A 105,803-nucleotide genomic window follows, 5' to 3' on the forward strand; every position below is an offset into this window, starting at 1 on the left:
AAGGGAAGAGGAACAACTTTATTGACTGACCAACGCGTTTCGGCTTGTGGCTTTCATCAGGGTCCCTGATGCATCCCAGTTTAACATTTAGGAAATAGATTTATTTTAGATATAGTTTCAGAAAGGATATGATTGAAATTGCTACAGTTTATGTTTACACTGCATGGCTACAGATATTTAGCTTATCTTAGCATAAAAGTGAGAACAAAGCAGGAAAAAAATAAAAAATAAATCTACATACCAGCAACTCTACAGCTCGCCAATTAACATATTATGTTATATTTGTGTAATTCATACAGGTTAAACGTTTTGAGTAAGCGGTGAACCAGGTTAGCCATGTTACCATGTTTCTACACTTTGTGCTAATCTAGCTTAACTAGCTTAACTAGCTTAACTTGCTTACGTTCATATAACTTAAAGGAGACATTACAACGTGTTTTCAGAGTTCATTAAATAAAATTGTTAGGGTAAGATATGCACTGTTATGCAGAAGCTGACCTGTGACCTTGCAGAGAGATGCAAATGTTCAAGAGTCCTCATTGAGAAATAAGACAGAGGAGCCTTCGTCTGTTGGTAAAGTAGAAAATTATGAATAAATCCTGTTTTGTGTAACAGTACAGAGTGTTTTCTTTATCCACCCACCTCCTGTAACCTGTTGTTCCATATATGCATCTGGATTGTTCTGATCTATTTACAGATAAGCTGCTCTCAGGTCAGGCCCCACAGCCTGCTATAGGTCAATAGCACCATCTGCAGGAGAGCATCTGGCACAAAAATCCACAACAGCTACAGAGCGTGGGGCGGGTTTGGCAGGAAATGTGGTGCATGGAATATGGTACTGTTAGTCATCATTCAGGTCATACCCATTCTTTTTAGAGAAGAATGAATATTTTTCCAACATGCTCAAGGGTTAAAAATATATATCCTGCTCAAATGTTTTCTCAGTAGCTGAGATGTGGATGTGATGTGCAGATATGTGAAAGTGTACAGCATGACATTACTTCACAGTGGAATTTTTATGTGTGCAATATGCCTTTTATTTAGAGAAATAAACATACCAGACTAAAAAAAATACAAAATTGTGAAGTATATTGCCTAAGAAATTTCATAATAAAAGCCTAATTAGGTCTATTTTATTTTTTTGTAATTTTGTCTTTGGATACCTCCCACGGTGGATTTTAAATCTATCAACATGTACTTGAAGAGCAGACTCTCAGGTTTAATTCAATGAGTTTGATAGAAGTTTTGTATTAATTAAAAATTCTAGAGAGTTTTGTACATAGTCCCCCATTTTCAGAGGGATGAAATATGTTCTCTCTATATTCAGTCGTGTCTCGAGTGACCAAAAAGCGTACAATGCTATGGTCATCAGCCACACTCTGCTCTTCAATCTGCTTGGATTAAGGAATTCTTTTTCAGAACTCTGTGGGCTCATTTAGAGGTTTTCTGCTAAAGTTTAACCTGACCCTATTGTTCTGGATCAGTAGTTTACAGCATGTTTTAAAGCCTCTGCCTTTACATTCGACTCTTGTTTGGAGACCTTTTTAATATTGAATTGCGGAGGACAACAGTTCTTCTTATCCCCCCCCAGGATTATTCTTTCCTGTAATTTCCATCTGTGGTTACATCAATATGGCAACACAATCCACTTTTAGTGGTCTGGTGCAACCTCAGCCCTGCTTTTGCTTATTAACCACTCAAGCAATATAAATTTCAATAAAAGTATCTGCGGACAACAACAAATAGTGATTTGGTCTGTCACTCCAAGAGCAAATGTATTAAACTTAATACACCTAAGAATAAGCAGGAAAGCCTCCATCTATTTGAGAAGCTCGAACCATGCAATGTTTGTCATCTTCTTGAAAACTGACCGTGACAGTTGTTAGTGCCCAAAAAGGTTGAATTCAACTTTGCTTTCCAAAAAGCGAAAGAGAAGGCACCTTGGTTTACTGGAATCATCTTTATTTGACATTTCACAATTATCAGAAAATTGTGTGTGCATCAGTGAACATTATTTAAATATAACAGATAATATGAAACTCAGATATACACAAACAACGCCTCTTTGTGGATGTCATCTGTGGCCAAAAAAAAGGACAAAAACAGAAAAAGAGCAATGTAGTTGCAAAGCTTCAGAAAATTAAAGCAACTGATATAGTTCAACAAATACCTTCCATTCCTCTTAATTTAGTGGACAATGATGATTACAGTGAGAAGGAAAGTATAGTGACATCACAAGTCTGAGGCTCTCCAACTGATTGCTGAAACACAAACTTGTGCAAAAAGAGCTGATAAAACATCTGGATAATACTGTCAAACTGGACACTTCAAATCAAATCCATCCTTAAAAAATAAATAAATAAATAATCGTAAAAAAAAAAAAAAAAGGCAAATTCTACACCTTTATGAATGCCATCCTGGATCCTTATGTGCAGGTAACATCGCTACTCCTCTAAACAGTAATACTGACACAGAAGTACCACAGAAAATGATGATGAGGGTTAAAATTTCTGTTTGGGCATCCTGGTCAGATCTGACTGTTCCAAAGAAGGAAGGAGGGGAATGATTGCAGAGTGCAAAACAGTTTGGCTTCCACTTCTTCTCCATTTGTTTTTCCTCTCTTGCCTGGATCGCTCCTCTCATCCCCACATGAAAGCTCCAAAGGGAACCGTCATGGCCTGGCCGTGGCTCTACTCCCTGAAACATGGGAAGCATTAACAGGTCTGTCGCTGGCAACTTAGTAACACTGACGGCGATGAAAGAAACCAATCATCCCAAAATCGATACATCAACAGGAACACCGGCCTTTCTCGGGTATATGCACTCATTTTCCACCACAGAAGGATTTCGCTTAATAACGCCTGCAAATACAACACTCACCTCTGTTTGTGGTGTAAACCGGGGATGCAGGAGAGGAAAAACAAACACCCTCCGTTAGGCTCCAGCACCGCCTGACCAGGACGCATCTTCATCACAGCATGTAGATGATGTAGGAGAGGAAGACGAGGCCCATAACGGCGAAAAACATCAACACCAAGATGTCCACCATGATGGGAGCTCGGTCGGAGACAGACTGTGCGGATGTGAGGAGAACACGCAGCACAAACAGCGACCTTACCACCGGGGTAGAAGATCGGCGAAGATCGGAACAGATCGGAGGAACTCGGAGAGCTCCACACGCCCCGCCCTACACAGAACGCGAATGTGCAAGGGGGAAAAGAAAGCGCATGTGATTTTCTAACCCGGAGTTTTGGCTTTCAGGCACGTTTGCGACAGTTTGTAGCTTTAATCAATAATAAGTCAATAATAAAGTCTTAAGTCAGGAGAAGCAAGAGAGAACATACAAAGAGTAGAAAGAGTCTGAGTGTAAATAACTGAGGTCAACTATCCAAAGCAACGGACAGTCGCAAGAGAGGTGAAGCAGAGAGCGTAGCCAGGGGGTGGAGACGAGTTTCAGGGGTGATTTGTGACAGAGGACTAGCAGGCGATGTTGGTGACCTGCTATGATGTATGGTTTTGGAGATAAAGGCTTTGATAAAAAGACAGGAAGCTGAGCTGGAGATGGCAGAGTTGAAGACGTTAAGATTTTCATTGGGATGGCCAAGGCTGAAATTAGTACATCGGAGGGACAGCTCGGGGTGGGCGGTTTGGAGACAAAGAGGAAAAGCTGAGATGTTTTGGACATGTGCAGAGGAGAGATAGTGGATATACTGCTCAAAGGATGTTGAATATGGAGCTGTCAGGCAGGAGGAAATGAGGAAGACCACAGAGAAGATTCATGGTTGTAGTGAAGGAGGACATCCAAAGGGCTGGTGTGACAGAAGTAGAGAACCTTCCACAAGTTGAATCAGCTTGATGGGTTCTTCTTATTTCTCACAAATCAACAACAACAACAATAGCGAATCAGGATGTTCCACATACCACAACTGAACCAGTAATTCTCCCTGATAACCACATCGTTTTGACCTTTTCCTGTTTTATAAGTAAACTGGCTTCAATCAAACTATGTTCAAATCTTGTTGCCTAATGGAGCAGTAACCGTCCTCATTGAAGATCCCTTTTATCTGCACAAATCTCCCATTTACCACCACATTTTCCCCCCATTATGCTTGAAAGAGGTAATAAACTCCCCCCAGCATCTTTTCAGTTGTCTCACCTCTCACAAATAGGTTCAGAATTTTCCTTTTTGAGGTCTTTTGTTTTTTTAAGCATTTGAAATGAAGGCAAATGGACTTCCTTCTGCTTGTGAAGACATTTTACTTCTCATCCAAGTGGCTTCTTTAGTTCTAGAAACTAATGAAGAGTCTTGGGTATTTTACCCCTTGTGGGATTGTCACCATCTTTGTCATTGTGAGTTACATGAGCCCAGGTGTGAATCAAGGTAGGTCATTACTGTCACAGAGGCCAAGGTGTGAATCCCTTTGGAGACACTGTCCTACCATGTCATGTTGGAAATGATTAAGGTCACATGGGTTATGGTGTGAGTGGGGATTGAATCACCTGGAAAGGGATCTTCAGACTGTGTTATAGGTGACTGATGACTGGTGCTCTAGGACACCAGCAGTCTAACAGCGGTCATTCAGTGTGGATATAAATAGCCTCCTTTATTCCCGTGTCCTCTCTGCTTTAGCTGAAGATGTATAACTGCATTGTGTGACGTGTCACGTGTGGTTCTTTGGTCTCGCCCGTGTAAAAGTCCAAATGCTCCTCAACGCATTGCACAATGTACACTTGTGTTGTTAGGTCTGAAGCACACTGGGCTGTTACGATTCTGAGTTTCTCTGATAGACCTGCCAAATGAGGGACAATATTAATCCATTTCTTCCTGGTTAGGGCATCTCCACTGATTTAGTGCAGACCCAGTATGGTTTTAGATATGGAAACATTCCTGATTCACTTCTTCAATGCTGAGAAGGGTGCTTTGCAGTTCATATTTAATAAAGCTAGCAGTTCAGGACCTGCCAGATTCTCAAGGTCTTAAATTAGAGACTCTGAGGAGCCTGTGTTATCAGTTATGCACCAGTGTTTCCCACTTCTTTTGAATTCTGGCTAGAGCCGGTTTTCCCTCTTCTGCAAGGGGAGTGGTGAAAATTGTTGTATGAAATACTGTTTCTTCTTATCCCACGTGGAATAGCTTGAATTTATTAGCACAAACACACTAATGAAGGTCCTTTAATGAACCATTTGAGACTTAGAACCAAACCCCCAAAAGACTCAGCTAAACATATTAATTCATTAATCAGCACAATGGTTTTTAGGTATGACAACATAACATGACAAAGTTTTCCTATTTAGCAATTGTCCTTTTTTGCATCGTAAATTCGTAGAAGCGACATAATGTGACATTTGCTGAAAAAGGGCCTTGCACACCTATGTAGATTTTTATGCTTGCGTTGCTATTCATGCGTCCAAGTGAAGAGACTGTACAGACAGAGCAGTCTTGAGAAAAAAAATGACATTTTATTGAATCTGCAGAATCATAAGTACAATTTGAAGTGCTGTATCAGGGCAACAGGAGATGATATCAGGTCCTTAATCTGAGGATGTATTCAGAGTGTTGAATACATGTGTATGTCAATATGCATATGGTATATTTTTTTTTCTTTAAAAAAATAACAAAATTATATCAAAAACAATTTAAGATGGAATGCACAAAAACTGGTCTGAATGCTAAACCTGCAATTGTGGATTATATGATTTCACTCTGCAAAGTCTACAGTATATAACCAGTATCATAGAAGCGGGGAATGATTCATCAGAAGAGCAGGAGCCTACGATGAAGGCCGGAGGAAAGAGGGACTGCAGCAGGAGGTTGGACAGCATAAGAAGACAGAAACTGAATGGAAGCAGGGTTATGATATGAAGTTAGGGTTCAGTAGTGATGCCAGAGCAGAGGAGCGGTATTTGGCGCAAAGAGGTTAACTCCTGACTAAAATCCAGGTCAGACAAACAACTTGCCGCCTCTCACAGACTGGGAAATCGAGAGGATCGCCACCCTCTGTCGCCCCCTCTCCCCCCAGCCTCGCATGCTTACATCTTTGCACACTTAGATTTGACAGTGCCTTAACAAATCCATCCTGAGCCACACTTAAACACTGGCTGTCTTTGGCCATTCCCCCCCTCCCTACCTCATTTCCTCCACACCACCACCTAACAACAATCAACACACTTGAGATAAGTTTGGACTGGACGCAATCCGGAATCTACCAGTGTGAGTAGTTTTGTTAATAATTAAATTTGAGCAAATGCACCATCAGCCAGGAACAACAATCATTTCACTCAAAGCCAAACCGCAAAATTCCTCAATTTACCCCAGAGATACACACAACCGTGAGCTCTAAACCAGCTTTCCGATCTAGCGTCTGTTTTGCAAATATCCTGTTGTCGAATAGAGATTAATGCAAAATGCAGGAAAGATGCTGTACAGTGTGTTCATTCGTTCTCATTTATTAGAAGAGTCTTTTTTTCTAATTCAGTGACTTTTTTTTTTCATCAGCACTGTCACAATTCATGACATTAGAGAGTTTGATTGTTCAACACCAACTGACAACGTGCACCAACCGTGAGTCAGCTTTTAAAAATCACAGAACTTCTCCACATTCACAAAAATATTGAAACGCTTTTATCTGCAGGCAAGCCACTTCCCAGAGCACCGTGACCTGTAAAAACAATTCCCCCTAACTTACATTTATGATACATATACAATTGTACAATGTCATCTAGCTACATAGTGAGAGCCTTGTTTGAGAGAGCCTTAATGAAGCCGAAATCCCCTCCCTCCCCGCTCCCCAGCTCCACCGTAAGGATGACCCCACCCTGATTGCTCATGTCTGTGACAGTCACAGTGCATCACAGGAGAATGAAACTGCAAGAAAAGGGGAAAGGTGCATAAGGTCAGGGGCCTGTGACATTATTTACACCACAGAGGAATGGCAACAATAATGACAATTACACGTGTTATGGTTTTAACAGAAAATCCTGTGTCGCAGCCTTTCTGTGGAAGAGCCAGCAACGTAGACGCTTCATTTTACGCTCAAGAACCAGCAGTTTCAACATTTAGCTGCCAGCGAGCGGTGGCTGGCTTGTTGTCGGGATTGGCCTGCCACATGTGCCGCCCTGGCTCAGGTGGCACCTGCCTTTAAAATGAACAGAGCATACAATAAAATCTAACTTTCAGGTGTATTTTAAATGATTTTTTTCTAAATTCTCCCTTCTTTGAAGCTGCAGAACAATGAAACGGGCTTTAACAACAAGCAGTTAGCGCCGTCCAAGTAATTATCCCATGACTGATCTAATACAGCGACTACAAGAGTCTCCATAAATACTCCTTTTCTGTCTTGCAAACTGAGTTGCTGGTTTATTTATTAAATACACAGATCTGTTTTTTTTTCTCAAAACAAACATCTAATAACAACAAGGTCAGTTCAGGAAGAAAAGAGCGAGAAAAATGACAACATCTACCACAGCCATAAAAAAAAAGACTGGAATGTACTCTTTCAAAAACAGTGGAATGAATTTCAAATAAAACGATTCACAATATCGAGTTGTGCTTGGCCTCGTCTTTTATAAAGGATTTTTCTGTGATGGTGATATTTTTTTCTTAGCAAAGGAGAAGAGCCATTCCCCCCCCCCAAAACAGCTTAATCTTGATCACCATGTCTTTGTGATTCTCACAGGACTGAAGGCATTTAGGCTGCAAAATCAGGAATAAACGTGTATACTGTACATGCAGACGTGTGTTCAGTGTAACTGCAAGAGAAAGACTGATGAAGTCCCCTAACGTGTCCCTGATCCCTCCTGTATCCAGGAAGCCTGTGTAAGGCTCAACAGGAGGTGCTCTACAGTTAGGTTATTATTCCAGTTTGACAACAGCACAGTGCTGAACATGAGGGTGCCTACTTGAGCAGACTGGCGAGATGTGCGTCCATCTATAAATATATTTAAAAAACCTCTCTGTTAAGACTGAAAACTGGCTGACTGATGCAACAGCAACAGCGTTGGAGGTTAAAGGAATGTACTCAAGTGAAAAAAAACTCACGCTAAGACAGACTGAGATTCTATACACTGTTTTTCCAGTCTGGCCAAGATCACGCTGCAAAATTAAAGAAAGAAAAAGACAAATAAATGGGCCCATTAAAACGCCACTCAAACACACTTTGAGCTAGTTTCTTCACTGAATTGCGTCTGCAGGTTTACTCACTTCAGGGATATCTTTTTTTTTCTTCAAAAAACAAACATTTTCTTCCGTATTTTTGCATGTTTTAGTGGTAGGATTGCTAAGTGGCGTAGCTAGGATGGAGCTGTGTGACACGGCACGGACCCCTGACATACTGCAATGAACTGTGAATTCATCTTTGAGGACTTTCCATTCCCACTTGCAGCTGCATGAGAGGAGTCAGGATGGGGACAAAGACAAAGAGGATGACGAACATCCAAATAGAGAGACATTAGCACAGACGGACGAATAGAGAAGCAGGCAGGCAGATAGACAGACAGAAGGACAGACAGCTAGATAGAGGGTGTGTGTCTGTGGCTGGCGAACAGTGAGAGCAGAGCAGGGATGTAGAAGGGGAAGGGGTTCAGGGTCTCTCAGGGCAGGTTAGGGAACAAGAGTAAAAATAAGAGAAAGCGGCGCTAAGATGAGATGGCACTGGGCTTTTCCTTTCCTACTTTCCCTCCCTTTCTCCTCCTTTTTCTCTCCCTCTTTTTCTTCTCCTCTAGCTCAGATGGCCTCCACGTAGTTGGCAGGCAGCATGCCCTGCTGGCCGGTACGCTCCACGCGGCCATACATCCAGCCTTCATCAATCTGCTGCACGTCTACGATCACATCTCCGTCCATAAAGGAAACTTCATCCTCATCGGCGGCAGAGTAGTCATATACTGCCCTGTATCGCTTCTGTCAGCAAAAAAGAACGAGCTTGGTTAGTTTATAAACGAGTAGCTGCGGTTACAGTCTGCTGACAATGAGCTTAATCATCTTGGAAAGATTGTTGTTTTGCTTTTGTGTTATTAAATTACAACAAATCTTCTGATTCTTGTTAGGTTTTGGAATCGGTGAATTTAATTAGAAGAGTGAAGGATGTACCCCAGCACTGGGAGGCGGGGCAGCGGCTGCCTGGCGCACTGGTTCAGGAGCAGGATCATAGTGGTAGTTCTGAGTGGCTGCAGGCTGCTGGTAACCACCTGGTGAAGGAGTACAGGGATAATGAAGGAGTTAGAATCATAAGTAGTGCTACTTATAATTGGTGCTTTAACCTACACAAAAGGTCATTTATGGCTGTATGCGGCTCTGTGATTTTCTTTAAAATCATAAAAAGTAGCATCAAATTCTGCTACCTTGCAAAGTTTTAAGAGTACTTGCCCATTGCTGTGGCAAGGATTAAGGAGGGCGGGATCACTTAATACACAAAATATTTTAATTATTAGACAAGCTCAAGATGTTTGCATACATTTTGTTTTAACTACAAGTAATAAAGGACGCGAAAAATAAAAACAAAACACTCTTAATACTTTAGTCCAGCGGTCCCCAATCCCTGGGCCTCGGACCGTGAGTCGTTTGGTACCGGGCCGCGAGAGTTGAGGCTCAGGTGTGAAATGTATGGTTTTCAGGGTTTTTATTGGTTTTCAGCGTTATTTTGTTATCGTTTTTATCGGTTTTCATGGGTCTTTTCACGTGTGTTATGAATAAATCTTCTTTTTTTCGGTACCGGTACTAGTTTTATTTTGTTGTATTTATCCGCGACACCTTAAAGGCCGGTCTGTGAAAATATTGTCGGGCATAAACCGGTCCGTGGCGCAAAAAAGGTTGGAGACCGCTGGCTTAGTCAATTTGTTGTTGCTAATGTTATTAAAGAGTCACCAGTTCATCTTTGTTTTGGTGCCACTCAAACACATGTTACCGTTTAAAATGCATTTCTTCTCTAGCAGTTCTAAAATGAAGAGAAACTGTTTTTTAAGAAGCGAGAGACAATAAATAAATTGTGTAAATAAAAGTCATTTTGTTTGTACAATACCATATTTGCATAAAAATGACAGAACTGTAATTAAATTAAAAAATCTCTCTTAACAGGTAACAGTATAGTTAATATAAACACAATACCTATTAAAAATGTTCTCCTGTATAAAATAATGGGGTCAGAAATGACCTGACTTGGTTACACACAGTAGGTTGCACATACATAAAGTTCACAACTACACAATTCAGGTACACGACCCATAAATAATTAGATAAATGACTATAATAACTAATAAATATGTGTAGGAACATTGAGACGCAGGTTTTAAAAAAAAAAAAAAGCACTGAGAAAAATCTGACTACTGAACACTGAGAAAATGTAAAAAAGCTCCACAAAGTTTGTAAACATTGACTCAGTACAGTCTATAATTAGGCATTCATTTCCATGTATTTTCTATGCATACAAGCTGTGTATTTATTGTTTGTTTGTGCAAAAGCTCTTTCACAGTAAATGCTAAAAAAAAAAACCCTACATGGCAAGCCAAGGCACGCATGCTCTTGATTCACAACCCTCCAAACAATGACCTTCTGTGTAAAGGTGTTGAACTGGCACACGAAATACAAATAGCAGGCTGACTAGTCATTCCTCTTCACTTACTTCCTAATGCTGAAAGCACTGTTCTGACATAACTGCTCCTGTTGTTGTTTGCAATTATTACTGCAATGTTTCTGTGCCTGAGCTTCAGCAAACAATTGTTTGACTTGAGTAATGAATAAAAACAGATTATGTCCAATTATAATTTCAGCTGTGATTGTGAAACAGAATTATGCTTGCAGTAATGTAGTCATTTATGGCTAAGAAGATTAAAAAGCAGAGGAGTGCAGTGAACAACTTGAGCTCCTATAGCCTCTGGGAGGGAGGAACCAAGCGCAGACAAGCCAAGAAAGCTAAAGAAAAACATAATGCTTTTTGTTCTCTAGTCCATGTACATTTTCCAGCTCAGAATCCAGCTACAGATATATTTGTGGATTCAGACGGTGCTTTCTTCACTTCTGCCTTCTCTGCTACATTTACTAGTAATTGCTGGTCATACCTGCACTGGGGTGGCTTGGCAGATGTTGTGGACCCTCTCCTCCGATCTTCTTCTTCTCAAATTCCTCATGGTACTTAATCTGCAATGCACAAGCACAAACACAAACAGGTCATTCATGAAGATGAGGAATAACGCACCTTCTCTTAGGAGATTCAAATCCTTTCAAGTCTTTTCCAGATTCAAAAAGGACTTGTAGCTATGTACAGTTCCTTTTCTATCCACCAGGGGTCTCCCACTTGCTCTCTAGCTTCTCAGTGTCTGTGGAGATAGGTGGGGCACACTATTTGCAGCAAATGCTCAGGGAAGCAGCTTGATGTTGAGAGGAAATGACATCTCAGGTACCGGAAGCAGTGTAAGGACGTAGGTGTATAGCAACGGCTTGTTGATACATCAGACAGGTGAAACATACACACAAGCACACACCAAAAAAATAGATTAAAAAAAAAAAAAGAGCAGAGGAGGATTACAGAGAACAAGACACTCAAATCCCCGAGTCTTACACACTCGCTTGGAATGACGGAGCAAGACTCAAAAGGAACTACTGAGAGGAAAAGGAGAAGGGTGGGGTTGTATGACTAAGCATATGAAATGGAATCACGTTTAAATTAAAGTACTACAGTCTCAAGTGTAAGTGAATAGAGAAAAAATAGATTTTCTTTCATTCTGTAAGCCATACGCTGAGTTATAACTGAACAAAAACAAAAAAGCAGTGCAATTAGATGTTTAGGCAGACTTTATGACCATTTCTCCAGCCAGTGTGACAAAGGCTGTGTTCAGTGTTTCAAAACCAAACAGGCAGCACTGATGAAACAGAAACTGAGTGACTGCTCTATACAACCCGTCTCCTTATTACCAGACTGATAACAGACTTACTCAACAGTTCTTCGGTCAAGATTTACAACCCTGTATTCTGTTCCCGCTTATGCCCCGGCTCAAAGAGCCCACTGTGCTGCTGGCGTCAGTGAGGAGTGTATTCACCGACTGGATGGGACGACGGAGTGTTTGTGTAAGGACAGTGAAGCGAGTGACTGGGAGAACACAGTGGCTATTCTCAAGTGCAATATGCTAAGTGAGAGTGTGTGAGAGAGATTATTTTAGTTTGTTTTGAAGAAGCAGGTTGAACAGATGGTGTGTTTGTGTGTGGATTTACAGGACTTGCCCTAGCTGCTGCTGAACTACCCCCGACCATCCCCCCTGATTCCTCTCAATCTTTGCTGGTGGCAGGAAGTGGAGAAGGATGGACCGAGAGATGTGGCAAAGAGAAGGGCAAAACAGAGAGATGAGACTAGAAGAGGGTTTATTGCACTTTGTTTCTCAGCGTCCAGAGAAGAGAAATAAAAGACACTAATGTTCATCTGCAGTGGCTCCTTTATGATTGGCTGTGAATGACAAATTGATTGCAAGCAGATGTCTCGTTTATCAGCTTCAACTAAAGCCACTTCACGATGCTCTTAAATCTATCCTTAAACAGTGAAATTGTGGTTTGTGTGCACGCCCATAAATGCATATAATATATGTGTTTGTTTTCCTACTTTGCAGACTTCCTTAATCTCCAACATGCAAGATCTTCATCACATGAAAACTGTAATTATCCATCACCCTCCACACCAATTATGCCATTAGCGAGGCTGGTGCAGAGCTCGGTATGTATGAAGAGGTGTCTTTGTTTTGTCAGTTTGTTTCACATAGAAAGACAGGTCTTTGCAGCTGACTTAAGCAGATTGGGGGACACAAGGTGAACAATATAAACATTTCATTCCTGTCGTGTATTTACAGAGAAATGGCAAATCAATCAATAACAGGGGCAGAGGGAGAGGAAAGTGAATGGGAGAGAACTCCTTCACGGTGTATAAGGAGCAATAAGAGCAAGTAAGAGGACAAAAAGATTCTTAAAAGCAACAGTATACAAAACAATTGTAGAACTTGAGATCTTAATCTGGGGAAATTCTCTGAGGCTTGAGCTGGAGGAGGCGAAACCAATTAGGTAATGTAACAGAAAATGATGACAAAAATGCGCCACGTTATTCTGGTGGCTTCCAAAGCTTTCATTTGAAGCATAATGACTAGGCTTTAAAGGAAATCAATTTTTTTTTGTTTAAAATAAAAAAATAAACCTTGGCTTTAATTTTTCACATTTTCTGCCACTTACTTTCTCTACTCTGCTTCATCTCCAGCACTCGCTAAAGGTCATGTAATACGTGTTTAAGGGCAAGTTATTACGCGCTGAGATTATTTCTAAAACAGTATCAAAACATCTGATCTCATCTGAACAGAGATCGTAAAAATACTAATAAAATGAAAATGTGTTGTTGTGATTACAGCCTGGCGTGGCACAGACAGCTGTCCCCTGGGATTTACAGTTGTTTTGCAGATGCCTGCTATCAGGATTGGGGCTGTTGCTCCTTCCTCAATATAAACTGCTACATTTTTAACAAATTATTTGTTTTGCTTTCCTTGTACAATTTTCTAATTTCCCATGCTGCACTCAACAATCATGGCATGCTCAGTTGCCTAGCAATGCTTATCCATTAGTAAGAGACATTTTGATAAGCAGGCTGCCATATCTTAAACCAGCGGTCCCCAGCCCCCAGGCCTCGGACCGGTACCGGTCCGTGAGTCGTTTGGTACCGGGCCGCGAGAGTTGAGGCTCAGGTGTGAAATGTATGGTTTTCAGTGTTATTTTGTTATCGTTTTTATCGTTAACTCGGTTTTCCTGGGTCTTTTCACGTGTGTTATGAATAAATCTTTTTTTCGGTACCGGTACTAGTTTTATTTTGTTGTATTTATCTGCAACATCTTAAAGGCCGGTCCATGAAAATATTGTCGGGCATAAACCGGTCCGTGGCGCAAAAGAGGTTGGGGACCGCTGTCTTAAACCATAGATGACTAGATTAGATCGATAGATGCATATAAAGTGGTATTTATTTTAGTGAGACAGAAGATGAATAATTATGGGAGTTGTAACTGAAACTGGTAAAAGTAGATGACTGACCAACATGGAGAACCTAGCGAGTTAAGTACCACAGTAGCTGTCTCAGTAGACTCCGAGTGTGGAAAACAATTCAGACTAAGTCAAGTGAACTTCGGAGTGGACTAACTGAGTCTGGTGGATTCTCCAGATTCTCAAAGTCTTTAGACAACGTTCCCGGTCAAGTGGAAAAGGAGGTAATGCAGAAATACTGATTTTTTTTAATTTTTTTTTTTAAATCTTATGTTGTGGTAGCCATTAACAGTGTCCTCACTCAATAACTGGACCCATTCCAAACATTTTGGTCCCAATTAAAAATGTACACCCAAAAGATTAAAAATGCCACCGCTTTCCTTTAAAGCAGTGAAATCAGTAAATCTTAAAGAACTGAAGAGCCGTTTGCAGAGTACTTCATGTAGACCAATCATTCTCCACAGAAGAAATCCTCAGTTCAATATTGGCAAAGAGATTATAGTCACACAGGGAAACTAATCAACACAGAGCAGACTGGCTTCATACCAGGCTGTCAGGGTGGGGGGAAACACAGAAAGAGCTCCAAATATTCAGTCTGCTTTATTATTAAGATGTTGAGAGATAAACAAACAAGTGGAGTGAATGGAGTACTTGTTTTGGTGACGCTTACATTGCTGATTTGGTCCTGCGTTTTCTTAATTCTTTGCATCTCTGGTGTGTCTGCGACCACGCTGAAACCCTTCCCTTTATTCTTCTCAAAATCCTCCCTGTAAAGAACCTGCACAACAAAACAGGATCATGTTAGAAATAAAGGCAAGGTCAACACGCAAGGCAAATTACATGTAAAATGAATTACACATTGACATCAACAGTTTCAGTTTAGTGAGTCAACAAGGAAAATCCAGTAAATGCAGTGGAAATGGTTATTTATAGATGCAGTGACCTAGATTCTTTCAACAAATCATATTCAACATTTTGAGGATTCATAATAGAGACTTGGTATTTTCCTGCACCTCTGAAATTAATTTACAATTCATTTAAAAATGTAAAAAGACAATAAATAAAATTCTTGGTTTTGCTAATGTCAGTGCTGAGTTTTGCTGAACTAAGCTTTGGGTTTATAAAATTCTTTGGAAGGAAGGAAGAAAATTCTTTTATTGGCAGCTCGATCACAGCTTGACCACAGCTCAACAACATGCGATGGACTAATATGATAATGTTGACAAGTCGTCTCTGGGAAACTGACATTCGTTTATATTTTGCATCTTCTTCCTTGGGTATTTCCATAAGAAGGCTAGCTGACATTTAAACAAATGTACCAGATTCTACTACAACAGCAGCCCAAATCTACATACCGCCTCTAAGGCTGAAAATTCCCTCCACACCACACATGATTCGGGGCCCTGGATCCAGAGGGATATCTGAATGTGGATTATTTTGTAATATGTTCTTGAGATCGACAAGATGTCTCACATTTTTTCCTTTTTTCAGTTTGATATGCACAGGAAAAGCACCCAAAAGATTACAGGACACAATTATCCACAAACTGGATCAATCACATTAACTACTAATTATAGTTTTATGACCATTTAATTGTATTTGTTTACTTATATCTCTCACTATAAAGCATACGCTTGACGACAATACAACAAAGTTGCTTCTGGCCTTTACTAGTCAAATTTTACATTTTCTGCAAATTCAGTAATCTTGTACGCATCAAGCAGGCTCTCTGTTTGTGTTGTATGCACAAACTGAGTGGGGTTTGCCCTGCATATATTGCTTTGTCTTCTGTGGTGACGTTAACTTCCTGCCTGCTTGAGTGAGTGAAGGCCTTACATGCAGGACGTGGTAGTAACCATATATGGTTAAAATGAGAGGTACTGTGCAACAAACAGTGTCAGCGTGTGTGTGTTATTTTCCAGCCTTCCCACCCTATTCTGACCCTAAGGGGCAGAGGGGAGGAAACGTCCTGCCCATGTAACGTCAGATGAGAATCAGAAATTACAAAGCTCTCCCTCACTGCTGCACCGTGGGTGATCACTCAAAGCCACAACCACATACACCACTTAACAAACCTGAAACAGGAAAACACGTTTTATTTCTGAACTAAAGCTGTAACACATTTTAGCGCTTCTCTCTGTCATCTTTTCAGAGGATTTTAGACTCCACCCCCCACACCGAAACTCTGTCCCTGCCTCCATGGTGACTGCACTGATTTCCTGCACTCCTCCAAGACGGAGGACGCCTGCTTGCACAGTCTATTACCAGGAAACAAAGCTTCACCCTTGCATCCTCTCCCCCAGATATCCACATAATGCCTGACACTGCTCAATACAGTGACCAATCCTCCCTCTCATCTCCCGGAGCCTTGTGATGACACAATGTTACTGTGATTCACAGCTAATGTGCGCGAGTGCGTAGGTGATGCGCTGTAATTGGTCCATATCTGCCGTCACCCTCGGTGTGACGTCCACTGAGAAAATGAGGCAAAACTATAGCTGATCCTCGTTCAATGAGGAATTGTATACAGCTTTGAGGCATGCACACACAGATAAGAAGATTAATGAGATCTCGACCCATCTTTGTCCCTCATTCCTTGCTCTTCTCTGTTCAATATGTGATCCCCCTTATGTTTTTTTATTTCTCAAGCCTGTCTCCTTTGTCTTTTGGGATCTATGCAACAGCTTCTTCTCCTCCAATCATACCTCTGCTTTCTTTCCCCACCCACACTCTGCTCTTGCTGTGCTCCTTTTTCATTCATTCATATTTTACTGCTTCAACGGCAACAGTCAGTCATCCCATAGAGCTGGAGCTTTTCCTCATTATAATCTTTCTCGTTGCTTCTATTTGCATTCCACCAGCCTTCCTTCCTAAGGGAATTTCACTTTTATCTCTTACTCTCTCACCACACACTCCTCCCTCTTTCTGGTTGGTGCCGTCCCGTCTCTTCTCATGTGCAATTCATAGCTCTTCCTCTCCTCCTTCCCAATTCGTTTCTCTCTAGTTTTTTTCCCCTCTTTTTCTGTCTTGTTTCTTTCTGTCTTCCCCCCACAAAGTCTAGTAATGAGGTGTGACAAACCCTGCTACCATAGCAATAAGGTTTCGTAGCAACGCAGTAGCAGCAGCGTGGTGGTGGTGAGGGGTTAGACAGTTACCGATCTCCACAAACAAACCTCCCCTCAACTTTAATTTGATGACACAGAAACAAAAAAAACAAAAACACAACTTTAGCTCAAAAGATTCAGCAATTAACAGGATGTTTTTTTCTTTAAGCGTGTCTGCTGAACTGACAGCACAATCAACCCCTTCAGCTAAAAAACACAAAAACGTCTGCACGGAGGTGACAACTTTGCTAAAGGGATTTAAAATAAATAAATAAATAATCTTTTTGACAAATTTAAAGTTTATGTGTTTTTTTTCCCCCTGTGAAATCATATTTTCCTGTCCGCTGTGACATTAAACTGCAAATGAGAAGAGAAATAAAAGTCACAACATCCCACACTACTCTTTGTCCATCTCAACCTCGATAAAACTGAAATTCCTGCCCCCGAAACTTCCACTGTGGAGGTCAGTGGTTAAACGGACCCGTCATCACCAGCAACACATTTCCTTTTAACTGAGAAAATCAAACCTTTACCGTCACCCAAAAACTTGGGTGTACACAGTTTTTTGTAGCTCACTTTTCACATGTACTTCTCAGTGGCCAGACTTCTCCTTATACAGCAGGTCCACGAAGACCTTATTCCTTGATCATTTTTCACAACCAAAGGCACTTCTAAGGTTGTTGCACCTAAATCTACAGTGCATCAGTTCAGCTGACTCAGTGGTTCATTTTAAAACACCTGCTGAAAACTCGTTTTATATGGTAGCCTTTCTTTAAACATCGATTTATATCATAAATAAGAATTCATGCTTGAATGCATCTCTGTATTTACTGCATTTAAGGCACATTTCTGATGTTTGTGTTTCACTCAAATCATGAAGCATGTTATAACTGTTAAGAAATGCTATAGAAAAAAAATGATTAAAATTCACCCATGCACTAGCATTTATTATATGGATCTTATTGGATACAGTAAACCATTAGCATAACACTCTCTCTCAGTATTATGGAGTCTTTGTGGGGGCTGTTTTGATGCACAATCCATGTAGAAAAACACCATCTGTCCCTTGATTCCTCAGTCATCCCCCTCCCCATATGACCGCTATCCAAACCCCTATACTCTGCAAAACCCCCTGTCACATCCACACACATCTCTAGTGTTTGACACAGACTTTTGGATAAGATATGGATATTACCCTGCCTGCCTCTCTGTACAGCACTCTCTCTTCTACAACAAGCTGCAAAAACAAGCTTCTCCTTCAGATTTCCTGGTGGATTGTGTGTTGTTTTCTTTCTCCAAAGTAAAGAGGCTTCAACAGCTATATCTCTCACATAGTTTTTTCTAATTAGAGACTAAAACTGTGCTGAAAGATTTGTTCTAATCTTTGTGCAAGTCTGCGTTAATGTGTTGTTTTTTGTGTTTTTCTGTGCTTACTTTAGTGGACGTAGACAAGTTCCTGGAATTCTATTATACAAAGCCCAGACATCTTACTATTATTTGGAGAAGTGAAACTGAAATTGACAAATTTTAAGGCAGTGGAATGCCTACTATAACAAGTTTGTGGACAGAGATAATAATATTTTAAACTTACTCTATGATTTGACATCCAAATTTAACTGCAAGCAGTTCAAGAGGGAAACAGTCTTTAGCGAGCACAAATCTCCCCGACTCTCTATTCTAGCTTTCTCTTTTCTATTAAGGCAATAAGGAATGACCCAGTTAAGGAGGATATTTTGGTCAGTGGGGTTTCGTTTTTTTTTTTTGAAACATATTATAATTCATTTGGGTGTTTGCAATTTTAGCAACTGCAAGAACAACCTTAGTGGTTTTTTGTGGTTACAAATTAGACCAAGATAAGCTACTAATTGCAGAAAAATAGGAGCAGAGAAACTGGGTAGATCAGTGAACCCCTGAGTGTTGCTGTACAACAAGAAGTATTCAAACTGCATTAATAATTTGGTGTGGTTTTAAAAGTACAGGAGTGTTGGCAAATTGTATCCACATCAATATGATGATGATATGATAATCCAGTTTGTAACCATCATAAATGGTAAACAAAAGGCTATAACATATGAACACTAATGAAGGGGAGTCCTCAAACAAGCAGGTTATTAAAAATGGCCTAGATACTACACCTTATTTTCTCCCCATTTACATCCTTCTACAAACACACTGAACACTTTTGACCTAAATGTTTTGAAACAACTGCACGGACAGCGTCCAATGCAACAGTTTGCCCTTCTAGAACCAACTCACTTTGTATACTGCTAAGCTAGCATATTTTAGCATATTTTTTTTAGTAATTTACATTTGATATGAATAATTTACAAAATAACTAGTAACCAAAACTTCAACATAAAGGTAGTGGAATAAATTATCTTGCCCACTTTAAACACTGCCAAGTGGGTATCACTACTAGAAAAAGTGGGGTTGACTATAGCTGTCAGCCTCCAGCCTAATTTACAAAAAAAGAAAAAGAAAAAAGAATCAGCTAAATTTAAACTATTTAAAATAAGCAGTTAGTCTTTTGTTTAGTGGACATTCATGGGAGCATGTCAAACGCTGACACAATGCGCTCATGTACCCACCCAGCTGTGGCGGAAGTGGACAATACACTAGACAGCAAAAAACTAAAAAATCAAGTAGTAAGGGAACAACAGAAACAGCGGTTAGAAAATAAGTGGGCAAATTGATGTGAACTTTGTTGTAGCGTGTTATTTGACATGCACTGGATGGTGGGTATAATGAGGTCCTTGAGCAAATGAGCTTACATTCAGCGTTACAGCCATAAATGTTGCAACGTCTTCTTGTCTAACAAGACTTTTTCTTTTCAAATCTAAATAAAGGGAAACTGAAATTCTTGCAAAACACATTTAAGCAAGGCCCCTTTTCATATGTTCCAGTCTGTACATCTTTTGATTATAAATGCTGAGTTGTTTCTGTTCTAGTTTGTCTCAGTTTTAGTTTGCATGACTATGGGCCTCCCAGCTTCAAATGTGTTACTTGTGTCAATTTCATGCTTGATTTCTCAGGGCTTTGTTTTAAAGCTGTGAGCATGCAGACGGACGCTGAAATGGAGCAAGACTGAATATGTTATCTGAAAGCTGGTCGTGTTAGACTTACTACTACTCATTGAATTTTTAAATTAAGCATACTTTTCTACTGCCTCTTATGCACAAGCACATGGCACAGTGTTATACTCGGTATGTTGTACAGCTGAAGTTTAGTTCAGCAGTGAATATTATGGATATTCCCAATGGGATACCTGGCTCTGTATCTTGCTCTGCTGTTTGAGGCGGAGGTTCTCTGGAGTGTCAGTCACACAGGTGAAGCTTGACTTGGGGTAGTGTCTGTAAAATAAACAGAACAGCAGAGATTGTAAATACATAGTAGACACACATATGCAGCTGCCAGCTTCCACTGAGACTCTCACTGTGACGCTCAAGCCTAGAAAAACAGCACAAGTCAAGCAGTGTGCAGTCTGTGGCCCCACTCTGGGGTCATTTGTTATTCAAGGTGGTCCTGAGGTTGAGTTAAGAGCCCCTGCATACAAAAAGCATGTCAGTATAACACACAACGCTCTGTCAGTGAGAGCCAAGGTACTCTGAGAAAGAGGAAACTAGGTGTGAGCTCAAGGTTGTAGTGTTTTGTGGCGAGCCATAGCAGGCGTGAAAAAAACCCTGACACATATATGCACATATAGGCACACTAGAGGAACAGCATGCACCCAACACAGCAACAGAGTCAAAGAGATCATGGGCGAGTGTGAATGATGTCATAAGCAGCTCCTTTCAGCAAACCGCGAAGGGACCATTTTTTCCCCCTCAACTGATTCTGGGAATCTTCTTGGCAGTCTCAGATCCGTAACAACCATCGGAACTCCAGCTGCTTAGGAGAAAATGCTCTGTTTGGAAAACATACAGCAAATATAAATACTGTTTTGGTCAGCATAAGCATGCTCACATGCAGCAAACCAAGCAAAAGCTGTTCATTACATACTTACATAATGACTGCATGAACTGCAATCACTAGTTAATGTGTGCATGTGCGTGTATATGTGGCATAACTCTGTGTTTTTATACACTGGAGGCTTCTGAGTACAAGTAGCCTTCAGGTCCACAAATAATTGTGCCTGCCAGTTCAGTGTGGTCCTTAAGGCTGCAAAAGAACATGGCAGTAGTCCAGCAGGAGCGGAAGAGCCCAAACAGCTTATCTAACTGCTCATATGAACTGAAGTTCCCAGCCTGCCTCTTAGCACTGGGTGACCTCGAAAAATCTTTAACAGGTCTCCGTGCCTCTGGGTAACCCACTTAGGCAATATGTTTATGGTTTCCTTGACAACAGCTAATTACAGCGTATACCAGCTTATTTTAAAAAGGGACAATTTTGGAGAACGGGAAGTAGAAAAAAGTAGTCAGATCTGGACAACAGCAGAAACTGGAAGTTGGAATTTCAACCCAAACAGCGTTTCTGTGTCCATCTACACACAGAGGTATATGGCTCTCAATTTCCTGAAGCAACATTTATCTACACATTTAGATGTAGTGGTTTGCTATCCTAGCAGCTGAGGCTAGGTGAGCTAATCAAATCATGCAAATTAAAGTACACTTTCACTACTCTCAGACATATAGTGATAAAAGCAAAAAGGCATTTTCCTATAGAAGCGCACTAACCTCATTTGTTTATCGTACACAAGCAACTCACAGCTGAGTGCATACATTAATTACCACATTAAATCCTAAATTAAGGAGCAAAAAAACCTTATGGTCTAAAGGGGGAAAAAAACGGCCATGGTACTATTGCTCTAATTTTTTTCATCCATCAACAACATTACAGATCCTTGACCCTATATAAATAATTTTTTAAAGAATCTGTCCTTTTAATAGCAGTACTTAGTACATACTAGCAATTTTCTGAGAATATGCTAGTTGCACTGACAAATGCCTATTTGTATGGAGAAAAATTTTACAAACTGGCTGCTATCAAGCATCCCTACAGGTCATTTTACAAGCAATTTATCCCTTAAATTTGTCCAGGTATTTGTGCCTTTACCAAAGCTGGGAAACTAATATGTGCTTTTTATTTCTAAAGCTGGGCGTGTCTAGTTTGCACCTGATCTGTGTTAACTGTGTTTATGTCACCTTTGTATCTGTAAACTGTTGCACTCAAGGGCCATTAAATTTCAGATACAAGCTTAGTGACTCAGTGAGATCTGAGAGGTGTGTGTGTGTGTGTGTGTGTCTTTCTGTCGGTGTGTGTAACCAAGCTCATGATTCTGTGCAAGTTTGAGGCTATGAATGAGTCAAAAGAACACTCATCTGTCTGTCAGCTTGTATAACAAGGTAATAAGTCGCAAACGGGAAGAGGTGACACATGCACAAATGCTAAACAGGGAGTGATCAAAATGGAGGGGAGTGGGGTAGTCAGGAGGCCACGCATGTGTAATCACACACACACACACACAAGCTGCCTACTGTGATGGAGGAGAGGCCTGTTTGAATAGTGGAACCAGGAGATGCTGTGGCCAGCTTGACCCTGTGAGACCTGGAAAGGTTGTAATGAATCATTCAGCAAGAACATTTCATCTACATTTACACAGCATCCTACTCAGCAAGTTCAATGCGTAACTGAGGGGCAGCTAACTGTGAAATCTGAACAGCAGCCTCACAAAAATACACACACACACACACACACACACACACGCACACACACACACACACACACACACACAGTTGCACTATGTGCAGCAGATAACAGTCTCTTTGTCAGTCAGCTTCCAGCATAAAAATAAATCAACTTGAGTTATCTTGTGACAATGGACAATAGAGTTAGACAATAAATCAGATTTTAATATCAATTACATTTTTTTTCTGCATCAATTATGAACTCAAAATAATTTGCTTAAAAGGATTACTCGTTTGCATCCATTTTAGCCATGAAGCTCTCATTTCTACCCGGTGCTCGACCGTGGCCCAGGACTTTCTTCACCCCCCATCTGTACCCGGAAACATTCAAACAGTGGAGGCGAGCCAACAAAGACTAGAGGTGCTATTGTGAGCCAGAGTCAATCATCAAAACCTAACTAACTAAAAAGAACGGTTTATACGATTTGGACTGTCATACTGACCAAAATAATAGTAATTATTATTTTTACTATAATCAGCTACAGTGTGGCAATCAAGGGGATTTTTAAAAAACCTGTTGTTACATTTGTACATTAAACACTATCACCATTATTATTATTGTTATTATTATTACATTAATGCAAAATTGAATGTAATAAATTTCTAACTGACACTTAGGACATAAGTTTGCAACTCTTCACTCTTTGGAATGAATGAGCTTGTAGTGCTTATTAAACGTTTCCTTTTGAAGAGTTCCTCTCAAACTCTTTGAGGCACTGATAGTGTGTGCTTGGCCGTGTGTGTGTTTGGGGGGATAGCATGGTGAAAAGCAAAGAGGGTGTGCCGCTTTATGCACATAAAAATGTAGACACAGATACTAGATACATATAAGCCCAAAGAATATGGGGGGGAAAGTAACAAGAGCCAGACAAATGGAGGACTTACAGTTTTAGTTGTTGAGCTAATATACACCCACTCATAGTCAAGAGTTACAGTAATCTAAATCGCCATTTTATGTAAACACAGTATATATATTATGGAGGATGGTTATCGGTTATGAGCGATCTCATGAGGGTGGCGAGATACTTAGACTATAGAGAAAATTGCCCAAGTCCAGGGGAAGTAAGGAAATTGCATTGTAAAAACAACAGTAAATCAAGGAATCATGAGATGCTATAACAACACTGTGTGATGCTCAAATTAATATCACATCAGTCATTAAGGTAGTATCCTATTATTTGGCTCCTTTAGTCTCTGGGGGGAATAATGAATTCTCCTCTCTACTTATCCTCCTAATCTCCCACCACTTCTAACTATCTAACCAGAGATTCTCAGGGAGGAGGTGGATGGGAATACAGAGAAAATAAACATCGCCTATATCACTTACTAAGTACAAATATAGAGGAGTAATGATAAAGTCGTTATCCCACAGAATAATAACAGGGGATGCGAGCTGCATTCCTTTCTTGAAGTAGCGGCAAGCTCTTCCACTGATGAGGTTTACTCAAACAAGGCCGTTTTAAACAAACGGAAAGAGGCATAATAAACAGGCTCTGAAGGGCCTCCCTGCCTTATCAAGGGAACATCGGAAGCAGAAATTGGGAAAAGAAGAGGCCATTTTCATTTTTAGTAAACAAATGGGATAGTAGGATGAGATGTCACCTTCTGTAGGAGGCCAACAAGCTAAATATAAATGTGAATGAAAGTAGTGATAAGAGTCTGTGTTACACACTAAAACAAGAACAGATGTTTCACGACTAATAACAGTCATTAACATTACCACATATTATCATCATATATAAGCTTATAATTAGGCCTACAAACAGGTGTTTACACTCATTGTGGCACAATTAGACCTCAGCTGAAATCAAGCCAACAGGGAAAGTCAGAGGAGGCACAGTTGTACGAGTATACAGCACCTGTATGGCTTTATTTTAATTGTATTTTAATTGTTCTGCTTACATGGCAGTTTTGATTTATATACAGGGACAACAAAAATGCAGAGACGATGTAAATGTTTCAGTAGGAAAAGCTCAAGTATTATCTGTTAAACATCAGTGGTTCAATTCAATTTGGTTGGCTCAGTTTCAAAGTCCACTATAGCTTGGAGATATTGTTTGTTGCAGTAAGACCTTTGCTTCTCCAGTTAAAAAAGGTCAAAATATGATGATAGATACACGTGTCTACTGTATAAACTGGCTGACCTACACTGCAGTTTAACCCAGAAATGATTTGCATTTAAAGGCAGGTTTTGCTTATCACATTTGGCAGTTAATCATTTCTAACTCGCTTTCTCAGGTTAAATTGCAGCTTCCCAAGTAGTTAGACATATTCCAACTTCAGAGAAGAAAGGGAATCAAATCCAGATCAATGAACAGAAAGACAAGGAAACATTTTCTTCTTTTTTTTTTTTAATGGCCACACCAAGCTGCCATCACCTGTATTACCTGACAGGGCACATGGTTGTTAGCATGTGGAAATAAAAAAAAAAAAAACAACATGCACAGGCAACAACTTTTAGCAGCCAAATACACTGAGAAGAAAAATGTGGTTTCAAAACAAAAAATGAAACCATAACATTTAGACTTTTCCTTAGCATTTGTATGTTTCTACCAGTCGATCAAGTTAGACTCTACACTCCTGTCTGTTTGGACTGTGAAGTTCTAATCAAATGAGCAAATCAGTTCAACACTTGGGTTTCTTATCTCAGTTTCTTTTTTAAACAGGGCGGGGCAGGGAATTTCTCAAATGCCTTTCTTACTCTGTTTCTGCACCAATATGCGCCATGACATGAAACATACGACATGTTTGTGTCCCTCCAGCTGCTCGAGAGATACTGCAAAGTCCTTCTGGCTTGACAGTCATCTTGAAACCTCTGGGCACTTACTTGCAGTTACTTTGAAGCATTTAACTCTGGAATGCCTATATTATAATGTCAATGTACACCCCCAAAAACCCCAACAAACAAAGGTTTTTATCACAAAGGAAGCTAAATCCTGCATGTCACTGCTGACAATAACAAGCATACTACTTCTATTTTCACACTGAAGTTGAAAGTGACAATGGTAGCATGTTGTCTTGAGTCATTTCCTCAACAATAAAATGGCAGTTCAGCAAAAGAACTTGTCAGAACATGAAGCCACGCCTCCTGCCTTCATTCCCTCTCTGAACTTCCACTCAAGCTCTCACAAACACACAGAGGAGAAGAAAATCATTATAAGTAATGAGAGAGGGGGATTCCATAAATTCCTGATGAGCCTTTAGTGCTTAAGCGTGAGTGGACATGGTAGTTTTCAGTGTCCGCCTGTGTCACTGTAGAGGAACTTCAGGAATTTCCTTTGTTGACACCCCCCCTTCCCTACTGAGGAGAAGGGAGGGAGGCACTTTCCCACACCACATCGAGGCGTTTTCTCTGAAGGGGGAGCTGGAATAGTTACAGATAACCGGCAAGGGAGGGAAAGAGGGGCCTTAGTTGGGTCGCAGCACACACACACAAACAGAGTCCCATTTCAGGCTGTGGACAAATTAAACACTGCTGTCACTCTGTCTTAGGGATGCAAGCTGAATTGCTTGAGTACAAAACATGAGACATGTTCACTGACACACACACAAAGTGATTAACTTAGGGACAACTTACGCATTGCAGTATGGTCTCTTCTCGAAGCCTTTGTAATTCTTCATGTTTAGAGTCATTTTGCAGACCTCGCAGCTGAAGCATCCTTTATGCCAATACTGTCAAAACAGAGAGGACACAATAAGTTAAGCAAGGAGAGTTCGATTTATTTTACTTGTATACGAAGAGATGCTGATACATCAGCAAACAGAGGGAAGTGAAATGACAGAGTTAGGACAACTGTTAGGTCTGTGTGAAAAAAGTGAAGCAATGCAGTTTTGCGTCAGCTGGCACTGAAGAGTCAGAAACAAAACTTCTCCTTTGCTAGCAAACTGTATTTGCTATTTATAAGCAGGTCGCGATACTCTTGTGTGAGTGACAAAGGATAGCTGTAAAGTTTATGTGTTTATTTTCTTGTGGTCACAAATTTTCACACCTTTACCATTAGCTATGAGGTTAAGTGCAAAGACAGCAGCGACATACTTGCTACAGAGACTCTGCTTGGTGTGCAGGCCACTCTCCGACTCCCCTACCATTGTCACAAGATGTTGTGCCTCCATCTCCCTAGCCACCCTTTCTCCCTTCCTACCACCCACTCGCCCTCATGCCTCCTCTTCTTCACTCTTCTGGCACTGGGCTGATTTGCAGCCTGAAGATTCAGAGAGAGGGACTGAAGATTGGAGAAAACCGAGAGGAGGGAGGAAACATGAAAGTAAGGAGCTGGAGAAAGCAAGAGGAAGGGAGCATGTTTGGGAGGGGTGGGCAAGAGAAAGAAAACGCCAGACAGTGAAGCAATGATCTGGCTGTTTCTGCTATCATCAAGGGAATGAAGGGAGGAGCGCAGAGACATAAAGAGAGAGTGAGAGAGAAAGAGGGAGTCCTTATTAACATGGCCTTGAGGCGCTTTGCCCTCCTTCTCTTTCTTTCACCTACTCTTTATCATTTTCTACACCAACTGCCCATACACTAAACACTAGTCTTCCAAACAAACAACAAGGAAAAGATGATTCAAAGCAGAGGATAAAACCACAGAAGCATATGGAAATACAACATCAGGTTCTGTTGTGTGCAGTGCAATTTGATGCGTTACAGGGTGCTTGGAATAAATCACTATGATGTTGAGGGTTATTGCATATGTACGCTGTAGATCGACAATGCAATCCTGGCACTATTATGAATGGAAACATGCAGCACAATGGAGGCTTCAGAAATTATCAAATCAAAAGACATGGCTTCAGGTTGATTTTGAGATCAACTTTTGTTCTGTCTGGATGTTAACAGCCCACCCAGAGAGGTGTGTACTGACAACAAACAAGTGTATGAATGTGTTTGGCATGGGTGTTTGTAGCTGGGGGTAAGCAATACTGTACTGAGGCATACGAAAGAAGCAGCACACAGTGGAAATCAGGCCTCGGCTCTCCTCAGCGGAGCTGTGATCCACAGCCAAACGCACTGTGCCAAGCCTTCGAATGCAAACTCTTTATCCCACTACAACCCAGCTGAAGCCTGAGGGAGCTGCAGATGGACACATCATGTTACTTTTTCCTGCTCTTCATTCTTCTGTCTAGAACTGCGATGGCAAATCCCTTCACAAACAACAGCATACTGCAAGCAGATTCCATTTCCTATAGCTTCAGCTGATCTGCAGCTGTGCTGGCAGCCATCTTTGCAGGTTGATCTACTTCCAACGCAGCAGCCCAGTATCATAGTCACTATTAATTAGTCTCTATTATTATCCCTTCCAAAACCCCCAATTCTTTAATAATAAACTAGTAATAAATTATCCATGTGGAGCCTAAATAGACAAGTGTAAATGAAAATTCTGTTGAGTCACACACGTGAGCTGAGCATGGACCTTGATACTCCCGTTGTTTCCTAGAATAAATATTGACCTTGAGAACAAGTTTGCTGAACTCATCTGTTTAGCAAACTATCCCCTAAGTCTTGCCCAACCTGCTAACCCAGATTCCACCATGGCGACCCTCATCAACCGAGACCTTTGCTTGGACAGCATGACCTTCTCGGGTGGCAGACACCCTACTCTGGCAGTTCAAAGCAAACAGTCTCTTCAACTGAACTAATCACTAGCAGACGACTCTAAACAGGTGCCGAAATGCACTGAGGAAACAAAGCCTTTTGAAGAGGGGAAATTATACAGCTTCAGCAAGATCTAAATATTCAAATTTATAGCCTAAACATTATGGACAGAGTAAAGGACCACCAATGACACTTTAAGTGCTTAGTATGCATTTAGCCTACTGTCCACAGCAGACATATCTTTAGGCATAGCAGTGGCCATAGATGACATCATTATGGTCACTCAACACCAATATGTGATACAATGCAAATATCAGCCACTCGTCTTAGTGTAATCTGAACATTCTGAGTAATGGTATGATATATGAACACACTCTTTATATACTTGGGCAGTTCACCTAGTTACAATGACACTCCTCCAAGTGTGTTTGGTTATTTTTTTTCCCCATCTATCTGAGAGAACAAAGTGATTGATTTACTAGTGGAAAACCCCCCTCTTTATTTGGAAATGTGTCACCTGCCAACTGTGGCTGGGCATTTTATGCAAAAAAAATAATAAAAATACTAGTTGATATTCTTCCACAGCTATTTAACTTCGAAGTTCCCCAACTATCCCAAAGGCAGATTTGGAGCATGATAACATTACCTGGTACATTTCATGCTGGATTAAGTTCTCTCTTACTGCTGAGTTTTTTATTCCTTCTGAAGTCGAATGTCAGAATTGGGAGTGACATCATGCCTGAGCTGACTAAGTTTCAGTGGTATTGTTAGAAAAGCAAGGAAAACAGGATTTGTTTTGTTTCTAGAAATCTAGCCCTGGCAATACAGTGCAACACTGTTTTTGTGGGTTTAAAGACTACTGACATACATTCAAAGGTAGAGCCTGGTAGGTTCTCTGTGAATGGCGTATTTATCATGTCACAAAAACACTGCGTCGAAGTTTAATTCCTGTATTCTTTTGGTAATGTGCATCCAACCAGACACTGGTTAAAAGAACATTTATATTTTAGACAAAAAGTAAATAAATACTGAGGTGAAAATATTATAATGTTTTAAAACTTAAATATCATTCTACTGTTCGAATTTCATGGTCATCCCGGGTCCTAACCAGCTAAACCAAGGCCTTCCCTATCTGCTGGGTGACCAGTGGCTCTCCACACTAGTACACCAACCTCCATCTCCACCATGCTGGACTGCAGCCTTTTACATGACCTGGAGAGCTACTCTAAATAAGAAACTGCAACAGGTGCAAAACTGCTTCAGGTACTGCTATGTCACGCATGCTGAACAAGGACTAGTGCTGCTAATGGTAGTGGCATTGAACAGCAGGATTAAAGACTCACTGGGAGGCAACTGATAAGATCCCTTTTGCAAAAACCCATACATGCGCACAGAACCATGGGTGAACCCTGAACTCTACCCTGCCTTCTTTAACACCACCAACAAACTGCTATCACCTATCTATGATAAGATGAGTAGGTGGCAGTCAGAAAGAAATGGACAAACAAAAATATGTGAAAGAGAAACATTCCAGCCGTGTGTTAGCGAGGTCATCCTGCAGTTAGCCCTGTCCAGCTCCAGGAAAACCTGGCTCTTGGGTGCCAAGACAAGATCTGGCAGTCAGCTGTAAAATGAGGACACTGCAGAACTAGAGCCCTAGAAATAAAACACCATTTAAAAAAAATGCTCCGTCTCCCTGCATCAGCACAGCTCAAGGGCAGTTGTGTATGTACGCCTGTGTCTGTGTGTGCGTGAGAATTAACCCTGTCAGTGGATGTGTGTATTACTGTATGTAGGTTATATGTGTTAATGCATGATGTATTTGTGTCAGCGTGGACCCAACGATCGAGCCAAGAGCCGAGACGTTCACTCAGTCTCACAGCTTCCTCTCAGTAAGAGTCAAATACAAATGGACCATGTAAAATCCCATGTAGACGCATGGAAGGTCAGTAACCCTTTAAACACACAGTCTATGCAGACAAATCAGGAGGAAACGTACTGAGAGTCTGACCAGATGCATACTATAACATACTAAAAATATTCTGATAGAAGTGCCCAGCTTAAAGCATTAAAGTACCCCAGGCCTGTTGTGTCAACCACTTCCGATTTCACATTTAGTACATAATTAGGGCAGATTACTCACTCACCATGGTCCAATAGTAAACCAAAACACAAAACCAAATGACTGCTTTCAATAGAAATATTGGTTGGAAACACCATTTGGGCACCTCCTAAGAGACACTAAAGCAGACACATTTTCAAGGGCTTGGCTGGTGTTACTTTCCCATTTGATTAATTGACAGTCTCATTATCACTTTAACACAAAAACAGTTTCATTACTATCTATGTTCCACATTAAGTGGATATGCATGTTCCAGTCCTCTGTTAATCACCATATTAGACATGTGAGGAATTTAGTGCACCCAAGGATGTCTCCTGGTACCATAATGAAATATTTCCCTACCTATGGCTAAATATCCAGAAATTAAACTTCAGTACAGACAATTTGGGAAGTGGTATAGTTTGAAACATGCTGTGAGGGCTGTTTGTCTCCAACAGTGGCCAAAACCAACACACCACACACCACAGTGCACAGCAGCTCTGCGAGTGTGAATGATTAGTCTTCCACAAGATAGCACATGCCTAAAGACAAAGTTCACACATCTGGCTGGTGCTATTATAGGAAACTAACTAATTAATGTAGGCAGGTTAATTATTAGCCCAACTGATACCATTAATTTTCACCCAGGCCCAGAGCATTGCTGCTGTCCAGCAGGCAGACTGTGATTTGACAGGCTATGCCCCAGTATGATATTAACTTTTCAAACTACACCAGACTGTAATGTGTAACATACACATATTTCTGTGTGGGGAAACAAAACTACAGAAAAGACAAGAGACAGAGTTGATAAGAAATGCCAAAACACTTCTGCTTAAGTGTAAATAATCTGCATATAAACTCTCTAATCATGTGAAAAGCGTGAAATTTTGTGTGGTTTGCTGAGGGTAAAATGTTATTTACATTTATATTATAAGAAAAAAGATGCTTTCATTAATAATTATTATATCCACTAGTTTTTAATTTCCTGCAGCAGACATTTGTATATCATTAACTTTCTCTAACCTAAGATTCTTAGATAGGTCATTTAGATTTTTGTAAAACACTTAGTGGCATCTATCTATTTGAATACATGCAGGAATTTATCAATGTTGTCCCTTGGTGCAGACAAAAATAAACAATATATGTTGGCTAATGTTCACAAGAAACTAATCTCAAAAATGCTGAAAATCACATGGCCAGGTATTCTTTTTGAATTTTGCTGTGTACCATGAACAGAGGTTTCCATGTTTTTTCAGGTTCAAGAAAATTCATAAACCTGAAGAACCCAGGTGAGCTGGTATGGAAAAAGCCAGAACATACTTCTTCGCATTCCTTTAAAATTATTTTGGTCAAAAAAAAAGCAGCTGAAATCTTGTTTTTTTTGTTGTTGTTCAGAGTGTAATCATGATCAAGTCATCAGATGTACGGGAAAACTATTTTTCCCTCTTTTTTCCCCAACCCTTCTAAAGGAAAATCAAAAATATGAACAAAAATTGTGGCCCAAGAATCAAGATGTAAACCCCTATAGTCAAGAAATGTGTGCAGGTACAAATAAGAATGTAATAGTTTGGGACAACCAACCCCACATGTGCACTGGCTTCTTCACACCAAGCAGAAGTACCTGGCCACTTGATGTCAAGTCAACACCTCATGCGTGTTTGTGACTCTGAGTCATCAAAGAGATGTGACTGGTGGCAGTGGCTGCACAGAGTCCTCAACTCTTGTGACATTTGGATAACATGAATCAGCTCTCAAAATAATCTGTCTAAATATAGGCAAAGGCAGCAGACAGGTTCCTCTGAAACTAAGGTAAGGAGCAAAAATTGGAGCAAGAATAACAGAGTGAAAATACAGACATTACTTTACCTTTAAGATTTTTTTTTAAACCTACACAACATTGTGTAGCTTTTGCAGAATTAAAAAATTTGCATAAGACTAACCTACAAACAGTAAGGTGTTTAATGTTAGAAGTAGGGAGACTATTCTGCAAGCCAGAAAATTGTTATTGTGATTTTTAATAGGAGCAATTTATAAATTATAAGCCACATCTCGGCACATAGGAAGAGTTTATATCACGCTTAAGTATAAACTGTACAGAGCACCTCAATTTGAACAACATTACCATTAACCAGATTTCTAACAACTTCCAGGGATTGAAAGGGAGCAGTACAACTGAAGCTCCCATTTTAGACACTATTGTTCCATAGCAGAGGAATTACAGACTAACCACATTGTTAACAATGACAGTAAAAAAAAATGGGACACAAGTTAGCCATAACTCTAAAAGATTGGTTAGAGAGCAACAAAACGTGTCAGATGCGAAGTTATAAACCAGACATTAAGAAAGAAATTGCTCTTTTTTAAAACGACCAGACTGTTGATGAAAACAGCAGTTCTTCCAAGCAGATAACAGGTGGTGTTGGTCTACTGCTGTAAATTTTTATGTTTAGCATAATAGTTTGGAGCCAAGTTACCTTATTAAAAAACTAAAGTCACACTATAACATTAACTGAGCAGAGACTGTGATAGATCAGCATCCCCATTTTTCACAAAGTAAAAAAGGCAGTGTTTTTTCAATGGAGACTGGTCGCTTTTACAAGCACAGCGCCTTCAGTTCCTCGTTTGAAAGAGGTGTCTAATGGTGGATAAAGCAGTAAAAAACTTCTAAATATAGCATACATAAAAGCAGTATTGATTTTTCAGGAGGATAAATGCAATTTGGTGTGGACTCCATCCACAGCAGTACGTTGGTTAGTTTCTGAGCCGCTAACCATCATTGTAGGTAACACACAGACTGTGGATCAGGTCCTCAAACAGTCCCACTTCAAAGAAACCAAAACGTGTCATTGGGAAACTGCCTGCTTTTAAGAACAAACTATGAAATGTTTATGAAATGTCAGTTTTAATTAGAGTGACTGCAGTATTGCATGTCTATATTTACTTATATGAATAAAGAGATATGCATAGCATCATATATTGCCATGAACAAATATTAAGACATGATATTTGTTCCATTTTCCCCAGTTTGCGAGAACACTATTCTCACAGTTTAAATGTGTGAAATAATTTAAACATAAAATAACAAATAAAAAGCACTTATAAAGCACATGCAACGCTATTTCTTCTTTGTTTGCTCCATAAAAGTTTTCCATTTCATTTTCATATAAATAAAGTTTCCATCTGGCTTTGGCTAATCTGTATTTCTTCTGGCTTTCTGTCAAAAGGCTGCTTGTTCAGAGTTAGGCTGAGACTTACCTACTAAACTTGATGCCATGTGGGAGATAACTGGTTGCATAAAAGCTGTGTCTGACATGCTTCAACAAATAAATTCCAAAGAACAATCAAAATATGTTAACCCAACTAACAGGCTCACAAGCCAAACATGTCAAAGTAGCGCATGTTTTACATACTTAATAAAACACAAGCCGTCATAACGCACATTCTCACAATATTTACATACATTTGAAAAAGCTTTAAACTGCAGACCTAATTAACCAGTTCAGCTAGGTTGTGAACACAACCACACATACGTCACAGTTAATTATTAATGAACCCCCTTAAAGATGTTCAAGGACTTTCATTTCACCTGTGGGTGGGAATAGTTTGCATATTTCAGTCATACAAAACGCAGACAGCATGCAGCAATGATAAATTCACAGACACTCCTGCAAAGCTTGTTTGAGTGTTTCTGTGACTCTGCACAGATACTCAGTTTAACTTGAAAATCCACACTTCCCGCTAAAGTGTTGAATCTATCGCTTAATAAAACACACCAATAATTTTATTTATCCAAGAATTGCATATCAACTTAAAGTGGACCTAGTGTGATTTGCATATTAGCCTGTGCTTTAAAAAAAAAAACACTTCCTTGTTAAAAGTTTCATTGGCTACAGTTCAAAAGCTGCCCTCAACTCAAGCGACAAAAAGACACTCTGGTAGATATGAGTCGGACACTAGAGCCAAATATGCATCTCGTCTCATTACTACCAGCAAGCATTTTAGGTAGTCAAAGGAAGCCAAATGACAAGGCAAAACCGTTACCAACAAGAGCTTGAACTAAAATTTACTTCCTGTCTTTACGTGTGTTCAGCTGCCCGCGGGGCCCTACCCCGCTATACAGGAATGCAACTGTCAGACAAAAAAAGCCTATGTGGTTTAGCCTCTCAAAAGAGGGATATTAAAAGAAGAAGCTTGTCAGGTTAAGATACTTGGTTTAGATTAAAAACACAGACGTGTCAGAGCCCTTAGGCCCCTGAGCATTCACCTGAGCTAGCCTGGTACATGAAAAAAAATCTTCAACTCTGCTGCTTAAAACAAAAATAGAATGGCAATGTGTGTGTGTCCCATGGAGAAGGGGAAAGGGAGGTTGTTTTGGCATGTCTAAAAAGGGGGTGTGCGCTGATGTGGAATGGCAGCTAAGACAGACGGCGGGCTACACTCCTGTGCTCAGTTCAGAGAAGGGAGATAGCACAGCAGGCCACTGACAGAGCACGTTTTACGGGAGTGTCTTGTCTGCTGGAATGCACGCTCCTTTAGGCTGAATTACAGCCTGCATTCAAGCTGTAGTTCAGGCAATTTGACTCGCATTTACACTAACTTTCGAGCATGCTAAAATGACTTGTACTACGGTGCTTATGCAGGAAGACGTAAATGTATTTGAATACAGGGCACTTGGGGAAGACAACCGTGAAGCAGCGCAGTAACGTATCCAGTCATTGTTGATGTTCCTTTAGATAAACTGCTTTGTGAATGTGCCTTTCTACACCTTTTCCATCTGTTAAGCCCAACAGATAAGACAACTCAACAGGCATTGATTTTCATTGACCATTCAGACTTCCATTAGACAAATTGGGTACTTGCCCCAGGTCCTTCTTTGGTCAAATATAACCTATGGATCATATATCAAGCAACCAGACCCCACCCTGATCAACACAGCGAGTGCAATATCTCTTTACAGATTTACATCAGAAGTGATTGCTGCAATATTCAACACATTCTGGACACCTTTGCCTCATCAAAGCTGAAAGGGAAAGAGGAAGACGACGTGCAGCACCATGTTAACACCAGTTGTTGCTCCCGTGCAAATTGGTAGCTTCGACAGATCCACTGTGGCTACAATTGATGAGATTATACGTCTACTTTGCCTAAAAACTAACTAGGCTGCTCGACTAATCATCCCTGACCTGGATTAGCCAGTGAATTAGACACAGACACGTCCACATCAGTCCACGTTGTCTTCAACAACAGTGGACACGAAAAATATGACAACGGGACTATACCGTTCTCTTTATAAATCGTGCGTTAATAGATAATTTTTAAATACACACAATCAGTCTGCCATCGAGGTTAAAAACGTTGATTGTCAGGTTTCGTCAAAGCAGCGGTTGGAGCCAGGCCTAGACTAGACATGGCTCTCCGGAAGCACTGTGAAGTGCTGGTTGGGGTAAATCCGTACCACAGCTTGAGGCTATCATCTTTGGGACAAAAATACAAATTCCGGTCCCTTAAGATAACCCACCAATACCACAATGCGGTTTAATTTGATTTTAGTGTACGCACTGTTGTGCCGCCGCCTTCCAGACGTGAGTTAGCCGTTAGCCTGCAAGGCTAGCGAAATACCTGTCCAGTTGGGGTGTTCGATTCATTCACAAAAATATGTGAAATTTGTAGTTTTTGGGGTGCTGAAATAAGTTGAGTCACTGCACCACTCCACGGCAGTGTATCAGCATTAATTTAAGAAAGAAAGATACGAAAACGAGAAGGTTTCGGTTCTTACCTTGTCCAGACAATTCACTTTTTCCGTGGGGTAAACGACTAGATTACATCTGCTACACAACGGATTCATGTTGGAGGAATGCTCTTCTAGCTAGTTAGCACAGAAAACGCCGATGATACTGGTCGTAGCTGTGTGCCGTCGAGTGTTTGCTCCGAAAAACAGCTATAATGTATGATTAGAAGCAGTAGCAGACCAACTCTAATCTAGTTGTATGTAGGAAATCCAGGAGGTTGTTGTCGTTGTAGCTGCACAGCTGGCTGTCAGTCCACTAACCAGAGACGGAAAGCGCGCTCCCGCCGCCCCCCTCTCTTCCTCCCTCGACTGCGCGTGTCCGAGCAGAAAGGGAAGAGGTTGTGTAGGAGGATCCGTTTTTTATGTTTGTTTTTATTTCTGAAAAAGAAAAAATATTACTACAAAATAAGGAACGAGAACATTCGTACATTTATATATTTAACTGGGACTATAGCACTGTTTTACTTGGAAATGAAGCAACATTATTTCAGTTTTCTGTAACAGTATGAAGGTCCAATCGACGCCTGTGCATTTGCATATGAAACTTAACTTTATTTGCGCCATCTGTGCTCGCATAGAACACTTGTGCGATCATCTTTATAGGGCTTTTTTCCCTTTTCTTTTTTTGTGCTTCACCAGTCCAGTTTTCTCACATCAAATTTTACACGTCTGCCACGTTCACTGCACTACATGCCCTACTTCACTGCTCGTGTGATCCTTTTGTTTAGAGTGACATCTGCTGACAAAAGAGTTGCACTGTATCTGCGTATCGGCCTGCATTATTTAATGTGAGTAGCCAGCTGCAACATTAGACTGTTTGTTTACACTTATTTTATGTACAGCATAGAAGAAAAATGCAGAATCTTTAGTTACCCCCCCCCTCCAACAAAGCATGCATTTCAAGCGGGAGTACTGTTCAGGAAATGATAGGGTTACATTTGAGCAAGACAAAAAAGTGGAACTCAAAAGCATCACAATCGCAATCAAGAGCAGCAGCAGGAACTGAAAGTGAAGCTCACTCTCTCATGTCTTTGCTTATCTGATGTAAAAACTGCAAAGTTTATGTATGTCAGCTTAGTGGCATGCATTTTACACTGTAATGCAGTGGAAGGACTATGAAAACCTTACATTTCTAAATAATGTTCAACAACAGCACCATCCCTTTAAGGTATGTTTTTAAAAAAGACTTTTAATCCTTTATTTGGAACTCAATTTGCAATGTAGTTATTTGCACAACATGATCCATAATTCCCTTCACATGGATTTAACATGGCCCGGCTTCAACAATGCTGTCTTTTTCATGACCGCCTCCTTCCACTTCCGTCTAACCAGACTCTTGCTTTTGAAACTTCAAGGAGGGCCAGTAGCTCTTGCGTCGCTGAAATGCATCAAGCAATAATAATACTCATATTATTATCATTGTTTAGAATATGAACATCAGCTTGACTCAGACTGAACATGTATAGGATATGTTTTGAACTCACCTGAATGAGGTAAAGTGGTGATACAGCAGAAGGATGGTAGCTGATGTAAAGAGATACCAGTATCAGGGCCAAGAGCAGCACCAGGGCAGATGCTAAGCCAGCGATCAAGCCTGTGTTAGCAAACCCAACGCTCTTTGTTGAAGAATCAGTTTTTACATCTGGAACTAAGACAAATTCTTAAGAATTCATTCCCAAACATAATCTTACCAGTTTCTACAAGTGGTACTCACCACTACCAGTCTTGAAAACCTGATGTTTAGATTCATCTGAAAGTAAAAGTTTAAATACTTATTCCATTGTAGATTCTGTTTGTCGTTTTTACTGAGCAAACCCATAGAGTTTAGTTCCATATTCTCACCGTCACTGTCACAGCCCTTTTGTCGTGGAGTCAGAGAGGTAATGTCCTCGATCTCTGGCGTGATGGAGGCCCCAATGGAGTTGTCGTTCCTGTAGTAATCCTCACATGTTGCGCCTTGGCTCTGCCAATACAGTTGACAGTGCAATTAATGATAAACACATGTTAAAACGTGGACAACACAATACAATAAACTGATATTTAGTCCAACTATACCTCTTCTGCACAAGCATAATCCAGCCATTCTTGTCTGTGTCTGTCCATGCCGTCTGAGCATCTAAAACAGGAGACATTTAAATGATTATTTTGCTAACACTGTCGGTTTGCAGAATTCCCCACTCACCTCTGCAGTACGTGACACCAACTACAACCAGAGGTTTGGCTGGCTGAGAGGCAGAGCTCACAGCTGTCATGCAGAAGGCAGGCTGCACGGGGAAAGAAAAGGAAAACACTGCTGATTTTTAGATCTTTGACTGTGGAAAGAAATCTCTGGAGATTTAGATATTCACTTACTAGGCAAAGGAGTGAACTCAACAGCAGAGTAGTTGGTAATCTTTGTAACGTCTATCTCAACTCGATGGTACTCATAGATCATTTGCCGTGGGAGATCTGAAATGGAAATATTATGATTTATATGTGTTTTTTTTATGGTAGCACTTTATTGTAGTGCACAATTATTGCTGACCTGCTGACTGAGAAGACGGCGACATGACCATGAAGGCATCAGATAACCCAGCTTTCACTGGGTGCTCAGCTGCACTGATCACGTCTACCGACAGAGGTATCTGGTAAAGACAAAAAAGAAGTTTCACTTAATGCTTGCAAAAATAAGATCAAGTGACCTGATCTGAGAATGCCAGTAAGAGCACAGAGCAGAAATGTCCCTCACGTCTCTGTAGCTGAAAGTGATGGTTCCTGTTTTGTAAAGAGCAACTTGAAAGGTAAAACCTCCTACTGACTCTTTGCCGGGGATTCTGACATGCTCCCACTGGACCACAAAGACCTCACCTGAAGATAATGACAGCCAAATAGAAATCAAACAGAAAGATCAGACAATCTCATACTCAAGGACATGTTCAAATGTCAGATGGTATTATACCATTATCAAGGTATTGCACAGTGGATTCTTTGGAGTAGCTGGGGTCCAAATTAGCCATTAAAGGGGCGATGTACTGTGTTGCTGTCAGCATACGGTGAGTAATGTCCCCTGTGAAGATAAACCCTGGAAAAAGGCCAGAAGGAAAAAATATGTAAGACTTGTGTACAACTTAGTGCACTGCAGAAGGTCACTTGAACATCTGTTAGAAAATCAAAACGTACCCCCGGTTGCTATGGTAATCTGCCTCAGGTAATGTCCATAAAAAGGAAAGTCAAAGGACAGGGCAACTCGCTGCAAAAAGAGAAGATTCAAACAGACACAGACATAAGAAGAGATTAAAAAATGATTTATCTGTCATCAAAAAAAACAACAACAACAGATTGAAGAAATTTCTTTGTTGTCATGTTTTGATTTGTTATTCTGAAGTTAAAAGCACCCCAACTGCTCCTTATATGGTACAAAGAAGCTTCAAAATCTCTGGGAAAACCTTTGTTTTGGAGAAATCTCTCAGTAAAGAGATTTGTTCTACTTTCTTTTTTAAAAAGACTTTCAGACTGCTCCGTTTCACACAGTCTTTTCTACTTTTCTTCCTCTGAATGAGAAAGAACAAAGGAATATATTTAATATGGTCATCTCAGGCACACAGCTCTAGCTATGAGCACAGAAGCAACACCCACTTGCTGTACGTGAAGGGCAGCTAATCAGAAGAAATGATGGCCTAAAAGGAGAGTGGCTTTATGGGAAAGGAGCTGCATGGCTACATGAAAGATCATATAAGATAAATATGCAGCATTCTGAACTGGGCAACATGCTGAGCTTCTCTGATAGAGTACAATAATAAAAATATGTAACTGTAAATGAGCACAATACTCAATTTTATAACCAGCTGTATTTTGAATGTGACGAAAATCCTGTATGTTATCTTACAAGAACTACATCAGTTTGTCATGACCAAAATCTAAATAAGGGGGCACCCGGATTTGAACCGGGGACCTCTTGATCTGCAGTCAAATGCTCTACCACTGAGCTATACCCCCTACATGTGAGCTCAGACAACACATTAGGTGTACAGGATCTGGACATGTGACTGGAAGCAGCCTGTCTGTGATTAACATTTTCCCAGCATGCTGTCTGATGTAATTGTTTTTCAGTGTACTAGCTGAATTATAGCGACAACTTGGCTTTGTAAGTACAGAGAGTTGAACTGGCTGGGTGTTAACTTTCCAAAACAGATATACTTCTAAATAACTAACATTCAAAACACTGTAATTCATGCCTAAAACTCACATTATCATGACTAGGAACAGGAGCGGGAACATGATGTAACCAAATATAAAAATTATCATGTTCAATTTTAGTTGCAGCAACATCAAAACACGCTTAAGCTGTTTTGGGACTTTCCAAATGGCTGTCAACTCTGTCTTAACAGAGGTATACATTTTCAATGTGATCTGAGAAGTGAAACAAGTGCTGTTTCACCATATATAACCTCGATATCTGCAGTGGCAAAGTGCTGCAGTTCTGTTTTTTCCATCAGTCTTCACTCTTTGTAGTTTTCACCTTTCTATATTTAAAGTGTATTATTATATGTCAGTTTTGCAGCTCCTCACATTTACCAATATGTTAATGTGCCTCAGCTTCCATGCAACCACATATTTACGAGGGAACTTCATCTTGACTTGGTCTCATATCAAATGTTAAAGGAAATTTTCAGGTATTTCTAATTAATGTAGAATTATTAAGTATTTGCCAGTTTGCAGTAACATATTATTTTTATACTTCAGCTGGATGATGAACCAAAACTGTCAGTTTTAAAAGAAATACGGTGAAAAAATACAGTAAAAATCTGGAGCAAGTGACACTTGCTGGCCAATTTGTTAGGTACAGCTTGCTAGTGCTGTGATGAATGCTTTGCCTGGATTCAGCACTTTGCCTGCTTTAATTCTTTGTGGCACAATTTCAACAAGATGCTGGAAACAATCCTCATAGATTAAGGACCATATTGTCATTAAAGCACACAGTTGCTGTAAATTTATTGGATCTCAAAGGTATTCTATTGGATTTAAATCTGTTGATTGCAGAGGTACTCGCTGTTGTGTTCAAGAAACAGGGTTAAGTTGATCTGAGCTATGTTGTGGCATGTTATCCTGCTGGAAGCAGCCATCTGAAAAAGGTGCACTGCGATCAAAAAGAGACAGACATGGTCAGCAACAATATGCAAGGTGACTCATGTAAATAATGCTCAGTTGGAATTGGTAGTAAGGGGCCCAAGGTGTGCCAAGAAAATATCACCCACGCCATTACACCACCACCAGCCTGAATATTGGCAGCGGCGAGGCAGAAAGGATTCATGCCTTGATGTTGTTAATGCCAAATCCTGATCATACCATTCAAATGTTGGAGTAAAAAAAAGGCAATTTTTTTCAAATGTTCTATTGCCCAATTTTGGAGAGCTCACATGAATTGTATTGTTTCTGTCACCCATTTGCTTCCAGCAGGTTGTCTTGAACATGGAAATAAAGAAGCAGTTCAGCTTAACAAAGTAAGCAGTGCATATATAAGTAGGGGGCACCCAGATTTGAACTGGGGACCGCTTGATCTGCAGTCAAATGCTCTACCACTGAGCTACACCCCCATGCACAAATACCAACCTTGTAGACCAAGTGTAAAGAAATGTTGTAGTGAGCCACTTTGTCTACAAACCAGGACAAATTCTATTCAAGGGTTCAAATCATTTTAATTTTTAATTCTGTAAAATTTTACTTCATTAATATGCTTTTTATGGGTTAAGAAAGAAACAGAAAGTAAGACGGTTCACTTATGTCTGTGTGTGAGACTCACCACAGCCTGTTTGTATGAATTTGACAGAATGCCATGGACTCTGACTTGACCATGCCGGACATCATTCATGTCTATCCACAGGTTCTCAGTACGTTGGTCCTCTGGACCAAAGATGCGCCATGTGTAATATTTGCCAGAATCCTCCTTCCATGGAGAAAACAGAAGAGATTAGAGCTTTAAAAGCATGATGTGTGTTGACAGAGTATGTCGCAAAAGGATCAAAAGTTCCCGGAGAACACGGTTAAATAATACATTTCAGGTGTTGGGCACAGCTTCTCCGTGTAAGCAGAGAAGAGTAAATGTTTCTTTCCAAAAGAGGGCAGTGTTTAACTCCAAGTAAAACAAATACAACCAGGTAAGAGCCAAGAACATATGAAATGCCACAAACCATTACAGTAATAAGGAAGACTGTGGTGTATAACTTACCACTACACGTGTCATGTTGTCTGGGAGGGTGGTGATGCTTAGTCCTCCACCCAGAACTGCCCTGCTTACTCTAGTGTGGCCCGAAGTTGACCTCAGGGTTCTATAAGCATTGCTGTCACCTTCATTAGACTCTTCGTGGTGCTGTGGGACCACACTGTACCAATCATCTGTCCAAAATAATGCATATGATTTTACAGTGCTGCCCTAGTCAGGATGCATTTCAGATTATAAACCTGCTGGTTTCATTTCACTGCCTTCAAAAATAAAATGCACATGAAACACTTCATTTTTATTCAGACTGAAGGTGTTATGGTCATGCTTAGTGCTCAGTCAGTCAGCCAAGCCGGTATCAGCTGTAGCCTTGTCAGTTAAATGCCCTTGTTGAATGAAAATAAATAGGATACAAATAATATTTACTGACGCTTGGAAAGAACTGTCAGACCTTATAAACAAAGAAAACCATACTGTAGTAAGCAAACTGGGGTAGGTAGGACTTGTTTTAAAATTCTGGGTGTTTTAATTGACAACTTGTCTTTCTTTCAAGCCACAAATTCCTGGTTAATTTTAGGTGTTTATTTTAACACCATCCTGTAATTTCTTATGGAGTGTGGAAAATGCATGTCTGCTGGTATGTTTATACTGAGAGTTGGATGTAAACCTGTGGACATCTTTGTCCTTGCACAACGTCTGGAACCAGTGCAGGTCTACACATGAAGCCACACAATGAACAATGTCTCCTCTCAGCTCTAAAGAATCAGTTCAAAGATAATGGCAAAAATAAATAAATAAAATTAAATTTAAAAATGGCTCTAAATAGACCTTTCATAGTTTGCAGCTGCCATTGACCTGTTGTAGGAGGAAACTGGCTTCATTATGCAGTTCAGATAGTTCACTTTGCTACCAAAGGACCCCCAATAAATCATGTGTTTCTATTATGCTTAACAGATGTTAGTAAGTTTTCAAAATTATTTCTAGGCCTATATTTAAGTTCCTCTGTCTTAATCTTTTCCTTTTATGGACTAGTCAAAATACACTGCTGCGTTTTCAGCATCCTAGAGTGGTCTCCTAACTGTTAACCTTGCCCTTGGTGTTTTGTAGGTGCCATCTAATGTATTTCAGTTGTGGACTAGCAAGTTTCTCAAAATAAAGTGATTTAAATGTTTTCCTGCTGCCATTTGTCAATCAATTCTGGTTTGAATCAGCTTGCATTGTTTAGTTAGGTGATAACATCAAGGGCAAACCCTTTTGTGCAATATGTTGTTGGGTTTTTTTTGCCAGTTTTCCTGCTTTGAAAAATTAAACCTGGAAAGATACATTCATCTGTCTACAGTCATTGCTCTATTTACGACAGTTGGTTGCGGGATTTTTACCTAGATTACGGGACACGACGATGACGTCACGCAGCAGCCTATATAAACCCCCGGCAGTGCCACTTTTTTTGCGGGGTGTCTCGTCTAACCCTAAATGAGGGTCGTCGCCTGTACGTAACGTTTGCTGTTTTGGGCTTTCAGCAAACTACAGGTGATTTTTTTTCAAGTAGCATTGGAAAGGCCGCGGGTTATATATATATAAAAAAAAGCCAACTTAATCACCCCGTCAAGCTCAGTTTCCTTTCAGAATCACCGTTAATGTATTGCCGTGGTCAGCCCGGCTGCCGCGAAGAGTTCGTCTCTGTTGCTCCGGTGACTTCTTGCAGGGAGTCTTCGCAATTGAGCAGATTAAAAATGAGCAAGGTAACTTGCCGGACCTGCAGTGGTCTGGCTGGGAAACCTACGCTCAAACACTCCGTAAACTAATATTCAAACGCCATAATTTAGGTTGCTACTTACGTAATGTGGACCTGCTTGCCCTCCAGGTCACGCTAATCCTAGCAAGTACTGCTAACTCATCCATGAGCTAACGCGACAGAGAAGATCTTAAACGTTAACACAGCTGAACTGCTGAAATGTTGCAGCTTCATCGTTAATTGAATTGAAGCTGGGACAATACTATGCATTTATTTTTCTTTGCAGCAGTAGAAACTAGTTTCAGCTTAAGTCAGGCTAGCCACCTGCAGCCTACACTCTTTTGTATTAGTTATCAAAATAGAAACTGCTAGTGCTTTGTATGGAAAAGAATGATAGTCATGTTTTAAAAGCAAGCTAAAGCCACCTGTTGCAATGACTCAGTCTTGCACACCTGAGTTGAATATACCGTAATGCAGCCTAACATCACGGCTGTGTATTGTAATTTACCTGGAAATTTCAGTACAGATTTTACTGTTTTCAAAAACTCAAAGGGTGTATGTAGCTGAAGAGTGAACTCAATCTGTTCAGTGTAAAACACCATGTGTGTTGTTTAACTCTTGTTGTGCTCATGTTGTCAAGTCTAATCGAGGACAATGGGAGGGCTCCCTTGCATGCAGACACCTCCCACCCCAGCTTGTGTTAATGAGAAAATTAACAGAGTAGATCTGAATCCTTTCTTGCTGCAGTTTTCCATAAAGAAGCCTCAGCAAAGAAAAGTGAGACAATCATCAGGAAAGCAACATTTATATATTGACTCAGACATTTTCAATTTGGCCATAATTCCGTAACCGAGTTTCAATGGGTGCCAGTACCCAGTGGAGCTCCTCTCTTGCCAGTGAAATGTCAGTTGATGTTGGTTTGATGCCTGCGTTTCTGTCTTGAGTGTGGGAGGAGAGCTCAGGCCTGCTGGTCCCTCAGCTTTGTCCTGTGCCAAACCCCCAGAGTTCAGACTGTGTGGGACACTGGTGAGGCCTGCTTTAAACATCGCTCTGCATTCACAGTTATAATGCTGATATCTTCCACAGTCACCAAAGCTACAGTGTGTCATTTAACAAGTTTCTAAAGTGGCAGCTCAAATGTTTTGACCTCATAGGGAACCCATTGTATTTATGCTACTCTCCACCCTTTCAATCAATTAAGTGCTGCGTCAATGTGTTCGTGGCAGCTTGTATAGTACGCCTAGACGTGTGATTGCTGAGCACCAGATCCACCCTGTAGTGGCATCTATGAGGTAAGAGCACAAATGATGTCTGCAGTGCAGCAGATGGACATATTCTAGTATAACAAAAGCTGGGAGGAGTGCATGTACTGAATATGAAGCTATGAAATCTACTTGGGCCATCATCATGACCCCACCAGGCATTTTATTGAATTTACTGGCAGAAAAAGCAGTGAGATTTGAGTCAGACTCTGCAAGTGAGCTAAAACTGCATAACGCAGTCCAGTCTGCTTGGTGTCTAACAACATTTCTTGGAATAGAAGATTGTGCAGAGGAAGAAAATAGAAACCCCCTTTTCAGTCATGCTTTGAGATTTAATTTCAAGATTCACTTGAACTAATTTGTAACACAGGAATTGTCTTTGGAATTACAAGATATAGCTATAAAAACTGTTTAGACTAAAGTTAGGCTGATTCTAAAAATTTTGAGCCTTTCATTAAAATGTTTAAACATATGGCCAAACATTTTAGAAAATGAATGGAAACCTAGCATATAAATGTTATTACTTCACGAAAAGACCCACACAAGAAAGGAGGTGCAACAGAGAGAGGATTGAGCGGTGACTGCATCGAGATTTGTTTTGCGCGTCTTTCTGGCTTTGTGAAGTTTCGGGTGATTCCCTGGTTAGAAGGTAATACCTGAGAAAATTAACATTTCCACAGAGTTTGGATAATAAAGAAGGAAGCCACAACTGGTCACGTATATAGATGGAGTTTGGTCTAACTTGATTATTTAAAAAAAGGTTTGTTTGCTGGGTTAAAGTTTAAAAGAATAAGATAAAGGATAACCAAATAAAAGCCTCACGAGGTGAAAGAGAAACCTCCTCCCCCCCCCCCCCCTGCACTAAATAGGCAGATGTTTTGGAATGAAAACTGATCTCTGCCCACTCTTTTAGGAGCTACCAAACCACAACATTTAGCTGCCTTTTTCTGCAAGTGGTCAGCTCAGAGTGGTCTGAGAGGACACACCCTTCCTGTGCAGAGGCTGAAGGATTTGGCATGAAGCACCAAACATCCCCTGGTTCATTTCAAGGAGCGTGTCTGAATTGTAGAAGTGCAGTTTCAATAGAAAGCACATATTAAACTTGGAAGTCTCCCAGTTCTAATGAGATAGCTGATAAGTGGACTCGCTAACATGGGCTGGCATGCTGTTGCAATAGTTTAATGATTTTAGAGGAACGTCCTTTAAAAATAACACCCAGAATATAAAACATGTCAAACAATAACCCCAGGAGGGTGCAACAAATTTCATGTTGAGCCTTTAAAGACAAGAGACAAGTCTTTGTTAAGAAAACAAATGTACTGATTACCTCACTTTTCTTCTGCTATGGAGAAACAAAATCTCTGCGTTCAAGACACGAAAACATTATTTCTGCTTTTCATTTTCAGATAAGAGAAATGAATTAAGGAGACAAAGCTCAGATCGCAGCTATTTCATATACAAAGCCTTCTCCAAATAACTACATAATTCATAGTTGCTCAGCTGTTGGCAGATGGCTGTTTTTGTTCCTGCCACTTTCCTAAAACACATCCATGTTTTGCTATCGCCAGTGACATTACACATGACTTTTATAAAATAAGGGCCCGCAGACAATAACATCCTATCTGTGGCTCAGTCTTAGAAAACAATCCGTCACTTTGTTTCTCTTTCTTGTAATATTTTTTTTATACTTTGCTCCAAAACGCCTGGATTAACTTCAGGCTATTTGTTAAGCAAACTTCTCAGCAGGACAAATGATGAGAGGCCAAACACTGAGGTCATTTCTGGGTGCACGATTCATTTCAGTTTAGGGCTCTGTGTTTTTACAGTCTGGTTCAGATGATGTTGATGGCTTTCGGGCCAAAGTCATTTTTAAAAAAGGTTGAACTGTATATAATGTTGAGTGGCAGTGCAGATAAGAACCATTAAGAAAAGGAAAGGAGGATTATGCTAGATCAACAGAGACAGTTGACCCCTAATGTTGCAAGAACATGGAGTCCCTCCTTCGCAACACTTTGATGCAGAAGAACTCTCAAACTTTCTGCTGTTTTAATGAAATAAGCTTTCTGATGAGCTCTATCCCGAGGAAGAAAAATTATTGACCAATTTTCAGTTTATATCATATCCCTTTCTCAGACAGCTGTTTTAGCTCAGGAATTGCTGAAAGGATGAGCTGGGATGCAAGAAGGGAATTTCCAGAGACTAACCATTCAGACTCCCAAATCAGCTAACATGTTTCCCGACCACTACTCGACAAACTTGTATATCTCGCGATGGAAATGCAAGCGATAGACTCACGTCGTCCATGCAGCAGGCTCGTAAAAAGTTGTGCCAAACTTGCAGGGATGCAGGAAGAAAAACAAGTCTAAATCTAATTTTAACCTGAGACGGGCTGTTTGTGGGTTGCTGCTTAGACTCTGTCGCATGCTTGTGGAAGAGGGTATTTTTATTGTGCACTTTATTGTAAACTAGTTCATTCACTTGTTGTGTGTAAAATGAAAAGGGCATGGTATACCCATTTGCTGCTCCATAAAGATTCCTACTGAAGTTCTGTGGCTTAGAGCAAATGAAATTAACACGCAGAGTCGCATGTGCAACATAAGGATAAAAATTTTAAAAACACACATTCTGTAAATAAGAATGGCAAATGTTCGCTTAGCTTTAGAGTAAATGGGAAAATGACTGTTATTGCTAATCATAAATACCAGTGCACAGGCTTCAAAGCATACGGCAAATGATTAAAAATCAAATTTATATATATATATATATATATATATATATATATATATGGAGAAGCTACCAGAGAAAAATCACCTGCAGGCTTAAGCATCTTTGCGACAAAATCAGGCAAAATAAACAAAAGCATTAATGATGATGCATGAAAAAGACACCGAGCTCACCTGTCTGCTGCTGAACCCAAACTTCAGCAAGCTGTGTTTGGGAGAGACAGAGAAATAGCATCACCAACGTCAGACACATGTTTGACCTCAAAAAGACAAAAGCAAAAAATGACAGCCTCGTCTCTGCTCCTCTTCTCTCCTCTTTCTCCACTCTCGATCTCACTGCCGGCACACACCACCCTGTTTGTAACTACACCCCTTCTCTCCTCCTCAACGTTGTTCCCCTGCTGCCATGGTGATTGCAAAGACACAGAGATCAGCTCGCTGGGGTCCACAAAAGGTCTGGACCTTGAGTTTTCCTCCTTTCTGTTTATATTAACCACACAGCAACTCTGCTCATTCCTCAGTGAAGTTCTCTGGAATCACAGCATCATTCAGAGAAATAATAAAAGTAAGACCAACAATGGCAGCAGCAGAATGGCGCCTCCCTCTGTCCAAACGGGCTGTGAGGACGGTTAGGAATCTGACATCTTCATCATGATGCTAACAATGCCAGACCTAAAACCTAAACATCGTCATTAACCTTTCGTAGCCCACATGGCACGCAAAACTTTCTTTGTAGGAGTTTAATTTCCAGCGATTTTGTAAAAGGCCTGCTTTAGATGACATGCAAACTGGCAAAAAGCAAAGTTTGCAAGTAATGCGGTTCACTCCACCACCTCTCTATTTAATTATCTCTATCTGCTATGTGAGCAAACATGGGATCTTTGGCAGGGAAAATGACAGCTGAGAGTTTATTAGATTCACAGATGGAGAGATAATCAGTACCATGTCTCATAATCCCGATCGTAAACCCAGTATACAGCATGACAGCAGCAGGTGGCAGTTTTCACACAGTGACAATGTGAGGACAGTAAATAAATGGATAATATGCATCTTCCAAATTTTCCTCTATTAAAATGTTGGTGTGCATAATATTCACAATGGTTAAAAACCTACTGCATTCACAAGGGGAATCCTGTTATTTGAAACTTACTGCAATTACGTGCAAAGAGGAACTGCTGCCTGCTAAACATCGCTTAGGATCATTTGGGTTCATAGGCTCTCTTTAAACAATGCTGACATACCCTTGTGCATTTTAAAAATATTACTATTTTTATTTTCTGACTTTCAGTTAAAGCTGAAGTGAAGCCTCAGACAGGAACCTTCCAAGCTCAATGGGTATGTTTCATAAAAGACATTTTGACATATCACCTTGGAAAAAAGAAAATAAGTGTGCAAGATTCAATTCAATTTCATTTGTATAGTGCCAAATCACAGCAACGGTTTCATTATTAATAATAATACTAAAAATAGCATTATTATTAATAATAATAGAGGGAAAATCTTAACAATTACAGAATTTCCTATGAGCAAGCACTTGGCAACAATGAGAAGGAAGAACTCCCTTTTAACAGGAAGAAATCTCTGGCAGAACCAGGCACTGGTTATGGGTGAATTGACAGAGACAAGAGAAAAGAAGAGCACAGAGAAACCAGGAATAACAAACAGGACAACTACAAAAGTTAATGACTGCAGCAGTGCAAAATAAAAGCATTGGGAGTGAAAAGGTATGTGCATCATGGAGAGTCTCACAGCAGCCTGAGGATAAAGATGCATGACTGGATAGCTCAGGGTCACCTGATCCAGCCTAGGCTATAACGTTCATCAAAGGGTTTATTCATGTGCTGTAATTCAAGTAGCTGTAGCAAAATGCTTCAGTTCAATTTGCTTGTGTCACTTGGGTGTGGATTTTGTGTTCTGGTCACTGATAGCTTGTCATTTCTCCTTGCTCTGCATTTGCTTTCATTAGTATCACCTGTGTTGAATTATTAGTATAGTTTTTGGTATATATACTGTATGCACTGTTCCAAAACATAAAAGAACATTTAAATCACACATTGTTTCTTGATAAATAAAATATTCTACTTTTATTCACATGGATGGGGAAAGTTCACGAAGGCATAATGGTATTTTGCTGTCGTCAGTTATTGGAAACCCTCTGATGGCTGCATTTGTCTGCGCTCCCATTTCCTCTTTTCAGTTGCCTATCTATTTCAGTTCCTGTTCTCGAGTCCTTGTTTTCTGTCCTGATGGTACTTTTCATGTTTCTAGGTATTTCCTGTGACCTTTTGGAGTTTTTTGTTCGGCCTGATATGTTTTTAGTTGTATATCTGTGTTTATTTTAGCCAATTGATTTAAGAAGAAAGTAAAATTTATTTATATAATACTTTTCAAAATAAGAAACCAGTCTCAAAGTTCTTTACAGCAGCATCAATAAAACTAGCTTGTGCAAAGTCAAAATGAGGACACATCAACCACAAAAAACAGGACATCACAACATTCCAAGCAAGAGGAGATGAACAGGCGAGTCCACTTTCTGAGAGCAACTTGTAGGAGTTTAGCCATGTTTCTTAAATAGAAAAAATTAAAAAAGAACAGGTCAGAGACTTGATGTGAACATCAAAAATCAAAGATTGATCAAAAATTTACTCAGGTACTTGTGATAGTATGACACTATCACAGTGAACCAGTTTAGTATATGGTAAATACCAGGTACCACAACACAAGGTCTCATGATCAGCTGTATCGAGGGCTTCGCTGAGGTCCAACAAATCAAAGAGTAAGGGGACAAAAAGTCAACCTTATCCTATATATTTGTCCTGCTCATGTGTGTATTTCAGTAACTTGAAGGTGGTATATCAGAATAAAAGTCTAAGAAAAATGTTTTTTGGCAATCAAATGGGGACTTGAAAAACATTCCTTACTTGGTTGCTCCTGTCAGCATGACTGTTTACAGTTGAAATTTTAAAAAGGACAGAAAAATTGTGGCTTCATGTCTAAAGAAAAAATCCCAAACTCTATGGTAGGTAAACATGTGTGACTTAAGACATACACTGCTTGTTCCTCAGCCACAACGGGTACTTCAAAAATCACAAAGTCTTCAGATGTGGTGATAGTCACACAGTGCTGAGGTGACCACAGTTTTCACTTCTCACCTTTAGAAGAAAAAAGTCACTTCTGCACATCAACTTTTTCTTCATTTATGCTGAGTCGTTGTTAAAACAGCTGATGATGTTTGCATCTAGAAGGATTGTTGTTGTATGTTTAATAACTTTCCGTCTGATGTTAAACCACGTGATGATGAAAGTGTGTAAGTTTCGTTGTTTTTTCATTTTCTTTTTCTTTTTGCCTAAATAAATATGCAAACTTACCCCCTTTGTGCTTATTGTCACGAATGTGACGCGTGTTCCTATTCTCGCCTTCCAGTTAAAGTGACAGCAATAAATGTAAGCTCATTTCTCCCTCTAGCGGTCAGAAAACCGTCTATTATTTAGCGATTAAATATCACGGCTGTCGTCAAAATCAACTCGAATTTAGATCTTCGAGTGATTATGAAAAACAGAATGTCCAAAACAAGAACATAGGATTGTTATTATTGTATCTAAAACAGGAGCGGGCCGCCTTTGATACCGTGCGGGGGTATAGCTCAGTGGTAGAGCATTTGACTGCAGATCAAGAGGTCTCCGGTTCAAATCCGGATGCCCCCTAAAATCTAATTTTGCTCTTTGCCAGTGAAAAACGCCACATTTGTTGTTGAAGTCGTGTTAGTGCTATCGTAAGGTTGTAGTTTAGGCGCTATTGTTTAATAAACAAGAAAAACGTTATATAGAACAAAGGGTGTCAATACCAAGCTGTCAAGCAGGACGAAAACAGGAAGACCACAGAGAAGATTCGTGAGTGTAGTTAAGGAGGGTATACAGAGGGCTGGAGGGACAGAGACAAGGATGATAAAGACAAAGGAAGCCAAAGGTAAACAAGCGTTAACAACCTCAATAGCATGCTGCCCATCGCTTATTAAAATAACAACACACACATAGCAATAATAACATTTATTTAAAAAAATCAAACTATACAGTATGTACATGTAAAATTATGACTCATAGCAGCTAGCGCATTCTCCCATTCAAGAAATTGCTGTCATATACAGTACACAGTCCAAGAGCATTAAAAAAAAAAGAATAAATTAATATAAATATTCAGGTTTAATAAAGCTAAAATCATTTGCTGGCGTTAAATTAAATTTTAACATCAGATGCAGGCTTGTAGGCTTTTGCAACATTGCAGAAATCCTGAGAAGGAAAACCACAGCAGCTGCATAATGTTCTTTTGTTTTTTTCTTTATAGTCTTACTGTTTGCTGGTAAACTGTGATGAATCAGTAGTTTGTGAACTAAGAACAAAAATTTTCATTTATGAGAACTAAGTCAAAATGAAGTTATGATTGTCTTATTTTAAAGTGTCTGTGGAATCACTGGATCAGTTCGACAAAATTAAGATACTTATAGGAAAATATATGACTTAGTGTTATCAATCATATCAACCTGCCTTATTGTTTTCCTTTCTAATAATGAAATAATAACATTTTAGTCACTCTTGACAGTTAAAGTGGAATGTGATACTTCTGGTGAGGTAGGATAATTTGCCCGAACATTGTTCTCATTTACACACAGGCCACTTATGTCAATACATTACTAACACTTTGTAAGCACTTTCTCTCCCTCAGTGCACAACCTCCAGATTACTAAAATATAATCAAACCACCAAACAGTTTTTGAAGCTTGTCTGTTGTCATGTTTCCAAGGCTGAGGTCCACACAACGCAGGTTTCTTCAGGATGTCACATTGTCAGTAAGTCATACTGTAGACGTGGCGAGGCAGTTTCTGTCACAGATGTCATGGTCACAGGCTCAAAACACTGTAAATAATCCTGACACTGCGGCCTTTGCGGTGCCCGAGAGGCTGGTTCAGTTTCAGGACTTTTAATCCATTGTTTTCTTCTAGTTTGCCACAACCCGCGACTTCATCCAGTCCAGACTGGCAGGTAGACTGCAGGGAGAGATCAGAAGCATTTTGATAAGTGTTTCAAAGGCTGTTATTTCAACAAAAGCTGTGGTATGCAGAGGCATGTTTCTGTCAACTACGTCACATATTTGTGAAGGTTGAGTAATAGTCGGTGATACTGAGAGCTGGAGGTGCGTTAGACTCACCCCTCTCCTGTCAGGGCGCAGCAAGCTTGAACATGCCAGGAGTGTGTTGTGATGGAGTCGAGCGTGAGGAACTGGGAGATCTCTGCCGCTGTCAGGGAACCCTTCATGTCCTGTTTGTTGGCCAGGATGAGAACGGCTGCATTCTGTAGGTCCTAAAAAGAATTAAAAAATGGGTTACCGATACCGTGTCTGCACTCGGGTTCCACTGGAAACAGGCGATGTTGTTAAAAACAGCAACCTCAGCGGAACATAGAAACGCACAGACATGCTGACTATAAGAAGAAAGTTCCTCATCACAGTATGTCATGGGTGAGTAATCTGCTTTCACATCTATTACGCAATCAGTGTGTGTCTGAAAGCGGGTGGGAACGTCAAACACCAAAACACAAATGCCAAAAGAGGGAAGCTTCACAAAAACACTTCATATTTAAACAATAAAGCAAAGTATGATAAACCCTCCTCTACCTGTTTATCATCCGTAAGCAGTATTCAAATATGTTAAAAAAGGCACTTTTAATATAGTTATGACCAAGTAAAGTTTCCTAACTTCCCTAAATGTTTTAATGTTTTAAAGATCCTACCTCATGTGCAAGCATTCGGTGAAGTTCTTCTTTGGTTACAGTCAGTCGTTCCCGGTCAGTGCTGTCCACAACCAGAATGACGATCTGAAAGGGAAATAATAGTTATTAAACCTGTTATAAGGTCGTTCTTATCAGGACCCAACTTATGGGACGCTTGATTCATAAGAGGGAGCACAGCATGTCTACAATGCTCTATTAAAGATACAGTATCTGTAAACAATGGATTACAGTCACAAAACAGATGCAGGTGCATTAGCAGCCAGCACTTCGAAAGCTTTCACTTTCTCTGGATTTATTTTTGGGAACTGCTAATATCACTTCAATAAAAAATTTACTGTGTTTTAAAAGGTTTTTAGAGATAGAAAGGATCCAAAGAGTGTAGGTGAGCCATACCTCTGTGTTGCCATAGTAGGAGTACCAGCTAGCTCGCAGGCTCTCCTGTCCTCCGATATCCCAAACCAAAAAGTGAGTCTTCCGAACGGTGATCTGCTCGACGTTGCTGCCAATAGTTGGTGATGTGTGGACGGCTTCTTTTGTCAGACTAGATGTATTTGAAAAAGGGAAAAGATGCATTTAGAATTAGATTAAACTGCGAGAACAGATCTTAAAAAACTGCTGAAAGACTCAGAAAGCAATCAGATCACTCACAATTGATAGAGGATGGTCGTCTTCCCAGCATTATCCAAACCCACAATGATGACTTTGTGCTCTGTAGGAAAGTTAAACATGTTAAAGTTGCATGCTCACAGAGATAAATGTACACACAGATAAGATAAAAGGCAGGTACATGATGGTGATGTGCTGAACAGATTCACATCTCTTATCAAAAGACTGTTCTTGCAGTAAGACACGTCCAACACTTGGTTCAAGTGTCTTATATAAGAAAGGACTGAAACTTTACTGTGTCAGGAAATCAGTTTTTAGTAAGGTGATCAAACATTAGAGTCAAATAGTTTTTCACAATTATCACATATTACCCGACACTGGGAGCTTAACACGCCGACGGGCTTTTATAATTCATTTAAACAGCAACAATGCAGGCATAACAAGACGAACACAAGAATTAAAGCAGATGTACCTTTGTCCCCGAACACAGCCATCATCTTAGACAGCAGAAATCCCATGTTCAACAGGTGTGAGTGCTAGGTGAGCGATGAATACAAGAAATAAAAGAAATCCAGAGGAAGCAGACTTCAGTATCGATTAGAAGCTGACTGTCAGACTGACTCTGCTGCGGGATCTATTATCAGTTTCTGCCTCGGCATACCATTTGTGGGCGGCGCTTCCTCCTCAGAAAGTCTGCACTTTTTGCCGAGTGAGTCACGAGCAGCGTAGATAGTAATGATGGCGCGTTCAGTGCTGTGGGGAATACAAAACGTGGGCCGGTGAGGGATTTGCCAAGGGCTAGATTATCCACAAAGTAAGTTGGGGTTTGTGTGGGACGATGTGGGTTATGTTACAGATGCAAGTGGGTAGGCTGTTTTTTCTTTCCTTTTTTTGTTTAAATAATTGTAAGTTAAAGACGTTTTGCTCAGATTAGATTTTCCCAACATCTTAAAAGCATCACTGGAAGACTGAGATTGTTTTGGGGTCATGTGTGGTCGTCTTTGTACTTTCACACATTTACTTGCTTGTGTTTTAGTAGGGATGCTGTCACAGATCAGCACATATCTTTTTGTTGCACGAGTGTGAGAGAGCTGTTCACTATTATATAGAGCCAATTAAATTGTGAGACGCTGACTCCATAATTGAGAATATTATTGAAATACTGGGCTGTACCAAATAAATGGGGCACCCTGTCACCCTGGACAGAAAGTATCGTCCTAGCTGTAATACAATATATCCTGGCATTTCTATATTCTACTATATAGAATTTTATTTATTCTACCCTCATTTTTACAAAGTGGAAAAAAATATAGAAATAGCAGCCGCCCTTGCCCATAATTTCCTTTGGGATTAATAATATTTCTGATTCTGATTCTTTGTACATGTGATTATTTACTTTGGGTAATAAAGTAATTTAAGGCATTTAAGATTTTATTGTTTTGCTTTGTTTTTATTTGGGCCAAATATTCTAAATATATTTTAAATGTCTCCCAAATCGCTTTCTTTGCCCATTGTGTAGTGACCTCTTTATCAGGTCTGTAGAAAACTACTTGTGCTCCAAACTGAGGAAGAATATGTTTGTAAAAGCCGAATAAGTACAAAAAAATCCTAGATAAATCATCTTTCGTCATCACGAGATATTAGCGTACATTAAATGCTTCTATGTGTGCTGACAATTTATTTACCTCCTTAAATATCGAAAATCTGAGCTCACCTATAGTCCCTGAAGGCAACCTACAAGTCCTGCCACACCGACGGCACGAGTGGGATAATGACGCAGTCGGTGACACGCGTATGTTCGCTCTATATATGGAAAGGGAAGTAAAACTATGTACCTTCCTTTCTGAGAAACGCAGGAACTTATCGGTCTGTAAAAACCAACAGAAAGCAAAACTGGTTTCAACCAAAGAATTCCCCGGGATTTCCACTGAACCAAGTCCAAGCAATTTTATATCAGTTCTACTCTCAACTCTCCAGTTACACAATCACAACACTGATGACCTCTTTGCATATTGGGGCCTCTGATCTGACAGATTTGTCTTAATTTCAAACCCATAAGAGATTCAGTAATGAGGCATACTTATATTCACCTCAGCCAAATTATTGTACCTGTATTTATTTCCCTATAATTTATTTATAGCTTGAAGTGTTTTAAGTGAAATTAATTGCCAGTTTTCATTCTGGAAATGAACATATATTGAAGGTGAAAGGTATTTTCTTTAGTTTATTGAGGTAAAAGTAATCACATAAGCACACTTTCTCATCAGGAATACAGTTATGGTATCTGTTATCTTCATCATCATCATCATCATCATCATTATTATTATTATTATTATTATTATTATTACTGTGATTATTACCGCTGCACATTTCTTTTCCACTATAATTAAACATTTAATGTTACCTTATCACTCTCCAGTATTTCTGTTTGCTACATTAAAGGATCTACGATGTGATTTTTAAAAAAAATTTACTTGCATTTCAAACAGTATATACTTGAAATTAACTCTTCTTTATAACCGTGATATGGTCCTTATTGTTAATACAGATGATCAGATAACAGTCATCAGAAACACTTTGAAAGATGTCATTCCACATGTGTACACTTAAAAATCTGAAGCAGTGATACTGCAGATAACTTTTTGTGTTTTTCTTTAAAATTATCCTGCTTTAACTATAATAATGGAAGTTTACCCTTAGTTTTAGTTTTACATGCAAGCATGTGTTACATATTTGTTCTGTCCCGTTCTGTCAGTTTTTAGCAGTTTGTTATTACAGTCATCTTGACCCTGTTGAGCAACGCTCTGACATAAGTCTCACATTTCGATTTACAGATGGAAACCGCGTCTTAGGTCTGTGACAGTTCGTCCTGTGCAGAGCATCAGCTCGACGATGACAAAAACCACATCCTGGAGTGAGCCAGCCGCACTTCATAACTGCACTTCAGCAAATGCAGGTGTTTTGAAATGTGCTGCAATTTGATACGAGTATTTTGGAGATTACGTTTCTGTGAATACAAAGTGAAACTTTTTTTTTTATTCTCGGAAATCTGCCAACATTCTTGTGGCTCATTGTTTTGCAGGTTTGCACCCAGCAGAAGTATGGGATAGTTTCTACATTCAGCGTGGTGTTGGCTTTCTTTTTTTAATAAGACACAGTCATATGAAAAAGCTTAGTGCAACCTGATGAATCAATAGCTTGTATAACTACCTTTAGCAAGAATAATGCAGAGTAGTTGTTTTCAGCACGACTTTGTTAGTCTCTTGCATCATTATAGAGAAATTTTGGCCCACTCTTCTTTACAGCATTGCTTCTGCTCATTGGGATTTGCAGGGATTTATTTTTGCACAGCTTTTTAAAGGCCTTAGGTTGATTCAACAAGTCGATTCTTTTCCTTTTCAGCCATTTGCTACTGCACTTGGGATTATTATTCTGTTGCATGACCTTGTTTGGTCCAATGTGTAGCTGTCAGACAGATGGCCTCACATTTGTGTCCAGAATATTTTCGTATACAGAGGCAGTCATGGTTGACTACATGGTTGGTGCCCAGGTCGTGTTGCTGCAAAAACAAAAATAAGCACAGTTTCCCCCTCAGTGGCGGTCCTAGCCTGTTTGGCGCCCTGGGCGAACACTCCATCTGGCGCCCCCCCCCCCCCCCACACACACACACACACAAAACATATTAAGGATTGTACATTAATATAAAACTGTTGTACACACACATATACACATATGAAGAGAGAGAGAGTATGCATAGTATGCAAACGGCTACCAAACAGCCATCATAATTCGTCATACAATGAGAACAGGACAAATCAACAACTGACACTGACTAATTAATATTAAAATCTGTAACATAATGTATTGTTTGGAGTTTAGTCTGTTACTGTTGCTATTTTTACCATTTCTTCTTGGAGCAACTGTAACCCACATAATTTCCTTAGGGATTAATAAAGTATTCTGATTCTGATTGGTTCAGAATGACCTGCCATTATCCAATGACACATCTGCTTACCTGTATCTTTTGCTTGTTTCTCTTCCTCTTTTTTTCTCTTTTTTCTAAACTGAAGACATGATGGCTTTGAACTTTTCTTGTCCATCTTCCATTGGTTTTAATTTTGCACTCCAGTATGAACACCCATCCCCCAACCACAACATAACCTAACAGACCAACACCTTAGTTCACAGATTCACTTTGTCTAAGGTGTATTTCTGAGATTTCAAACAACCCAGGATTCAAATCATGAATACATAATGGGCTTGGATTTACAACATTATGAATGAAAATGTGTTCTATTTGGAAACAGCCGCCCCCCTCCCCTTTTGACGTGTTGTGTGTGAGACTTTAAATCATCAAACTGTAAATTTAAATTTTAAATTGTTATTGATCCCTTTACCCCTGGTCCTAAAGTGTATATTTATTTTCTTACTATTCTTATATATATTGTTTGTTTATTTGCACTGCTGTAACTGGAGCCTCGTCGTCTCGTCTCTCTATAAACTGAACTGTATGTAGCGGAGATGACAATAAAGTTTACTTTGACTTCAGCAGCGAGCAGGCGCACCGAGGGCTCTCGCGCTCACTTTTCGCGTATAGAATTTCGAAAAAACATCGGTGCAAATTATAAGTCTGTATCATAATGTCTGGTGTTTTCGTGTTTATTGGTTTGTTTTTATTTTGTTTTACTTTGCGAGTTGGTTATTAGATGCTGCTCCAGCCGGTCAGAAAATCCCCCGCCCTCTCCTCTCTGCGCCGCAAGCAGCAGGCGCAACTCGCAAACGAAGAGCGCCCTTACTCCCAGCAAATGTAGAAAGCCGATCGGTGCCTGTGACATTCCCAATATGCGCTGGTTGACGTCGGGGCAGCATGAGTACGAGCATTTTTTATTTTTTTTGCCGATGCCCGTGATGCCGCCCCCCACCACGATGCCGCCCCGGGCAACTGCCCTAGTCGCCCGTATCTAAAACCGCTACTGTTCCCCCTCCTCCACCACTGTGCTTCACAGTTGCTATGATGTTTTTGTGCTAAACTGGTGGTGTGCATTATGGGTAAACATTTCCACGTTGGTCCCATCTATCCAAAGCTCATTATTCCACAACTCTTGTAGCTTGTTCGGATTCATCTTTTTGAAGCTACGATACTGTGTTCTTTTTAGAGAGAAGAGGCTTTCTGATGGTGACCTTTCAATTCACACCCTTCTTTATTCTAATTCTAATTATTCTATGATGCACTTTAGCATTTAGCATTGCTAACAGAAGCCTGTCAAGTTTGAGATGTAGCTCTTGGGTATTTTTCTGACATGGGGCGAATTTGTTGAGACATCCATTCCTGGAGAAATTATGGCATTGTGTTAACACCCACCTGAATGCTCCAGACCAGCAAACTATGAAAATATCTGCTTCCACAGAGGTGCTGATGATTAATTAATTAAGTGCATTTGATTAGCAGTAGCTGGCTGCTACTTACCCTCTTAATTCCTATGGAAGCAGCAAGCCTGTCTTTTGCTTTTCATATCAATTTTGACTAATTGTCATGTAATTTATTGAAAAACGAATCTTCTCTATGATTTGTATTGAACTATGTGTTCACATGTATCCAGTGGAATAAACAACACCACGCAGACATACACATGCAGACATTTAGCATCTTCGACAGCTGTTTTCGTTCATCACATTTCACTGTAACAATGAAATGACACAATGGCATTTTCTTATTCGATTTTTAATTAAAATACGAATTTATCCACAGATTAAAAATGAAAGGCAGAAAAAGCAAAATGTAGCTACAATCAGGCACCAATGATACATGTTATTTCATCATTTTAACAATTGCGATAATGCAACAATAACATTATTTACTGATCATTATTTAATATTTATTTATTCAACTGAAGACGGGGGTGGGCCAAAGCAGCCTACCGAAGACATTCATGGATTCTCCATTATAGATAACTGTGTAAAGACCAAAGCTGATCCTATCTCCCCCACTGCGCACTTTATACTCCTCTCACTAGCTCACAAGAACTGAAGATTTAAAAAATAATGCAAATGTTCACTGAAAAAAACAAAAACCCAACACAAATTCAGTCAGAAATCAGGAGTAAGAAGAGAGTGGTATTTAATATTAGACAAGCGAGCTGTTTGGGTGGAAGTTCGAAGTGATTAACCACACGTACAAGTACTTTTTATATAACCGTTAGCCCTGAAAAACAGACGACGAAGCTGGTGCAAAGAAAAAAAGAGATGAGCAACGAGCTGGGACGGAGCAGCCACGAGACACAAAGAGACAGAGATATGGTATGAAAACGAGTGTAACAAGAGTTAAGACATCCCACCGCAGCAGCGGCGGACATGGCTTGGCGAGACATTCCGGCACTTGTGATTGGAGTTTTCTTGAAATAAGGGGTGGGAGTGACTAAGGCAGGACGTTTCGTTCACACAACTACTTTGAATCTGCACCACATTTGGAAACCAGAGAACAACTGGAGGTGCCCTCAGCAGCCATGAAGAAGAGGATAACAGAAATGGGAGGACTGGTTCAGACATATACAGTCAGGTATGGTGACTGAACCAGGTCAGGGAAGAAGTAAACATCTTTGGAGTGTATTATTCATTGTTATCGCACTGACATGAGTATAGCAACATTGATAAATTTACGTGCTAGAATATGGCAACTTCTCCACCAACTTTTTAAGGTCTGGGTGATAAGAAAGTGGAGGTGAGAGACTCAAAACTTCTGGATATCAGTATGGGAGGAAACCCTGAAAGCCAAAAGCACTGAGTGAGCTTAAGGTAAAGAGAAACCCTGACACTGTACATACATGGGAACCGTGACATTAGACCCTGTTTAAGACTGCAGAGGACAGACGTGACGCACTACGGCTCTACCGACCTTTGCACTTTACAATCGAAGAGAGGATCGAATCATACAGATCAGAGTCGTAACAATTACTCTCCTTGTGCTGTGAGTATAGAAATCCATGATATTCATGCAGTATTAACATAAGAAACAAAAAAGACCAATATTATTTTTTTCTAAATGTAAATAAACTGAATTACAAGAAGAACTTGATGAGAATGGCATCTGGCAGTTGATGTATTTCTTTACATTGTACTGGGATGTAAACAGATTTTTTTGTTAGCCTGACCGGCATGGCCCCAAACCTACACTTCAGTTCCTGTTGAACCCAAAAAGCAGAGCATTTCCCCTCCATCCCCTCCTCTCCCTCTGTCCTCTGTCTGTCCAGGGGCTTCCTTGGCTCTGTGGTATGATGACCGTTCAGCGGATGTAGACGTCCCTCCCCCAGTCATCCTGGTTCTTGTTGCGGCTCATGTTGGCCCCTGTGTCCACAGGATCCTGGCAGTAACGCTCCCTCAGCTTGGCACGTCCATGCGGATGCGTCTGGCTCGGCATCGGAGGGTGGTTTCGGTTTTCCTGGTCCGGCTCGGCGCCTTCGTCTTCCCAGGAGGCTTGTCGGCCGAGATGCTGCGCCAGGTGGAGGCGGCTGCCCCCACTTCCTCGGTAGGGCTCAGGCTCCTCATAGGGGTCGGTCTCAATGTCCATGCAGGAGTCACCGGCCTCGGTGTAGGCCGAGTCCCGGCTGCCCTGGGTCTCCGAGTCGAAGGTGTCTTGCCGTGAAAGACCTCGCCCGCTGCCTCCTCGTAGCTGGCCACGGGAGGAGCGCAGGTATGCTTGCTGCTGGTGCTGCTGCTGGGGCTTCCCTCCCAGGTCTGTCTGATAGTCATGCAGCGTGCCGCTCCCACCACACTCTGTCAGAGGCCCTTCCCGCTTCTGCTCACCATGCACCAAGTACGCCCCCTGCAGCGAGCCGCACCCATGCCACACGAAAAGCATGCAGAGACACAAACAGCACACCAAGGTGTCAGCAGTTAATTAGCAGGGTTAGCAGACAGGGCAGAAAGAACAAAGATGCATACTTGTTCCAGCTTAAGAATCCATGACTTTAAAGGCATTAGTGCTGAAGATACTTATATGAAACACATTCCACATTAACATTGTGCATACACACACTAGTCTATACTCAAACAACACAATTTAATCAGTAAGTAGAAATTGTTTAGTTCTGCTAATTGACTGTTATAAAATGATGATATCAACCTACAAACAAAAACAGATCCCAGCAACTTATAAAGAAGCTAAACTGTATATCTACAGTTACAATAGTGCCATCTGCTGGCTGTTTGAGCTCATGGCAGAACAAAGCAGCAAAATGATATAACTCACATGTTTATCCTGAAACAGTTTTCCTTAAATTTAAAAATTCAATCCAGTTTGAATCTTTTTTTTTTTTAAATACTTTTCATTCATTTTTGTCAAGGATCCCTGCATAATTGTGTCCATTCGGTGCAAGACTGTCGCTTGTGTGCCATGTAATTAATCTGACAGCATGCAGCTCATGTTAGCTGATAAGGAGCCAGTAGCGACTGAAGAACAGAATAAAAAATGATTAGTATTTTGCTCTCACTCTTAAGATATATTGATTAAACCGGACAGAGTGTTAGCAACAGCCTCCACCAAACTAAGCGTTTCTATTTGAAGAGGCGGACATGACTTGCTGTTTTCAGGGGTGGTACCATGGCAACAGAGAGGAGGACAGCAAACTGGATTTCAGCCTCTAGAAGCGCTGAAGAAAAGGAGGCCACAGAGCTGCAGAGGGCAAGGTGGGGGCAGCAGACGCTATTTTACTTCTGATTACAGTAAAATAGAAGGGATTGTGGGGGCAGAGGTACCTTCTGAGGTTATTCCTTGAGTCCAGTGTGCTTTCAGCTGAGCTGTTTTCACAGTTTTAAACAGTGCACAGAAGGAAAAGCTGACCTGCTAACATGCAGACTACATCATTTTTACTCGTAGGTGTTCTTAGGCTAGCTGTTCATGTGTGGAAAATTGGATCCTTGTTGGTTCATTTGGGTGTTAATTTCTTGCACAGATGTATCTGCGGTTTCCTATATACAGCATAAACAGGCTATTAGTGCACTCCTACTCCAGGGTAAAAGGAACAGGCTGCTGAGTTTGGGTTGAGTTGCCGGAGTCGCCCCCCACCCCCCTGTGCTACTGGACTTCAGAGAGCATGTTCTTCCTCTTTCCCCTCAGTGGCTACAGTGCCGTCCATGTCAGGCCACGGATCCATATTTCTGCGCAGGGAGGTGAGGACCTGTACCTGTAGGTTGGAGACGGGCTCTGGGGAGGCAGCCAGGGCTGCCGTAGCCATGGTACGATTCAGCAGAGGGTTGGGAGGGTTGCTGCTCGGAGGGTGTGTTGCCTTCCAGTAGGCTTCAAGGTAGTCAGCCAGGTGTTCGCAGGCATCCTCCAGCTGGTTCTCATCCAGGATGATGTCAAATAATTCCTGCAACAAAAAACAGCTCTTCATTTATTTCACTGTACCAACGTGAATTTTCCTTCTGTCTTTACGTGAATTCTAGTAACAGCCAATTGTTTTATCACAAAACCATCTGCCAGTGTTGGGGAGTAACGGAATACATGTACCGCCGTTACGTATTTAAAATACAAAATATGAGTAACTGTATTCCGTTACAGTTACCGTTTAAAAAGTTGGTATTTAGAATACAGTTACGTTGTTGAAATAAATGGATTACACGGCGGTACTTCCCTGTTTCATATTGTGGCGGGTCAGGCCTGTTTGGGTTTTGTTTGACAGCTACGTTCTGTTGTTCCAGGCGGCAGCGTTATGGTTGCCATGGTTACAGGGTGACGCTCTCTCTCTCTGCGTGTTTCCTGGGTGAGAGAGCGCCTGTTGTTGTTGTGCTAAGCTAATAGGCAGAATGCTACAGGTATAGCTCTAAAGAATGTAGCATCATAGGCAGTGTAGTCCGTGCTGCAGGGAGAATGGACTGCCATACACGTTATGTGTCTGTGAGCGAGGGAGGGAGAAAAAGGAAAAGTACGAGCTGTCATCGAGCAAAAACTGGAGCTGGAAGCATGTAAATATAATAATAACCACTGCAGCCAAGAAGAGTGCCTGACGAGCCCAGTTGTAAGTAAGCTATCAAGACTCGACTGTACACCGTGTTTGTGTTTTTCTCCAAAAACAATAAGTTCCGTTGGAGCAGCCTTTCAGAGCCTCTCTGTCTCTCGCTAGCAAAGTTGACCCAGACAACAAAGTAAAGCTATTTTTCGGCCCGACACGAACCCACCGTATTAGCCAGAGGTCCCTTTACTACGTACTACGGTTCGGAGCCGCGGACCTTCAGTTACAGTAATAAATCACAGCAATAGTACATTCATGTAGTTGTAAACAGCATGATAATATATTAAGTAATCCAAAGTATTTAGAATACGTTACTCTCATTGAGTAACATAACGGAATACGTTACAGAATACATTTTGGGGCATGTATTCTGTATTCTGTAATGGAATACATTTTAAAAGTAACCTTCCCAACACTGCCATCTGCTCCGCCTTTCAAGACATCATATATAGAATGCCTGGTCAGCATTTAAGCAAGTGGTAACTCTATCTGAAAAATTATGCCAGTGGCGAGAAAGGAATTAGTAGCCATTTGAGGCTAACCTGACAAAAGAGTCAGGCATTTAAAAAAAAAGTATTAAAAAGCAGATTTACAGTTTGTTGGAAAAAACTGTTAATATCTAGCTATCCCTTTCATAACAGCTGTATGGTATTTTATTTTATTTTATTGAAGTCACTGTTCCCCCTCACCTGAATTCTAATGGTGAAGTTCGACTGTAAGTTACACTAATTCATACAGTTTGATAATGAAAAACTTAAACAACCATATTTCTGATCAGTTATTTCAGTGAGAGTTCAACCGAATGTAGTTATTCGGTTCACTGCAGTTTAGTGCTTCTGCAGAAATCATGGCAACCAGCATCACAGGGGAAGACAGTGAATGATGTGGCCTGTGGAGGTCAGACTTTTCAACTTTTCTTTAAGCCTAGGTAGCATGTGCAGCTAGTTTTAAAGCAAGACCCTACTTGAAAATTGCAAAAGGAGCGAAAATACGTTGTGGATATGTGAGCTCACAGTCAACATGAGTTCATTAAGCCACTTCTGAACCTAAAGAAAATGCCTCTCCGTCTCTCTTCTGTTTTGCCTCTGAATTCTACAAGATATTTTTGGCATTTATATAACTTTTTATAAAAATTTTTTTTATAAATATGCAAACACCACACACTTACATCCAACCTAGAGTAAGTTAGGTGTCACCAATTAATTTAACAAGCATGTATTTGTATTGTTAGAGGATGCAGAGAACATGGAAACTCCAAACAAAAAGCTGTGAGGCAGCACTGCTGACTACTGAATCATCGTGCCGCCCTTAGGACCCGCTCGTTCAAAAAACTGATATGGAGGTGGACAGAGCTCAAAATGCATTGTCCTAAACCAATGGCTGACACAACAGCCATATACAGACTATGGTCTCTATGCTCCTCCACACACGGCGACAGGGGACCAGCTGGGATGATGACTAAATATTACTCAAGACAGAACGATCAGGTCTATCGTAAAAGCATAACAGGCAGCCTGCAGCTCTGTGCCAAAAATGTATCATTTGTTAGCAAAGCCTGAGAGTAGATCATTTACTGCTCTGTAAAATCATGTCAAAGCCCGCTCATGTAAAGATAGATGCATAAGTGGTATTCTGTAAAACCGGAAAGTACTGTGATACAAATTTTTACATCTTTTCCTGAAATCCATCCAAGTAGGTTTTATGCCTAAACCCCCTAAAAACTGTGATGGAAAAAGCACTTGCCAAGTGCTTGCTCATAAGGTGTAGTCTGACTGTTATTTTTATAGAATAAAAGAATAAAAGCAGCCGTTGTTGTGACGTGGGGCAGTATAAATAAAATTGAATTAAACTGAATTGAGGGCCTCGAACCTGTCTTCTTTCAGCTGTTAATCGTCAGATACTGTTGGAAAAGAATCCCAAGGGGGTACTTGATGAGTTCAAATTCATTAGACTGGGTGAAATTTGAGTGTCAGGGTGTGATGAGCCGGGGATGAGAATATGTTAAAAAAGCTTAAGTCGCAAAGCAAAACTCACAGGTGGGCACTGAGCCAGCTTGTCTGCTGCAACCATCTGCACATTTAAGTGTTTAGCCTGGGACTTCCCTCTGGATTTAATGAGCCTCTGGAGAACCTGCAGGGAGATAGCAGAGCACCGTGTCTACTAAAACAGTATTTACTGCTATCAGAATCAGAAGACGGTAGAGTCATTCCAAAATTAAGTATAAAAATCAGTTTAAATGAATGAATGAAACAGGCGTACCTTAGGGGAAGCTATTTTGATATAAACAATGATGGGAGCCAGGGAAGTCTTAGCCAGTTGAGAGGGGTGGTTAATGGTGTCGGCATCCAAAGCAACAAGCTGGAGAGTTCGGGCCAGCTCGAAGATACGCTCGATCTCACTCTGCACCTCAGCTGAACGCCCAGGAAACAGACAAGACACGTGAATACAGTGAGACAACAAAACAGATACATTATCTCTGTTTGAGGAGTTAAAGCACTGCATATGTGAGCCAATCTTCCTTAACTTTGTGCACAAGTACATAACAGACGTGTTAGTTCTTACTCATGCATGTCGGAGTTAAGAGGAAAACAAAACAGCTCCAAGCGTATGAATCAGATCGGACCACAGTTAAAAGTTCCATTTATGCACAGCTAAATGGAGCGCTCCAACATCCTCATTCTCCTGCCCCCTCCTGACATTTCAGATACGTATTTAATGCTTTTTTAAAAGGTGCAGAGAAAGGAGGCACTTAAGAATGAGATGCCTGTGGTACTTGAAATAACTTACGATAAGGGCACAATTTCTCACCATGTAACTAAAACAGAAACATCAACGACAAAAAAACAACAACCAAACAAACAAAAAAAACCAACCTCATTAAATAGATGAAGTGGAACATTAGTTGTTTTGTTAGCACTAATAGGCAGAGCGGTAATTATACTATCAGGTGCACCACTCAAGGCTGTAGAATGCTGAACGTTGCGTTCATTGTTCCTCAACAGCAGCCTATAAAAGCTGGTTATTTAGCATTTCGAAGACAGCGCCACCTTTTTATCAGCCTGTCGACGTGTAAGGAGCGAGATTAAAACAGAAAACCAAAATGTTCCTCGTCTGTCTGGTCAACCCTCAGCGCCTCCGAGGTGTGTGTGCGCTGCCAACCCAAGTGGCAAAGAGAGATAACAGGGGCAAAGCAATCTGCACAGAGACGCGGCCCGCACATTTCAGCAGCCTCCAGAGGGCTAAAGGATAGAGAATTAAAGCCGGAGGCGAAGCGGGGTCTCTGCAGAATGACAAGAGACGTGAACTTTTAAGTTGTACAAAGAAACAGCAGCCAAGGTTTCCATTAACCTCGACAAAGCCTTCTGCGAATTTAGATTTAACTTCAGAGAGACGTTTGCTCCCCCGTGATGACAAGAGCGAATTTAAAAGGCAAGGTCCTGCTGCAATAGATGCTATCCTTGGGTATGACTGAAGATAAACAGCATTATGAGTCACAACATAAGGGTGACAGCAGGATGGGAGAGTATCGTCTTCCCTCTCTGCTACCAGCCGCTCTGCTGCCCTCCCACGGATCTCTTCCTGCTTGGGTTTTGTAATTGGTTTCTTTTTGTTAAGAGACTACAGGCTGTCACACAGAAGTATGAGGAACAGAGAAACTGACAGGCAAGCAGACAGGCAGACAACGATGTATGAGCAGATGATGAATATAGTTAGAAGAAAAAGGGGAGGGGAAAGAAAGAGAAAGAGATGCTTCATTGTTTTGTTGCGGGAAGAGCATACGTACCCAGTACGTCTGAATCAAAAGACAGAGGAGGAAGAGGATGGGCGGTGGGAGAGAAAGGGGGGAGGATGGGTGTAGACAGGACGAAGAGAGAGAGGAGGCCAGATCAGACTCAGGCAATCAGAGCAGGTGTAAAAGGAAAATAAGTGACAGTCTCGTGTCTTTGGATGATACACCTCAAACTTGAAACTGAAGTACGTGAACTGCTATAACTGATCGTTAGTAATTATCTAACCTAAAATATTCAGATTTATCGTGTATACATTTGAAAGAAAATTCCTCCATGTGATGTCACTGTTAACCACACCTCTGACGACACAGATGCTGAAATCAAACATTCAGCTTCAAGAGCTTCATTTTGTGCTCGAATACAGACAGTATGCTATTTTACACATATTCTTAATGTGTAAAGCTTAAAAGATATTAAGTCTGATGATTTTCTACATTTGTCTTCTTATTAAGAAGTCAAATAAAAAGACTAAACCCAGCTACAGACTGATCCCAATTTTAAAAAGTCTATCTTTAAGTCTTTAAAGTTTATATTTGTATGAAGAAGAGTGTGACTGTTGTCTAAAGCAGCGGTCCCCAACCTTTTTTGCGCCACGGACCGGTTTATGCCCGACAATATTTTCACGGACCGGCCTTTAAGGTGTCGCGGATAAATACAACAAAATAAAACTAGTACTGGTACCGAAAAAAAGAAGATTTATTCATAACACACGTGAAAAGACCCAGGAAAACCGAGTTAACGATTAAAAACTATAACAAAATAATCGCTGAAAACCTATAAAAACCCTGAAAACCATACATTTCACACCTGAGCCTCAACTCTCGCGGCCCGGTACCAAACGACTCACGGACCGGTACCGGTCCGAGGCCCGGGGGTTGGGGAGCGCTGGTATAAAGACTATAAATTATAGCTCACCCCATAATCAAATATATTAACTTGTGTAGTGCCTGTAGTGCTTTTTATTTATCTAGGCCATTTCTCTGTGAGCTCCTCAGATCTCAAGATACCAGCCCTTGTGTGTGATGCTTACCTGTTATCTCCGAGGTAAATTGGCCATACGTATGAGGGTGAATGATTGTTTTTTCTCTGTGTCAACCTTATGACGGACTGGCACCTTATTCAGTTGCCCTATGACAGCTGGGATACGCCCTAACCCCCCACGACCTTGATTTGGACAAGTGGCAGATGGATGAACGGATAGAAGTTCTAAAAAATGCTGAAAAGCCCAACGATCACATGATACCGTATGAGCAAGCATTTAGTGACAGTGGAGAGTAAGAACTCCTTTTTAACAAGAAGAGGCCTCAAGCAGAACCAGGCTCAGAGAGGGGCAGCCATTGGCAGTTGGCATTTGTTTGTGCACAGCTTGTTTAAGGCAGGGATTTCAGTCAGGTGGAGGTCTGGACTCTGACTGGGCCACTGCAACACTTTTATGCCTTTTCGGTCATTCTGCTGCATGACCTGATTTTGGCCAACCGTTAGCTGATGGCAGATGGCTTCACATTCGACTCTAGACATGATCGATTCAATCACTGCCACCACTGGTACTTATGGATTTGATTAGCAGGATCTGGCAGCTACTTTCCCTCTTAAGTCCTACATAAGCAGTATTTTCACATGACTGTAGATAAAACTGCTTATAACAAGACTTCTGGACATATTTTGGGAACTGGGTCATGATTGAGGGAAATTTAAGCTGAGCGCCATCTAGTCTCATTATATGCAGGCGAGGGCAGACACCTTTAAAATCTTAAAAACTGGCAAATCACCATAACAACGTAGATGAATAATTGGCACTATGGACAAGAGGAAAATATGTAAATGTGATTTTGGGGTCAGTCATCCCTTTAATAATTTATAAGTCAGCTTGTGGGAGATATGTCCACACACAGAAACACACTGTCTTTTTGATCAGTCCAACATTCCCTGTGTGGCTCATATAAAATAGCAAATGCAATGTTTCTCCTGTTTTAGTGACATTTGCTAAAAATGTAATTTCCCAGCTGCTGTTGAGTATTTAAAAAACAACAACAACAACAACAACAACAACAACACAACATTAATGGACTCTTGTCTGTCTAAATAAAAGAGAGACACACGTAAAGAAATATAGATATGAAGGACAGTGAAAGATGTTCAGTAACATGATGTGATGAACAAAAATACATTACACTAATATTCTCCCTAAACTTTAATATGTCAGCTGTTGAAATAGTAAAAATAAAATCCTAGTTGTCATGACCTGTCTGCGTTGCGTTTCTCAGTGTGATTCTGCCCGTTGTGGTTTGCGGATAACAAAAGCGTCCTCTTACCCAGGCTCGAGCGGGTACTGGAGCGCTCAATGATAGTGTGTTTGCTCGGGTTGTTGAGGACTGAACGTTTGGCCAGAGAGATGTCTGCTGTCACCCGTGTGATGGATATCCTGAAACAGAGAGCCAGCACATTACTGGGTCAGTAAAAAGAAACCTATTAAATTTAGAGTCTATCATGGCTGCAAGGGTGTGTCCAGACGGGGGAGGGGCATGGAGTGACACAGAAATATGATTGGCCTCCCTTTGTACCACCAACTAGACTAGAGTACTGTTCATCTTACAATCCTCAATATCAGTGGATGAAGGCATAAATAAGACATCTAAAGTAACTACGAACACTTACTCATATACAGTTTTACTGTACTTTTATTTTATTTAAGTAATTATGTTACAGTGCTTTCCACTTCTAATGCAAATGCTGATCTCTGTAATCCATCTCAGGGTATAAAATTTAAGGGATATACACCTTAATGAATCAGTATTATGATCCAGTAATGTCATATACACTGACGGGCCACTTTATTAGGTACAACTGTTCAACTGCTCACTAATCGAAGTATCTAATCGTGTGTTTTAGGCATGTAGACGGTCAGGATGACATACTGAAGTTCAAACTAAGCATCAGAATGGCGATGAAAGGTGATTTAGGTGTTTTGAACGTGGCATGATTGTTGATGCCATACAGGCTGGTCTGATTATTTCAGAAACTGCTAATCTACAGGATCTGCTGGGATTTCCCCACATAACCGTCTCTCGGGGTTACAGAGAATGGTCCAAAAAAGAAGAAATATCCAGTATACTCCAGTTGCCTTGGTACAAATGCCTTGCTGATGTCAGAGGTCAGAGGAGAATGACAAGACTACTTCAAGCTGTAAGCTGAGGTAAGTAAAGGCAACAGTAATTCAAATAACCCCTTGTTAAAACCAGTGCTTGCAGAAAAGTATCTCTGAATCACAACATGTTGAACATTGAAGCAGAAGGGTTACAGCAGCAGAAGACCACACCGGGTGCTACTCTTGTCAGCTAAGAACTAGAAACTGAGGCTATAACTGGACAACAGAATATTGGGGGGGAAGTTGCGTGGTCTTACTGAATTTCAATTTATGCTGTGAAATTTGGATGGTAGGGTCAGAATTTGATGTAAAAAGCACAAATACAAACAAACAGCCTTCACAGTCATCAGATCTCTGCCCAATAGGGCATCTTTGGGGTGTGCTGGAACTGGTTTCATGTTAATCTGGACCAAAATCTCCGAGCAATATTTCCAGCACATTGTTAAGTAAATGCCACGAAGACTTATCGGGTGCAAACTGGTTTAAGGGCTGGACAAGATGTACCTAATGAAGTGGCTGGAGTGTATATGATTATGGATAATCATTAAAAAACTAAAATCCTGGATGGGTGTAAGCCTCCATTCTTACCTGCCCTCAAACTTGTGTTTCAGGAAGTCAAAAAGTGCTTTCTGCATCATGTCCGTCACCTAAAAAAACATCAGACATCAGAAACAAGTAATATTTAATAGTAATATCCAATGAAAGTAGAAATTACAAGGCGAGAATGCGCTGCTTCTCCTTACTTCATAGCCTTTGAGTGAAGGTCCGACTAGGACGATGGGCCTCATGGAGGGAACCACGTCGTAAGGGGGGACATGCTCCATCTGAGCACGGACAACACAGCACGTGAGTTGGTGTCACGTTATACACTCAGCACATTTCCAAAGACCTTAGAAGACCTGCAGTCACAGGGTTATACTCACACACAAATCAACATTAACTTGACACAAAACAGCCCCGCCCACTCCCCATAAACCCTCCTTCTCTTCTGTGAGCAGTCAGATTGATGGATGGAGAGTTCCAGAAGTTTGGAGTCCATTCGCGTTATTGAGTGTCTATGAATGTTCAGGGTCAGGGATCAATTTCTCACCCAAAGCCCTGGCTTCTACTTCTCAGTCTGCAGTCTCACATAATTAAAGTGCCTGTAATTAACCCAGATGCCAGGTTGTCAGGAGAAATCTTGTGACTGCGTCACAGCTCTTAAGACAAATGTCATCCTTTGCAGCTCTTTCTTTTCCTTCTGCAATGTCACATAATTACTGCAAGGTATTGTTTGCAGTACGAGTAGTATTTTACGGTAAAAAAAATCAACTTTCTTATATTTAAAAAAAAAATAAAACTAAAAAATCAGTGTAGCATTTATAATCAAATTTCCACCTGCATTGTTGAACTTTAGGCTCATTTGTAAGTTATCAACTGATCCATTAGTTTCTGTCCTCTGTCAGTGAGAAATGGATGGAAGGAGTCACATGTCCAATATACTCTGACAATGAAATGGATGCTTTCTTTTTTTTTTTAACCTTTTCTACATTTGTACTCCAAGCACGCCGCCGCCCCTGTGCACGCTGTACAGCACTTCAGGCAAGAGAAAGTGCTGGAGTGTCCCGCTTCTACATTACATTACATAAAGCAGAACAACGGAAGCTCATTTCACCCAATTTGTATTCACAGAAGCTAAAAATACATATTATAAAAGCTTCCAAATGGCTCTCGTCTATAAAGGGGCAGCGCTGGAGCCCTGAACATCACAACACTACTCATTCGTTCGGGGAAAAACAGGAGCGCAGGGAACAATTTAGCACGGGGAGGAATGACACGCGGTTTATTGTTCTTCTCCAATCACACGTTATACAGTTCCGGCGTGTAGATATTCGGTTTCACAGTTTCATGTTTATACAATAGAAAAAAATCTAATTTATATGCAATACTTTTCAAAAATGATGCAAAGGATGACTGTGAATTTCCATCAGGTATCACGCAGAAAAAGATTAAAGATTAAAGATCAGACGAAAGATTAAACTGGAAAACTGAAATCAAATTACCCGACTTACCCATCCTTTCATTGAACTTCATGTTAGATATGCAGTTTTCCTTATATTATATTGCAATAATAAGTAATAATATTATTATGACACGGATTCAGCTCCAGAATTGGATGGGAATGGAAGAATTGATGGGTATTAACCCCGGCTTCATTTTTACTTCATTTTTAACTACTGTAACAAAGACATTTCACAGCTTTGGCGTAAATAAAATATATCTTATTTATATTCAATGATCTTACATGTGCTTCTGCATATCCATCATGTCTGCTAATCCAGTTTAAGAGCCATGGAAGGACTGGAGCTTATCCCAGCTGCCAGAGGGTGAAAGGTGGCGTATAAACTGGAGAGCTTTCCCAGTCTATTGTGGGGGCCGAGCCATATTTGTTTAGGTTTCAAACATGAATTGAAAGAAAGAACTTAAAGTATTTTATTCAGCCAGGGAGAAAATGAATCCCATTTGCATTATTTTCATGTCACAATCTCAGTTTTTTTTGTTGTTGATATCATTCAATTTCAGCTCTTGTCCTTTCTTCTTGTGATTATAGTAATAGTAGTAGTGTAGCTTGAGGATTCCCTCACTTGCTTTCTCCTGTCTGTATATCAGTACCTGTTACCTGTTTTCCCCAGTTTAAAGGTGGTTCTTCTTCTAGTTTTACTTCCCTTTTCTTTTCATAACTCATCCTTTAAAGAAAAGCAAGCTTACGGTCTTCAGGAAATAAATCTTATTTTCTTATGACCTTTACTAAAGACCAGTATAACCACTTTTCTCAATTTTACAATTTTACTCCTTGAGTAAAGTCAAATTCCCTTCAAATCACTTCATCGCTTCAGCTGTGGGTTTAACACTCTGCTATTGTAAATATGAAACATTTTAACATCCTATAGTACAAAATGAAACATTTATATCAAAACCTTTACACAAAATGTTTCACTTTTTTTGTTGATCGTCATGGTATGATGATGAATTTGCTATGAATTCTGGAACAGCTTATCTTCTTTCCTTGTCATATATCTGCTGCCAAAGGAAGTAATAAAGTAAGTACTGAACTACCTTTTCTTAGTATACAGAGAAGATAAACAGATGTTATTACGGCTGTTATGTAGATACTTCGCTCAGTTAATAACCTTGAAACTGACTATATGGCTGCAACCACAGTTGCCTCTTTCTCTTTGTCCTCAGTGCAGATGTCTGATTATACCCTCAAGTTATCTGGCATCATGTTTTCTCTCCTGTTTGTTTTCCCTAGCTGTCCCCCCCCCCCCCCCCCCCCCCCCACCCGGTTAATAATAATAAGCTATAATAATGTCTTTTCTCTGCAGTGAGTGGGATGTTTGATTAAACCTTTCAGGCTTCTTTTCTCTCCTGCTCTGTAGTTATTTCATTTATTAGTGTGCAATTTCCATTTTTTAATTGAAATGACTGGGAGTTACAAATGTCCTAAAGTGGGCTAAAAGTGCATAGTGAATAAAAAAATTGATGATAATATGTCGTGAAATGTTTTACAATTTTAAACCTTGTGAGATATTGCTGTGATAAGTATTGCTGTGCGAATGGTGTTGCTTGTATTTCTTACTCCTACCGCAACAGCCTTCAGCCTTTACGTGTGATTGAAATTGTGCAGAAAAGCATAGAAACTGCTGATTGTGGGCCACTGTGACTCAAATCAGCCATCACAAATGAAAATGAAAGCATGTCAGGACGCATTATAGCCACGTGCTGACTAACAGGGTCTGGGACGGCTCTGCACCTGCATCTGCACATTAACAGCTGTGATACACGCTCTGAGGAAATGACAGAAGTGTCAACACAATTCACAAATGATCCAGTGAATATTTTTGCGCTAACGAGCAGCAGAAGTGATACACAGAATAAAAAGAGGAGACAACAAACAGAAGACGAGGAGACGGAGGAAAAAAGACGAAATGCTAGAGGTTAGTCTTGAAGACAAGCCACACTCACCGACTTCTGTTTCTGTTTAGCCGGGCCACCTACAGTATCAATCCACACAAAAGCCAGAGGAGACAAAAAAAAGCACAAAACACAAGAGCACGTTTAGTTATTGACAGGTTTGGATTAGAGGGGTGGGGGAATTGGGAGAGGAGCTGTTTGTTGATTAAAGCAGAGTTTACACTGACTGCCTCCACTGTGAATTCATTTTCAAACTGATTCACACTGATATCCAGCAGCAGCCATTTCAGAGAGGATCAGTTAGCTCAACACCTCTCCCAGCTCAACAAGCACAGAAACGCACATCCAAACATATCAGTGTAACCGTGGGAGCCTGAGGGGCCAAACAGTGTTAGATTTTGGGTCTATAGCAGCAGCAGTTATTAGAGGTTAGTGAGAGATGTAGAGTGGAAGAAGGAGAGCTTAAACCTGGATATCTTGGAGGAAAGGGGGGCAAATGCAGGACGGAGGAGGAGAGAGATCACCCGGCCCTCTAATGTTACCTTCTTAAAGAAGGGCAGTCGGTGGATGTTGGCCTGGGGGGATGTTACGCTGCCTGACATGCTCTTGGAAGAGCGAGGGTCACCCTGGGACTCAGGGGCCTCCTCAGCCTCCAGGTCGAGGGGGTCAACGTCAAAGGCCACTGTGGACATGTCCACGTGAGCTGATGATGGGAAGGGTGGACGTTGGAGAGACGGAACAAAAGAACAGGAGAAAGAGGAGAAAGCGAGATGAGGCGGAGTGAAAAAGGATGAGAGCAGAGAGAATAGCAGAAGGGAGAAAAGGCAAGAGGGGGAAGAATAAAGTGTGAGAGGCATCCAGAGAGAGGCAAGAGATGGCACAGAGACTGGAAAAAAGTGACACAGAGTATGATTTAAACTGGAAACGACACTTACAAGAGTCTTAAAAAGAACACACCACAATTTTATGAGGCAGAGCACAGAAAGTGAGTTTGGTGCGACGAGAAAGAAACAAAACCTGAAGTAAAGATGTGAACGAACCGTTGAGAAGGATGGCTGCAGCGGGAACTGGAAAAAGGTACAGGTAGGAAAGAAGGAAGCAAGCAAAGAGGGAAGTTTGGGGTGGAGACAGGGTGTGTGTTGCTATAAGGATGAGGGAGGGTGAATGGGGCCTTGCAGGTGTCTTGTTTTAAAGGTATATATTGGAAGGGTTGAGTAATTGTAACAAAATTGTACAAAAGTAGCAAAATCCACTTACTGGCTCATTAAAATGTGTGTATATATCTAACTCTCTCTCTAGTATATCTCGAATCTATGTCAAATTCTGACTTTGAGTCAGAACAACAACTTAGGATGTACAAGGTGTGTTAGAGAGATGATTTTTCTGTTACACAGACATGCAAAGCCTTTTAAAGTCAATCAAGAGATGTTTATGTTTACCCATTTCCTCCACCGTCTCTCCTTCTCTCTGTCAGCCAGACATACTTAACAAGCTTAATGAGTGAAGTTCATTTTCGGCTCTATTTCAGTCCCGTCTTGTGTGCTAATGACAGACCTCCTAAGACCTTCACACAGCAACCCACTGAGACACGCTGTGATTCATCATCATGCCTGACTAACTAGCCAATTAAAATCTTCATCTAAATATCAGGCGCCCGTCTCATCTTGCTATCTCTCTCGCTCTCTCTCACCCTTTCAGGTGCCCACACAAACGCGCACACACACAGACAGGCACTATGTTTCCACGTGACAGGGCGACCTTGTGACCTCACCTGTTCCAGGTGGAGTAGGCCTGCGGGTTCCCGTGGCAACGTCAAGACTAGAACTTCCTCCAGATTTACTGAAATACAGAAAAACGGGCATAAATCATAGCTTGGAGAACGATGCATGATTCTTTTTGATTGAATTTTTATTTTCTACCTTAAACAAAGAAGAAGACACAAATTGTTACATATAATGATGCGAATGTGAACATTAACCCTTCCGCCAGAGCTACAAAGAAATTGAAAATCGTTTTTGTTTTTTTAACATATATTTCTAGTTAGAGAAATTTAAGAGGCTTATCCCTCAAAACTGTAAATACAAAAAAGTTGCACAAAATAGTTTCCCACCACAGAAAATTTATTTTAAGTGTGTTCATAGTTTTATTTTTGAAATACACCAATTTTCATATACTGCAGGAAAAACAAAAATAAATATTATAATGCAAATTTGCAAAAAAACAGCATGTGCATCAAAATAAACTATTTCCAGCAGTGCAATATGAGTCCTAAGCATCCCAGAAACCACACAGAAAGTCATAAAGTCAAACATAACTTTTAAAAACACCAGTATAGGCTCATAAGGCCCTGATAGTAAAAAAAACTACATTTCTGCAAAATGACGCCACTTCCGGTTTCGGGCAGGTCATGGCGGACATGCGATAGTTCGTGCTGATGGAGTAGGAAGTGTTATGAACAGCTGATCGGATCGGCAAAGCGTGTTTCTGGAATATTATGTTTTTGTTGCTGCAAGTGCTTTTTATGCAGTTTTTGCAAAGCTATAAGTGGAAGGAAACTGTGACCTAGGACAAGCTGATGGCATAAGATGTAAGTACAACTCCTCCGGTTTCATATGCAAAAAAAATTATTGCGCTATCTTACGTGGTTGCAGTGCTACCGGGATTTAAAAATAGTTACGCAAAACGGAGAGTGCCCGCTCCGACCGGCTTTAAAGGGTTAAAAAACAAAGAGAACACGTGGAAAACTGCTTAAATTACCTGCTGACTGTGCAGAAATTCATATCCAACTAATATCTATATTAAAATCTGTTTCAGCATTGACATTTAAATAGTTCAGTATTTAACATTCCTCTACTGCATGTGTAAATACAGAGACTATAGAGACTTTTGTACACACTATACTATAGATGCACTGAGTAACACAGTGACTCACAGCAGTGCTTTTGTCTATTTCAGTATGTTTTACATTGCCGCTGAGTGCTGTGTGACTCATGTGTGACCTGTTTTAAAGAGTGGGTTCTTGTTTGTGCTGCTGATAACGCAGACACAGAGAGCTCGCTCTTCATTGTTACCTGGAGCTGAGTCGGTTTTGCCTCATCCTCTGCTCCTGCAGCAGACGGGTGTTCTCCAGTTTGACCGGGCTGGGAATGAAGCCCACCTCACAGCCCTCTTTCACCAGACGCCCGATCCACCAGTCATTGTTGTACTTCTGTATTCAGAACAGACAGGCATCAGAGGGCAATGCAGCATTTTATACACATATATTTTACCATTTGACCCTTATTTTCTGCCATGGATATATTAAACATGAGAATCCACCATTGTACAAACATGGCTATAGTTTCAAACCTTCTTAATGCCGGGGGATGACTATCTGAAGAAATGGCTTAAGGAGAGAGCAGCCTTAAAAGGAGTGGAGTTAAAGTGTCTCATCTCAAACAGAAGACCAAGGTCCAATATAAGGCTTAATTTAAACTGTGAATCATCACTTCTCCAGTAGAGCACAAGAGCATTTCTGCAGCCAGAAATTTTTCCCAAATAGGGCTGCATTAAAACTTTCATCATTTAAAACTTTTTGGATATGATTATTAAGGTTTTATATGAAACTTTAGACTAAATAAAAACTGTAAAACAAGCTAAATGACAGCCCAAACTTGGTAAAAACGCACAATTCTGTATCTTGAGTCACTCAAAGTATTAAACAGTATTAAACAAATCAGAGCACTACTTTTATTTAGCAAATATTTTCCCATTTTTTCCCAAATTTGGATCACCCATTTCTCACTGCACTGCAGCTTGTATTGCTGCTAACTCCCACTCATGGCCTGGCTAGGCTTTACAAAAGAAGGAGGCAGTGCAATAAGTTGTAGCATGATCCCTCATTGGTTTCCCACCCACCACCACTGACAGTTTTTGGATGGGGCCAATATGCTACTGGCATTCTTTTCCCAATACCATCCAAAATCCAAAATATCCTCACTCGAACTCAAAAGCATTAACTTTATTTAACGTTGGTGCTCTAAGCCACAGAAATTACTCTCAGTGTGAAAAATGTACTGAAATGACTCTATAATAAGAGAATGAAATAAGTCCAAACCTCTTTAATGTGCAAGAAGTCTTTGGCTTCAAAGGAGATGGCCATGCCCTGCACAGGAACATCATCATTGGGGCCTGGGTTGTAACCAACATTTGTACGCACAGCAAATGCCACTGGTTTGGTCTGGAGCCAAGATGGGAGAAAAGGTATTAGTATGCACAGAGCAGCTCACTAAATCGTACTTTAGAGCTGCCTGATACCGCTGAAGAGGTTTAACGGTGTCCAAACACTTAATCACATGACAGTTACTCAATAAGGATGAGCACACAGCATAAGAGATGGATGTGAAAGGCTTGATCTCTGACCTTTGCTTTCTCGAGTGTGGCGAGAGCCTGCCTGTCGGCCTCCTTCCTCAGAGCCTCAGGATCCTCCTCCAGGGACACGTCCGAGTCCGACGGTCGGCTGGTGTAGGAGTCTGCAGAGCCCTGAATTCATATAACGAAAGCAGAGTTAGACCAAATGAGCATGAGGTTTGCAGTCTAACTGATGAATTGCATGCACATCAGTCGACTCGTGTTGCACCTTAAATCCAGGTATGTATCTTTCAGCTAGGAGGAGTAAAGGTTGCAGCCTGTTTTTTTAATATCCTGACTAGAGATGGACCGATCCGATATTACGTATCGGTATCGGTCCGATACTGACCCAAATTACTGGATCGGATATCGGTGAGAAATAAAAAATGTAATCCGATCCATTAAATATCAAAAAAGCACCTTACAAAACTTGCTACACGGCGTAACTCGGCTCATAACTGTAGCACGTAGCAGCAGTATGCATCACGTGATAGAGCAGCTGTGTGTATTTGTAGCCTTGCTAGCAAACCAGCATTTCATCTCCGAGGAAGTTATCCCAGAGAGAAGTAAAGCAAGTGTGTAAGTTCATCTCTGAATGTTTGTAAAGCGTTCCCACGTTAAGCTTAACAACCGAGATATGGAGCGACTGCCTCTCTCTCTCCCTCTCCTGCTGCTGCTTCAATCGTGAAACTGCTTAATGATCAGCTGATCGGCTTTTCTGTCGCGAGTCCGTCTCTCTTGTTTGTTTTTGGCCCACTTCTCACCAGAAAGAGGAAACCAGCGGCTGAACAACAGCAGCACGTTTAAGCTTGATATGCTGTTGTTAGAATTTATTTAATATTACTTTCTACACCAGGATCCTTTTCTAGCAGCTGACCGCTGGTAACTGTGCAGGGGCGGATCGAGCAAAGTGTAGCCAGGGGGGGCCGATAGGGCATGAACAGGCAAAAGGGGGCACAAAGACATACTTTTCTTTCTTATTCTCATTTAAAATGTCTAGCTTTTAATAAATAATTATCTGACTCTTACACCCAAAGTTTTAATCTGATGTAAAATATATAGAAGTCCATTACTGTATATAGTAACTGTTAAGTCTAATATAGTAAGCTATACTACTTTTTCCTTCCGGAAGATACCATCCGTGCAGTCTGCAATTCTGTTGAAGAAAGATGTTGAATCTATTTAATTATTCTTGAAAAATAATTTATTTTTGTGCATTTTCCCCCCTGCATCAAATTAATTTTGATTACATCGATTAAGCATCATGAGGTGGAGGGTGGTTCCCTTTTTCTTTTTTTGCTGGGAGTTTGCAACCCTATTAGTATAGTACTCATACCAGAATAGGGAGGATGGAGCAGGTTTAAGTTTATTAGATTGATCAGTATTGCTGAACTATGAAATATTTTGGGCGCAGTGTATTTTTTACATACAGGTTTAACAGAATAGCTTTAGTGTTGTTATTTATTTAAACTTGAGTATAAACTTATACAAAATGCAGCAAGATATTAAAAAATTTTATTGATTAAAAAACACACTATATCGGATTCGTATCGGTATCGGCAGATATCCAAATTTATGATATCGGTATCGGTATCGGACATAAAAAAGTGGTATCGTGCCATCTCTAATCCTGACATTATAATATCAAGACCTCCTTGTGAAGCGCAACCTAAATAAACACAAAGAGAACCCCGCCCATCACACTGCATGAAGCTGACTCTGTGTTATTCGAGGTTGGAAGGATGCATAACATTTTCATTTGCCGACACTTCCACCGCAGTATCGAGAGCGGCCGGGGTGTTAAATCTTATTTTTTGCACAGGCACAATAGATTCAGCGTGTGTGGGTGTGTCAAGTACGGACAGAAAGATGTGGAGAGGGGAAAAAATGGCTCGAGGACTGTTTATAATATCAGCGAGGATATAAATTTCTCATGAAGTGGCTACAGTTTCTAACACATCCACCACTCATGCACTGTAACTCGACTCTCTCCTGCTGACCCTCATTCAGACACCCATGCCACAATCAAAAACCCGAGCCTCCTCCGAGCCTGCAGAGTCGACCCGCTGTACTGCACAGCAAGTCCAGCGCAGGGAGAGAGGCAGCCTGAACTTCTGAAGTGTTCGAGTGTTCAATTTATATAACAATCCCACTTGTTCTCTTGTTGCTGTTTTCGTTTTTGAGCTGACAGGCTGCCTGATGCTTTGTGGGAGGCACTGACAAAAATGCGGACAGATGAATGTTCCAGGCAGAAAAAATGAGTCACTAGGTGTGGGTTTTTAAAATAGAGGTGAGAATGAACAAAGATGACATACAGCATATGCAATGATGATGAAAAATTCCCTGCACATGTGTACTCAGACAAACAGTGAGTATAACAGATATCTTTGGACTGTGGCCGGCTATTGTTAGGAATTTCTTTCAGTATTGATGCCAATATTAGAGTTAAAGTATGTCAACAATTTTTTTTTTTTTATAAATCCACAGATTGGAGAACGTGAGTATACTAGCAGTGCTTTTCACTGTGTAACTACACTCAGTGCATTACTGGTCAAATCTTACTGCTGGCACTGCTGTTGCTTTCTGTTTTCCTTAAAGCTTAGCAACCACCAACAACACAGGACATGTGATTTATCCTACTTTTGCAAAGAAGAAAAAAGTTAAACCGTCATACCTTTACATGAAGCACTTAGCTGCTTTGTGGAGTTAATGGTAAGAAAACATTAGAAGTAACTGTGTGAGTTTATTCATCTATCTAGTTTAATCCAACCATCACATAGGCCTAAGTTTGTATTCTCAGTGATTATGAAAAACTGTTAATGGAAATAAACCCATTAACAGCTTTACTTCAGGCTCCTGATAGCCACTGTTACATCTGTTCCATCCTGTTACTTCTTTTCCAAAACTGACACAATACGAATCAGGACTATATATTGTTTAAATAAGAAAGAATGATTTTCATGTAATCAATCACTTCTGTTTCTTTTAAAATATAACTATAGATATATAAATATATATCCTAATAATAAATATAGATTGTTCCTTTCCTATACTGGAGGACTTCACCTGCAGGCTTTTCCCACACTTTTATAATAACTGTTCCAGTGTTTCTCCAGTGGGTCTAATAGCACACCTAGTAGTTCTTTGGAGTACAGCAGGTGGGACGTTACATTATTTTTTAAATTTTAATATCTAGTAAAAAAAAAAATCATTTCCCTAAAATAATTAAGCTGTAATTAGTTCAATTAAAGTAAACCTTTTGCATTCAGTATTTCAAAGGCTCATACGATTTCTGATGCCGATCAGTGAACTGTCTGCATGTAAGTTTTATGATCATAATAATAATTTGATTTTATTTATAGGTGCCTTTAAAAACACCCAAGGACACTCTAATATAAATGAACAAAAGACAAGTTAAAATTAGACAGTGCAAATGATCTGATTCCTCTTATTAGCTACAGAACATTAATGAGTGAGTCTAAAACTCACATATTTGCTTGAGGCCTCTTATTTTGCAATGACTGTAGAAAGTGTGATGACTTCGTCCGCCTCTGCAACCAATTACAGACTCACCAATGCTAATATTAATACAGTTACACTGCCATCTTAGCAGCACCACACAATGAGAAATCACAGTTATTTTGCTCTGGTCACTAGGTACATACACACATTTGTTAGGTACAATTGGTAATTACCAGATTGGTCTCCCTTTAGCCTTCACAACTGCCTTATTCTTTATGGCAAAGATTCAACAAGGTGCCAGAAACATTCCATAAGATTTTGGATTATATGATGCTCAGTTGGTCATAAGGGTTGGCCCCTTTTTGTGCAAAGAAAATTACATTACACATTAAAAAAACAGCCTGTTCAACTGACACAAGGCAGGATGGATCCAAACGCTCATTGGGTTTACATCAAATTCTTACCCTACAATCCAAACGCAATAACAGAATTCAGCACCCATCAGACCAGACAATGCTTTTCCAATCTTCTGTTGTCCAATTTTAGTAAATCAGTGTGAACTGTAGTCTCAGGTAAATGCTCTTAGCTGACAGGAGTGGCTTGCAGCGCAGTCCTCTGCTAAGGTAGCCCATCTGCTTCAAGTTTTGATATGTTGTGCATTCAGAGACGGTGTTCTGTGTAACTTTGTTGTATAGAGAGGTTACAATGAAGTTCTCAATTCAATTCAATTCAATTTTATTTATATAGCGCCAAATCACAACAAATGTCGCCTCAAGGCGCTTCATCTGCAGTTCTGCAGGTAACAAGGCAGATATCAGAGATAGTTTCTCTTTTTTGAACCATCCTTTGTAAATTCCAGAGATCCAATTCCAATCCAATCCAGTTTTATTTATAAAGCGCTTTAAGATACCCAGCACAGGACCAAAGTGACCAAAGAGATGGTTTATGGGAAAATCCCAGTGGATGAGCAGTTTCTGAATTACCCAGGCACTAACAACACCAACAACCACACCACATTTAAAGTCACTTAAATCACCTTTCTTCCCTATTCTGATGCTCAGTTTGAACTACTTGATAAGTAGTTGAACACATGCACCCAATAAAGGGGCCAATGAAAGGGGCCAATAAAAGGGATTACATTAAAGATTGAATGAGGAAAATATCAAAGCAGATTATCTTATCACAAGAAAGTAGGCTGGTTTGGTTTCGTGTTATGTTTTTTAGAAAATGAAAAGAAGACGAAGGTAGATGTTTGATTTCATATTAGAAATAAATGAAACCACACATACTAATGTTGATTCTAGCTCTGCCACCTGTCATACCGAGGCCCTCTGTGACTTGGCAACAGCACACTAAATGTAGTTCCTCCCTGTTTCCAAGGCAATGGCCAGTGACTCCTTGTGTCCTCGGGCATTTACAAGCCATCCACACTTCCTGTTTCATTTACTCGAACACTCAAAGCGGTGCGCCCACATCCCACTCAAGTAGGAAGAATGATCCTGTGAGTGGTACGCCGCATCTAATGAGGATAGCCGCCTGTACTTAGTGACTCTGAGTCATTTTCTACACCATAGAGGTGCGTCCCAATGTGAAGCCCTGCCTAAGAGAAGGTTAACAGACACTGGAAGGGAACCCAGGGGGATGTTTTTAGAGAATAAGAGCTGAAATGACGTTGGAAACTACCTGTGAATAACACGCTCAGTACAACAGGTCGGTGATGCAGCAAAATATAGAGGGAGTGGGAGGGACAAGAGATGACTATGAAGTTGTGCTTGAATAACTTGATTTATGTCACACACAGCCAGGAATAAATGTGAAGGACACAAAAGTCAATAATTTATCCCCAAAAAAGTGGAAACGAGGAGAAGAAAAAATAGAAACCACTTGATAACCTTTCTACACCTTTGTCCCGTCAATTCCATCAAAATGTGTGGACAGACTGAGCAAACAAATGAATTTCCTCCACCTCCACAGTCCCCTCCCTCCCCTCCTCCTCCTAGTCTCCCTCTCTGAAGTCAATGAGTTGTGTCTCCAATTTAGCTGCTTGCTTCACTTCACATACAGCTACTGTTCAAAATAGCTACAGGCCACCTGATGGCAGAGCTGCTTTCTTATTGGCCGGGCCCAAGTAGAGACCCCAGCAGTGTCATAGTAACCATGGCTGCAGCTTATTACTGGCAGCCACAGAGCGCTGTATTGCAAAGGAGATACAGAAAGAAGATATGGGAATCAATAGTAAATGAAATGCCCTGATGTGAAATAAGAGGCAGGGAAATTGTATAAAAGCATTTCAACAGGTGATCAATGTGGTATTTTCTCACACTGGGAGACCGCAGTCTAGTCAATAGGCCTTAGATGTCAATAACTGCACCCAACAAAACATTATGGGCTTTGGGTAAGCTTTTTAAGGGATGTAGCAGATATAATATCAATGTTTTTACATGCTACAGTTTCCCACATCTAATGGATGAAATTCCAAAAACTTTTGTTCACAGAAGGAACAGATAGTGGGGAAAAAAGAAAAGAGAGGGAGGTAAAGTTCAGTAATGGTCCCGAACATGAACTGTTTTCCTTCCATTTTCTGCACAGTGGCTGCCATCATGATGAATTTACACCTCCTTAGCATTGATATTGAATAAATGGAGGGGGGGAGGTAAAGAGGGAGTGCAACAGAACGTAGGGGGGTAATAGAATAAGGAGCGACGGCGGGATGGTAAAAGCAAGTGCTTTGAATAATGAGGGTTGAAAAGAGTCACCCTGCAGTAAGGAAATTAGTTATTACTACAGTAAAAAAAAAGGAAAAAAAAGAGCTGTTCTTTCCATCTGAAGTAATTTATATTTGGTGGTGTCGGCTCTGTTCAGAAACCTCCTCGCCCTTTCACAGGCAAGCACTGACGGAGAGACCAGCAGCGACAAACCTGAAGTTCCTGATTGAGTTTGGCCCAGCATCAAAAGGAGGAGTTGGGTTACAAAGTGGCATGCAGCTAATCCAGACTAAATCACATTAAAGGAGACCTCTTGTGCTCATTTCCAACTTCATGTTTATTTAATGGACACTATTAAAGCAGCTTAAAAATAACCTTTTTAGCTCCCACCCTCCAAAATGTTCGAACAGCAGGTGGGTGGGGCTTCTGTGCTTACAGCCAGAGCTGTGTGTCGGAGATGACATCATAGAGAACTACAAATGTAGTTCCATATGTTGCTTTTGAATCATTTCCCTCATGGGAACAGTTTAGTACACATCGATCTATTATGGGGTTTTTATAAATTGTACGCAGGGACATTAAAGGAAAAAAAGAGAGGTCCCCTTTAACTAGCATACCGTATGTGATGTTTGCTAACTGGATGCATAGATGGGTATTACCTGACTAATCATCTGATGTGGTTTTGCACTGAGATCAGTTGATTGGCTGAGTTTTGCAGTTACTTATAATTGGGAAATAAAGTAGTAGTAGTAGTAGCAGATATATTTTAGTAGCATGCATTAAGCCTCAGCTTACAAAATGAAATTATTCGTTTGGCATTGATATTGTATTTGTCCCCATGTTTGTTCCTAACATCTTTAGAAAAACACAGCAGCTCATCAGCAGTGTTTTTCTGTTATGCAAGGCAACAGTGCAGAGGTCAAACATGTTAATTTGTGAGTATCACAAACAACAGGAACCCCACAGGTGTTGTCAGACTTCACAATGGGTTAGAAAGAAATAATTACCCTCAGAAAGCTCACACATACTGTGATTCTCTGCCCTGGTAATTATTCAGATAAAAATGCATTCACAATTGTCACATCAGAAGATGTGTAAATAAAAAAAAAAAAGCATGGAAAAACCACAACATTTAATATTCTTTTCCTATCTGCTTTATCTCGGTGTCTCCTCGGGGCCACAGTCATCAAAGAATTGAGAGAAGAAGAACACAACGATACAAGTAAGAAGTCTGACAGCCAACTGTGTAGTCATACCACATCCAGGGCGAGGTTAACTCAGTAAGAGAGGTAGGAGGGAAGAAATGGTGAAGTAGCAAAATATATGTCTCACAAACCTACTATTCACAGACCAAAGATTTCCTGGCTGAAGCTAATGGCCAGTGGCTGTAAATGGCCATGGCCCCCTCTCTGTCACAGCAGTGTCATGGCAACCAGATGGACGGAGAATGGAGATTACCAGAAAGATGAGTCATGGAGTGAACTCATCAGAAATCCCCACAAACAAGCAAACGTTGGAGTGTAAAAGCAAGTGTTCTAATACTGAACTGTTTGATGGACAAAACCCATCGGAGTTTGGAGTTTATTGTTATTGAAAATCTTTCTTCATTGCTTTTGAGACGTATAAATCACGAAAGCACAGGCTGCCAAATTCTGACACCAATAGAGAAAAGGTTTACAACACAAGCAACACAAGCAAAAGATCAATCTCAGGACATCTGCTGTGATGATCCTCGAGAATAAGGGAGAAGCCAAAATTAGATTTTCTGTTATACTTTCACTTATTTTACCATAGAAACAAAACCGTGATCATTATTAACGACATTTAAACTCCCTAGAAATCTAAAAATCGAATTATTTTAAAGTATAAAGATTATTATATTTGTATATAGTGTACATAATGAACCAACTGTATAAATGTAAGTAAGATGGAAAAACAAAATAATTCTAAAGACATTACTGTGCAGTGCAAAAATTCACTTGTAAAGAAATTTGTTGGTAATATGTTTACATATCACTTATTAAAGCCGGCTTTTTTCAATTAGGACCTTAAACTAAAGCTATAAAAATTCTTTCTATCAGTGACCTAGAGAAAGTTATTCATGCTTTAATTACATCTGGACTGGATTACTGCAACAAATTATACATCGGACGGAGCAAAAACAGCTGGTTCAAAATGTTGCTGCTGGCCTCCTGATAAGGACACAGAAGCGTGATCACAGTTAATTCTTAAATCGTTTCCCCAGCTTCCCGTGAAGTACAGGATTAATTAACTGTTGCTCACATATAAGTGCTTGGCTTGCATGAGCTTGCTCCTGGTTATTTATGAGATCTTTTACAATGTCTGTGTCTCATGTTGCTCACTTAGGGCTTCTTGATCAGTAGCTTCTAATAGTTTTTAATTTCTGAAGCTTGTACAGCTGAATACATGAATTACCATCATTATGACTCTTTTCATTGTTCTTAAAAGATTTGTATTGTTTCTATGATTATTTTACTTGCTGTGCAGCGCTTTGGACAATGTCTGTTGTGTTTAAATGTGCCACATACAAATGTGCTACAATTTAAAGCTAATTCTTATGCAAAAGATCATAGTTTCATTAGCAGATTTTAATGAGACATATACATGCTATAATAGAATAGAATAGAATAGCCTTTATTATCATTGTACAAAGTACAACGAAATTGGAGTGCCACTCCCTTGGTGCAAAAAGCAAAATAAATATAAATGTAAAATATAAAAAGAACAATAAAACAACTGTAGTGCTCAGACAATAAATAAGTACAATATATACAGGATAGCAGCATAATATAATGATAGTATGAATAATACAAACAAAATACAAACATTGTGTAAGTTAATTAAATATGTTAGCAATGCAACATAAACAGCCTAAATCAAGATCAAATTTGGAAACTCCTGAGCCTCAGTCCTTAGTGCTCACTTGCATATAAATGAATCAAAGTGATGACTTGTGTATCGCATGTGCGTCCCTATGTACAAAACTGCTCATTCAATTTAGAGAAAATAATTTTGCAAAACAACAACACAATATATAAGTTTCATTTGTCAATCTGTCAATACTCAATTTACAGAAACGTCACAGTGATGACATTTATTCTCTCTACTTTCTAATAAAAAAGGGCCAATACAATCATACCTGAGATCAGATAAAATGACAAATCTCAGGATTTCTTTCTAGAAAATGGAAAAATGTCAACATGTATTTTCATTCCCATATTGTTATTTACTGACAATGTTTGATATAAATTGATTAATAAAAAGAGGAAACATTTTTTAGCTGCAAATCATTACAAAAATATTCAACTGAAGTTTAACTCAATTATTGCCCAAAACCAATTCCAAACATAATGGAAACCCGCGCAACAAGGACGATATCAAGTCGTAGTTCTCTTAAAATATTCTGGAGTTCCAACGCCAGTGATCCACAATTCAACCGAGGCCAGAGATTGAGGGACAGCAGTAAAAGAAACCCCCCTGAAATGGCCACAGTCCTGGTCTGAGAGGCAGTCCACATAGCTGCAAACGCAACGGTGAGGACTGGAAGTCTAATTAAAAACACAGCGCCTTTCCAGCAGCTGTGGCCCGGCCCAAAATGGAATCGCACAGTCGTATAGTCAGAAGAGGGGGAGCAAAGAAAGCCGCAGAGCAGGGGGTATAACGCTATCAGGACACTGCACAAAGTTATATTCTCCAGTCATATCTCAAAGCCTCTGCTGAATTTTCAAAAGTTAGTCCATTCAGAAAGGAAACTGATACACACTTGCATTACATACTTTGAGTCAGGCACAGCAGAAAGTGCACAGCTTGTCGATTAATCCAGATCCTTCTTACCAACACAGGCCTTTGAATCCTCTCAGTCCTCTCCATACCTCGTTTGCCACACTCGCCACACCACGGCAAACCAAGGGGGCAACGCCAGAGTCCGCCGACAGAGTAACGTGTATATCGTGGGACCTAGTGTGAGTGTCTGCCCATTAGCTTAACAAGTGCATGAGTGTATGTGTGTCTGTGACAGGAGAGAAAGCCAGAAAAGAGCGTCGTGCGCCCGAAACTAAGTGAGCGCTCTCTTAACCTCCAACCCTTTCGCGCACACACACACACACACCCTCACACACACATATCCACCCCCCACCTTCACAACCCAGAGGAACGTGAACCTTGTGTAGAGGAAGGGAGCTGGAACTGGCTGGGGGTCAGGTTGCAGGACTTGTGCTACATTTGCAAACTGGGGAAATATATTTAGCCCTGGCTGGGCAGAAACAGGGACGTGAACACACCGAGACCCAGAAGGAGGCTTGGTATGCAGTCGTCAGCCATTCAGTGCCCCAGCTGACGTGGGAGAAGACTGGGGCAGTGCCCAGGGAAACCCCCTCCCCTCTCTCTTTTTTGCTTCAGTCCCCCTTGCCTCTGTCCTGATCTCATTCTTCCCAATCTCTCTCTAGCTCTCTCTGTTTCTTTGTCTATCTCTTGGAAACAGGGGTATCAGATGAGGAATGAATATGGATATGAGCAGAGGTAAAACAGACAAGAGAGGTAGTCAGTGCAGCGTTAGGGAATGGAGGACATGAAGAGCAGCGATCTGGGCTTTGACACTTTGAAGCAACTGGCGCTTGGTGACTCAAGCCTTTGAAGTATCTGTTGAATAGTTACCGCTCATGCCCCATGAATGTACCTTCTACATTTTAAACATTATCCAAAATAGGACACTATTAAAAGGCTAAAAGGAGGCAGTTGGAGAGCAGATACTTGTAGGTGGAGGTGTTGTGGAGGCAGCGGGTAGAAAAGTCTACTGTGTCCACCAGAGGGCAACCTTTGACACAATGACAGGGGCTTCTTCATGGCTATAGGCCCCACCAGCCCTTCCTGACTTGTGTTTGTAACCGGTGACAACAGAGTCAGCTGAGGGACGGTGAAAAAACAGAGAGCTGCTAACACATGTACCAGCTGGCTCCTCGAGCAGCCAAACACAGCAGCAACTGGGGCTCTCTGCTGGGATTCATATGTCAGATCTGACAGGAGGACGGCTTGCATCTCTCCGGGATCTAAACACTCAAAGTCTTCATATATGGCAACCAAGCCAGGATTTGTCTATGGGAAGATTAATGGGTCTTGGTATTCTGATGTCAGAAATGAATCTGTGTTTAAAGCAAAACCACATGCAAGTTTGACTTATTTTACTTTTTTGATGATTCAAATAGTTTTTAAGACATTCAAATTGCGGATAAATTTTCCTATATGGCTTTTTTTGATGAGTGAAACATATTCCAAATATTGCAAAACTCTAACTAACTAACCGAAACAATATTGCAGGTCTTGTAATGCAAATTTAGCACTCAACCTACTAAAATATGTCATATCTTTGCTGCACAGTTTTGCAATAAACTTTGCACTGAGGTGAGTCTTATTCAGGTGGAAGTTCTCATATCACAATGTTGCTTTATTCAACAGCAGTTATCAGTTAGTTATCTATCACATTAATCACACAGAGTATGCTTCTGTGGAGTGTAAATGATGGGATCCTGCACATTTAATAGTGAACTCACAACGCTATTCCATCAAGATAAAGCTCACATCTTGCAATATAAATTTGATTATCAAGGACCTGCAAACTGGAAGATCATATACAATCATGTTAAAAAGAAAATTTTCATTCGACTACAGGGACAACTGTGAAAATGGAATAATTCTGGCCCGCTCTCCTTTACAACGTTGCTTTCGCATATTGAGGTTAGCAAGGATGCACAGCTCTCCACATCATTTCAATCAGGTGGAGGTCCAGACTTGGGTCATTGCAACAGCTTGATTCTGTTTTTTTCATAGCTATTCTGATAAAGATTTGCTGTCTTGCATCTGCAACCTACCTCCACCTCAACTCCAACTTCCATGCTATGTATAACAAAAGGACCTTTTGTGTTTTATCCCCACTCTGTTCTGTGCATCGGTTTGCTGCTGCTCTCTACTGTGATTTGTATGCAGACAAGCTCAAGGATAATATTTCAGTAAAAGCACTAATTGCATGCTCACTACAGTAATGCAATAGTTAGCATTCTGACAGTGTACAAAAGATATGTTGTTTTACTCATTTTTCTAGCTCCGACAACTCAGAATAGCTTCTGGCATTTTCTGTCCTTTAGTAGTTGTTGTTCAAGATTATTGGATTTCAAGTCCACTATGAACACCTGTGTTTTACTTGTGGGTAGACAATGTAGACATACCAGCACACAAGTATAAATACAAACAACAACATTGTCCAATACTGTAGGGATTGAACCCTGTACTGTAAATTACACTTTATGGTTTACACTTAAGCATGTGGAGAGGTGGGGAGGCCCCCCCAACAGGGCCAGACTGCCTAATATTACTTCCTGCAGAGGGAAATAGGAGTCTTCTTTTGAATATAGTATTCCTCATTTAGCAGATTGTTTTTCTTTCAGTTTGTTTTCTTTTTAAACCTAAAGTCGTATCAGCATCGGCTTAAAAACTAAACTACTGGACATCACTGGTGATTAAATCCGGAAAATAAAATTGGTTTCATTCTCTGTAAGAGATGCTTCATGTAGACGTTTAGGGTTAGAGAGGAATAGGAAGTTCAGGCTGGATTTCACATTGTCCGAAGGATCTTGTTGTGTCCTTATTAGAAGTCATGTTTTTATTATAACAGCCTTTCTAAACTGATGTTGCATCATGAAGCAGTGATGGCTGTGTCTGTTTTTTGGGTTGTTAATTTGACAGACTGACTCGTTGTCATTCAGTGTACAGCAAGTGTACAAGGAACAAAATTTCCCTGCAGTTGGTTCAACACAGGGTGAAAGTATAAACACCTATGCTAAATATATAAAAAATATACAGAATCCAAAATTACCATATAAAATGCAATGCTTAAAGCAACTGGTGAAATGAACATATAGAAACATGGTATCCAATTAGATTTCAGCACTTCCGATGACCTCGGGAAAAACGCAAGTGCATAACCCGGCGGTCCTGCACCGAGTGCTGCAGAGCCTCTTTCCAGCAGGGAGAACAGTCCATGGTGGGGGTGTTAGAAGTCCCTGATGAGGGTGTTTTGGCTTGAGATCATGACATGATTGATCCAAAAAGGTGAACATAAATAAGTAAAAAGTATTTTGTTTACTGACATCATCACCAAATACTACTGGAGCAAATACAATAATCCCAACTTCACACAACAGCAGCAGCAGCGGCAGACAGTCCCTGCATGTATTCACACACCTGAAGACAGAGTGTGTTTTTGTTGAACTTGACACTGCACAAACACGTAGGCTGCACCCCCCCCCCCCCACACACACACACACGCACAAACACACACACACACACGAGCAAACACAACCCCATCTAAACATGCTCTCCTTCGTCTCTCCATCCCACTGTGCCTGCACACAAGGAGAGATTCAGTAGCCCGGTTGCCATGGAAACCAGGCCGAGTGTACCAGCCGCTCCACTGTTGGTTGATTGTGGCTCTCGTCTATTCGTGTGTGTGTGTGTGTGAGAAAGAACGAGTGTGCACTTGCGTAGGTGTGTGTGAGACTGTAAAGCCTATACAGGGCTCTGCTTTCAGTTGTTCGGCTAATAAGGGCTATATGTATGAAAAACCTATATAACGCCTTTATGCTTCTTTTTTTGGAATAAACACCTTTAAAAAATATCTTAACATAGTTTAAAAAATTATGGGCATGCGTGGAAACACTCCATACACTTAACAGTTGAGTTGCTAAATCACTTTTTACATTATGTGCAACATTTTGACAGCTCAACATCAACCCTGACAACTCTGGTGAGTGGATCGGATGTGCAGTAGTGTAAGGCATGGGAGCATATTTATATCATGAAGCATGAAATCATCCTTACTATATAGGTAATGCGCTCGTTATACAGCGTGGGTGATATGAACCCTGTCTACCTGTAGTCCACAGTCACAAAGTTAATGAAGAACAAGGCAGTGGGAAGGGGGGTATGTGCAGGCAAGGGATGTGGCTGACCTTTAGAAACCACAGGGGAGTTGAGCTCCCTGTGTTCACCACACGGCAGTGAGATTTTTTTTTCCTGAAGAAACACCAGTACTGAACAGGTAAATGTCATTCAGCTCGCGGCGCATCATTCCCTCTCTCAAATGAAGAGGTCAGGTGGAAAAGGGGGGCTCATTTAGCTGCGGCGCAGCATGTCTTTGAGAAATGTCACAGCCAGACAAGGAGTGCTGCGTGGGTCATGAGCGTGTGATACCCAAACTAACTCCTTCAACCCCCCGAGGAGAAGAAATGTTCACAGCTGAAGAAGAAAGGCTTCTTCAGTCATTCCGAGCAGGAACATTAACATCTGCAGCTGGACAAGTTTAAAGCTATAAGTTGTTCACTACATGCATTGATTGACAGAGAAATCCATGTATACACACATCAACAGGCCGGGAGGGGTCAGATCAGAGGGCATTGGTGTGGCACGAGTAAGACTTGGGGATTGGGATTCACAGTCGGACCTGGAGGAATCTATCCAGATGTCTCTCAGCTCAAACTAGTTGAGAATAATGCTGTGACGCATAGCTGCATCCACAGGGGTTTTAGTAAGATATTATCATATCATGAATGTTTATTTATATAGTGTGTGTGCTGCCTGTGACATGCACAGGTAAAGAGAGAAAGAACTGCAAACATAAAAATGTAACCTACTCTTAACTCTGCAATAAGACGCTTATTGGTTCCACACTTATTCTAGCTGCCATAACAACTTTTTTATATTAAATATTATGTTTGTTTATTAGACCTCCTGTGTACAACCATTACACTTAAATTTATATGTATGGGATAAAAACTATATATTTTTTTACTTTGAAGAGAATGAAATATAAGTAATACAGAGAAAAATATACAGTGAGAATGTTTAGAATCCAAAACTGTTTCTTGTTTCTGATTTTCAGAAACAAACAGATTATGATGCAGTAATCCTGAATACTTCTGATAATTGGGCAATTTATGTTTCAGAAAAATATGTTTTCAGTGCTCACCTTTCAAATTCAAATTCAAATTTTATTTGTCACACACACAACCATACACAGTATGACATGAGGTGAAATGCTCATAGCTGTGCAATGCCCGACCATTAAATGACAGTAGGTTTACAGTAAAATATACAAATTTACAGGTTGCTACAAAATTTACAGATTTTAACTTAAATTTCTAAGTTAAAATCTTTAAATTTGCTAAATTTGTTAAAGTAAAACTTTAAATGGGCATTAAATGGATCAATGATGTATTCAATATAAATATATCAATCAATCTGTATCAATATAAATATGTTGTAAGTGATGATGATTTTCCAGATAAATGTTACTTATCTGAAAAATTCACATATTCAAATAGTTTGTTTTGTGTGACTAAAACAAAATGTGACCAAAAATGTGGTTTTGGTTGTTTTAAACAAGTTTTTTTTTTTTTTTAAATAAAAGTGGCATTGTATGGTAGTTGTGAAAAAATATAACACTAAATATGTATACATATACACTGTTTTTTATTTTATTCTATTTATTTAATTATTTATTTATTTTCCGCCTTCGTTGTATATTGGTTTCTCTTCTTCTTACTTTAGCACCTTTGTGGTTCAGCTACCCAATTTCGCTGTGCAAGAAACTGCACAATGACAATAAAAAGCTCTAAGTCTCTAAGTCTCTAAACGAATGAGAGGTTAAAAAGAGTATCTAACTACATGAGGATCATGTTGTTGATGTTTTCAGTTACTTGTGGACGCGGTGGATAAATTTATGTGCAATAAAGTCACCCGTAGATATTGTTATTATACACATGTTAAAGTGGATGAGGATTACTGTTGCCAATGTAAATGTAACCTTCTGCTGTATCTAAACAACATTTTTGCAGGCTTTAACACAGCTTTGCAGTCATTCTCTGGCACTGGAAGAGTCAGATTAGGATTAATTGGGCTAACAATTTCCATGGAAATTCCTATGAGCTTTGAACAGACTTAATACAAAGTATTTTTCTTTCTTTTTTTAGTATATGTGCTAAAGTAACAGTACCACTAACTCATTTTATCTTCTTATTTTTTCATTCTTTGCCCTGTTGTGTTTTACACTTTTATTTCATATTGTACTACAGATATATGTTAGCTATTTTTTTGTTACAACGTGTTCACTGTGTTGTGTTTTGTATTGATTTACACATTTAAATAATCTCTTGTAACATTTCAATTTGCATATGTTAAAAAAAGGAAATAAAAACTTTAATAAATTCAATAAACCATGAGTTTTCATTAGCAACTCTTGAAATGCAAAGGCACTAAAAGTTCTCACTTGATTCCATTAAACTTGTAATTCCTCATTAAACAAGATGAGGCCAAGTCTGGTGCCCTCATTAAGTCTGAGGGAAGGATTAGGTGTGAAATGTTACCTGTCGGACAAAGCTGTTTGAGGTGGTGTCAGATGAGGTGCTTCCATCTGAGCGCTTAAATCGGCTCTTCCTCTTGGCGTACTTTCCCTGAAGGTTTTGAGAAAAGAGAAAAATAACAGAAAAAGTTTAATTATGTTCCTTTACGATAATTATCTTGACATATTTCTCGAAAAACCTTGTTTCTGAGGAGCATGGCAGCCATTAACATTTGCCGCAGCGTTTGTAAAAGCTTCTGAATATGATCAGGCGGTTAGATGGAGCCAGAGATAAAGCAGCCCAAGTCCCAGACCGTAGAGGAAGTCGAGCAGAGAAAATGTGTCCAGCGTGTTCGTGAACTGCCTTCATTACTTGTCATTTTTCATGTTGTGATGCAAACTGGGACATTGTAATCTGATTGGTAGACCCCTGGCAAACGGCCTGTCCGGGTTGTGCAGAGGCCACACATTGCATTATGAGCCCACCCTGCCCACATTGTCATGGGAACGCAATGCCGACTAATTGCATTTGTCTGCAATCAGAAGGATGGCGTTGTTGTTCTTTCAGCATGAAAAGCAAACTGCTGATAAGGAAATAAACATGGTCGATTAATATACAGAAAAGACATGCTACCACATAGAGAGCACATTAATACACACCTCAGGTAATCATCCTCCTGCTGCTGTATACTCACAGGGGGTATAGCTCAGTGGTAGAGCATTTGACTGCAGATCAAGAGGTCTCCGGTTCAAATCCGGATGCCCCCTAGTTCTCAGCATGTTTAAGCAGGAACAACTGTGGCATTTCCCATTAAAGGACTGCACGGGTGTGTATTTTATCTTGTTTACATAGATCATCTGCACCTGATGTGATTCCTGAGAAAAACACACTAAACGTCTATTTGATTCTTTTTCTCTTTTTTTTTTTACATTAGTTTACAAAACAAACCCAACAGGAAACTAGCTCGAGACAGCCACTCCAAAACACTCACTCTAGTTTCTGGTGAAAACTATCCTCTGTTAATGTTAACTATCACACAGCAGAATAAACTATCTCTCTTTCAGGATTGCTTTCCCCATAATCACAACATACCTCCATTACAGGTTCTGTTTATAACAGCTTTTTACATTTTTCTATATTCCTGTTTTCTTGTGTTCTTTTTGTACAGTGTATGAACACACTGTACAATACATAACACCATAAAAGAGGTATTGGTTGTCTCAAACAGCCTGAGGGAACTGGCATGGAGTTTCTATGAAATGAGTAACACGGGCTAATTTTAGCTTAAAACTTATCAGTAAAATTAAAAAAGGACAAAACTGCCTACAATAAAAATTTGAGTTTTCCTTTTTTGCCCTTTATTTGGATCCACAAAAGCATAAAGCAATAAAAGCTGATATGGATTCCAATCGTATTTTGCTAGTGACTGAGATACAATTGGCTAATCTGTCCATGTTAGCAGGTAGCTAATTTGGACCAATACAAAGCCAGTTTCACCAGTGAAGATGTTTGTTTATTTTTATACACATATTTGACCAATTAAAATGAAAGAATTTTGTAAATAAAAACTGAAATGTGATCATGGGGGTGATCGTGGCTCAAGAGTTTGGAGTTCGCCTTGTAATCGGAAGGTTGTCGGTTTGAGTCCCGGCTTGGACAGTCTCGGTTGTTGTGTCCTTGGGCAAGACACTTCACCCGTTGAAGTGTCTTCACCCGTTGCCCGGTGGCGCCAGTGTCTGGCAGCCTTTCCTCTGTTAGTGCGCCCCAGAGTGGCTGTGGCTACAATGTAGCTTGCCATCACCAGTGTGTGAATGGGTGGATGACTGCTTGTGTGAAGCGCTTTGGGGTCCTTAGGGACTAGTAAAGCACTCTACAAATAGAGGCCATTTACCATCATCATAAATATTTCCAGTGTTTCTCATGACATGAAAAGATATGACTTATGATTAAAAAAGACATAAAAATTCAAAAGAGGTGTGAGTTTACTTAAAAGGATACACAAAAGGTCAGTAATCAGCATGAAACCCTAACATATTCTCTTCAGTGACACTCTAATAAACCATCTGTTTGCTTTATGGTTCCCATGAGAAACAACTGCATTTACCTGCTACTGTTTCCAATCAGCCCCCCAGATCCTGTACACAAACATGCTCACCATTGTAAACACTGAACAACTACCTCAAAACTTCCCAAATGTCCGTATATATTGGCTAATCTTGAATTGGCAGGTGGGATCCAGAGACAGATTAACTACAAGCCAATAGTGAGTGTCCTCGACTCAGTATTTTGCTATCACTGTCACATTATGTTCAACGGGGCAAACCGAGGCCCTTGGATGAATGATGCTGTCACGCCTGCTTTTAAACAAACATGACCTGTTACACCAGCGCCAACTGGTGCGAACATAAAAGCACGCAGCGGCCGAGAGGTTTCCAGTGTTAACAAATAAAAGGGAACACATCTGTTACATGCTCCTCTCCAAAAAATCCAGCTCAGGAATCCATTTCAATCAATCTTAAGCCTCAAGCAGCGCAAAAAATTATCTACAGAGCCTTCTGTGGTATGCTTGATTTAGTATTTTTGATGGGATAGGATGAATACACCACAGGATGTTCCACAGAAAAAAAGACAACCTCTGATGAACCCACAACAATTACTGTGTTAAGTTAATGTTATGTTAAGTTAATGTTAAGTTATGTAACATGGATTTTAATATTGAAATGAAAATATGAAGTGTTGATACAATACATTGTCAATGATGTGGATGGGCAGCTGTACTTTGTGCTGCTCAGATTTAAAAATAGAGGATGACATCACTGCTGGCAAATCTGTCCACCTACACTGACTGAAAGAATCCAAGAATCATGACTTCTCTGAAGGTGTGCTGTGTGCGTTCATGAAAATATTTTGTCACGCAAAAATATCAAACAGATGTTGGTTTGTATTCGGATATTTAACTTATAAGAATAGTCACAATCACAATGTCAGTCCACATCAGTAAAAGGCATACAGGTTGTGCTATTCGGGGTGCTTTACTCTGCCTACAGTTGCTGTTTTCTGTAAGCCGCTTTGCAACCCACGTTCACATCAGCTCATCCTTTGCACGGTTTATCTGACTTTGTCGGTATTTTCATTAATGCCCCCTCTGTTCCATGCCTGGGTCTTGCTCCTGCTCTGTTACATCTCTGCAGCCTGCAGTTTCTGTGCATCAGCTGATAACATTTAATCTTGGTGCTGCTCACATCACCCGTTTGCTTGGCTGTTAGTCTTAGAGCATCCAACTGGCAAATCCCACATAGTGAAAACACAATGTTAATTTCTGGCACAACTTCACCTACTTCCAAGGTGCATGGAGAAGGCTCATCGCCTAAAGACGCTGAAGCGCCAGCAATAATTGTATGATGAGGAACAACTTTAATACCTTACAATGTCAGGTTGCGGCCCTCATCAGGGTCATGAAGAACTATATTGCAGACAGCATTTCAAACATATGCATCCAGTATAAATAACCGCCAATCCACTCAAATGTATAATGTGTAATTTAATTAATCCTATTGATTTTGTGTGAGTTATCATCTAACATTAAGAGGTGATTGTGTTTTGATATCCAGGTAGTAGTAAGATGTATAATTTGGTTGGATAGTCTCAGTTTCACATCTTTCTTATAACAGCAGCCGCGTACTCACTGAAACAAGCTAAACACTCTTTGTTTTCCTAGCGATACAAGACAAAATCCATGGTTCTTGACCTGTGTGTAAATATACTGTCATGTTTATCTGTTTTTCTTGGTAATGTTCTGTCCTTGGAGTCACATTTTGCTGCTACAACACACACAAAAAAGTCCAACAACGGCTGAACTTTTTTTTAATGTTTCACCTGAAGTGTTGACCCTTTTTTAAAATAAAGGTTTTATAGAATCTGTTCTAATGTTTTGTATCATTGCTTTGTATGGTAATCTGCCTTTCAATAGGACCAGACTGGTAAGATTTTAGGGAGGACTCAGGTCCAGCTTCTTCTTTTTTTTAAATAATAAAATATCTATATTGTTTGATGAGTGGACATGCCACAAATCAATTTCTCATTGGGGACAATAAAGTTAATATTGAACCCAAAAGTAGCCTCACAGCCCGATCCCACTGTTTGCTATGCTGGAGAAGCTCCTGTGCCACTAAATATGTCAGCAATTAAGCTGTTAAACTTTATCACATCTCACAGCGTGTGTGATATAAGGTGCATACATGCATTAGCATGCATGTTTTTAGAGGGATCTCTATGATTGGAGCCATGATGGAGCTGATTCCTGTCACTAAAGAGCAGAGAAATGCCAAAGGAAGTGGGATGGGAAGCTTCCTGCTGGTAAACATCCTCCCAGATTAAGTGTATAATTAAGGAGGGTGCTGTTTATGAAAGCAGGAAGGCAGGGAGTATAAGGGGTGGAGGGTGGCACACTGAAAGGTATCATAAACACATTTCATTCTTTTAACCAGAACCTTCTATACAATATTGTGCTCAGAGAGCCCAACTGATCTGCAATGTGACAGCGGTCAGCAGACACAATCTTTAATCTAAGCTGCCCTCAGGCTCCGAAACTGGATAATTTCTCGGCACACAGTTCATTTCTTCTTCCGTGTTAAAGAACTGGCTGGTGAGAGAACTCTGGCCATTTCCTGCAGGATATTAGAAATGTGTCTTTTTTTCTTCTTCTTCTCTCTCTACAGCAGAAACACAAGTGCATATAACAGCGTAGCCCACTGCAGGTCAACATGAACTTTACATCTAATCTGCCTGGCACAAGGGCCGTGCCCATCTGCTTCTCACCACAGCCTCTCAGCAGATAAAGATCTGATTTCTAAAAACAGACATCTCACATGAGGTGAGAAGGCGAGAGCAGGATGGGCATAGTGGCACATTCAAAGTGGATGGAGAGCTGAGGGGGAGAAGTGGGAGTAAAGAGGAGAGAGCGGGACTTGGCAGGGTTTGAAGCGCTGGTTGTCTGTGATGGTGAGGTGTTCTGTTTTTTTTTTCCCCTTCTCCAGAGAGATAATGACTGAGCCCAGCGTGGGTGTGTTTGTTCTAGATATTCTCATCTTTTTTTGTCATCCATTTATGTCTAAACATGCCCACAACGTCATGTCACTTCCTAAGCTACTCTGTATTTGTGGCTGTAAAACAGGTGACATCATGGGGAAATAAAGGCTATCAATGAGTTATTATTATTTTATTTTATTTTATGTTTGTTTGTTTATTTGTTTGTATTTTGGGAGGAGGGGTTACAAAATGGGAAAAATGTCAACAACTTAAACCAACTCCACCTATGAAAAACTCAAGTCGCTCTTTCATTTATGGAAATTATTAAATTCCCCCCCGCAAAAAAGGAAGAAGCTGGTCAATTCAACATGTTACTCGATAATTAGACATCAATTAAACAAAGGCGTGGTTTTCCCGGGAACCCTCTGGTCAGACGGCATATAAACAAGCGTCACATCACAGTTACATAGCACAGACTTATTAACGCCAGAAAAAATGAAACACAGAACAAGGATGTAGCTATAAATCAAAATCCGTAGTGAGGAAAAACTAGAATATTTCATCCATTTCACTTCTTCTTAAAATCATTAATTTGACTAAATTCATCCGTGCAACGTACACGAGCGTCTCGGCACCCCGAAGGCAAATTTATCGACTTAATTGGAGAACAACCTGTTAATCTTCAGAAGTGCAGCAGCTTTAATGTTCACCAGCATCATGTAGAGTATGAATTCAAAATAGTAGACGTGGGATTTTTAACATAATACAATACTAATATTTACGCTTTACCCTCTTCCCGTGTCTTGGTCTTACCTGTGTTTGTGGGTGATGGTCGAACATGTCCATTTGGATCTCCTGGGTTGAGGTCGAAGGCGTCCTGGACATACTACTTTTCTGTACCATTTGATTTAACTTTTTAAAAATCTATTTTCAGTTTCTAGTTTCGTGTGTTTACGATGGTGTCGATCGACTCATCTTTTATTTTTTTCTTCTTCGGAGAGAATGAAGCCGCTGATGCATCTAAGCTGGTTGATAATATAATGGCAACAGCTGCCTCCTTCCAGCCTATAGCGTTACACACTGTCGCACCAGGCTTTTACACAAGAGTCAAGTTATGGGTGTGACGCACGGGTACATCCGGTTATCCTGCTTTCAAAACAAAATTCTTTGAATAGGAAAGAAGCATCACTACAAGTATTGTTATTTTTACCTGTTTGAAAGTTTTCGATGTTTATTCCGCATAGCACATGTTCAAAACTACGTTTGATATGTATAATAAGGTAAAGGTTGTAGAATATTAGAGAGAAATAAATTTGGCAGTGGTGGGGAGACAGAACTCCCTTTTCACAGTAAGAGACCTCTGGCAGAACCAGCTTTTGCAAAGAGCTCACCAACAGCCTGAACACACAGCAGAGCAACTAAGGAATGCTTTGGGGACATCTGATCCAGCACGACCTATGAACTTTGACCCCTGTGGTCCTTATGCGCTTTCAAGGTTAGCAAAATGTTCAAAGGCATCGGTAATGCAAAGTGTTGCTCTACTTTTGATTCCAGGGACCTGATTGGTCCTGGGTTTACTCGGCCCAAACATAAAACCAGTCATAAGCCGTATTTGGCGTAGTGTGTTACTTGGGCTTTTTCTTTTTATATGTATGTAATTAACATGTAATATGTCACATTTTTGGAATAATAACCCCAACGCTGGCCATAACGAATTACACTCAGCTGAAAAAAAAGAACAATGAGTCCTGAAACAGATGAAGAACTGTTCCCTGAGACTTGAAACAACCTGCCTATCAACATCAAGGTTATGTACAATATGTTTTTTTTCACTGTTTGCACTGTGTAAACAATGCAAAACACTTGTGCTAAAACTAATACATGGTGCCAGTTTTGTTAAATTTATATTTGTGAAAGATGTAACAGTAGAAACTAATGGCTACAAAATCAGTCGACCTAGCGCAGGCAGGCTTTTATTTTGAAGGCAGGATCTTCTAACTACTCTCGGGTTTCTGTGTTTCTCTTTCTGTCTTGACGTCGATTCTTTTCCTTGTGTGCGCTCAACTCAACAGACTCCAGCTGGAAGCCGAGATCCACGCCCCACTGAACAGACCCCACCCTCATTTATCGATTGATGGAGAGAAGCGAGCCGCAGCGATGGATGCTGTGGGTGTGGATAGGCTGTCAAGCTGAGCCACTGGTCCCCGCACCGGGATCCAGGAATCAAAGGTCCTGCGGGGCTGTAATGGGGGGTGAGAATAGTTCAATTTGACAGCTAGTTTGTTGAAGCAGCAGGGAGGCTCAATGCCTTACGTCTCTATGATTTGAAGAAGAGGAGAATGATGTTGATGTGGCCTTGGGTAAAATAAATAAATTAAATAAAATAAATAAACTTTGAGCTATAATGCTGACCCAGGAGCAGGTAAGACTGTCTGATTTGCTAGGAGGCCCAAATTTAGCGTTACCTAGCTAAATACAGAAATATTTTTTTAAAAAACTAATCACTATCATCTCACAGTTTTAAGTTTAAATGATTAACTTAAAGCTTTCAAAATCATCAAACTAAACATAATTTTGGTCTCTTGGAGTTGGAACAACAACAGAAAAGACATAAACGAGTGGACAGCCAAATGCAAATCATCACTTGTGGGCAGATGCATAGGCAAACCATCCCATGAGTACACATCCAGTAAACAATACCTTTTATCTTTGTTGTCCTCTAACTTAAAACATCCATGCCTTAACCAGCTCTTCAGCTAGCTATTTCCCGATTTGTCATCTGATGTTGAGCAGGTAGCAAACACCTGGTTTATTAAGGTGCATTGTTTTAGACCGAAAGTGAAAGCAAAGTTTTTGCCACCTATCAATTGCTCAGATTTGACTTTTTGATGGCGTTATTTAGCCTAAGGCCCCGATATTAAATGTATCTGTTGGACAGACATTAGATGGAAGCCAGTAACAGAAGCATGACACATGAGCTGAGGGGAAACTTTTGCAGTCTCATGATTTGATTTGATTTAACTGCATTTACTGTAATAAGTGCAGGCTCCACAGTAGGAACTCCATGTAACAGTACAACTTTAATTACTTAAATCTTTTATTTTTTCATTAATTTGCATCCTGTTCTGCCTTTGCTTTTGATGACAGATTAAATTATCTTTGACATGCAGGACAGTACAGATCTATGAAGAACTGTTGCTGTTCCGCTGTTCAAACAATTTTTTAAACCCTCTTTGCTGAAGGGTTTGGTTGGTTTGTCTTTCTCTTTAAAATGCTGTGAAAGTGTTCTGCTGAACTCGACTCAGGCAGCAGGTCACAGTTCTTAGTTTCTTCTTTTTTAGAAATTCTTTTTTTGGCAATGTGCTTTGGATGCTGGAATATTCCTCCTCTGCTACTCTCTTGTCCGCTAGTATTTTGATATATTAAAAAAAAAACCCAACAACTTTATTGTACAGTACTCCCACCTCAGTAATAAAGAATTATTAGCATGCATTTACTGAGGAAATCATGGACACGATCGCACCAAATATGCCACCAAACAAGGACTACAAAGAAAACCACAGACACCTCTATACATCAATACAGAGACCATGAAAAGAGCCCTCCGCTTCTGGTTTCTGGGGGGTTCATATCACTGAGCCCCTTTCCTGGGATGATGACACCTTTATTTATTAAAAAAGTCAAAGAGAGCCAACTCCACCCCCCCCCCCCCCCCCCCCCCCCCATAATGGTTTGCCAAATTTTACAGACTGCGCTCACAAGCTGCATGAAAGCCTGGTAGGGTAGCAGCACCAAAGCTGACAAAAAGCCACTCCAGTGTCTTTTGAAAACAGCGCAAAACATTGTTACAAGCCATCTCTGGAACATCTCTGTATCACTCACTGCTTGAAGAGTGCTGAGCAACTTCACAAAGACACATGCTGGACACCATTTGTTCAAGTTCCTTGCAGCAGGCGGGTGCTTTAGTGCTATAAAAGCATCCACAAACAGATTGAAACTCAAATTCTTCACAACAGCTGCAACACCACTGAACTGTACTTCATGTACAGTCCTGATGTGCAATATTCTTATGTTCAATTTTACCGGTGTATGACAAAAACTGTGCACCAGAAGCTACTTAGCCATGGACACCCATGCCATGAAGCACCTGGTACACAGTTTTTCTGCTGATGTTAAAGACAGAGGACATTTAGAACTCTGTCAGCAGATGGTTGGCCACTTTTGCACACTAGTTAGGGACCCACTAACTTTATTTAATCTCCCACTTCGTGTCTGAGTTGCTTTGGTTCCTAAAAATATCCACTTTGCTTTGCTTTAATTGAAAGATTAAGTGGGTGTGGTCCAACAATTC

General features: G+C 40.3%; 4 protein-coding genes and 4 non-coding genes across 10 annotated transcripts; 2 read left to right on the forward strand and 6 right to left on the reverse strand.

Annotated features, from left to right (window-relative positions):
* Positions 1-1,166: 1,166 nt before the first annotated feature.
* On the reverse strand, positions 1,167-36,518 carry lasp1 (LIM and SH3 protein 1). The gene is made up of 8 exons (XM_085156333.1): positions 36,246-36,518; positions 26,356-26,450; positions 20,360-20,444; positions 14,661-14,768; positions 11,050-11,128; positions 9,086-9,183; positions 2,881-8,896; positions 1,167-2,697 (listed from the first exon to the last, which is right to left on the reverse strand). Exons 1-7 carry the CDS (start codon positions 36,312-36,314, stop codon positions 8,723-8,725), a joined length of 708 nt encoding a protein of 235 aa, XP_085012459.1. The 5' UTR covers positions 36,315-36,518; the 3' UTR covers positions 1,167-2,697; positions 2,881-8,722.
* A 147-nt stretch (positions 36,519-36,665) lies between these two features.
* Positions 36,666-48,546, reverse strand: LOC146519679 (plexin domain-containing protein 1-like). The gene is made up of 14 exons (XM_085156331.1): positions 48,348-48,546; positions 42,463-42,629; positions 42,037-42,180; positions 39,417-39,486; positions 39,196-39,318; positions 38,986-39,104; positions 38,782-38,881; positions 38,610-38,705; positions 38,440-38,521; positions 38,313-38,373; positions 38,100-38,220; positions 37,972-38,007; positions 37,742-37,905; positions 36,666-37,635 (listed from the first exon to the last, which is right to left on the reverse strand). Exons 1-14 carry the CDS (start codon positions 48,424-48,426, stop codon positions 37,582-37,584), a joined length of 1,416 nt encoding a protein of 471 aa, XP_085012457.1. The 5' UTR covers positions 48,427-48,546; the 3' UTR covers positions 36,666-37,581.
* Positions 40,161-40,232, reverse strand: trnac-gca (transfer RNA cysteine (anticodon GCA)). The gene has a single exon. It is a non-coding gene; the product is annotated as a tRNA-Cys (tRNA).
* On the reverse strand, positions 41,759-41,830 carry trnac-gca (transfer RNA cysteine (anticodon GCA)). Its single transcript has one exon. It is a non-coding gene; the product is annotated as a tRNA-Cys (tRNA).
* A 3,259-nt stretch (positions 48,547-51,805) lies between the features above and the next one.
* On the forward strand, positions 51,806-51,877 carry trnac-gca (transfer RNA cysteine (anticodon GCA)). The gene has a single exon. It is a non-coding gene; the product is annotated as a tRNA-Cys (tRNA).
* Positions 51,878-52,204: 327 nt separating this feature from the next.
* On the reverse strand, positions 52,205-55,204 carry arl5c (ADP-ribosylation factor-like 5C). Its single transcript, XM_085156334.1, has 6 exons — positions 55,035-55,204; positions 54,605-54,665; positions 54,350-54,497; positions 53,957-54,040; positions 53,376-53,527; positions 52,205-53,214 (listed from the first exon to the last, which is right to left on the reverse strand). The coding sequence occupies exons 1-6, from the start codon at positions 55,078-55,080 to the stop codon at positions 53,166-53,168; spliced, it is 540 nt and encodes a 179-aa protein (XP_085012460.1). The 5' UTR covers positions 55,081-55,204; the 3' UTR covers positions 52,205-53,165.
* A 5,064-nt stretch (positions 55,205-60,268) lies between these two features.
* Positions 60,269-102,541, reverse strand: cacnb1 (calcium channel, voltage-dependent, beta 1 subunit). 3 transcript variants are annotated; one of them, XM_085156329.1, is made up of 14 exons: positions 102,266-102,541; positions 96,449-96,535; positions 79,861-79,980; positions 79,556-79,678; positions 78,531-78,667; positions 77,231-77,298; positions 75,511-75,539; positions 72,249-72,329; positions 72,094-72,152; positions 70,673-70,782; positions 66,829-66,980; positions 66,604-66,699; positions 63,742-63,927; positions 60,269-62,381 (listed from the first exon to the last, which is right to left on the reverse strand). In XM_085156329.1, the coding sequence occupies exons 1-14, from the start codon at positions 102,353-102,355 to the stop codon at positions 61,842-61,844; spliced, it is 1,878 nt and encodes a 625-aa protein (XP_085012455.1). In that variant the 5' UTR covers positions 102,356-102,541; the 3' UTR covers positions 60,269-61,841. The 3 variants fall into 3 exon arrangements, with proteins under 3 accessions (XP_085012455.1, XP_085012454.1, XP_085012456.1); XM_085156328.1 differs by lacking the exon at positions 75,511-75,539 and adding an exon at positions 76,002-76,162; XM_085156330.1 differs by lacking the exons at positions 75,511-75,539; positions 96,449-96,535; positions 102,266-102,541 and adding exons at positions 76,002-76,162; positions 89,871-95,230.
* On the forward strand, positions 97,120-97,191 carry trnac-gca (transfer RNA cysteine (anticodon GCA)). The gene has a single exon. It is a non-coding gene; the product is annotated as a tRNA-Cys (tRNA).
* Positions 102,542-105,803: the final 3,262 nt, after the last annotated feature.

The sequence above is a fragment of the Neolamprologus multifasciatus genome, chromosome 4 (genome assembly GCF_963576455.1).
Source record: "Neolamprologus multifasciatus chromosome 4, fNeoMul1.2, whole genome shotgun sequence".
In the NCBI taxonomy this organism is placed as follows: Eukaryota; Metazoa; Chordata; class Actinopteri; order Cichliformes; family Cichlidae; genus Neolamprologus; species Neolamprologus multifasciatus.

What these genes read in the sequence shown, in the direction of transcription:
- lasp1 (XM_085156333.1), bottom strand. Translation starts at nt 36,314, where the DNA reads ATGAATCCGTTGTGTAGCAGATGTAATCTAGTCGTTTACCCCACGGAA. An exon ending in AAGTGAATTGTCTGGACAAG is followed by an intron (nt 26,451 to 36,245) that starts GTAAGAACCGAA and finishes CTGTTTTGACAG; the next exon opens with TATTGGCATAAAGGATGCTT. An exon ending in AAGAGACCATACTGCAATGC is followed by an intron (nt 20,445 to 26,355) that starts GTAAGTTGTCCC and finishes TTTATTTTACAG; the next exon opens with ACACTACCCCAAGTCAAGCT.
- cacnb1 (XM_085156328.1), bottom strand. Translation starts at nt 102,355, where the DNA reads ATGGTACAGAAAAGTAGTATGTCCAGGACGCCTTCGACCTCAACCCAG. An exon ending in GCCTACTCCACCTGGAACAG is followed by an intron (nt 76,163 to 77,230) that starts GTGAGGTCACAA and finishes TCCCATCATCAG; the next exon opens with CTCACGTGGACATGTCCACA. An exon ending in AAACACAAGTTTGAGGGCAG is followed by an intron (nt 70,783 to 72,093) that starts GTAAGAATGGAG and finishes TCTCTGTTTCAG; the next exon opens with GATATCCATCACACGGGTGA.
- arl5c (XM_085156334.1), bottom strand. Translation starts at nt 55,080, where the DNA reads ATGGGATTTCTGCTGTCTAAGATGATGGCTGTGTTCGGGGACAAAG. An exon ending in CCTACTATGGCAACACAGAG is followed by an intron (nt 54,041 to 54,349) that starts GTATGGCTCACC and finishes TTTCCCTTTCAG; the next exon opens with ATCGTCATTCTGGTTGTGGA. An exon ending in ACCGAATGCTTGCACATGAG is followed by an intron (nt 53,528 to 53,956) that starts GTAGGATCTTTA and finishes AATTCTTTTTAG; the next exon opens with GACCTACAGAATGCAGCCGT.
- LOC146519679 (XM_085156331.1), bottom strand. Translation starts at nt 48,426, where the DNA reads ATGTGTCTGACGTTGGTGATGCTATTTCTCTGTCTCTCCCAAACACAG. An exon ending in TGGTGTCACGTACTGCAGAG is followed by an intron (nt 38,374 to 38,439) that starts GTGAGTGGGGAA and finishes CTCCTGTTTTAG; the next exon opens with ATGCTCAGACGGCATGGACA. An exon ending in CACCACTTTACCTCATTCAG is followed by an intron (nt 37,636 to 37,741) that starts GTGAGTTCAAAA and finishes GATGCATTTCAG; the next exon opens with CGACGCAAGAGCTACTGGCC.